Source organism: Schistocerca serialis, chromosome 1 (genome assembly GCF_023864345.2).
Source record: "Schistocerca serialis cubense isolate TAMUIC-IGC-003099 chromosome 1, iqSchSeri2.2, whole genome shotgun sequence".
NCBI lineage: Eukaryota > Metazoa > Arthropoda > Insecta > Orthoptera > Acrididae > Schistocerca > Schistocerca serialis.
In genome coordinates this window covers 19,290,188-19,434,366 of record NC_064638.1, presented here as the reverse complement: position 1 = coordinate 19,434,366, position 144,179 = coordinate 19,290,188, and the positions used below count along the sequence as shown (strand labels likewise).

Sequence of the window (144,179 nt, the reverse complement as noted above, 5' to 3'; positions counted from 1 at the left end):
CAAGTAACAAAGGGTTCTGTCAAATCATGAAATGGTTTAAAACCATTAGGCGAGAAAATAACATTCAAACTGGGAAAAAACTCAAATTACGAAATGGTTCAAGCCAAAAAGAATGAAGCACAAATTTTGCAAGCTCCAAAAATACTGGAAGACAAACAACCTGCTGTACGTGTGTCTTCCAGAACAAGGAAAGCTCCAGAGAGGAACAGTGATTTTTTATGGCTGGCACCAGGGAAATCACTTCAGCACTGTCCAGATCCAGTGCCATCAAGAATGTAACTACGGATGTAAGTACACAATATCAAAATGACAAAGAAATGTACAAGCCAAGTAAGCAAGCTGATGGGCTGCTACAGAAGAATCCAGACCTACCTTTTGTGAGGATGGCTCATTATTAAATATTAGGTGTTTAAAAAATAAAATTGATGATCTTAGTAGTAACTATATAATGCACTGTAATATAAATGGTTTAAGTGCTGAATACTCATGTGACAGAAGCTCTAAGTTAGATGATCTACAAGTTTTTTTATCTGAATTCCTAAATATTAAAGTAATTTGTTTAAATGTACACTGGCTTAGTAGTGATTCCATAAAAATCTTAAATAAAATTGAAAACTACAAGGTAGCTACCAGCTTTTGTAGGATAAACAAGTCACAAGGAGGTTCATGCATACTCATTCATTCTGATTTAGATTACCATGTAAGTTGTGACTTCAACTGTTTTAATTAAGAGTGTATTTTTGAGGGTTGCTGTGTTGAGTTAAAGGACTTAAATGTTGTTATAATATCACAATTTATAGAATCCCAGGGAAGGTGACAACTGAGCATTTCCTACGTAAATTTCAGAGTTTGTTAGAATACCTCAGTAAAGAAAAGAGGAAAAAAAATTGTAGTTGCTGCTGATTTAAACATCAATGTGTTGAATGAAACATGCGAGGTATCAAAATTTACAGACTTAATAAAAAATGTGGCTTCAAATTAAAACTTTCTGAATCTACAAGAAAAAATGCTCAGTTAGCTACATGCATTGACAACATTTTAATGAATTACGTATTTGAAGATGGATATACATTTTGTCTAGATCTAGGAATTTCTGATCATTCAGCATTATTCATTGAGCAACCCAGAGCAGGTAGAGAAGTCCCATGTGAAAAAGCTTATGTAAAAAGGATCTTCAACCAAGAAACTTTGACTCTATTCCTTGATAAGCTGAAGAAGACAGAATGGCACTTTGATAAAAATATTTCATGGACAGCAAATTTTGAAGCATTTCTAAGGAATTTTCTAAGTGTTTTCAATGAAATGTTTCAACAAAAAACTTATTTTAATAAAATGACAAAATTAAAATGGATCACTAAATATATAAAAATCTCCAATGCTAAGAAAAGGCAGCTACATAAGGAACTAAGACATATTTAAAAAAATTGAATTTATTGCGTACGTTAAACGATACAAAAGCACATGTAAGAAAGTTGTCAAAGCAGCAAAGCAAATGACAAATAATAAATTAATCTTAAAACATGAGAATAAATCAAAGGTAGTGTGGCCAGTTGTAAAATACGAATTAAGTATCAAAGCCTCTAGACATGGAATTAGTACAATTAAGCTTGAAGATGAGATCATTGTAAATCCAGCTCAAATTTCAGAACGCTTCAATGAGTTCTTCATTAATGTAGTGAAACCAGAGGTTAATGTTGCAGATTATGAGAACAATGTATGTCCCTTTGGACTAAATCAGAATTATGAATGCCTCACAAAATTCAAAACAATTTCAACAATAGATGTAGAAAAAATTAAATTTAAAACTAAAAAACAAAAATTCTGCAGGTTGGGATGGAATACCAGCAAAAGTCCTTAAATTTGTGTGTAAAATAATAGGATACACGCTATCTAAAATAATAAATCAATCCTTTGAACAAGGAACCTTCCCAGAGGCGCTGAAGTATGCAGAAGTAAAACAGTTTCTCAAAAAAGGGTCAAGAGAGGATATGGGGAATTATCGTCCCATCTCCCTCCTTCCAGTCCTATCAAAAATCTTTGAAAATGCTGCTGCTATGCAGACTCGAAATTTTATGGAGAAAGATGATATTATTACGGAAAACCAATTTGGTTTCCAGCGTGGCAAAAGTACTATTGATGCAATTGACAAGTTTATCGACAAGATCAGCACATCATTAGACAACCATCATAAAGTTGCAGGAACCTTTTGTGATCTCACAAAAGCCTTTGACACTCTAAATCATGCACTGCTCATCTATAAGCTTGACAAGTATGGGATCAAGGGTAATGTTCTAAATTGGCTTACTTCATACTTATCAAATAGGACACAAAGAGTGATTATCTCATCAAACGCAGCAAATTACTATTCAAAATGGAAAACAGTAGCCCAAGGTGTCCCTCAAGGGTCGATTCTGGGACCTACTTTGTTTTTTTCCTATGTTAATGATTTATCGAACAATATAAATGCTCCATTGATTTTATTTGCAGATGACACATCTGTATTAATTGAAAACCAGGAGTCAGAAAACATCCCTCTCTACATAACAAACACAATGAACAAACTAGAAACGTGGTTCCAACTGAATGGGTTAAGATTGAACGTCCCCAAAACCCACATGGTCCAATTCAGAACAAAACAGCCAAAGCCCCAAGAAATTAAAATAACTCATAAAAATCAGGGTACAGAAGAAGTGGATTCTGTGAAGTTTTTAGGGTTAAACCCAGAAAAAAATTTAAATTAGAATAAACATGTTGACTACCTGTTAAACAAATTATGTAGCTTTGCATTTGCTACGCAAATATTAGCTGGTGCAACAGACATGAATACCAGGAAAATTGCATACCACAGCTACTTTCAATCAGTTGTAAGGTATGGTATTATTTTTTGGGGAAATTCAAGCAATATGTTGCACATACTAAAGTTACAGAAAAGAATAATAAGGAACATGTGTACTGCCCATCCAAGGACATCATGTCGCCCACTATTTGAAAAACAACAGTTCCCTCCTTATACATCTATGATATTATCATCTTTCTACACAGCAATTTAGAGTTATTCAAGAAAAACTGTTTCAATCATACGTATAGCACAAGAAACAAAGACAATTTTATACTACCCACTCATCGCTTAAACCTATATACGCAGTCTCCTCAGTATATGGCAATGAAAATTCATAACAAGCTAAAAGGAAAGAATGTTCCAAGTATGAGCCTAGAGACACTGAAAACACAGTTATATGATATACTTGTCAAACGCTGCTGCTACACTGTTGAAGAGTTCATGAAGGATGAACTGAACATTTGAGCAGGATAAATTTACATATAGTCTTGTGTGTAAATGCAGCTGTCCTTCACAAAAGGGAGGAAAGAAAAATAAAAGTTTATATTAATGTTAAAATTCTTTGTACCAATTAGGTATCCCTTTTCTTGATGTGTCTTCTGTACACTAATCATATGATGAGAAATTGTATGTTATGAGACGAGTAAAACACTATTCACTACATACCAACTTTGCTGAATGGCAGACTCGGTAAGTAAATTTACCACTATTTCCTGTAAATTGTATTTTGCAGCACTTTTTTTAATTAAATGCCCTTTTATATAAGTGAATTTTAACAACTAGGGCCAACATAATACAGCCACCTTGATAAAAAAAAATAAACCTTGAGAAAATGTGTGTGTGTGTGTGTGTGTGTGTGTGTGTGTGTGTGTGTGTGCACGCGCGCACGGATGTAAATAGAATATAAATGAGCGTTACATAGAGCTTGTATACTAGTTAAATCTTTTCCCAGAGCCAAAGTTAGAAAATTGAATGCTCATTTCGAACATTTACTTTGTAGAAAACTGCAAAACAGACTGTACTTTGGACTTATTTTTTTATATTTTGATTTTATTAAAGTCAGCACTCAGCAGTGTCTGTTTAAAAGCTGGACAATATACAGAATATAGCAGTAACTTTCTAGAAATAGCAGAATAACAATTTACATTTTACTATTTCTGTAGAAACTGAAACATTCCAGAAATACATCACTTAAATGCGTGGGCTGCGTCTTGTAGCGCTGTTCTCGAGGCAGCGGCGGTTCCTTTGTGATGTCACAGCCTTAGCCAATGGCAGGATAGAACACTTACTGCTCAACCTTATTTTTTTTTACAGACCTGGGCTTTAAAGACATTCCACATACATCGAAATACCTGTACCCTGCCACTGACCTTCTCGTGCGATCGCACACGCTATGTCCCAACTCGTAAGGGACTGGGTAGATTAATCTGCCATGAGTAATAAGTGTGGTGGGCGAACATCTATTAGGCGCACTACGAATGTAGTGGTGTCGACGTGTTGGGAATGTGGGTCTCACGGGGTGCGTGCAAGGGATAAGTCCCTGCAGTCGCGCTATTCATCTGTGTCCTCGGTGGCTCAGATGGATAGGGCGTCTGCCATGTACGCAGGAGATCCCGGGTTCGAGTCCCGGTCGGGGCACACATTTTCAACTGTCCACATCGAGGTATATCAACAACACCTGTCGGCAGCTTAGGGTTTAAGTTAGTCATCATTTTAATTATCATTTCACTTTTTTCTTGCTCTTGTAACAGTACAGATCAGACACATATCTCCCATCACTGCAGATAATTATTTATTACCTCGCCATTATTCTACATACATAAAAAAAGTTTTGCATCACCTCAGTTCCGGAACCTGAACTGAAAAATCGAATAGAGATCAACATAAACCCCATTTCCGCCCTTTTTATTGCTCATGAAAACCACACATTGCATGTTCAGCCACCATTCAGCAAGACCTTCAGAGGTGGCGGTCCAGATTGCTGTACACATTGGTACCTCTAATACCCAGTAGCATGTCCTCTTGCATTGATGCATGCCTGCACTCGTCATGGCATACTATCCACAAGTTCATCAAGGCACTGTTGGTCCAGATTGTCCCACTCTGCAATGGCGATTCGGCGTAGATCCCTCAGAATGGTCGGTGGGTCACATCGTCCATAAACAACCCTTCTCAATCTATCCCAGGCAACTTCGATAGGATTCATGTCTGGAGAACATGCTGGCCACTCTAGTCGAGTGATCAGAATGAGATTTTCACTCTGCAGCGGAGTGTGCGCTTTGCCTTTCGCGGGAAAGTGCTCTACCATCTGAGCTACCGAAGCACGACTCACGCCCGGTACTCACAGCTTTACTTCTGCCAGTATCTCGTCTCCTACCTTCCAAACTTTACAGAAGCTCTCCTGCGAAGGGGAAGTGTCATTTTGTGGTGAACGACCAACAATATTCAGTAGACCTAGTCAATTCAAATGCCAGAAAAAGCAAACCTAAACACATTTCTGACACTTGAATTCAATTCTTCTGTCCTACTGTCATATTTGTAAACACACAGGGAACTGAGCAATCACAGGAAGAGGAAATAGGCCCTGAAATCATGCACACCATGCTGAGTGAATCAGCATGTCTTACAGCAGAACAAAAGGAAGAACTGTAGGAGCTTTTAATACATTATGTTCATGTTTCTGAATAATGCCCTTACATAATCAAACAATAGAAATACAAAATGAAGGTGTACCCGCATGAAACCTTCTGCTTTTCACCTTACCCCATTCCATGGGCCAAGAAGGAGAGAGATCAATGGAATGCTAAAATGGGAAATAAAACAGCCATCCGTACCTCCATACTTTAGCCCAGTTTGATGGTTAGCAAATCGAATGGTAGTGCACGCCTCATGCTCGACACATGAGGAATGAATAAAATTATTGTGCCTGTCAGCCTGGAAATCCAGAAGAACAACTTCTAAAATTCCATAACATTAAGTACCTCACCATAATAGATCTCCGAGCCATGTACTGGCAAATCGTACTACATGAAGATAGCATTAAGTACACTGCTTTTATACGCGGGGGCAGAAACTGTGAGTTGTGTGTTTTCCCTCTTGTTTTAAATATCAGTGCAGGTGTATTTATTTCTGCTTTAGATTGAGTCTTACAACCTGAATTCTGAAGTAGAGTCACTGTGTATGTTGTTGATTTACTGGATTGCTACACCCGCATTGTCAGAACACTTCAGCTCTTGGCTAAAGCCTTCTATATCTTTTTCAAATATGGATTCACAGCCAACCTAAAGAAGTCACATTTTGGTAAGGAAAGATTTAAATTCCTCAGACACAGAATATCATCTCAAGGCATACTTCCAGAACAGAAGAAGCTCGATGCTGTCAGACACTGCCCTGTACCTCAAAATAAGAAACAGTTGAAGGTTTATCTTGGTTTAGTATCTTCCTTCAGAAAATTTACACCACAGCAGCTTTTAAATAGTGATGCTCTACTGAATCTTCTATGGAAGAACCACCATTGGTTATGGACCAAGCAATGCCAAACTGATTTTAACAACATTAAAGAAGCTCTTTTGAATGCTGATATCTCACATCATTCTGACATGACCCAGGATTTTTGTCTGTGTACAGATGTGTCCCCTCAAGGACTGAGCACTTGATTATTCCAAATCATTGATACAAATGGGACATTACCTCCTAGATAATTAGTGTTGCTAGTAGAACTCTATCTGAAGCTGAACCATCATATTCCGTGAGCAAATTGGAAGCTTTTGCGGTAATATGGACTTTCAAAAAGTTCAAATATTACCTGTGGGGAAAACATACCAAGATGTATTGTGACCATCAGTCTTTGTCCTTCCTTCTCACATGTAAAATCTTAAACAGGAGTGCTTGGTCCTGTTTGTATTTAAGGTCATTTGATTTTGAAATTGTGTACATCAGAGGTAATCAAAATGTAATTAGTGATTCCGTATCACGGCCACAAGGTCTAGATGAATTCTTGAAATTTGTGGAGAACAATTCAGAAAGATAAAACACAACAAACCTACTATGTTAGGATGTGTAAAAACATGGAGCAACTACAACAGAAGGGCCCCAGACATCAAAAGGAGAGGCTAAAATTGCTGCAGAACAATGACGACAGGTTGGAATTTTTTTTTTTATGATTTACCATGGTGTATTGTTTCACCGACACCACCCAGAGCTGATCCAGTGGAGTGTTTGTTTACCAAAGGATCATATTAACGGCTTTACATTACACAATCACAATGTTTGGGGACACTATGGCATCTCCATATGCCTTTGTAAGATAAGCACTTGTGTTACTATCCAAATTTAAGACAAAAAGTTCTGCAGATAACACAGAAATGTGTTGTGTGCCAGAAGGCTAAGCTTACAAATAAGTCAAAATGAATGCAACTACACCCAATATTGCCTAAAAGACCCTTTCAAGTAGCTTCCTTGGATGAGGCTGGACCATATCCTCAAGGGAAAAGAGGTGTAAGATATGTTGTTGCTCTATATGACATTTTCTTCAAATTGTACACCATACAGTCAGTGACTGCACACTCCATCACCAGAAAAATTACAACGGATTATGTACCCAGTAGGCAAGCCGTAGCAAATACTGTTGACGGACAACGCGTCGTACTTTACAGGCAACTGCTGGATATAGTTCATGAATACTCACAACATTAAACATACACTTGTATCCCGGTTTCACCCTGAACCAAGTCCCGTAGGGAAGATATTTAAGGAATTTAACAGATTTATCCGGATATACACCCCTCACAAACACACAAGGTGAATCAAATATGTTACTCCCATCCAGCAAGTTGTTAACAATGTCCCACATAACTCATCCCGCTTTACACCTACAGATTTGCTGTTTGGCATAAGAAAAGTATAGATGTATTGGTAAAAACCACTACCCAAGGTTCCTGGGAAGAGTACACTGCGTGAGGAGAAAAATATGTCAGGCACCGGTTAGCATTAAAGAAAAGGCAGAATGCAGAAAACAACTGTGTGATAACAAATTAGGATGCACTGTAGAGTACCATGAAGGACAGCAAGTACTCCTCAGGATCCATCAAAAATAGACAAAGTACTGTTAAGTTGAATCACAAGAGCCAACTTCTGTACACAGGGCCATTTGTTATATCAAAACTCCCTCACCCAAGAGCCTATAAGTTATTATACTTAAACAGTGGTAAGGAAAAAGAGCTCTACCCACACAAATATTTATGTGAATTTGTACAATGAACACAATTTGACACTGATAAATCACAGTTTGCAGGAATGTATATAAGTGTATATGAGAGATGACCTACTATCCACTTCAGTATACTTATTATGATTGAGATTTAGTAGTAAGGAAACATTTCATTTATGCCTGTTTCATGTGTGTTGCCTTATTAGGATGCAAGTTTTAGTTATGCAAGATTTTTAGTGTATGTTTATGGGCCAGAGAAGCTCAGAAAACATTATCTTGGCCCAGTGCAAGAAATTCTTTAATTTGACACTGTGCTGTTTTAACATGCAGTACATGCGCAATCGATACCTACACTTATCGACAAAAGTACAATCACATGGCCTGTCAAGTGAAATTTGTGACTGGGTTGAGGACTTTTTGGCAGGGTGGACACAGCATGTTATATTGATGAAGAGTCATTATCAGATGTAGAAATAACTCCGGGTGAGCCCCCGGAAAATGTGTTGGGATCCTTGCTGTTCATGTTCTATATTAATGATCTTGCAAACAATATTAATAGAAAAATCAGGCTTTTTGCAGATGATGCAGTTATCTATAATGAAGCACTACCTGAGAGAATCTGCATAAATGTTCAGTCAGACCTTGATCAGATTTCAACATGGTGCAGAGATTGGCAACTTGCTCTAAATGTTCAGAAATGCACAATTGTGCACTTCACAAAATGTAAAAAAGTAGTATCTCATGACTATAATATCAATGAGTCACTGTCGGAATCAGTCAACTCGTGGTGTAACACTTCGTAGGGATATGAAATGGAAAGATCACATAGGTTCAGTTGTGGGTAAAGCAGGTGGTAAATTTTGGTTTATCGGTAGAATACTAGGGAAGTGCAATCAGCCTAGTAAAGACATTGCTTACAAATCACTCGTGTGACCCATCCTAGAATATTGGTCAAGTGTTTGGGACTAACAGGGGGTATTGAACGTATACAGAGAAGGGCAGCATGAATGGTCACAGGTTTGTTTAATCCATGGGAGGGTCTCACAGAGATACTTAAGGAACTGAAATGGCAGACTCTTGAGGACAGACATAAAGTATACCGAGAAAGTCTATTAACACAGTTTCACGAACCAGCTTTAAATGATCAGTCTATACTACAGTCCCCTATGTATCGCTTACACAAGGGTCGTTAGGATAAGACTAGAATCATTAATGCACACACACAGGCTTTCAGTCAGTCATTCTTCCTATGCGCCATATACAAATGGAACAGGAAGAAACCCTAATAACCGGTAAAATGGGACGTACTCCCTGCCATGCACCACATGCCGGTTTGCAGAATACAGATGTACACTGAAGTGCCAAAGATACTGGTACACCTGCATAATATTGGTGTAGAGCCCCCATGAGCACGCAGAAGTCCCGCAACACGATGTGGCATGGACTCGACTAATGTCTGGAGTAGTTAAAAAATGGTTCAAATGGCTCTGAGCACTATGTGACTTAACTTCTTAGGTCATCAGTCCCCTAGAACTTAGAACTAATTAAACCTAACTAACCTAAGGACATCACACACATCCATGCCCGAGGCAGGATTCGAACCTGTGACCGTAGCGGTCGCACGGTCCCACACTGTAGCGCCTAGTACCGCTACGCCACCCCGGCCGGCTCTGAAGTAGTGCTCAACAGAACTGATTCCATGAATCCTGTAGGGCTGTCCATAAATCAGTAAGGGAATGAGGGGCGGGGGATATCTCTTCTGAACAGCACATTGCAAGGCATCCCAGATATGCTTGGCAGTGATCATGTCTGGAGGGTTTGGTGGATGTGTGGGGCATCACATTCTCCTGCTGGAATTCCTCAAGTCTGTCAGAATGTACATGGACATGAATAGATGCAGGTGATCCGACAGGATGCTTATGTACATGTCACAGCCACATATACATGTATCAGGGGTCCCATATCACTCCAACAGCACATGTCCCACACCATTACAGAGCCTCCACCAGCTTGAATAGTCCCCTGCTGACATGCAGGGTCCATGGATTCATGAGGGTTGTCTCCAAACCCATACACGTCCATCCGCTCGATATAATTTGAAACGAGACTTGTCCAACCAGGCAACATATTTCCAGACATGAACAGTCCAATATGTCAGTGTTGACAGGCCCAGGTGAGGGTAAAGCTTTGAGTCATGCAGTCATCAAGTGTACACAAGTGAGCCTTCGGTTCCGAAAGCCCATATCAATGATGTTTCAGTGAACGGTTTGCACACTGACAGTTGTTGATGGCCCAGCATTGAAATCTGCAACAATTTGCAGAAGTGTACACTGTACACTCGTGAAATGCTTGTACGGGAAAATCCCCTCTTCATCGCTACCTCAGAGATGCTGTGTCCCATCACTCTAACACCACATTCAAACTCACTCACATCTTGATAACCTGCCGTTGTAGCAGCAGAAACTGATCTAACAACTATGGCAGACACTTGCTGTTGCCGACCACAGCACCGTACTCTGTCTGTTTATATATATCTGTATTTAAATACGTGTGCCTATACGAGTTTCTTTGGAGCTTCAGTGTAGATATGCAGTGCATATAAGCAGCAAAGCGGAGTGAGGACAGAACTGCACACACACACACACAGTAGCTAGCTTTAAGGCTGACAACCACCACACATGCGCACAGCAAAGTGTAAGCCAACGGATCGCTGCGAGACAGTGATCACGGCTTGGCAAACAAACGCCAAGCAATCTACATTTAGAGAAAACTTTATAATAGGAGTAAGGAAATAAAACCGCTACACTACAGAACTAAAGTAAGATTAAGGAAGAACTAAGCTAAGGAATACACATTTAAAGAAAATTAGCTGCAGTCTATGACAATTACTACTTTTATACAAGTGACTATTTACACACAACATGAAAGGGGATATCTACATGAGTAATTAAGCAATATAAACTAACTATTGAGTGTACTATGGAAGATAGGATTGTGCCTCACTTACGACAACACTTTTCTTTCCAGGTGCAAAAAGGTAAGTCAAAACGACAACTGCAGTATGAGCATGTGCACTCCTACAATTCATAAAAGAAAGAAAACCTGATAAGAATAAAATGCATACTGATAGAAATTTAAAATATGAATATTGGAAGCAAGATGCATTAACAGCCAGTTAGTAACTATACATTTAGTTTCAAGTTAATGTTTAAGTGTCCTTCCAGTGAATGATGCAGTTACGTCCTGGATACAATAGGTAACACAATAGTTTACTGTTTGGTACCAAAGTATAAGGCCCACACCGAAAATAAGTACGTATAAAAAATGTGTGAGTATGGTGGTGTGAATGCATGTATGAAAAAGCTACAGTATGCCAGAGGTATAAAAGGGTTGAACTTAGATCCAGTGCTACCAAACAAAAAGGGGTCAGACCACACATTACAAGTCCACGTGACAGAGAAGAAAGCAAGCAAAAAGTATTACAGTATATCTGCACGTGAACACAACTTGTCTCAACATTGTTTTACACTTGTTCATTCACACAATTCTCTTAATGACATATTCATGCGCAACAGAATACAGAATAGTGATATCATATAGCAGAGGGAAGTATAAGTCACTGACACTGAGTGCACTGTTTACTGTTGATGACGACACTTGTATAACACAATATTCAGCTGTCAAAATGAATCGGTAAATAGTAAACACAACCTAAGTGGATTAACACAAGTGACGAAATGATGCTGTCAATAGTTCTCTTGTGATGCAGTAGTAGAATAAAAACTGAATGCTTTCTCCTGTCCATAGTTCATTTCCTGTAGACCAGAGGTCACATCTTAATAAACTTGTTAGAGGCGTAATTAAGTGTAGTTATGTAGGCTTTTCATGATTTCATGTTATAAAGCTTTCCTTCCTCTGCATCTGTAATGATGGATACTCACATCAAGTGCAGTGTATAAAAAAAAAACTTACATACATTGTGATAATGCTGTATTCAAATATTTTGTCAAAACTGGAAAATGAGATTGAAAAATGTGTAATGTCAAAGTAAGAAGAGAATATGAATACAGATTGCTCACAAATGAATATTCCATAGGGTAATACCCTACAGCAAAATGTGATAAAGATAATGTAAAAACAAAATATATTGTTGTTGTGGTCTTCAGTCCTGAGACTGGTCTGATGCGGCTCTCCATGCTACTCTATCCTGTGCAAGCTTCTTCATCTCCCAGTACCTACTGCAGCTTACATCCTTCTGAATCTGCTTAGTGTATTCATCTCTTGGTCTCCCTCTACGATTTTTACCCTCCACTCTGCCCTCCAATACTAAATTCGTGATCCCTTGATGCCTCAGAACATGTCCTACCAATTGATCCCTTCTTCTAGTCAAGTTGTGCCACAAACTCCTCTTCTCCCCAATTCTATTCAGTACCTCCTCATTAGTTATGTGATCTATCCATCTAATCTTCAGCATTCTTCTGTAGCACCACATTTTTAAAACTTCTATTCTCTTCTTGTCCAAACTATTTATCGTCCATGTTTCACTTCCATACATGGCTACACTCCATACAAACACTTTCAGAAACGACTTCCTGACACTTAAATCTGTACTCGATGTTAACAAATTTCTCTTCTTCAGAAACGCTTTCCTTGCCATTGCCAGTCTACATTTTATATCCTCTCTACTTCGACCATCATCAGTTATTTTGCTCCCCAAATAGCATTTCCCAATCTAATTCCCTCAGCATCATCCGACTTAATTCGACTACATTCCATTATCCTTGTTTTGCTTTTGCTGATGTTCATCTTATATTCTACTTTCAAGACACTGTCCATTCCGTTCAACTGCTCTTCCAAGTCCTTTCCTGTCTCTGACAGAATTACAATGTCATCGGCGAACCTCAAAGTTTTTAATTCTTCTCTATGGATTTTAATACCTAGTCCGAATTTTTCTTGTTTCCTTTACTGCTTGCTCAATATACGGATTGAATAACATCGGGGATAGGCTACAACCCTGTCTCACTCCCTTCCCAACTACTGCTTCCCTTTCATACCCCTCGACTCTTATAACTGCCATCTGGTTTCTGTACAAATTGTAAATAGCCTTTCGCTCCCTGTATTATACATCTGCCACCTGCAGAATTTGAAAGAGAGTATTCCAGCCAACATTGTCAAAAGCTTTCTCTAAGTCTACAAATGCTAGAAACATAGGTTTGCCATTTCTTAATCTAGCTTCTAAAATAAGTCGTAGGGTCAGTATTGCCTCACGTGTTCCCATATGTCTACGGAATCCAAACTGATCTTCCCCGAGGTCGGCTTCTACCAGTTTTTCCATTCGTCTGTAAAGAATTCGCATTAGTATTTTGCAGCTGTGACTTATTAAACTGATAGTTCGGTAATTTTCACATCTGTCAACACCTGCTTTCTTTGGGATTGGAATTATTATATTCTTCTTGAAGTCTGAGGGTATTTCGCCTGTCTCATACATTTTGCTCACCAGATGGTAGAGTTTTGTCAGGACTGGTTCTCCTAAGGCTGTCAGTAGTTCTAATGGAATGTTGTCTACTCCCGGGGCCTTGTTTCGACTTAGGTCTTTCAGTGCTCTATCAAACTCTTCACGCAGTATCATATCTCCCATTTCATCTTCACCTACATCCTCTTCCACTTCTATAACATTGCCCTCAAGAACATTGCCCTTGTTTAGGCCCTCTATACACTCCTTCCACCTTTCTGCTTTCCCTTCTTTGCTTAGAACTGGGTTTCCATCTGAGCTCTTGATATTCATGCAAGTGGTTCTCTTTTCTCCAAAGGTCTCTTTAATTTTTCTGTAGGCAATATCTATCTTACCCCTAGTGACATGCACCTCTACATACTTACATTTGTCTTCTAGACATCCCTGCTTAGCCATTTTGCACTTCCTGTCGATCTCATTTTTGAGACGTTTGTATTCCTTTTTGCCTGCTTCATTTACTGCATTTTTATATTTTCTCCTTTCGTCAATTAAATTCAATATTTCTTCTGTTGCCCAAGGATTTCTACTAGCCCTCATCTTTTTACCTACTTGATCCTCTGTTGCCTTCACTACTTCATCCCTCAGAGCTACCCATTCTTCTTCTACTGAATTTCTTTCCCCCTTTCCTGTCAATTGTTCCCTTATGCTCTCACTGAAACTCTGTACAACCTCTGGTTCTTTCAGTTTATCCAGGTCCCATCTCCTTAAATTCCCACCTTTTTGCAGTTTCTTCAGTTTTAATCTGCAGTTCATAACCAATAGATTGTGGTCAGAGTCCACATCTGCCCCTGGAAATGTCTTACAATTTAAAACCTGGTTTCTAAATCTCTGTCTTACCATTACATAATCTATCTGAAACCTGTCAGCATCTCCAGGCTTCTTCGAGGTATACAGCCTTCTTTTATGATTCTTGAACCAAGTGTTAGCTATGATTAAGTTGTGCTCTGTGCAAAATTCCACCAGGCGGCTTCCTCTTTCATTTCTTAACCCCAATCCATATTCACCTACTATGTTTCCTTCTCTTCCTTTTCCTACTATCGAATTCCAGTCACCCAAGACTATTAAATTTTCATCTCCCTTCACTATCTGAATAATTTCTTTTATCTCATCATACATTTCTTCAATTTCTTCGTCATCTGCAGAGCTAGTAGGCATATAGACTTGTACTACTGTCGTAGGCATGGGCTTCGTGTCTATCTTGGCCACAATAATGCGTTCACTATGCTGTTTGTAGTAGCTTACCCGCATTCCTATTGCTTTATTCATTATTAAACCTACTCCTGCATTACCCCCATTTGATTTTGTATTTATAACCCTGTATTCATCTGACCAGAAGTCTTGTTCCTCCTGCCACTGAACTTCACTAATTCCCACTATATCTAACTTTAACCTATCCATTTCCCTTTTTAAATTTTCTAACCTACCTGCCCGATTAAGGGATCTGACATTCCACGCCAGTTTTCTTTCTCCTGATAACGATGTCCTCCTGAGTAGTCCCCGCCCGGAGATCCAAATGGGGAACTATTTTACCTCCTGAATATTTTACCCAAGAGGACGCCATCATCATTTATCCATACAGTAAAGCTGCATGCCTTTGGGAAAAAATTACGGCCGTAGTTTCCCCTTGCTTTCAGCCGTTCACAGTACCAGCACAGCAAGGCCGCTTTGGTTAGTGTTACAAGGCCAGATCAGTCAATCATCCAGACTGTTGCCCCTGCAACTACTGAAAAGGCTGCTCACACCTCTTCAGCAACCATACGTTTGTCTGGCCTCTCAACAGATACCCCTCCGTTGTGGTTGCACCTACGGTACAGCTATCTGTATCGCTGAGGCACGCAAGCCTCCCCACCAACGGCAAGGTCTATGGTTCATGGGAGGAGGGGGGGGGGGGGGGGGGGGGGCAGGGACGAAAACGCGAAAATGAAAGATGTTATGCGACATAAAATCACAACAGAGGTTCATAATATTAACTGTCTTGTATGCATGACTTCTGTGCAGTGTTTATGTGAATTTTTGTACAGCATTCATGTAAAGAAATGTAAATGACATGTAAAAATGTAATGCCATGTAAAAATGTATATGTATGGAGTAAGAAATATTCAAGCCAGGTTTGTCAATATATTTTACCATGTAAATACTTATGTTATCATAACAATGATGAAATGTAAAAATTGTGTATGTTATCCAGTACTGCATATGAGAACTAAAACTGTAAATTTGCTATGAACATCTTGGGGAGGTTTGAAATCCATAATTCTGTACGTTTCTGTAAAAAACATGTACCAGTGCTGGGTAGGCACAAATATATATATCCTTACTGGATTTGGCTTCCGACAAGACATTCTACCACAGAGAGGGTGTATATTAATGAATAAAGGCACTGGAGATTTACCTTGAACCCACTCAAGTGTCTTCAGGTTGCTGATAGTGTAAGTCTGGTTCAACCACTGAGACATGTGGGTTCTTACTGGAACAAATACCCGGGTCGCAAATGATTAACCTCCTCACCTTCCACTATGCACAAGCCTCAGCACACAACGTTGCAGCAATGGGATGAATACTTTTATTGACTATGGGTAAACAAGCAAAACTGTAGCGCACTCATGGACACCTTAGCTTAACTGTAGCAATAACAAACACTAGTCCGTGCACAGCATGTGTCACGTGAGTTGCATGCACTGGACAATGCCGTAATAGCAGCGGTTGGATCCCAACCATCAAATTAAAGACTATGAATTTGAATGTGCCTGTTGACACAACCTTTAAGAAAAAAAAAATGTAAATAGTAGTAGAAATAGTCTGTAAGGTGTACAGGAAATAAAATTACATACATATATTATGTAATGACATGTTCAGGGAGTAAATGACAAACTTGGTCCTGAATAAAGGCCTCAGTAGCATGACTGGCCAAAAATGTAAAGTACAAAAAAGGAGCAAATCGCATATACTGACCTCCAGTGACCTGGTTCCCGCGAGTATACAGTGACTGAGGGGTACAACTGTATAAGCTCTTTAAATGACCTACACATATAAATAAACATTCATGCCAGCCCCATGCAGCAAAGATGTGTACGGAGGTACAATTATCTGAGTAAGATAGTTGAAGGGAAAACCATAATTTTTCTTATGTACCTCATTTGTCTTTTTTCACCATTCTCAGTGTCTGTTGGTCTTCTGAGCTGGTGCGAGAAAGGTGTTCGCGACTTCTTGTCTCAGTATTGGGTTAAGTAAAAGTCTCAAGTTTTCATTCTACTACTGAGTTATGTCCTAATTTCCTTCTCCCAAAGCAACTAGGACTTGCGTTTTAAAATTCAGTTCTTCGAAGAGGAAGTCAACATGAAAAGAGAGGTAAATACCAAGCCGCACACTAAAAATTAAGTAATGTTTCAGAATTTCCGCAACATTCTTAACATGCACGCATGTATACCTGTGTGCGTTTCTGTATATACAATTCCTGGTGTGACTATATGTGCATTAGCTTAATTATTGCATATCTGGACATTCCAAATTACATGTCTCCCCAAACAATATACAGTAAAGTTAAGGTCTTAGCAGATTAAACTTATTAGATGGTATGAAGACTAGTAACTCACTAAGAGCATTGAAGCCCACCCTGTTGGCCGTGGGGTCTAACACATGGCTTTCCGGGCGGGAAGGAGTGCCGGTCCCCGGCACAAATCCGCCGGGTAGATTTGTGTCCAGGTCTGGTGAACCGGCCAGTCTGTCGATAGTTTTTAGGTGGTTTTCCATCTGCCTCAGCGAATGGAGGCTGGTTCCTCTTATTCCGCCTCAGCTACACTATGCTGGCGTGTGCTGCACGAACAAGTTCTCCACGTACGCGTACCCCACCATTATTCTACCACACAAACATAGGGGCTACACTCGTCTGGTGTGAGACGTTCCCTGGGGGGGGGGGCGGGGGGGGGGGGGGGGGGGGTCCACTGCGGGCCGAACCGCACAATATCCCTGGGTTCGGTGTGGGGCGGCAGAGGGGTGAAGTGGACTGTGATAGTCATCATGGGGTTGCGGACCACTGCGGATGCGGCCGGGATGGAGCCTCTGCATCGTTTCTAGATCGCTGGTTAACATAACGTAACATGAGCATTGAAAGACTGAACCGCCTTATCATCCCCATTTCATTTCCATACAAGGTTACACTCCAAACAATTATCTTTAGAAAGACTTTATAACACTTAAATCTGTATTCTGTCTTAACAAATTCTCTTCCACAGAAAAATGTTTCTTGCCATTGCCAGTCTACAGTTTATATCCTCTCTACTTCAGCCATCATCAGCTATGATGTGGCCCAAATAGCAAAACTCATCTACTATTTTAAGTGCCTTGTTTCTTAATCTAATTCCCTCAGAATCACCAGATTTAAACTGTAGATGTTCGTCCTAAATTATTCTATCTCGACACTGTCTATTCCACTGAATTGTTCTTCTAAGTCCTTTGCTGTATGTGACAGAATTACAATGTCAATGGCATACCCCAAAGTTTTTATTTCTTTCCCTGAACTTTAATTCCTATTCCAAATTTTTCTATGGTTTCATAGTCTGTGCACAGACTGAATAATATCAGGGATAGGTTACAACCCTGTCTCACTCATTTCTCAACTACTGCTTCCTCTTCATGCCACTCGACACTAATAACTGCTGTGTGATCTTTGGAGAATGGTAAATAGTCTTTCACTCCCTGTATGTCACCCCTACCACCTTCAGAATTTTGAAAGAGAATATTCCACTTAAAATAGTCAAAAGCTTTCTCCAAGCTATAAACATAAGATTGCCTTTCCTTAGCTATCTTCTATAATAAATCAGTATTGCCTCATGAGTTCCAATCTGATATTCCCTGAGGTCAGCTTCTAGTACTTTTTCCACTGAGGTCGGTTACACCAAACAACACTCCCATTTTGCAGTAGTTCATTTATTCACCTAAACACATCAAAGGCTCACAAAGAACTGACATGGTGGAACTGCTCAAAGATAATCTTAGCTTAGTTCAAAGACGATACTCAGATCAATGCTGGTGTTGACCTCATCGGCACCACATAGCTACCCCCCGCAGTACTCTTGAGAAGCCGGGGGAATGGGGGGGGGGGGCGGTGGGTGGGGGGGGGGGGTAACTATGGCGTCGGCAGGGGTGGTCTGCGGGAGCCAGACCACGGTCAGCTCGACAGCATCGCCGGGGAACTGTGTATGTAGATGTCGTGAAGGAAGGGTCGGCTACCGAACCTGGAAGTCGTTGAAGTGAGCCGGGCGTCATATTGAGCATGCTGGTCGTGCGGCAACAGGTAGGCCGGCGGTTTGCAGGTGGAACGGAGCAACAACGATGTCTCCAGTGGGCGTGGCAAACACACAAAGCATGTCCAGGTTGACGTCAGGCAAGAGGGGAACACATTTCACCAGGTGGCAGGGAATGGTGGAGGTTGTGTCATGAGCACTGGATGAAGGGAAACACACGACAAACAGTGTATAATCGCGTAGTATTATTGAGATGTCGTGGATTATGTCTGGGGGGACAGGCACGAACACCTCGAGCGAGGGCACATGCAAGATTGGGGGGGTGGGGGGGGGTGAGAAACCTTGACAGGGCGAGGCAGGGGACGAGTGAGAGGTCGAAGGGACCGGCGGCGAGGGCTTGATCATAGGTAAGCTCGACATGGGGAGCAAGTGGTCACTCAATGGAGTGCGTGAGACCGGAGTAGGGGCGAGGTCGGCGGAGAGCTCGACGATTGGAGCTGAGCTGGAAGTGAGTGGCATGGTCGTGGCCTGAAGGGGGTTAGAAGAAGGCTCGACATGAGCAGGCTTAAGTCTGTTGAGAAAGACTGTAACAGCTGAATCTTTCATCTGGACGTCATAGGTGTTGGCTGAGCGCCAGAGAACTCGGTATGGGCTGGTATATGAAGGTTGGAGGGGAGCATGGACAGTGTCATCTCGGAGCATGACGTACTCGCAATTGTCCTGAAATTTCATGACGTGAACCATAGGGCGGGAATGGCTCACAGGCGGAGGGATGTGGAGGTTGATGAAGTGGCGTCCGACGCAGTCCACGAAGGAATGTAAGTCAGACTGAGGGAGAGAAGCTGAAGGGCTCATGAGTTTGCCAGGGAGAACAATGTTCTGGCCGTATACGAACTCAGCTATTGTGTCTTTGAGTTCTTCCTTATAGATCGCACAAATGCCGAGTAGCACAAGGGGAAGGGCCTCCGTCCATAGAGAGTTGTGGCATCAAAGAGCTGCCTTAAAAGTGCGGTGCCAGCGTTTGACTAGCCCGTTACTTTGCGGGTGATATGCTGTGGTAAAGATGCGCCGGATGCCACAAATGTGGCAATGTTGAACAGGGCTGACTCAAATTGTCTGCCCTGCTCAGTTGTGATGATAGCTGGACATCCGAAACGCGATAACCATGACTCGACGAAAGCTCGAGCAACAGTTTCTGCCGTAATATTGGGGAGGGGGGACAGCCTCGACCCAGCGAGTTGTTTGGTCGATACACGAGAGAACATAATAAAAGCTGTTACAGGGGGGGAGGGGGGGGGGCTGACAATGTCAATATGAATATGCTGGAAATGCCCAGGAGGAATCAAAAAGGCGCCAAGGGGGGAGTGAAGTGTGCTTGTGTACTTTGCAGCTTTGGCATGCAACGCAGGAGTGTGCCCATTGCTGGCAGTCCTTGTTGACATTTCTCCACACAAAGCTCTCTGCTACGAGGCGGGTGGACGCACGAACACCGAGGTGGGCTAAATTAAGCAATGCGTTGAAGACAGCTCGACGGAGAGTGGTCGGGGTGAGGGGGCGTAACGTGCCCGTACTGTCGTCGCACCAGATCTCACAAGAAATGCCAGGGAAGGTGGTGCGGACGAAGTGTAGTGAAGAGGTAGAGTCTGAAATTAGGTTTTGTGTCTCCTCATCGGTGGGTTGGAGGTTAGGCAGTTCAGATAGGTCTAATAGTGAATACTTGGCGTCGACTCGTGAAAGGAATCAGCAACTATATTGTCAGCACCCTTTATGTGTCTGACATCGGTGGTGAACTGAATGATATATGAAGTCCATGTATCTGAAGCGGCGAGGAGGCGTGACGGCTGGCGGGTTTGTAATGGCCGCAGCCAGGGGTTTGTGGTCCGTTAAAACATAGAAAGGGTGTCCCTCAATGTCAGTCTTAAAATGCTTGATTGCTTCGTAGACTGTGAGCAACTCCCTGTCAAACGCGGAATATTTCTGTTGTGCATTGGTGAGCTTGTGCAAGAAGAACTCCAGAAGCGAAGTGCGGGCGTCGATTGTCTGGCTAAGGACAGTGGTGATGGCAGTATCGCTCGTGTCTGTGGTGATGAAAAGCTGTGAATTGGGATGAGGATGCACGACGGTGCAGGCCTTGGCAAGAAGATTTTTGAGGGCAGTGAAAGAGTCAGTCATAGCAGGGGTCCATGGAACGGGCCGAGATCCAGAAGTTTTGGTGCCTGCCAAGGCGTCCGTCAGTAGAGCCTGAATCTCCGCAGCCCGAGGTAGATGTCGGCAATAATAATTAACCGTGCCCAGAAAGCGCCGGAGCTCTTTGAATGACAAAGGTCTGGGTAGGTTTAGTATTGTTTGTACTTTCTCAGGGGGCGGTGAAATGCCGTCGGCAGAGACCCGAAAACCAAGGAAAGTGACAGCAGGTTGATGTAGCTGCAATTTGTCTCGGTTGGTCTCGATGCCTGCTGCCTCGAAAGTGTTCATAACAGTTTCCACATGTCGAATGTTGTCCTCGACGGAGGAGCTGAACATAAGGATGTCATCAAGATATGCCATGCAGAATTTTAGTTCGAATAGCACTTCGCTGATGAAGCGTTGCCAGGTCTGGGTTGCGTTTTTCAGACTGTAGGGCATGAATCAAAACTGAAATAACCCAATTGGGGTGGTGATTTGCCATCTTCTCGATGTCTTCAGATGCCATGGGGTCTGGTGGTAGGCCCGTTTGCAATCAATGACAGAGAACGTGGTCGCACCTGCAAGGGAACTCATAAAGTCGGCAGTTTTGGGAATGAGGTATGTGTCCATAATTGTTCATGCGTTTAGACGATGGTAGTCTCCGCACATGCGCAAGGAGCCATCTTTCTTGGGTGTCATATGTATGGGCATGGATCATCTACTGGCAGAGGGTTCAATGACTCCGGAGCTTAGTAGTTCAGAAATCTGAAATTTAAGGTCGGAGAGGCGCTCAGGACATAATCGACGTGGTTTACTGGAGATCGAGGGACCTGGCGTGAGGCGAAGCTTGTGAACCGTGCCGTTAGTGACAACGGAAATGTTGGCGACGGTGTGGGAGGCAGTTTGTTTACAATGTGTGGCAAGTGTGGCAGTCGAGGCATGGTCGTGGTGTTCAGAGCCACTCGGCGGATCCGACGGGAGCCGAGGCGACAAAGTATCTCAGTAGCCAACGCGACAAGATGCCTGCCGACCCGAAGCAGTGGCACCGTGGCCGGGTGACCTCAGTAGAGCTTGGGAGCCGTTAGTGAGTCCACTATCCGAGGGCGCGGCCTGTGGCAGCACGGTCGCGGGTGAAACACTTGGTGCGAGTGCACTGTTTGAGTTGTCAGTGGCGGCGCGCAGGAGCCGAAGTTGCATAGTTTGTGGTGCTGTCCGCGAGGGGTGGGATAGGAGCCGTCAGTTCGGGAACACGTGACGCTCGTCACGCATGTGCACTTATGTCTGGCCAAGTGTCAAACGCTGCCATGTTAGGAGGCTGTGGCCCTGCAGAGCTGTCAAGTACATGTTACAGCAGTGTTGATAGCACAGTTGCAAGGGGTAGCGGGAGGTAAACACACAGAGGCTCGATTGCTGGGACTGCAAGCAGATTTGGCGCACTTACTGTCCTTGCTGTAGTGTCTGCAATTCCTTTGCTGCATTGGAGAGTTGGAGCTGAGTTTTGTGGAGCCGGAGGGAGAGCTCGAAGTTTTCCTTGCATAGGTGAGCAATGTTTTCAAGCTTGACAAGCCACTTGTGCGTTGTTTCTTGTAACGTTGTCGACAGAGACGAGCATGTACGGATGAGATGAGCCCGGACCGATGCATCGCAGGGAGGTTTGCTCGACAGAGCACAGGGGTAGTGAGTCTTGGACAGGTGATGAAACACGGTGTTTCGCACTAGGTCCAGTGGAAGTTTGTGGTGTTGCAAGAAGTCAATGCCTAGTATAGGTTCGTCAATTTCGCACACTAAAAGAGTCCACTCGAGTTTGCAGTTTGCGGAGAGTGAGACAACGTGGGAAGTTGAACCCAAGCATTGTAGTTTAGTTGAATTCACGGCCTGCAGTGAAGTATGATGAAGGCAGATGTTCGACAACGCTAAGGATGTAGGCAGCAGCGATACATCGGCACCTGTGTCCACTAGGAAAAGGCATCCCGACAAAATGTCTTTAATGTAAAGTTGTCTGCAATTATCCAGTTGTTCCCGGACAGAATGGAAAACTGGGGGGTGCCTGTCATGTTGTGCGCAGGAGGTGTTTGGGAAGTAGCAGTGTGGTCTGCAATTCTGTGCTACCTCGCCAAACCATGTGTGAAAGTAACAGTACGGGTAGTGCGGTTGCATTACCTGCGGAAAGTTCGTTGCCAGTGGCGGTGGCCGAGTTTCGGTGGCTGCAGCAGGTTCTGTTGCAGGAGGGGGCGTGACTGTGGGCGGAGCCAGTGACGTCCAAGTTGCTTGTTTACTGCTTCCCGAAGAGAGCGGAACGGTCAGCACAGCACGGCCCCGGCCGCGTCCGGCTGCAGTGTGATGAGCCTGAACCTGAGACTTGTCAGGTAGGCAGTGCTGGCGACATAGAGCAGTAATGCATCGTGTAGCTTGTCAGCAATTGTCATTCTTTGCTCGACAGGTTCAGGAGACCTTTGAGCTAGAGCAAAGCAGATGTGAGGGGAGAGTTTAGCTGGGCACGTAGCTGTTTCCAAAGCTGGGAAAGTTTGTTGTTGCCTAGTTGCTCAACATGGAGCACTTGCCATATTGCTGCCTCAGTTGAGCCTGCAAGCTGACATAGAACTGTCTTTTTGGCTAGAGTGTACCAAATAGCTGAGTCAGGGCGTCGACCAGGTCAGCAATCAAGTCCTCCTGGTCATGCAGGTGGGTGATGAGGTACAGAAACCTGGTTGACTCGTCGAGTTTGTAATGGTCGAACACTTCGTCCACAATTTTGAACCAGGTTGTTGCTCTCTAGGGATTAAACGGCGGCAGTGTCGTTAAGTGTTGTAGAATGTTCGGAAGAACAGGTTATTTGAATTCGTCGGGGCACTGCCTGAAACGAGCTGTTGTTGCTGTAGTATTCCAGGAGAGTGCGCCTCCAGGGGATGTGGCGACGATGGCTGATCGGGTGGCAGCGTGAAGGTGGCGAGCTGTGGTTGAGTGCGATCCGTCGCACACGGAAGGCCGACGCAGGTGAGACACCGTAATGTGTCGATTGCGGTTGCGGAAGCTCAACGTGTTGTGGGTGTGTTCGGATTGACGCGTCGCAGAAGACCAACCCAGATGAGGCACTGAGATGTGCCGAGAACGGTAGCGGAAGCTTGACTGGAGCCGACGTGGGGGAGACAGGTGAGAAAAAGTTCAAAGTTTGAGAATGCTTGTTAGTCCGCGGGAAGCTCGACATATGATCAGAGCTGGGGCCACCTGTGTTGCAGGGAGGCTGCGGAGGTGCGGGCTGTCCAGAAGCACAGCGTGGGAAATGGTGTCGAACGTGGGACGGAATGTGTGAATGTTCAGTGGCACAAAACGCTGAGGCGTAGCAGTGGGACGGAGATGGAGGTCAGGCACAGATAACAAGTAATTGTTCCTGTTGCAAGCCGAGGTATCGAAATAGGAAGGCATGTGATGATGCTGAACCGAGGCAGGCACGGGCGTGGTCGGATGCTGAGAACGAAGAAGTTCCGGCCACGTGGCAGGAATCCGCGTGGTACTGTATGGATTGCAGCATGGCAAATCATTATCCTGGCGGTAGTAGGTTGTCCAGCGAAGCATTTGCAGAAATTGGCATTGGTCCCGCACTGCACGGAGATGCGTAAGAGGTAACTGCACCGTCGATGAGAGAGGGCACATGTGGTGGGAACAAAGACGTCATGCACACTCCTAAACCTCACTAATTGTAGCAGGCTCGAAAACGTCCAGCAAAACCTGTGTAATCGTCTAGGGAGAGGCATCGTGTTGCAGTCCTGGCGGGTGTACATCGCCCGCAACACGATGCATGTCGAACACAAAATCCGGCGTTAGGCGCTGGGCCGAAGTCATTTTTCGAATTCTGTGTTGATGTAGTACACGCGAAAATAACCGACGTGGAGGTGGCGGACACAGTAAAACGGCGAAAACGGAAGACTTTACAACTCGGGGTCACCAGTGAGGGAGATGTTCGGGTCGGGTACATCAAACAACACTCCCATTTTGCAGTAGTTCATTTATTCATCTAAACACATCAAAGGCTCACAAAGAACTGACATAGTGGAACTGCTCAAAGATAATCTTAGCTTAGTTCAAAGACGATACTCAGATCGATGCTGGTGTCGACCTCATCGGCGCTACACCACTATTCTATAAAGAATTTGTGTTAGTATTTTGTAACTATGTATTATTAAACTGATAGTATGGTAATACACCTGTCAGCACCTGCTTTCTTTGGATAATTGGAATTATCATATTCTTCTTAAAGTCTGAGGCCCATATATCTTACACGTGAGATGCACGCATTTTGTCATAGCTTGCAAATCAAAATATAAGACACATGCCACACAGTACATTATCAGGTCTAAAACAAGAACAAAACATGTGGCCCAAAACTGGAAAATGGAAAAGTATCAGATACATCCTCAGTAGCTGATATTTTTAATGAGTACTTTAGAAAAGTAGGAAACAGTCTTGCCCAAAACAACTTTCGAACTCCTAATATGCACCACACTGAAAACTACAAATCCGCAGAGGTTCTGTGTGTGGTTTTGATGATAGTCCAAGCTGTATTATAAACCAAACAAACAGGACACTATATTGTAGAATCTATGGAGTTTATTATTAATCATTTCTTTTCCACACATACATTTCCAAGCTTCTAAAGCTTGTGAAGGTCACCAAAAGGGAATCACAGACAGTGTTTACAATTGCAAGCCTGTAGCACAGCTTAACGGGCTCTCAAAAATCTTTGAAAAGTCCTTTTATAATAGGCTGCTAGAATTTATGAACAAAAATTCATTGCTGTCAAATCACCAGCATAGCTTCAGGCAATCTAAATTCATAGCTATCTTAAAAGCTATAGATGAAATGGGAGAATGTGCTGAAGTATTTCTGGTCCTGTCCAAAGAGGTTGATGTTATAAATTGTGCTACTCTACTACAAGTTGGAAAGAAAGGAAATTAGAGGTATACCAAATGAATGTCTTAAGCAAAGCATAAACACTGGAAATATTAAAGAAAAAAAAGAAAAACAGCAACATACTCATCAGAAGAAACTGTAATCAAATATGGTGTGCCACAAGGATAAACATTAGATCAAAAATCCCGTTTTTCTTGTATAAAGGGTGTTTCACAATTTCCATCACAGGTTTCTAGGGGTTGCAGAGGAGACTTTGTACCTACAGTTTTTATTGATGAATCATCTGAATGTAAAATAAGTTCAAAGACTGGACCACTTTTGAATCTCTCGCTTCACAGCACACACACAGCAGAGACAATGAGCTCTGACCTGTGTGGGCTACAGGAGCCCATGGCACAGGCAGTGTCTGGAGTACTCATCACTGAAATCTCTTCTGCATGCCAATGGACATCCTCTTGAAAGTTGAGAGTGTGGCTTGCTCATGGAACACCACAGCCAATCTTCCTAGTTGTGAACATGTAAGTTTTTTGCAGTTGTTGTTGTAGTTTGACAAAATGGTAGGTGATGTCATAATTACTACAGGGACTGATGGTGGAACCCTCTTCTCAGTTTGTGTGCATATAATAAAGTGGAGTATTTGAAAGCGATCCGATCTTCAAACTTATTTTATATCTAAATGGCACATTTCCAGGCAAGAGTCTATTATCTGTTCAGGCCAAACAGAAAATTTGAGAGCTTCAATTTTTCATTAAAAAGCAACAAACTTTTAAAAATTAGCAGTGCTAAGTGCTTGCTATCTCCTGCTCGAATTTTCAGGTTTTCCTCCATGAATTCTTCTACTGAACAGTAACATTTCTGTTCTAGTTTCTCATACAAAACTTTTTCAGTGTTTCTAAATGTATACTGAGTAGCTCTCTTCCTTTCACTTTCTTATAAACTTTCATACCCATATACTGTGGAGTCTGAGCATACAATTTTAAATGGTGGGTGTGCAGCATAAAATTATTTTGATTCCTGCTTGAAAATGATTTTCTACAAATAAATCAAGGTTACTGTGTATAAAGATAATCAGCTCACAGATGTACAGTGAGGAAACACTTAATACACTTAGATTTTTTAGAAGGGGATGCCATGATTTTCTTTGTCCTGCATTGTGCGTAATTCTAATGATGGTTTTCTGAAGTTTTAATATTCAGCACATTTCGTTGGAGCTGCTCCAAAATACAATTCTGTACCTTATTACTGATTCAAAGTAATTTTTCTTATGTCCATGCTGATAACATTGTACAATATCCTCATTGCAAATGCTAGGCTATTTAATTTGTTTGTGGGGTACTATAAGTGAGAGGCCCATGACAGATTTTTATTTAGTTGCATTCCCAGGAATTTCACACAGCAAATCCCAGTTTTTGTGATCGATCTGAATATCATGTAGTTTTGCTTATTTTGTTTTAAACTACATTAACTGAGTCTTTCCCAAGTTTAATTTTAAGCCATTTAAATCAAACGAGCTACCTAATTTTTCTAAAGTATTTAACACAGTAGGAATTTGGTCAATACTATTACTTTCAATGATTACATATATGTCATCTGCAAATGAAACTGAGTGACACTCAGTATTAAGTGGTACATCATTTATGTAAAACAGAAACAAACTGGGACCTAAGACAGAACCTTGATGTACTCCTTGTTAAATGGTTTTCCATTTTGATGTACAAGTTCCTCTTTCTGATAATATTATCACTGTCTTTGATTGGTTAGGTAGGACTTAAACCATTCTAATACAGTGCCCCTAATTCCATGCTTTTCCAGCAGTTTACAGAGTAGCAAGGAGTGGTTCACACAATCAAAGGCCTTTGATAAGTCACAAAAAATTCCTGTGGTATGCACTGAGTTGTCTAGAGAGGAGCTAATTTTATCTACAAAATGGTTTATAGTAGATCTGTGGTTTTGCCTGTTTGAAATTCATACTGATTTTTGGAGATCAATTTAAATTTTTCTATGAAATTTGGAACTTGTATTGTGACTACCTTTTCAAATATATTTGTTGGTGCCTTTTTTAAATAGAGGCTTAAGTACACTGTGCATAAGTCTACATCTATATCTACGCTCTGCAAACCACTGTGAGGTGCATGGCAGAGGATACAACCCACTGTACCAGTTATTGGGGTTCCTTCCTGTTCCATTCACATATGGAGCGCAGGAAGAATGATTATTTGAATGCCTCTGTGTGCAATAATTATTCTGCTCTTATTCTCATGGTCCCTGTGTGAGCGATCCATAGGGAGTTGTAGTATATCCCTAGAGAAGTCATTTAAAGCTGGTTCTTGAAATTTTGTTAATAGACTTTCTCAGGACAGTTCACGTCTGTCTTCAAGAGTCTGCCATTTCAGTTTCTTCAGTATTTCTGAGACATAAACCCACAGATTAACCAAACCTGTGACAAATTGTGCTGTCCTTCTCTGTATATATTCAATATCCCCCATTAATCCTATCTGGTATGGGTCCCACACACTTGACCAATATTCTAGGATGGGTCACGAGTGATTCGTAAGCAATTGCTTTAGTAGACTGATTGTACTTCCCCACTATTCTACCAATAAACTGAAGTCTACCACCTGTTTTACCCACCGCTGAACTTATGTGATCATTTCATATCCTTACGAAGTGTTACATCCAGGTACTTGTATGAGTTGGCCAATTCCAGCACTGACTCATTCATATTATAGTCATAGGATACTTTTTTTTTTAAATTTATTTTGTGAAGTGCAAAATTTTACATTTCTGAATATTTAGAGCAAGTGGTTGATTTTTGCACCACTTTGAAATCTTATCAAGATATGACTGAATATTTTTTTATCTAGTTTACTGAACACATATATCTTTCTGCTTGCTATAGTTTTCCTTTGAACTTTGGTAATCATCATTGCCACGTGGTCACAGATACCAGTTTTGATGTTGATGTCCTCAAAGGATCAGGTCATTTGTTGCCATTAGATCCACTATATTTCCATCATGAGTTTTGTTCCTAACTATCTGTTCTAAGTAGTTTTCAGAGAAAGCATTTAGTAAGGTTTCATAGGATGTCTTACCACACCCACCACTAAAAAATTGTAATTTTCCCAATTAATTGTTGGATGATTAAAGTCTCCACTGATGGTTACAGCATGCTTGGAGAACTTACATACAAGTGCACTGAGGTTTTCCGTGAAGTTTTCTGTTACAGGAGGTGAAGAGTCTGGTGGGTGATAGAAGGATCAAGTTATCATTTTCTGCACCCCCCCCCCCCCCTCGATACTGAGTCTTGAACAAAAAATCACATATGCAGCTTCAATTTCTATCTACGTGAATATGAGTTTTTTGTCTACTGCAACAAATACACCACTTCCATTTCCCATTTGCCTATCCTTTCAATATACACTTAAATTTTCCCAGGAATCTCACTGCTATCAATTTCAAGTTTCAACCTGCTTTATGTGCCTAGTATTACTTGAGATTCACTGCTTTTCAGGAGTACTTCAAACTCTTGCACTTTGTTTCGAATGCTTCGGCAGTTTATCTCCTGTGGGAGGCATGTCTTCTGATCTTGCACTGTTATTTCTGGGTTTCCTGCAGCCATTGTTATCTAGATTGGATGTAGTTGCCTAACCTAAGAAACCTTTAGTGGATCACACACACAGTCAACTACCTGAGTAGCTGCCTCTGAAGTGTAGTGCACACCTGACCTATTTAGGGGGACCCTACAGTTCTCAATAGTGGACATCCAGGAAGTCACAGCCTAGATTGTGAAGTTGCAGCCTAGATTGTCACAGAACTTTCGAAGTCTCTGGTTCAATCCTTTCACTCAACTCAGAATGAAAGGGCCACAAACAGTTCTGGAGACTATGCTGAAAATTCTGAGCTTTGTTGAAACTCCACATGCACACGTAGTCTTCTCAGCCTTCTCTGCCAGTCTCTGAAATGACCCAAGAATGACTTTGAAGCCCAGACAACAGGTATCATTTGTTCCAACATGCGCCACAATCTGCAGTTGGTTGTAACCTGTTCCATCAATGCCCACTGAAATAGCCTCTTCAATACGTTGATTGAGATCCCTACACATACACAGTGAGTACACTGTGTGTTCTTTCCTGTCCCTTGTTGCCATTTCCCTCAGAGGTACCATCATTTGCAGAACATACGGATTGCCGACGATTAAGATTAATACACCACCACCCTTTTGCACTTGCCTCCTCTTGACACAAAAAAAAAAAAAAAAAAAAAAAAAAAAATAATAATAATAATAATAATAATAATAATAATAATAAGTTTCCCCAAAACAGGTTAAGTGAGTCCCACTGGCTCAGTTTCAGTTTCAGTGAAAGACAGCATCTCAAACTTGTTGGTTAAAGGGATCGGTACAACACCCTGAGTCCTGCCTGGCACCGTCCACTCTCTACATGATGCCTGGATCTACCATTGACATGCCTTGTGGATGGCTCCCTGTAGGCGAAGCTCATCATCACCAGTACTGGAGCAGCAGTACGAAATGCAGAAGTCGTCTGCATACAGAGGTGAGACGGAAGGCCCGACAGCTGCTGCTAGACTGTTAATGGCCACAAAAAATAGAGAGACACTCAATACAGAGCCCTGCGGGACTCCATTTTCCTGGATATGGATGGAACTATGGGAGGCACCAACTTGGACCTGGAAAGTACAGAGCAACAGGAAGTTTTAGATAAAAATTGGGAGTGGGGCCTGGAGACCTCACTCATAAAATGTGGCAAGGATATGATGTCACCAGGTTGCATTGTATGCTTTACGTAAGTCAAAAAAGACGGCAGCCAGGTGTTGGTGTCTGGAAAATGCTGTTTGGATGGCAGACTCGAGGGACACAAGATTATCAGTTGTAGAGCGACCCTGGCGGAAGCTGCCCTGACATGGAGCCAGTAGGCCACGTGACTCCAGGACCCAACCCAACCACCGACACACCATGTGCTCCAGCAGCTTACAAAGAAAGTTGGTGAGGCTGATGGGCCGATAGGTATCCACATGAAGTGGGTTTTTACCGGGTTTGAGCACCGGAATGATGGCGCTCTCCCGCCATTGTGATGGAAGGACGTCACCGCACCAGATCCGGTTGAAGATGACAAGGATACGTCGCTTGTAGTCAGATGAGAGATGTTTGATCATCTGGCTGTGGATCCGATCAGGCCCAGAGTTAGTTTTTTCTTCTAACTCGCTGCGAAAGAGACAACTACTGCTGTCCCTTGTTTGTGTACCTAACGCTCATTACAGTCACAGCCATGTTAATTGCAGTGTGTTACAAGAGGAAAAAAAAATTTATGAACAAATTTATTCAGTAACTAATACATAAAAAACAATTATTACATAAAATGTAAAGTTTTGACTCTTCAATCTTGTTCATAGTTCTCTGTTTTCATATCATTCAGTCCCAGTTCTTCATTCTGCTCAAATGATCTTTCGTAGTAAGTTATTTTAAGCCCGTGGTCTTCGCCACAATCATCTGTTAGGTTCTGAAACATCAGTGATTGTCAAATTAGTTTTCATTTTTCTGCCACATATCAGTAAGCACTAAGACAAAATAATGTTATGTATGGTATATTTTACTTGCTTGATAACATTTCTTATGGAAATGTGATTGAAGCAGAACCGGCACATACAAAAATTTAGAAATAGCCAAATCTTGAACTGTGAGACCTTTCAAAAATTCATCATTAGAATAAAGGACGAAGAAAACTCACTCCAAGCATTGAATAAGGAGAAAAAAGGGATGCAGAGAATCTGAAGAAAGGAAAAGTAAATTAATCTGTTCAAATTCGCTCACAATGTCTATGACTGATATGATTCTTCCTATTATCTGGTTAGTTTTACTTTTTTATGTTTATCTATTTATAATTTAGTGTTACTTTTATCATAGTTACTTCTTTGTCAGCGTTCTGACATGATCTCCATTTCTTAATTGTACTGGTAATTTTTTCCATGACTTCATTCTCTTTTTTATCTGAATCTTTGCTAATATCTCACATTTCTACCTTTTTGTCTGCCATGTCCCTAACTACTGGCCACTTCCAGCACTTATCAAACATTACATTCTCATTCTGAACCGCATTCCACAGTACATTTGTTCCAGTCTTAAGCATTTTAACACCACTGCTAATTTGCATTTTTATATTGTATTTCTCCAGTCATTCCTTTTCTTTGGCATTATCTCCTGAATGTGCAAACTTTCAAAACACAATTCTTCAAAAAAATGGTTCAAACGGTTCTGAGCACTATGGGACTTAACATCTGAGGTCATCAGTTCCCCAGAACGTAGAACTACTTAAACCTAACTAACCTAAGAAAATCACACACATCCATGCCTGAGGCAGGATTTAAACTTGCGACCGGAGTGGTCACTCGGTTCCAGACTGAAGCGCCTAGAACTGCTCGGCCACACCTGCCGGCAAAGTACCATTCTTCACCCTCCGCAAAACTCATTTCCAATTCCAAATCACAGTAACAAATTCTCACCCTATACTGTGGGTTCTTTATCAGCACTTATCATCCAGTTTCCATACCAATCACATTTCGCCCCTCAAACATCTCCCACTTTCCCCACTGCCTGTAACTACCAAACTAAACTACATTAAACTGAAATTCAATAGCAGACAGGCAAAAAAAAGAGCAACAAGAAAATTCAATTTCTCACACTAGTGTCCTAATAGTAAAGGTTTCTACACTTTTGAAGGAAGTTCCTCTCCAGGTTTACAATGTTCTAAAGTAAAAGTGCTTTAATATTTTAAATCAACTGTAATAAACCTTTTTATGTGATCCACTAATAACTGAAAGGTTCTGATTCAATACAGCACTGAAATCTTCTTAAGAGACATTCTAACTACAAGTTAAATATATAAGCTAACTGGGTGCAAAAGCAAATTTAATATAAAGCTTCTCTTGGGTTTTGGAGCTTTTAGATACTGAAATTTCAAGTACGCTAAAATAGTTTAATATTTCAATTTTTGCTCCACAAATATGCAGAAATGGTAGCTCACTCTATGTAACTAGTAATGAAATGACCATGGTAAACCATGCCCATTTGGTAATATTCCAAGACTTTAGTATACATAACATCCATCCTCCTCAAAGTATTGCCAACTCCCAGAATACCTGTCAGTCAAGATACTGCACCACATCTGTCCACATCTTCACAGTTTCCTATCATGAATCTCTTTTCTATTATAACATGGGAACTTTGGAAACTGACATTGTTATCGTAGTGCATGAGCTTCATACCTGAATATAACTGTTTCCAGCAGGATCGTCTAGAACCAAAGTAGCAGATTCTTTGCAGTTTAGCACACAGTCGAGTCGGGCAAGAAAAGCAGAGAGCTTCTCTGAGGTTTCAGGAGTCACACTGTCGCCAAACATTGCACCGCGTTCAGCCAGCTGCTCCTTCATTGCGACAAGTATCCCTTCCACAGTCGTGAAGCGACCTCCCAATGCCGCCGGGCCCACATCAACGTCAAGCTCTGGCAAGATTAAAGAACACGTTTCTGACTGTGGAACAAAAAAAGAAATTATCGGATAAATACAGAAACACCATTATGACATTTTGTATGCTAGGGTGGTAGGATGCTGCTAAACTATTTCATTTCTTACAGTCAGTGCACATAACGTCTTATAATTGGGAGCTCCACAGTTCCATAGTACTGTACCAATAAAAACAGAAGAGCTGCACTTGCTGTGATCATTTTCATGACATGCCCGTGATGTTATCTATATAGCCAAAGTAAATCGGGGAAGATCAGTTTGGATTCCGCAGAAATGTTGGAACACGTGAGGCAATACTGAACCTACGACTTATCTTATAAAATAGATTAAGGAAAGGCAAACCTAGAGCGAAAGGCTATTTACAATTTGTACAGAAACCAGATGGCAGTTATAAGTGTCGAGGGACATGAAAGGGAAGCAGTGGTTGGGAAGGGAGTGAGACAGGGTTGTAGCCTCTCCCCGACGTTATTCAATCTGTATATTGAGCAAGCAGTAAAGGAAACAAAAGAAAAGTTCGGAGTAGGTATCGAAATCCATGGAGAAGAAATAAAAACGTTGAGGTTCGCCGATGACATTGTAATTCTGTCAGAGACAGCAAAGGACTTGGAAGAGCAGTTGAACGGAATGGACAGTGTCTTGAAAGGAGGGTGTAAGATGAACATTAACAAAAGCAAAACAAGGATAATGGAATGTAGTTGAATTAAGTCGGGTGATGCTGAGGGAATTAGATTAGGAAATGAGACGCTTAAAGTAGTAAATGAGTATTGCTATTTGGGGAGCAAAATAACTGATGATGGTCGAAATAGAGAGGATATAAAATGTGGACTGGCAATGGCAAGGAAAGCGTTTCTGAAGAAGAGAAATTTGTTAACATCGAGTATAGATTTAAGTGTCAGGAAGTCATTTCTGAAAGTATTTGTATGGAGTGTAGCCATGTATGGAAGTGGAAAATGGACGATAAATAGTTTGGACAAGAAGAGAATAGAAGCTTTTGAAATGTGGTGCTACAGAAGAATGCTGAAGATTAGATGGGTAGATCACATAACTAATGAGGAGGTTTTGTATAGAATTGGGGAGAAGAGGAGTTTGTGGCAGAACTTGACAAGAAGAAGGGACCGGTTGGTAGGACATGTTCTGAGGCATCAAGGGATCACAAATTTAGCATTGGAGGGCAGCATGGAGGGTAAAAATCGTAGAGGTAGACCAAGAGATGAATACACTAAGCAGATTCAGAAGGATGTAGGTTGCAGTAAGTACTGGGAGATGAAGAAGCTTGCACAGGATAGAGTAGCATGAGAAGCTGCATCAAACCAGTCTAAGGACTGAAGACAACAACAAATAAAATAAATCATTTTATTAAGACAGAATTACTGACGGCACACATTAGAGACTGTGCAAGACACAGAACAACCACAGAATGGCAGCAACTGGATAGAGATTGTAGAAGGGTGATGGACCACGGATGATCAGTATTTGTTTTCAGTTTCAAAATGGAAACTGGTACGGCATCACGAGGTCTGGCTCTTCGGTGAGGAAAATAAGGTGCAGCTGAAGTATGGCAATTCACAGAAGGTTATAGAGTCTGTTCAGGTAGGAGTTAGTGGATTATCACAACTCAAAAGTGATACAATAAGTGAGATATCAGTTTAGACTTATGGTATTCAGCAACAAGTTGTCATATAAACTTGAGGCACACCATCATGACAGACTGTCAAGCACATTATGCGTAACTTTGTGGGTGACTTATGATCATTGCAGCATGTGACAGATAAAGATGTCAATGCTGGGAATGACGACAAAATTTGGCACAGAAACAGCTAAGTAAAAAAGCTGTGCTATTTATGCATTTATTTATATACAAACGAAAACTTCGGAATTTCCTTTAAGAGAAACAATGTTTGAACAATTTGTGCGACAATTTGGTTTTCTACATACACATACTTCACTTATTTGTGTGCCAATTTGGTATTCTGCACTCACATTCTGTTTGCAGTGTTCATGCAAAATCTTTTCGACTGTTATTAAATGTTTGTACAGTGATATATTGCGAAATTTCGAACATTAGTGAGTGCCACAATAAACACCACCTGTTATCGACAATTGTAGACCTAAATTTATTTGTGATCTTTCTTTCAGAAGAGAAGGCCTATACTTGTTCAGACAGTAGTTCTCTAATTTAATTGTATAAGTACGTGAGAAATAAGTCATTTTTGAGACTTTTCGGACACTTACGAAAACATATTTTTGTTTAAAAAACTAAATTTTTGAAAGTTACCAGTACAAGAGTTTTTGAATAACTTTATTTCACAGCAAATCAACATTTGTGACTCACAGTTGCTTCCAAAGAATGGATCACACTCAAATTCATTACATATCAACTCAAACAAACATGCATTTTTGAGAATTTTTGGACATCATCATTGTCCTGTGCATAATCTAATTTCTAGTAAATCAGCATTTGTGATTTACTTACTGTAGCAGACATTCTAATTAAAATATGGTGTTACATATAGTTTTCCCTTAAAAAAGGAGTACATATTTTCTACATTTAACTGTAAATTAACTGCATTTTCTTGTTAGCTAATAACTATAACCAACCTCAAAAAGTTTTAGGAACTTAGTAATTTTTAGCACAGGTTTTTCTGTTGCCTTATCAGAAATCTTGTTTTGTGTATTTGTTACAATTCTGATAGGGAATTAGTAATTTTTTCGGCTTGACAAATGTAAAAAATAATCAGCAGGTTTAAAGTTACGTGTTCACTGTCCTGCACCAGCCAAAATGCAGCCCCACTGTGAATGCTGTTCTCTAACACGGGATGAGTTGACTGAAGTTTGAAAGCAGTTGGAAATTACCTCGGCTACTGTCAAATGATTGGCACCTGCTGGCAAATCAGTGTGTCGGAAGAGCTCCCGAGAGTCGTGTACCAGTGGTACCAGTACCGAAGGTATCTAAAGTACTATCCTCTCCTGTGGAACCCATCTCCTCCGCAGGAAGTACAGGACCTCTCTTTACTCATCGACTTGACTGTGAGTGGCGTGTCAATGGTAGATCTAGGAGTACTGTACAGGGTGGGTGGGGATCAGGGATGATGCAGGGTGTTGTACTGATCCCCCAAACCGACAAGGTCTGTCACTGAAACTGAAACTGAGCCAGTGGGACTCACTTCACTTGTTTTGGGAAACATGTTTTCTCTGGTGTCAGGAGGCCAACGCAAAAGGATATAGGTCTATTAATTCTCAGCAGTTCAAATGCACAGTGAATGATGGTACCCATTAGGGAACCGAAGACGACTATCCGCCTTCCCCACAACTGCCATTACATGCTTGTCCCACTTCATATCGCTCTGCAGTGTTACGCCCAAATATTTAATCGACGTGACTGTGTCAAGCGCTACACTACTAATGGAGTATTCAAACATTACACAATTCTTTTTCCTATTCATCTGCATTAATTTACATTTATCTATATTTAGAGCTAGCTGCCATTCTTTACTAAAGTACAAATTTTGAAAAAAGAAAAAAAAAGTTAACCAAACCCAAAAGTGGGGACTTCACTTTAATTTGCCAAAAGTGTGTGAGAAGAAAGGAAAGTAAGAAATCTGATTCAGAAGCTAAGAAATAGTCATGTCAACATAAAGCCTTCACATTGGGATCAATGGAGTCTCGAGACGAGATAGTCAGAGGAGTAGGAGTAGGAGTAGTAGTAGTAGTAGTAGTCTGGGAGGAAAAAAGAGAAAAATTCTGCAACAACTCAGAGCACACAAATCCGCAAAATAGTCATGGCTCCTCTGGCAGTTCAGTGTATGCTGTAACCTTCACTACAAAGACATTTCATTGATTGTAACTACAAAGAATAATGTGCAGTATGTCAAGCCAAAATGAATATTATCTTAATATAATGAATAAAAATTATGCAAGACAATTACCTTTAGCAAATCTCTAGTGAGGTCTTTGGGTGAAGAAATAGTTACTTCTATACGAACACCTTTTGGTTCAATAGCACTTCCTGATTTCACTTCGTTGGTGCGATGCCCACAGCTTTCACAATTTGTGGCCATTATGATGACCTCCTTAAAATGAGGAATTTATGATTTTTGTTAAGGAGATATCAAAGCCTTTTAGCCAAAAGTATACCTGTGAAATTCAAAACTCTCTTCAAATTTCTCACCTATTGAAACCATGGTTCCACAATATAAGATAGAGCACATTCTGTGGCACCTTGAGCACTTAATATATGTTTACCAAAGGCAATTAACATACTGATGTTTCAGGACAATGTTAATAATGAGCTTACGTGAGTCCCACCAGCAAAATAAATTATTGTTGTTGTTGATGTTGTTGTTGTCTTCACTCCAGAGACTGGTTTGATGCAGTTCTCCATGCTACTCTATCCTGTGCAAGCCTCTTCATCTCCCAGTACCTACTGCAACCTACATCCTTCTGAATCTGTATAGTGTATTCATCTCTTGGTCTCCCTCTACGATTTTTACCCTCCACACTGCCCTCCAATGCTAAATTTGTGATCCCTTGATGCCTCAGAACATGTCCTACCAACCGGTCCCTTATTCTTGTCAAGTATCTGAAGATCTGATTGACTGAAGATCTGAAGTCATGTTAGCAAGTGATTTGATTGGTGATACCAATGAACAACATGGTACAGTAATGGACTACTTCTACTGCTGTGACACACTGCTGCAATGATTCTTGTTCTTAGCCTAAATCTTGGTAGAGGCTATACATTTAACTTTTAAAGATTCTGCACAGAATACCAGAAGGTTTTTGAATGAACATTCTTGAAGAATTAGAAACTATATGTATACGAGAAAATATCCACAATAAATATTAAACAAACACACAAAATGCTAACACAAGTACTATCTCAAAAATTTCATTGAACTTTTAGAAAATGAAAATGGATAAATTGGAAGTAACATAAGCAACAAATAAAGACAATCATAAAAAATTCCAGTTAATAAAATAATATCGCTGTTCATTTGCACAATCTTTGTAAATATATAGCGTTGTAAGAGTGGAACTATCAAACTGCTCTCATGTGGTAATTAACATTTTATTTTCAACATTGTTACATCATTTACCATCTTATTAAAGCAGTAACAAAGCAGTAACAATTATAAAAGAGTCCACATAATGTGGACATCACATAATCTAGATCTGAGTATAATACAGGTGTTTTAATATAAATGACATTGGTATGCATACCTGTTCTCACCAAAATTGTAATTGCAGGTACTTGAAAACAGCAATAAAGCCGAAACAGTCTGTCATAAATAAAGATTACTTATTATAAGCAGCTATTTGGTGAATCTACTCTAATAATCGTGTCATTAACAGAAATATATTATGCTGCTGGCCCTAAAGACGAAAAATTGTTGACAATATCAACTAGAAAGAGAGAGATAATTACTGAAGAAAATGGCAGGCCCTAAAAGAGATGGTCAGAGATGGCTATGAAGACCTAGGGTTGGTTCAAATGGCTCTGAGCACTATGGGACTCAACATCTGAGGTCATCAGTCCCCTAGAACTTAGAACTACTTAAACCTAACTAACATAAGGACATCACACACATCCATGCCCGAGGCAGGATTCGAACGCACGACCGCTACGGTAGCGCCTAGAACCGCTCGGCCACACCGGCCGGCGAAGATCTAGGGAATAACTGTACTGGAACATGACATCAGGAGCAATCGGACTGGAAAGGGCAAGGTTTGCATGACATGTAATACAGACAGAATGGTGAAAAGAGTATGGGAAGCAACAGCAAGCACAGGAAACAATTTGGTTGCTTTGGTAAGTGCTGGAGATCAAGGTGATAGAAAAGTACACACCAACCAATAAGCTGGTGACTGACAACAGAGAAGGATACAGGAAAGGTATAGTGTGTCGCCAGTGGAACAGACACAATAAGCGGAAACTAAAGATGTCAGAATACTGGTGAAAGAGCAGTAGAGAAAAGATGAACATGCTCTGAGAAAATGTAATCTGTGGTGTCACCGCCAGACACCACACTTGCTAGGTGGTAGCCTTTAAATCGGCGGCGGTCCGTTAGTATACGTCGGACCCGCGTGTCGCCACTATCAGTGATTGCAGACCAAGCGCCACCACACGGCAGGTCTAGAGAGACTTCCTAGCACTCGCCCCAAGTGTACAGCCGACTTTGCTAGCGATGGTTCACTGTCTACATACGCTCTCATTTGCCGAGACGACAGTTTAGCATAGCCTTCAACTACGTCATTTGCTACGACCTAGCAAGGCGCCATATTCAGTTACTATGAATGTATTCTGAACAGATAATATTGTGAATCATGCACCATCAAGAGTGACGTTCATCATTAATGGATTAAAGTTAAGTATCAAACTAAGTACGCCCACCTTCTGAATGCTAATTCCTTGTCATGTTCCAGACCTCACGTCATTATAGTCCCTCCCTCCTCACGCCAGCCTGCGTTAGCTAAAACACGTGCATTTCGGCCTCCTCTAGTAACACGGTGTTGACTCTTCAGCCAACACAACATAATCCATGAGAGCTGACCTGTAGTTCCACAGAGGGCGCAATGCAAGAGGAAGAAGAAGAAGAAGAAGAAGAAGAAGAAGAAGAAGTGTTTTCCCAGCAATGTTTGGTTTTTCTGTTCGATTAATTAACTAAACTGACTGTAAATGGTTACATATTCTCTCTAACAGTACAACATAACAGAAGTTGGATGAAATTTTGTGTATATATTTGGTTTCGCAGCTCTATGTAAAGGTTTTTAACTACCGCTACCAGTCACAAACTTTGTTAACTAATGTATTATTTATTTATTGTGCGGCATGTTTCGAGGGTATAGCTCATCATCAGGCTATATGGCAATACAAAAACAATTTCACAATAGGATCATGCAGATGTTAAACAGTCTTTTCATAAATGCTGTGGCTATCCTGTGGCAGAAGAATAAACCTAGTAAGAGGTGATGTCACTTTGTAGGCTGGACTGATGTTCGCATGGAAATCTTTTGTAACAGTCGCTCACTTTGTTCTAATGGCGTGGCAGTCTCGTTGTGACGAGATGGAGTGTTTCCACTTCTGTGGTTCTCTTGGCTTTCTTAATCACTGTTCACAAATTTTCAAAAATGTACCAGTAACTTGGAAATATAATCACAAAAACAAATCTGTAGTGCACTGGGCAAGATAGCTGGTTTCGATTTGACGATTGATCTGTCAATCTATGTCATGTCGGATGTTTACAATGTCTTCTGCACGTCTCGTTATCATACCACAGATGTAGGTTGGCAAAATACATAACAAATTGAGCACGTGTTACAATATTATTGTACAAATGATGATATAAGAACAATTTATTTTAAACATTTCTAAGCTATTGCTAAGCTAAGCTATTGTCAAATGAATGTGATGTTATGTATCTTTTATTCTAAGAGTACTTTAGTTAAATTGGAAAAGAAATGTGGATTTTTGAAGTCTGTCATTTCATTCAGCATCTCGTTATTCCCCATGTGGCCAGGGATTAATATTTCCATTTCTTCCAATATGCCTATTTTCCAGCTCTTTTCTAAATTATTATTATGTTGTTGTTGTTGTTGTTGTTGTTGTGGTCTTCAGTCCTGCGACTGGTTTGATGCAGCTCTCCATGCTACTCTATCCAGTGCAAGCTGCTTCTGATCCCTTGATGCCTCAGAACTTGTCCTACCAATCGATCCCTTCTTCTAGTCAAGTTGTATCACAAACTCCTCCCCAATTCTATTCAATACCTCCTCATTGGTTATGTGATCTACCCACCTAATCTTCAGCATTCTTCTGTAGCACCACATTTCAAAAGCTTCTATTCTCTTCTTGTCCCAACTATTTATCGTCCATGTTTCACTTCCATACATTGCTACACTCCATACAGATACTTTCAGAAAAGACTTCCTGACACTTAAATCTATACTCGATGTTAATAAATTTCTCTTCTTCAGAAACGCTTTCCTTGCCATTGCCAATCTACATTTTATATCCTCTCTACTTCGACCATCATCAGTTATTTAGCTCCCCAAATAGCAATACTCATTTACTACTTTAAGCGTCTCATTTCCTAATCTAATTTCCTCAGCATCACCCGACTTAATTCAACTACATTCCATTATCCTTGTTTTGCTTTTGTATATGTTCATCTTACACCCTCCTTTCAAGACACTGTCCATTCCGTTCAACTGCTCTTCCAAGTCCTTTGCTGTTTCTGACAGAATTACAATGTCATCGGCGAACCTCAACGTTTTTATTTCTTCTCCATGGATTTTAATACCTACTCCGAACTTTTCTTTTGTTTCCTTTACTGCTTGCTCAATATACAGACTGAATAACATCGGGGAGAGGCTACAACCCAGTCTCACTCCCTTCCCAACCACTGCTTCCCTTTCATGTCCCTCGACTCTTATAATTGCCATCTGGTTTCTGTACAAATTGTAAACAGCCTTTCGCTCCCTGTATTTTACCCCTGCCACCTTCAGAATTTGAAAGAGAGTATTCCAGTCAACATTGTCAAAAGCTTTCTCTAAGTCTACAAATGCTAGAAATGTACGTTTGCCTTTCCTTAATCTTTCTTCTAAGATAAGTCGTAGGGTCAGTATTGCCTCATGTGTTCCAACATTTCTACGGAATCCAAACTGATCGTCCCCGAGGTCGGCTTCTACCAGTTTTTCCATTCCACTGTAAAGAATTCACTTTAGTATTTTGCAGCTGTGACTTATTAAACTGATAGTTCAGTAATTTTCACGTCTGTCAACACCTGCTTTCTCTGGGATTGGAATTATTATATTCTTCTGAAGTCTGAGGGAGTTTTGCCTGTCTCATACATCTTGCTCACCAGATGGTAGAGTTTTGTCAGGACTGGAGCTCCGAAGGCTGTCAGTAGTTCTAATGGAATGTTGTCTACTCCTGGGGCCTTGTTCCGACTTAGGTCTTTCAGTGCTTTGTCAAACTCTTCACGCAGTATCATATCTCCCATTACATCTACATCCTCTTCCATTTCCATAATATTGTCCTCAAGAACATCGCCCCTGTATAGACCCTCTATATACTCCTTCCACCTTTATGCTTTCCCTTCTTTGCTTAGAACTGGGTTTCCATCTGAGCTCTTGGTATTCATACAAGTGGTTCTCTTTTCTCCAAAGGTCTCTCTAATTTTCCTGTAGGCAGTATCTATCTTGCCCCTCGTGAAATAACCCTTTCCCCCATTCCTGTCAAAGGTGGCGTCCTCTTTCATTTCTTAGCCCCAATCCATATTCACCTACTATGTTTCCTTCTCTTCCTTTTCCTACTGTCGAATTCCAGTCACCCATGACTATTAAATTTTCATCTCCCTTCACTACCTGAATAATTTCTTTTATCTCATCATACATTTCATCAATTTCTTCATCACCTGCAGAGCTAGTTGGCATATAATCTTGTACTACTGTAGTAGGCGTTGGCTTCGTGTCTATCTTGGCCACAATAATGCGTTCACTATGCTGTTTGTAGTAGCTTACCCGCACTCCTAATTTTTATTCATTATTAGACCTACTCCTGCATTACCCCTATTTGATTTTGTATTTATAACCCTGTATTCACCTGACCAAAAGTCTTGTTCCTCCTCCATCGAACTTCACTAATTCCCAATGTATCTAACTTTAACCTATCCATTTCCCTTTTTAAATTTTCTAACCTAACTGCCCGATTAAGGGATATGACATTTCACGCTCCGATGTAGTATGTTGAGATCGTGGTCTATTGCAACAATGTGTACTGTTTCATTGATATGTTTTGCCCTAGCTGATTTATTTGGTTAGCCAAATCTGAAACACTCGATGTGTTCTTTAAAGCGGGTTTTAAAATTTCTTCCTGTTTGGCAAATATAATATTTGTTGCAATGACTGCATGTAATTTTATAAATTCCTGTTCTGTTAAGTTTCTCTGTAGGATGTGAGATGTCATGTATCAGTTTCTTTTTTAAGTAATTGTTGGTAGCAAAGGTGATTCTGATGTCTGGTTTTTTTAAACAGTTTGGATATTTTGCCTGATACGACACCTAAATATGGTAACATTATATACTTGTCTTTTTGGATGTTGTGTAAGGAAGCTGTGACACATTGTTTGTTGTCATTTTTGGTTGTTCGTTGTGAAAGTGTGTCTTTTTCATGTCTGTGATAGCCGTTATTATGTGCAATGTATTTGATAGTGCCTTGTAGTCGGCAGCTCTGTTTAAAAAGGATCTGAATGCAGCTTGTTTATGTGAGTTGGGATGTGTGGAAGATTTATTAATAACTCTGTCTTTGTATGTTGTTTTTTTTTTTCTGTACACATTGATATTTAGGGTTTGGTCTGTGTTAGTTATTGTCATGTCTAGAAAACTAATTTTGTTATCTTTTTCATGCTGTTTGGAGAACTGGATGTTATTGTGTAAATTATTAAAGTTGTTTAATAGAGTTTCTATTTCATCAGTTCCACTGTATACAATGAATGTGTCTTCAACATATCTGCAGTAGTGTACAATTTTCTGGGTCATTATGTCTTTGTTACTGAGAAGTTTATTTTCAAGGTGGTAAATGAAAATTTCTGCAATGATTCCACTTGGAAGACTTCCCATTGCTAGGCCTATACCTCGTTTGTACAATAATATTGTAACTGGTGCTCAAATTTTAATGTATTTTGCCAACCTACATCTGTAATATTGTAACAAGACGTACAGAAGACATTGTAAACATCTGACACCACAAAGATCGACAGATCGATCGTCAAATCGAAACCACCTGTATTTTGACTGCCATCTTGCCCAGTGAACTTCATATTTGTTTTTGTGATTGTATTTCCAAGTTACTGGTACGTTTTTGAAAATTTGTGAACAGTGATCAAGAAAGCCAAGAGAGCCACAGAAATGGAAATACCCCAGCTTATCACAACGAGACTGCCACACCATAAGAACAAAGTGAGTAACTGTTACAAAGCATTTTCACGCAAACATCAGCCGCAAACATCAGCCGCAAACATCAGCCGCAAACATCAGTCGCAAACATCAGTCCAGCTTACAAAGTAACATCGTCTCTTACTAGGTTTCATCTTCTTCCACAGGATAACCTCAGCATTTATGAAAAGTCTGTTTAACATCTGCATGATCCTATTGTGAAATTGTTTTTGTAATGCCATATAGCCTGATGATGAGGTATACCCTCAAAACATATTGCACAATAATTAAATAATACATTAGTTAACAAAGTTTGTGACTGGTAGCGGTATTTAAAAACCTTTACATGTATTTTGAGATAGTCACAGTAGAAAAATAGTCAAAATGGCTTCAAATTCTCAGCTCTAGCTGGTCATCAAGATGTAGTCAGGTTCCAACACAATCAATAGCCCTTCATGTTATCCCAAGCAACACACAATAGAACATTATATGACAATTTTCAATAGATTGGAAATAATTCCCCTGCATGCTGAATAAGAAACTACAAGAACCAAACACAATTAAACTAATAACTCATAACAATGAGTATAGATTTGCCATCATCAATAAGCTTCACAGCAACAATAAAAACAAATACAGTAACCAAAATAGCTCTACATTTACAACAAACACCACTTTAGATCAGTTACATCACCCACCCCTTTCTGTGAAATATGTTTGCGTGTCATTCAATGGTAAGGCGTCATACAAAACTGAAACTTGGCTACACTAAAATATGCAGATTAGTTTCTCCACAAATAACACAATGAAAGATAAACCAACTTGTAGCTTAAGTTAAAAAAATAAGTACACAACAAATCTGGTATTTATTAACTGAACTGTTCTGTGTGCACTAATTTTATATTGACTAAACTGGTAAGAGTATCAATGTAATGTCAAGAGGATACATGCATGTACTCAGGATAAGCAACTTAAACTAATCAACTTTTCCTGATCACACAGTCCAACACACAGAATAGCATTAAAGGAAAACTTAGAAATACTACATTTTGCTTAGAAATCGGTATAGAGGAATTTGTTGGAAGAAATAGAAATTAAAAGCCACATTCAAAATAGAAAAAACTATGCAAACACTGCTGCTCTCAGTCGTTAAGGTGGAGACTGTCGGCCACTACTTTGTCAGTCGTAAGAAGTAATGCCTCGAATTTAGTACTCTCGGCACTGTGGATCGAGCAATATTGAATTCCCTAAGGGTTTCTGAAATGGAATGCTCCGTGCACTTAGCTCGAACTACCATTCCACATTCAAAGTCTGTTAATTCTCATCATTGGAAGCCTTTTCACAAGAATCAACTGAATGCAAACGACAGCTCTTCCAATGCACTGCCCTTTTGTACCTCGTGTGTGTGATACTACCACCGTCTATATACAGGGTGATACACGAAGGCATGCAAATATTTGAATATGTTATTCTACAATGGAAAAAAAAGAAAGAAAGAAAGGGTCATATAATCTTAGGTCTGCAAATGTTTAGTTACAGAGTTGGCACTAATAAAAGATTCTGCCTGAAATTTAGCGACTTCGTTGATATGAAGCCCTCGTAAAACTGTATGACGTTAAAGTAAAGCACAATTTCCATTTATTTTGTTGTTATTGATCTGATGAATGTAATATAACATGTCCCAGGCATGTATCTGCAGTAGTTTTCCAGAACATCCAGCAAAATTTTTAATTTATTAACTACTTTGCCCAAATTTTTTTTTTTTTTTTTTTTTTTAATTCCATACAATTGCACAAAGTTTTTAACAGAAGTTGTAGAGAATTTAATTTTGGAAAAATGATGGTAATAACGAATACCATAGTACACGTGAATTCATGTTAAACTGGAGAAAACAAAGTTCAGTGTTAAGGAAGATGTACAGTGTACATACAATTTCACAATACATTCACAATAAATGTTCATATTAGCAAAGTTACTAAATTTTAGACAAAATCTTTTATTAGCTGTAACTCCGTAACTAAGCATTAGGGGACCTATATTTATGTGAAACTTTTTCTTTAGATTTACTTGTAGAATAACGTATTAAAATATTTGTATATCGTCGGGAATCACAATGCGTGTGCATATCGCTATCCCACAACTTTTGTCACATCAGTGAATATCAGTATCATTAATTCCCCCTCGCCCAAGTTTAAACTGTTCAACTACTCTTGGTTTCATAACTATGGATAGTGAAAATCTTACAACTGATATTTTCCTCTTCTAGCATATACAGTAGAAACTATCAGTCATGATCATTGTGTGATCAATACCTGAAAAAAAAAACCTCATTTTCAAAGCAGCGGCATTAGCTTCAGCCACTATAGAATGCAAAGAAATAACTAAAACATCCATTCCTGTGGTCAGTGTGAGGATGACCATACTTTCCTTAAAATCTCATTCTGGAAACATCCTCCAGGCTGTGGCTAAGCCATGTCTCCGCTATATCCTTTCTTTCAAGAGTGCTAGTTCTGCAAGGTTCGCAGGAGAGCTTCTGTAAAGTTTGGAAGGTAGGAGATGAGATACTGGCAGAAGTAAAGCTGTGAGTACCGGGCGTGAGTCGTGCTTCGGTAGCTCAGATGGTAGAGCACTTGCCCGCGAAAGGCAAAGGTCCCGAGTTCGAGTCTCGGTCGGACACACAGTTTTAATCTGACAGGAAGTTTCATTAGTTCTCTAATTTAATTGTATAAGTAAATGATAAATAAGTCATTTTTTAGACTTTTCGGGCACTTATGAAACCATTTTTTTGTTTACAAAACAATATTTTTGTAAGTTACCAGTACAAGAGTTTTTGGATGACTATGTCTCAGCAAAACAACAGTTGTGACTGACAGTTGCTTCCAAAGAATAGATCACAATTTCATTACATATCAACGCTAACAAACATGCATTTTTGAGAATTTTTGGACATTATCATTGTCCAGTGCATAATCTAATTTCTAGTAAATCAGAGTTTGAGATTTAGTTACTGTAGCAGACATTCTAATTAAAATATTGTATTACATAGTTTTCCTTTAAAAAAGGAGTACATATTATCTACATTTAATTGTAAATAAACTGCATTTTCTGGTTTCGTAATAACTATAACCAACCTCAAAAAGTTTTAGGAACTAAGTAATTTATACCACAGGTTTTTCTGTTGCATTATCAGAATTCTTATTTTGTGTATTTGTTACAATTCTTATAGGAAATTAGTAATTTTTTCAGCTTGACAAATGCAAAAAAAATAAAAAAATCAGCAGTAGTCCAATGCAAAAGGAAACGGGTCTATTAATTGTCAGCAGTTCAAATGTACACTGAATGATGGTACCCATTAGGGAAACGGTAGCAAGGGACAAGAAAGGACACTAGATGCACTCAGGTGTATGCCTGGAGGCCTCACTCAACATATTAAAGCGGCTATTCTGGCAGCCACTGATGGATCTGGGTGCAACCAACTGCAGATTGTGGCACATGCTGGAACAAATGATGCCCGCCATCTGGGCTCTGAGATCATTACTGGGTCATTCTAGTGAAGTTAAGAAGCTCACAATTTGCAGCATTGCCCCAGAGCTGATTGTGGCCCTTTGGTTCAGAGTCCAGTGGATAGATGGCACCACAGACTTTGAAAGTTCTATGACAAGCTAGGCTGTGACTTTCTGGATGTGCACCATAGGGTTGAGAACTATCAGGTGTGCGCTACGTATCAAAGCCTCTGCTCCCCACATAGCTGATTGTGTGTCAGGTGCACACAAGTGGTTTTTAGATAAGCCAACTCTCCATACAATCCAGATAATGACAGCTGTAGGAAATCCACAAGTACAAGTGTAAGATCGAAAGACGTACCTCCCAAAGGTAAGAGTATTAAAATCCTGGTGGTGAACTGTTGAAGCGTTCACAACGAAGTGCCAGAGCTAAGTGTGCTCCTTAAAAGCAGTGAAGTTCGCGTAATACTAGGCACAAAAAGTGGGCTAAAACCTGAAATTGATAGCAGTGAGATTTTTGGGGAAAATTTAAGTGTATATCAAAAGAGTAGGCTTATGTGAAATGGTCGTGGTAGGTTTGTCGCAGTAGACAAGAAACTCAAATAAACCGAGATACAAAATTGTTTAACCATTATCTACCAAACTGTGGTTGGTTTCACAACCATGGATAGTGAAAATCTTACAACTGATATTTTTCTCTTCTAGCATACACAGTAGAAACTGTCAGTCATGATCATTGTGTGATAAATACCTGAAAAAACTCATTTTCAAATCAGTGGCATTAGCTTCAGTCACTATAGAATGCAAAGAAATAACTAAAAAATTCATTCCTGTGGTCAATGTGAGGATGACAGTACTTTCCTTACAAAGACACAGTTTTCTTGAAGGAACACTTGTAAAGCAGCTCATTCACATATTTGTAGTGAACTGTGGTTATGCATCAAACCTGCAAGTTTTCACATAAAACACTCACTTTTGTGGAACACTCCAGACAGCGGATCCATAATTCGAGGCCGTAAGGCTGGAAATGATGCTCCAGCTATGCAAACAAGCCCCCAGCTTTCAAGCCCTTTGACTACTCTGCTCGTTACCTTTTTCTTGAGAAGGGTTCTCTGTTATTTCTCTTGCATATATTTAGGTGAAGACTCAATATTCAAAATATTTTAAGTTTATATTTCAGTTTTAGCACTTGGTGGCTGGGCTTTGTCCTTCTGTAAAATATGCACTGAGTTGTTAGTCACCAGTACAAAAGAAAGTGCACAAATAATGGATGTTGAAACAAGTTTGTTTGTTGGCCATCATCAACAGCAAGCACAGATATGTTATTTTGTTTTGAAAATAAAACTGTCTTTTCTTGCAGCACTATAATTTATTTCTCCCCGACAGGTTTCACTTTTTTTCACTCTAAGGCATCTTCAGTGGGGTCTAGACCAATACAGTTTCATTTTGATATGGGTTATTTTTAGATTAACTAACAGTTCACATCACTTTTTTTATATGCAAATAAGTAATTACTTATATCTAAAAACAAAGATGATGTGACTTACCAAACGAAAGCGCTGGCACGTCGATAGACACACAAACAAACACAAATATACACACAAAATTCTAGCTTTCGCAACCAACGGTTGCTTCGTCAGGAAAGAGGGAAGGAGAGGGAAAGACGAAAGGATGTGGGTTTTAAAGGAGAGGGTAAGGAGTCATTCCAATCCTGGGAGCGGAAAGCCTTACCTTAGGGGGAAAAAAGGACGGGTATACACTCGCCCGCACACACACACACACACACACACACACACACACACACATCCATCCACACATATACAGACACAAGAAGACATATTAAAAGGCAAAGAGTTTGGGCAGAGATGTCAGTCGAGGCGGAAGTGCAGAGGCAAAGATGTTGTTGAATGACAGGTGAGGTATGAGTGGCGGCAACTTGAAATTAGCGGAGATTGAGGCCTGGTGGAAAACGGGAAGAGAGGATATATTGAAGAGCAAGTTCCCATCTCCGGAGTTCAGAAGGGTTGGTGTTAGTGAGAAGTATCCAGATAATCCGGACGGTGTAACACTGTGCCAAGATGTGCTGGCCGTGCACCAAGGCATGTTTAGCCACAGGGTGATCCTCATTACCAACAAACACTGTCTGCCTGTGTCCATTCATGCGAATGGACAGTTTGTTGCTGGTCATTCCCACATAGAATGCGTCACAGTGTAGGCAGGTCAGTTGGTAAATCACGTGGGTGCTTTCACACGTGGCTCTGCCTTTGATCGTGTACACCTTCTGGGTTACAGGACTGGAGTAGGTGGTGGTGGGAGGGTGCATGGGACAGGTTTTACACCGGGGGTGGTTACAAGGGTAGGAGCCAGAGGGCAGGGAAGAAGGTTTGGGGATTTCATAGGGATGAACTAAGAGGTTACGAAGGTTAGGTGGACGGCGGAAAGACACTTGGTGGAGTGGGGAGGATTTCATGAAGGATGGATCTCATTTCAGGGCAGGATTTGAGGAAGTCGTATCCCTGCTGGAGAGCCACATTCAGAGTCTGATCCAGTTCCAGAAAGTATCCTGTCACAAGTGGGGCACTTTTGTGGTTGTTCTGTGGGAGTTTCTGGGTTTGAGAGGATGAGGAAGTGGCTCTGGTTATTTGCTTCTGTACCAGGTCAGGAGGATAGTTGCGGGATGCAAAAGCTGTTGTCAGGTTGTTGGTGTAATGGTTCAGGGATTCCGGACTGGAGCAGATTCGTTTGCCACGAAGATCTAGGCTGTAGGGAAGGGACCGTTTGATGTGGAATGGGTGGCAGCTGTCATAATGGAGGTACTGTTGCTTGTTGGTGGGTTTGATGTGGACGGACGTGTGAAGCTGGCCATCGGACAGGTGGAGGTCAACGTCAAGGAAACTGGCATGGGATTTGGAGTAGGACCAGGTGAATCTGATGGAACCAAAGGATCTGAGGTTGGAGAGGAAATTCTGGAGTTCTTCTTCACTGTGAGTCCAGATCATGAAGATGTCATCAATAAATCTATACCAAACTTTGGGTTGGCAGGCAAACTTACAGTTTGTTGGCACCTGAATTTCCTCTCACCTGGTCTGGAGGTCGCACTACTACTTTATCTACAAAACATAAGAACATTTTTATATTCTGAACTTTTCTTCACACTGTTCATCACGTTTACTTTTATTTTCATAGTGCACAATCACTATTTTGGACTTAATAATATTGTGAGTTCATTATGTGTTTCTACTGTGTTGTTTATTTACTCACAAGTTGCTAACCTAACAAAGTATATGTTGAAAACTAATGTCTATTCATGATGTGTGTGTGTGTGTGTGTGTGTGTGTGTGTGTGTGCACGCAACGTGGCATGGGGAGTGTTGAGAGGGGGGAGGTGTGTTTGTGATTTGAGCTGTAGAGTTAATAATATCACCCAACACCTTTTCACTCACTTGACCGTGGACCCCTCCACATAACATTTAAATCAAAACTCAAACCAGATGATCACCAAAGCTTTCAATCACTCTCTAACAGCTATTACATTCATATTCAATACTCGACAACTCAAACCACCAACAACACTCCCCCCTCCCTCCCCCCCCCTCCCCCCACCCCCGCCCTGCACCCACACAACCAAGCGCGTGCACGCTCACTCTTACACACACACACACACACACACACACACACACACACACACACACACACAGATATAAACCTCATGAATAGACATAAGTTTTCAACATGTACTTTGTTAGCTTGGCAATTTGTGGGTAAACAAACCACACAGGAGGAAGCACATAATGAACTCACAATATTTACATCTTTAAATACATAGTTTTGGAACAAATATTTACAACTAGTGGCAAAAGACTAATAGTGCACCACAAAAATTAAGGTAAACATACTGAAAAGTGTGAAGACAAAGTTTGGAATATATAAATGAGCTTATGTTTCAGAAATGTTACCTCCAGACCAGATGAGAGGTAACGCAGATGCCAACAAACTGTAAGTAATTACTTATTTACATAAAAATGCAATGTGAATCGTTTGATAATATAAAAATAACACATATAAAAAACTACACTGTTCTAGACCTCACTGAAGATGCCTTACAGTGAAAAAAGACGAAATGCATCTGGGAGAAATAAATTACAGTGCAGACAGCGGTTTTACTTAAAATACATATAAAGATATCGCATTAATCACATCTCGATTTCTATGTAATGTCACAATTCCGTATCAAGCAGATTCTATAAAGGATACTAGTCAACTTCATATTTGTCTGGCAAGGACAGTTACAATCGGGACAGTTTGTTGGAAACTGTAGAACTTCTCCTTGCAGATCCTCCAAAGTGTGTTCTCCTTCTCTTAGAGGTTTCAAAACTCCTGGTTCATCACCACCACTCTCTTCGATCTCAGTATGCTCATAGATGCCCAAGGAATGGTCTTGTTCTTTTGTTCGATTGAAATATGTAACGGTAACACCAGTATCCCTGTGTGGTGCATTAGGATTTTCTATGAACATATTCCCACTTATGTCAACAAAAATCTGAAATGCAAGAATTCAAATCTTGACTATCAAAGGGTTTTATTTATTTATTTTAAGTGACATCAAATTAAGCCTTGTCAAACATTTCACTTTTATTGGTTAAATATAGTAGTAAAGTTCTGGTAGAATTTAAATACTTTAGAAGTAAAGGTGACTGCTCATCGAATAACAAAAGCATTGAGTCTTCAAGAAACACATGTAAAAGAAAAAGAAAACTTGCTAGCTTTCAGAATAAATAAAATAAAGCATTTAGTTTTCAAGAGAGCAATGTGTGATGACTTTAATGACTACCACAGCAGAATACAGTCGAGCGATCTTTCACAGAACCCAAAGAAATTCTGGTCATATGTAAAAGCTGTTAGTGGCACCAAAGTTGGTATCCAGTCCCTAGCAAATGAGACAGGAACTGAAATTGAGCGTAGCAAAGCAAAAGCTTAAATGCATAACTCCATTTTCAAATGTTCCTTTACAAAAGGAAACTCAGAAGAATTGGCCCAGTTCAATCCTTGTACCACTGAAAAGATGAATGAAATAAGCATTAGTGTCAGTGGTGTTGACAAACAGCTGAAATCATTAAAACTGAACAAAGCTCCATGCCCCAAAGGGATTCCTGTCATATTCTGTACTGAATTTGCAGCTGAGAGGCCCCTCCCCTCTTCGAACTACAATCTATTGTAAATCCCTCAAAGAAAAAATGGTGCCCTGTTCTCTAATACCATTGACATCAATGTGTTGTACAATCTTAGAACATATTCTGAGCTCAACCATAATGAGGTATCTTGAACAGAATGACCTCCTCAATGCCAACCAGAACGGATTTCGAAAACATCGATCATGTGAAACAACCTAATTCATTTTTCTCACACAACATACTGAAAGCTTTGGGTCAAGGCAATCAGGTAGATGCAGTATTTCTTGATTTCCAAAAATCATTTGACTCAGTACCACACCTATGCTTTTGTCAAAAATACAATCATGTGGGGGTATCACATGAAATTTGTGACTGGACTGAGGACTTTTGGTAGGGAGGACAAAGCATGTTATCTTGGTCAGACGTAGAAGTGACTTCAGGTGAACACCAGGGAAGTACGTTGGGACCCTTGCTGTTCATGTTGTATGTTAATGACCTTGCAGGCAATATTAATAGTAACCTCAGACTTTTTCAGATGATGCAGTTATCTATAATGAAGTACTATCTGAAAGGAGAACCATAAATATTCAGTCAGATCTTGATAAGATTTCAAAATGGTGCAAAAATTTGCAACTTGCTCTAAATGTTCAGAAATGTAAAATTATGCACTTCACAAAACAAAAAAGATTGTAACCTACATCTATAATATCGATGAGCCAGTGTTGGAATTGGCCTACTCATACAAGAACCTGCGTGTAACACTTTGCAGGGATATGAAATAATCAGGTTCAGTCGCGGGTAAAGCAGGTGGTAGAATTCAGTTTATTGGTAGAATACTGGGGAAGTACGGACAGTTTACTAAAGAGATTGCTTACAAATCACTCTTGAGACCCATCCTAGAATATTGTTCAAGTGTGTGGGACCTATACCAGATACGCCTAATGGGGGAATACTGAACATATACAGAGAATGGCAGCATGAATGGTCTCAGGTTTGTTTAATCCATGGCAGAGTGCCACAGAGATATTTAAGGAACTGAAACGGCAGACTCCTGAAGATGGACGTAAACTATCCCGAGAAAATATTAACAAAGTTTCAAGAACTGTCTTCAAATGATTGCTCTAGGTATGTACTACAACTGTCTATGTATCACACACACAGGGATCGTGAAGATAAGATTAGAATAACTACCACACACACACACACACACACACACACACACACACACACAGAGGCATTCAAACAATCATTCATTCTTCCCGCAGTCCATATGTGAATGGAACAGGAAAAAATCCTAATAACTGGTACAATGGGACGTACTCTCTGCCATGCACCTCACAGTGGTTTACAGAGTACAGATGTACATTCAGATGTAGAAATAAATCCTACCCCTAACTCCCCCCCCCCCCCCCACCACCACCACCACCACCACCACAGGCACACGCGCCACACACTCTCTCTCTCTCTCTCTCTCACACACACACACACACACACACACACACACACACACACACACACACACACACATTGTGTGTGTCTGTCGACGACTTGACACTTCCGTTATTCGGTGAGTGGTCTCCTTTACTCTTAAATAATATACATTTTTATTGGTGATTAGCTTTTCTAAATTTTTCTTCATCTTTAGAAAAGCATGTCACATTACACATCAAAACAACTAATTTATAGTGACATGGCTAAAGTTTTGAATTCTGTTCAAATAATGACAAGTCACTAAAGCATAAAAATTTTATAGTAATCAATAACGATTATGTGAGAACTACAAAAACATACCAACCATAGAAAAAGGCATTTTCATCTCCTTTAAATCTTTCAACTTTGATATGAACTGCTCTATTTTTTCTGCAGCTTCTGGATTTTCTTCACGCCTCTGTGGTTGATCTTGTTTTAACCCATTTATACTTCTGTCAATTATACCTTCGACAGTTGTTATTTCTGAAATTTGTACATATCAATATTAGTCAGAGCCATTTAAAGACTTTAACAATAATAAAGTGTGTCCCAAATGCAAGGATTCATTTTCATGAAGTTATTTGTATAATCGATTCTTCTTTCACAGGTCTTTAACAGTCTCTCCATAGAAGAAAGGATAGCCATTGTTTCCTGGAAACTTGGTGGCAAAACATTTGATGTCACCCTTCTTGTCAATGAATTCTGATAAAAAGGAGGTGTGCTTCATGAGGAATGTCCTGGACAACCATCAACACACAAAAATGTAGTCTGGAGCACTGACAAGGCCACTGAGAAGAGCCCACACACTTCCGTTCATTGGCTGGGGAGTGAGCTGGTCATTCTACAAGCCAATGTCTGGTGTATTCTTTCTTTTTTTTGCTACAGGAGACAGCGTGTCACATCTAGCTAATGTGTCACCCAGAGGAGGAGATTATTCCACTCGTATGGAAATGTATGCTGACCTTTTGGAGGATGTGGAAAATGAAAACCTGTTAAATAAGCTCCTCTGCTCAGACGAGCCATATTCACATACATGGTTTTGTCAACCAACACAACTGCCAGATGTAGGCTGACAACAATCTTCATGAGGTGCAAGAAAGAGAGGGAAACACCTCAAAACTGAAAGTATGGCTAGGGATGAGTAAGGCTAAGATTTATGGTCTATTCTATCTATGCTGAGCAAATGATAAGAGGAACCAGGTAGCTCGACATGCTTGAACTTTTCCTGGAACCACAATTTAAGACTGATGGAATTCTAAATTTTGTTGTGTACCTGCAAGCCAAGTCTCCTCCCATTTTTTCTCATTGTTTGATGTTACCTTGCCCATATGATCGTTGGATGCTGGATCACTAGAGTTTCACTGTAAAAGTGGGCTCCAAAGTCACCTTACCTTACCCACTTATAAGACTACTTCATCTGGGTTACACAGAGTTCAACATGTGCACAGTTAGAATCAGTATCCTCCATCAGTCGTGTGACTGGATTGTGGAAGCAGTTAACAGCATCACACGTGATCAATTACAGAATGTGTTTGGGCTGCGACAGAAAGACAGTCACTCTGTATTGAGATGTCGGCTGGCCACATTGAACTTAAATTATTTCTTATACCTCATAAGTGTCCTTGCTGTATAGATCTATGTTTTTATATTAATCACGTTTCATGAAAATTAATCGTTACTTCAGTTACCCTGTATATGCGCCATGTTTAGATATGGCTAGAATCTAGGGAAATGAAGCACAGAGGCCACCACACACCTCAAGATCATGGCATGACAAGTGAGAATGAATTGTAAAACTATCACATACTGATATTTGTTGCTGAAGTATACATTTCTTTATTCATTGTTTAGTCCGGCAAATGTTTATACAAAGCTAAGGCAAGTACATATGATATAAAATTAGATATTAGTGGGAGAGAGAAGTTCACCAGCTTTTATATGGTGTTTGCAGAGATAGTTAACAAGTAAATCTCTCTCTCTCTCTCTCTCTCTCTCTCTCTCTCTCTCTCTCTCTCTCTCTCTCAAATGTCAAAAAATCCAAATTATTGAAAATTAATAACTTAAATAAATAAAATTAGTTTGTCTACACTTGGAGACTTCACTTGCTTATTACATACTGTTGTCAGTTTTACCTGTATCTAAAAACAAAGATGATGTAACTTACCAAACAAAAGCACTGGCATGTTGATAGACGCACAAACAAACACAAACATACACACAAAATTCAAGCTTTCGCAACCAACGGTTGCTTCATCAGGAAAGAGGGAAGGAGAGGGAAAGACGAAAGGATGTGGGTTTTAAGGAAGAGGATAAGGAGTCATTCCAATCCCGGGAGCCGAAAGACTTACCTTAGGGGGAAAAAAGGATAGGTATACACTCGCGCACACACACAGAATTATCCATCTGCACATACACAAACATAGACACAAGCAGAAATTTGTAAAGGCAGACATTTGTAAAAGCTTGAATTTTGTGTGCGTGTTTGTGTTTGTTTGTGTGTCTATCAACATGCCAGCACTTTCGTTTGGTAAGTTACATTATCTATATATTATAAAACATTATAAAACATACTTGTGTCCATTACTCAGTATTAAGATATATCATTCAGTTAACACCTGAAAGAATCATCATGTAGTACTACTTTGTCACATTCTGTTCACATCTCATTTGTTATCATAGTTTAAGACTTTATGGGTTTATTAATTTTTTTTCAAACATGTTTGTAATTACCCATCTCTGTTCATCTCTAATTTTCACAGTAATTAGCCAACAGAGTGGGTACTTCTTTTCATCACGTTGTTTCTCTCTTTGTTTTGGAGTTCCTGATGTCTTCTTAACTTTATCCATCCAGATATTATCTGCACGACAGCTGTAAAGTACTTTAAGACTCAGCCAGTTCCGCAACATTTTTGAGCACGCTAAGTGTTGCCATCGAAATTTTAACCCTCCTATAAAAATCCCTTTGACAACATACTGTCCTACCAGCTACCTCGTCGGGTCACCCCTTCCCCCACCAATTCACCTCACATGTCGCCTGCTGTGATCGACAAACACAACTGGTGATCTCCTCGGACACTAAGCTCGCCCGTTTGGAGACGTCACACAGTCTGCCAGAACTGCACCAATATTTGTGCTCGCAATGTCACAGTGCATATAGCTGAAGATGATAATGCTTAGAAAAGTCTAGAGCAGGGCTGATGATGCTTTCTGAGTCTAAGCATCAATACATTATAATTTGCATGTGTAAATTAAAGTTCACTATATAAATTGCAAGTATTTTACATCATGAATTTTCACTTCATTTTAAAATGACCTTTTTAAATGAAAATTTAGATGAGGAAACTGACAAACTAAGAGACAGGATACCTGCCCAATTAATGAAATGTGTAGTAATGGTGACACGCTACCCAGCCTTCGAAGCTAAAAGTTGCTTCATCGGGGAGGAGAGACGAATAGGTTGGAAAAGGTTAAAAAGTAGAACAGACCATTTAGACAGCAAGGTGAGAGGGACCCAGCTGTCGGGAGCTGAGGGCAATCAATGGTGAGAGGGGAGGTGTCGAAGAAAGCATGCCAGAGCTTCAGTCCAGTGATAGTAAGGACAGAGTGACAAGTAAAGAAAGGTTTGGGGCAACGGAGACAAAGAGCGCAATTACGAATTAGCATAGAAAGAAGAGTCACAATCAATGAAATAGTGGCCACCCACGGTTGCCACAGTGACAAATACTGTCTAAAAGGTGTCTGTTAAGTATCCCACAGAGATCACTACAAAACCGTGCACTGCAAATGGGGAAGGTAGCATTGACCCACACAGTATGAAACTGTCTCCACACAGTGAATTTGGCCTCAGAGCACCTGTTACGAATGATGGCACAAAAGCTCCCTTCCTCCCCGCTGGCACTGCAGTGTGCCGCTTGGGTCATCGGCAAATAAAATTTTATGTTTCGCACAGCCATTGTCACAAATACTATCTATAGATCAAAGGCACTGTATAGACCAAACTTTCGTCTAGTTTAGAGTGCCAACTTCATTTGAAAAGTATTGCATATACCCGTTACGTTCAATTATTTGCTCTATATATTCTCATCCCCCATGCCCCACAAGCAAAGGCAAAGAAACTTAACACAATGCGTGCCTGAACAATACAGATAGCTGCTTTGTAGGTACAGCTACAACAGAGGGGTTGTAGCAACCTTTTCAGCAGTTGCAGGCATAACAGTCTAGACGATGGACCAAATCTGGCTTCATAACTTTATCCACATTACTTTTCCCATGGACAAACAGCTCAACTGTACAGCTCAATGAGCAAGGCATGCTCTAGGGTAAAAAAATTCCAGGGTAAAACAGTTCACTATTCAAATCTCTGGGGAGGAACTACACAGAAGGATGTATTCATCATAAAAAAAAAAAAACAAAATAGGTTAGAGTGTGGAATATTAGATCCCCTAATCAAGTAGGTAGGGTGGAGAAATTTAAAAAGTGAAATAGATAGAGGATTAGCGAATTGAAGAGGCAGGAAGAAAAGGGCTTCCCCTCTCAAACTCTCTTGGAAAAGCTTTCTCTGTCCCCCTGTCCCCATACTCCTATTCTGGGGTGAGGAGGGAGAACATATGGGAGAGGGTGAGGAATGGAGAGGGGGGGAGGGGGGGGGGGTACATGTTCAACTTCCTTTTTGTAACCTATCCACTGCAAAACACTTCCATAACAGGTTGAAATTTTAATCCGAGAGCTATATGTAAATAGCTAGCAATAAACCACTGCATTGTCAACACACAGTGGAAAAAAAGGAATGCTCGACAAGTAACATGGCTAGGTACAAGTAAAAACCAAGCTAAAATCAAGGTAGAAAAATGCAGCAATAATAGTGCCACTAGGAGACAATGAAACATAATTATGAAAAACAATCATATTTTCTATTTTACAAGTAACTGGATAGATAAAAAAAATCTACTCACCAAGTGGTGGCAGGAGAACACACAAATAAAAGGTATTACAGGTTGCTAACTTTTGGAGCCAGTGGCTCCTTCTTCTGGCACAAGGGGTGAATGGAAAGCAAGACGGTTGAAAGAAAAGGACCGGTGAGGTTTAGGAAAAGGTGTGGAGGTCAGACAGTAAGTCTCCTCGGACTTGGGGTTCTGGGCGACTTTTCCAATCTCTACCCCTTTTTCTAAACCTCACCAGCCCTTTTCCTTCAATGCTCTTCCTTCTCCTAAAACCATTCTGCCAGAGGAAGGAGCCACTGGCTCCAGAAGCTAGCAAACTGTTATACATTTTATTGGTATGTTCTCTTGCCACTGCTCGGTGAGCAGATTTTTTATCTATCCAATTACTAATATCTTCAAAAATTGATTATTTTTATTGTTATTTTATATTTTATGTATGAAAAGGGAACAATACATGTAAAACAGAAAAAAGTCAAGAGAAATCTACAGGTTATCAAGTGGTAGTCAAAACTGGGTGAAACATTTATTTATTTAAACTCCTATGCATATTTTTATGAGTATTGAGATATGTAAACAAATTTATTAGCAGTAATGAAAACAATGACTTCAAATAGAGCTTAATACACAATAGCCAACAACTTTAGATGTAGACAAATGAGAAAAAAATAATACTAACCTCCTTTCTGTGACTGAGCTGGAATTTCAAATTCGACTTCCGGAATTTCTACCGAAGTATAATCCGACTTCACAACTTGCCGATTTAAATCTCTCTGAGTACTGATTTTCAACACAATTTTTACACCAGTTTCTGCAACTTTACCACCCGACTGAATTTCATTGTTCTGGAATCCACACTTTTCACAATCAAAGGACATTAACACGACATCCTTATAAAATGGAATTTTTGTAAGCAATAACCTTGTAATGCCCTGAAAAATTGAAAGAAAAATGTTTCAAATATTAATGGGAAAGATGCTTCTGCGGCAATGCTCAAACAAAAACCTCCAACTCCTAGCAATACTTCACACACGGAATCAATGTGATCTCATATTGCCTCAGCTTTAACTTCTGGACCCACAAATATCTCACACGCTGTTATACACAATCCAGATCACTCTGGCACATTGCTATCATTAACACGTACATCCGACACCTACAGTAAACAATATACGGTCGACGAATCTATGTGCCGTGTTACCCTGTTTCTCACTTTATTTTTGTCCTTTGATAAATGCTGTGCAATGAGTAGGATTATAGATTATGTTCAGTAGGTAACGTCATGTAGAGCAATGTAATATTTTGTGTCTGCTACTTTTTTAGATTTGGTGAAACAAGCTTAATTTCTTCCAACAAAGTGTGTAGCCTTAGTGTGATCTGTTTATATCCCCTTCAATTGCCCACGTAGTTAGTAGCATACCCAGCATTTAGTTGTTTTTATTTGGGAGTATATGATTCAATGGAAAATACAGTCAGCATCATTTACAGTCTCAGCAAAGCTGTCAAGTTGTTGGCACGAGGCACTGTGGCCCAGTGATTGAAATCCAGAAACGAATGGAATGTCCCACCATAATGTAGCGGGGGGGGCAAACAGTCTCCACAGATGTATCAAGTGTATTCTGCAAACTTGTTTGGTAGAATAAACAGAGATTTTTAGATCAAACAAAAACATATGATTACAGGTAGTCGATCAGAACAAAACTGGAACCTACAAGTAAGACATGCTCAAATGTCAACATTGGCAGCAGAGTGCCTGTGTAAGGCAGTCACCCATCTGCATGTATCATATAAAAGAGTGAAGTACTACCGCAAAACACTTTATTAACCTTCTGTCGGGCGCAGTGTTTTTCACAACGAGATGAGGCACGGTGTATCAAATTGATCGTATTGCTTATTCACGTAAGTATTTATTAAATTTCATTAACAAAACACACAGTAAATTAAAAATATCTTTAAAGAAAGACAAAGAAAACATAAGAGCACAACAGGAATAGAAATGTTATTCATTCGGATTTCTTTTCGTCAGTGTTGGATTGTGGTATAACAAATGATAACATTGCCTTTTTTTCACTTACTTCTTTATTACATTTCACTAATTAAACTTGGTATAAATATCAAATATCTTTACAGAACGGCAAAGATGGCATTATAGCACAACAACAATGGGAACATTACTTATTCAGTTGTATCATCATCACTTTTCGACTGTGGACTATGAGGAATTTTACCACAGTCAAACAAAAAGGTTCAATGTCCATCAAGCAGATTGGCTTTTGGCACGTTTTGCAACAAATTTTCTCAATCTTTTCTTTACTGTTCAGGTATTACACCTTTTCCTCTTGCTTGCACTTGTTTTTTCTTGTTTTTCTACTTTCGTCTTCTGGTTCATCTTCACACGTTGGCCTAAAATGTTGTAGCCTCAGTTAAAGATCCCTGTGAACTCCTGTGTCGTCCAAACTTCTTCTAAGTGAGGTAGAACTAATGGACGAGTTGTTTCAGGAATCATTTTCTTCTGACACAATTCTCATTGATGCCGCAATAGATTACTTGTGATTGATTCCACTCATATTGATCACTGAAAAAAATATAACCACAGGCCAACGGCACACGTTTCTTGCAACACTGTACGAAGAGGTCAACTTATCCGTAGTGTGAACTCCACCTTTGGTGCTATTATAAGATGCTACAATTGACGGCTTTAGTTTATCTCCAGTGTCAGCATCTACTGAATTATCGTCACACGAACTTGATGCTAGGATCTCACACTTCCCCTTTCTAGGAACATAGGAAATGAGCCAAAGTGAACTGTTGCACCCCTTCCCTTACTGGTAGCAAACTCCGGAGGATTCTCGCACTTCTTTTTCTTCATAGTTACAACAAAAGAAAGATTTTTCCTTCGTGACTCTTCTACCAAGCCAATACTAGTACACCAGTTGTCTGCAGTCACATTTCGACCTGACTGATAAATAGGTTCACACAGTCACAGAACAAGATTTACTGCTTAAGTGATATAATCCTTCTGGTTGCAACCCAGCGTATATTTCCAAATTATACAGGTAAAATACTTGGGAATCCACAAGAGCATATATCTTACTCCCATATTTGTTTGGTTTGCTAGGTATATGTGGGTGAAAACTGCACCTTCCACAGAATCCTTCCAGTTTCTCATTTACTGTAACATTTTCTCTGAGGGTATAGGATTTTTGGCAGTTCTGCACAAATATAGAAAATGTTTCCCGAATCGCTGTTATCTTGTCTAATCGTCTCCTTTCATCGCGAGTTGCACAATTGTCAAATCTAAGACACCACATAGTGAATTTGAAACATTTTATGTTCATTACGAAGCAAAATTTCTCATTGCCACCCCCATCGGTTCCCCACAGCTCCTCTAAGCTTTGTCTCTCACTTTTGTTTACTCCAGCTGAAAATAAGAGACGGATGAAGGCTTTCAATTCAATAATGTCTATTTGTTTTACGTCTCTCTCATGCTGCAATGAAGCTTTGACACTCTCAGTATACTGATTTGTACACAAAACTATGTGCCGCACCTATAGGTCCAGGTAACTTCCGAATAATATTGAGAGCCCTGAATCGTACTCTCTGTGATGGTGGAACTTTAATCCATTTTTTCTCTTTGTGCCTTCGAAAATACTAATGGCCATTTTCCTCAAGTACTTCCTCATCATCTTCACTGTCGTCTTCCTCTGTTTCTGTTTCTTCAGGTCGGACTTCAACTGTCTTCAACATCTGTGTCCACTTCGTCTTCAAAATCCTCTCGAAATTCATTATTATACTCTTCGAATAGCATCTTTTGGATTTCTGCAACATGATTTGGGTCAAGAAGGTTATATGTCTTGCTGTAGCCTGCCATCATGAAGTATATCCCACGTAAAGTCATAAAATTCCTATAAAAAACGCAATCAGGCGCAGTGTATCTATTTGATACTTGACATTCAGACGACTGTAAAAGACAACTAAATGCTCCAAAAAGAATATAAGTGCATTTTACATTCTAAATTAGCTTTCCACTACTTACTAAGTTATGTCGATAATCAAAGAAATTACCTGTTGAAATGTAACGGGAAAGGGTGCGGTGCATCAAACTGAGCAATCGGCAAATACCTCGACAACACAGCAGTTGCTTTGATACTGAAGCACACGACAATGGAAAGTGTTCAGAGAAGGGAAGCTAGTAGTGAAAAGGCACCAGTGCTGCCAATTGCCGACAAATAATTTACAGCAAATATCGATATGTATCCATTTGAACAGCTGCGCCTGACAGAAGGTTAAAATAACTTTATAAATCTCGTGAAATTTTTGAGAACCTCACAACATAATCATCATAGTGTCTAAGACAGTAAGAAAGTAAAGAGGTCATAAACCCAAAGAACAGTTTGAACATCACATTTCTTGGCTAGGCACTGTCCAACTGGATGTGGTCCACCGTGGCCTTACTCTGATGTTAAACACGACATACCCAGCCAGGTACAGGGAGACCTACAACTTAATGTGGTATCTGAAGTACGACACAGCTCAGCTCTTTTCGCATTAACATTGCCACAGGTGAAAAAATTACAAAGTGATGAATAAAAATCCTAGAAAGAAAGAGATGGAGCTTGAGGCCTCTCAATCTGTAACCTGGCACTCTACCACTGAACCGCAACATACAGTTATTTATGAACAGTACTTTCAAAATAGATAATAATATTTTAGTTAAAACAGAGCTAATCAATTTTTCTTACATTAAATACATTGTTTATTAACTGATTTTCATTCCACCTTGCATAATCCACGTTAGCTTCACCGCCTCCTCCTCATAGGGAGGGGTGTGCCATATATTGGCCCAAGGCCGACAACACGTGCTGCCAGCATGTCATCTTAATACTGCAGGTTTGCCAACCCTCAGCACACAGACATCTCACAATCCTGTATATAAACACTCCACTTTTAACGTGCACCACCAGGGGACATCAGCCACACTTCTGAGCAGCACGTGCATCATCAGAAAACTGGCAGTGTTGCTACTGAAGGCACAAGTGCTATCCACATGTCATGTGGTCGTGTACGTAATTCTGCCTGCTGGATACTTAAGGCAAAGTGCGTTCACCAGCAGGAGGGTGAGGGTGGAGCATTTAACTACTGATGCAGTTCCAGGCCAGGTGACAGCTACACCTCATAGCCCATCAATCAGAACCCACCCACACCAACCGTGACGTCCTGCCCTACACTGCAGCATCTCCACACTCCTTCAAGTTATTCCACACACGGATGGTGCTCTACAGGGCACTCGGCTTCCCTCAAAATTGGTACCAGGTTAGTCAACTTTGTTTCTATTATTCTCACGAGATCACAAATGATCTTTCACGTGTTATTAGAACCAACTTATTTGTAAACTTGTGCCATGAATAAAGTGCTCTTTACTTCAACCTAGGAATCATCATTTACTACCGCATGTATTACCAAGAAAAGAACATAACACATCAAGGAACATGTCACTACACAACCAGAACTGTTTTAAATAAATTAATTCTGTATCTATGAAAAGAGATTACCAATTGCACAAAAGGATGAACAACATTTTACTACAAGGACATGCTGAAAAGTAATGCCCCCAAATTTTTTATTCTGTTCCCAATACTGGTTGAGGTGTTACATGTCATGCATATCACTCAGTTGACTTTCCTGCTTAGCTAAGCAATCTGCAATCCTCTGCACTCACAGGGCTCCAAATTGTAGCGTGCAACATAACTATGTCAGTGCATTAGAAACTGAAACCACAAATTAGAAGAGTTTGTTCACGCACGGAGAATCCTCTCCTTCGACACGACGATGCCGGACCGCACATCAGAGCTGTGACATCTGCAACGATCTGACATCTCAGGTTCACTGTCATCAATCGTGCTCTGTACAGTCCGAACTTGACTCCATTAGATTTTCATCTGTTTCTAAAACTTAAAAAACATCTTCAAGGGCTTCACTTTCATAATGATGAAGCAGGGTGAGCAGAGATGAGTTTGTGACTCTGTCAACAAATTCAAACATTCTACAGTAATGGATCAACAAAGTGGTGTCCCATTGAGAGAAATGCATTTGTCGCCAGGATGACTATGTTGAGAAATAAAGATGTGGACATTAAGAATAAAGGTGTAGGATGTTAATGCAGTTTGTTTTATTTAAAAAACTTCGAGAATCTTCACATAAAAAAATCAGAGGCATTACTTTTCAGCACACACTTGAATAAGAGGCCCACAATTACTGTCTGCTTTTCACAGATGAAGACTCCCATATGAAAACCGCCAGAACCTCAACACCAACACGTGTTCCCCCCATTTGCCTCACCTAGTCCTAGTCCTAGTCCTAGTCCTAGTCCTCCTCCTCCTCCTCAGCTCAACAAGCCACCTTCTTCACCCTCAGTTCGGTTCATGAAAATATCACGAATGGGAGACGGGTTTGGGATTCTTGGTGGCTAGGAAGGATACTGCTAGATGGCTCACAAGTAATTTGCCAGATGACAGTCAAGCGAGTGCTCTTGGCTGTACAAAGGACTTGTTGGTAAGTGACGACTGCAATAAAGACGTAATTATGGGTGAGGTTACGTTGAAAGAAATTTCGAGTCTGCAACTAGTCGTCATTTAATAGAGTCCACGAGAGTTTGACTGGACACCTTACAGTCACCTTCGAGTAAGCCCTCAACGGCTACAGAATTCGCTGTCCTACGATTTATTAGTGAGGTTGGTTGGTTGGTTTGGGAGATTAAAGGGACCAGACAGCTACGGTCATCGGTCCCTTGTTCCAAAAAAACTAAAACCACCCAAAGAGAATAAAAAACAAACAACAGGAAACACGGCAGACAACACAGGACAAGAAAGACTCAGACAGATCAGACGAAGCAAATTAAAATCACACAGAGTGTAGAGGTGGTTGGCCGACCATAGAGATAAAAAAGGAAAAGCCAACCACCGAGAACACATTAAAAACTCAGTTTAAAATCGGAGGCCAAAAGCCAGAATCAACACTAAAAAACAGAAACACTCAGATTAAATGATAAAAACCCCCTGCCCGAATAAAACGCAAAACTAAGCCAGCCATAACAGGGTCATCAGTTAAAAGGGCAGGGAGTGTATCAGGCAGTGCTAACGTCTGCCTGAGCACAGCTAAAAGGCGACACTCCAACAAAATGTGGACCACAGATAAAACGGAGCCGCATCGACATAGAGGTGGGTCCTCACGGTGCAATAAGTGGCCGGGCGTCAGTCGAGTGTGCCCAATGCGCAGCCAACAGAGGACAACAGACTCCTGGCGGGAGACCCGCATGGACGACCGCCACACAGTCGTCGTCACCTTGATAGGGCAAAGTTTGTTTGGCATGGGCAGGCTGCGCCATTCAGTGTCCGATAGGTCGAAAATTTTGCGGCATAAGAGTGCCCGCAAATCAGTCACCAGGAGGCCAATCTCCAGAGATGTTGCACTGGTGGCCTCTTTCGCTAGGCGTTCAACATTTTCATTGCCGAGTATCCCAACATGGCTTGGGGTCCACACAAAGACCACAGAGCAGCCGCAACGGGCAAGAGTATGCAGGGACTCCTGGATAGCCATCACCAGACGACAACGAGGGAAACACTGGTCGAGAGCTCGTAAACCGCTCAGGGAATCGCTACAGACCACGAAGGACTCACCTGAGCAGAAGCGGATATACTCTAGGGTACGAAAGATGGCGACCAGCTCAGCAGTGTAAACTGCGGCAGCCAGCCGGCAATGAACATTGTTCGGAATGGTCCCCTAGAATTAGCGCATAACCGACATGACCAGCAACCATCGAGCCGTCAGTGTAAACACTGCCAGAGCCCTGATACGTTGCGAGGATGGAAAGAAAGCAGCGGTGGAAGGCCTCCGGAGGGACTGAGTCCTTCGGGCCCTGTGCCAATTCCAGCTGAAGGCGAGGGCAAGGCACACACTACGGGGGTGTACGCAGACGTGCCCGGAAAGGAGGCGGAAGAGGTAAAGCCCCAAGCCCGGAGAGAAGCTCTCGGACGCGGACCGCGATCGTACATCCAGCCCTGGGCCGACGTTCTGGAAGATGGACGTGCGACTGTGGGAATAGTAGACGATAGTTAGGATGCCCGAGCAAGCTGAAAACATGGGCAGCATAAGCGGCCAGCAAACGTTGGCACTGTAACCACAGTGGAGGGACACCCGCCTCCACAAGTATCCTGTCCACCAGTTGCAAGGCGTATCCCGCTGTGGAGGATTGGGTCCAGCACCCGCAACGCAGATGGGGATGCTGAGCCATAAGCCAGGCTCCCATAATCCAGACGCGACTGGATAACGCCTGGTAGAGCCGTAACAGGGTAGATCAGTCGGCGCCCCAGTGGGCGTGGCTCAAGCACCGCAGAGCATTTAGATGCCGCCAACACATCTGTTTAAGATGCCGAATATGAGGCAGCCAAGTCAACCTAGCATCAAAAACCACCCCCAAAAACCGATGTGACTCCACCACTGCAAGGAGTTCACCGTCAAGATAAAGCCACGGCTCCGGGTGTACAGTGCGTCGCCGGCAGAAATGCAGAACGCAGGTCTTGGCTGCCGAAAACTGGAACCCATGAGCTACAGCCCAAGACTACGCCTTACAGATAGTGCCCTGTAGCTGACGTTCAGCAGCTGCAATGCCAATAGAGCTGTAGTAAAGGCAGAAGTCGTCAGCATACAAGGACGCTGAGACAGACGTTCCCACTGCCGCAGCAGCCTGTTAATGGCTATTAAAAACAGGCAGACACTTAAAACAGATCCCTGTGGCACACCGTTCTCCAGAACTCTGGAGGAACTATGGGAGGTTGCGACTTGCATGCGGAAGGTACGATACAACAGAAAATTTCGAATAAAGATTAGCAGAGGGCCCCGAAGACCCCATCCATGAAGCGTAGAAAGGATACGATGACGCCATGTCGTTATCGTACGCCTTCCGCATGTCGAAAAAGACAGCGACCAGGTGCTGACGGCGGGCAAAGGCAGTACGGATGGCCGACTCCAGGCTCACCAGATTGTCGGCGGAGGAGCGGCCTTTACGGAACCCACCCTGAGACGGAGCCAGAAGGCCCCGAGACTCCAGTACCCAATTCAAGCACCAGCTCACCATCCGTTCAAACAACTTGCAAAGAACGTTGGTGAGGCTAACGGGACGGTAGCTGTCCACCTCCAAAGGGTTCTTGCCAGGTTTCAGAATGGGGATAACAATACTTTCCCGCCATCGCGACGGAAACTCACCCTCGACCCATAGACGGTTGTAAAGGTCGAGGAGCCATCGCTGGCAGTCCAGTGGAAGGCATTTCAGCATCTGACAGTGGATGCGATCGGGCCCAGGAGCGGTATAAGGGCAAGTGGCTAGGGTACTGCGAAATTCCCATTCACTGAATGGAACATTATACGATTCTGGATGGTGGGTGCGAAACGATAGGCTCCGACGTTCCATCCGCTCTTTAATGGAGCACAGAAGGCCAGGGGGTAATTCGTCAAAGTGGAACTAAGAGCAAAATGCTCTGCCAAGCGGTTTGCAATGACGTCGGAGTCTGGACAAACTGCTCCATTCAGTGAGAGCGCTGGGACGCTGACAGGAGTTCGATAGCAATAGAGGCGTCGAATCTTGGCCCAGATGGAGAGACATGGAGGCCAATGGTGGAAACATACCGCTCCCAGCACTCCTGCTTGCGTTGGCGGGTAAGGCAGCGGGCCTGCGCACGCAGCCGTTTGAAGGTGATGAGGTGTTCTATGGAGGGATGTCGCTTGTGACGCTGGAGTGCCCGCCAGCGATCTTTAATCACTTCAGCGATCTCAGGCAACTACCAAGGCACAGTCCTCCGCCAAGGGGACCCAGAAGAATGGGGAATAGCAGATTCTGTGGCAGTAACGATGCTGATGGTGACTGAGTGAACCATCGCATCAATGTCGTCATTAAAGAGAGGCTCAATAGCGGCAATGGAGGAGAACAAGTCCCAGTCAGCCTTATTCATAGCCCATCTGCAGGGGCACCCAGAAGAGTGACGCCGTGGCAGTGACAGAAAGATCGGAAAGTGATCACTACCACACAGGTCGTCATGCACACTCCATCGGACAGAAGGTAAGAGGCTAGGGCTGCAGATCGAAAGGTCAATGGCGGAGTATGTGCCATGTGCCACACTGAAGTGTGTGAAGGCACCATCATTTAAAAGCGAAAGATCAAGTTGCGCCAATAAATGCTCAACGGTGGCGCCTCGACCTGTTGCCACTGACCCACCCCACAGAGGGTTATGGGCGTTGAAGTCGCCCAGTAACAAGAAAGGAGGCGGCAATTGGGCTATCAGCACAGCCAGGACATGCTGCGAGACATCACCATCCGGTGGAAGGTAAAGACTGCAGACTGTAACAGCCTGTGGCATCCACACCCGAACAGCGGCAGCCTCTAAAGGGGTCTGTAGAGGGACAGACTCGCTGCGAAGAGAGTTAAGGACATAGACACAGACGCCACCAGACACCCTTTCATAAGCAGCCCGGTTCTTATAACAACCCCGATAGCCATGGAGGGCGGGGGTTTGCATCGCTGGAAACCAAGTTTCCTTAAGAGCAATGCAGAAGAAAGGGGGAAGGCTAATAAGTTGTCGGAGCACAGCTAGATGGTGGAAGAAACTGCTGCAGTTCCACTGGAGGATGATATTGTCCATGGCTGAGAAAGGCGTGCCGGGACTGGGAAGCCAGATTACACCACAGAGTCACCTGCTGCCTCTGATTGAGCAACTGTGCTAGTGCTATCCATGGTGTCTGAGGGACCGGCGAGATCGAGGTCCCCAGCAGACGCCAGAATCTCCACCTCGTCCTCAGACGCAGAGCTGGAAGGTGGCGGCGGGGTGGTTGCCACCGCGAGTTCCTTGGGCTTAGAGCTCTTCTTCTTGGGTTTCTCACGCTGCTCCTTGGATTTCACTGGCTGGGAAGGCTTCACCAATGCAGTCTCTGGGACGGAGGAGGATTGCGAAGCCCTACGACCAGCTGATTGTGGGCACTTACGCCACTGTCGGTCGTCAGCCTTCCCGCTGGTGGAAACCTGGGAAGGGAGGGACCCAAGGGACCCTTTGCGAGCGTGAGAAGCCGAAGAAGCTGGACACTTCTCCGGCTTAGAAGTGGGGACGGACGTCCCCGATGGGTGGGATGGTGTTGCTCCTGAGGTAGGTGGCGCAGGAGCAACCCGGTGGGTGGAGCCCCTCACTGGTGAGGAGGCAGGAGGCGTTGTACTACTCATCGATCCGGCCAGAATTCGAGAAACTGATGGGGCTAGCACAGGTGTTGTAGCAGTGGCATAGGAAGATGTCATTCTCACAGGATGGAGTAGGTCGTATTTCCTTTTGGCCTCAGTATAGGTCAGTCGGTCCAGGGTCTTATATTCGATGATTTTGCGTTCTTTCTGGTAGATTCTGCAGTCTGGCGAGCAAAGTGAATGGTGCTCCCCGCAGTTGACACAGATGGGAGGCGGGGCACATGGAGTATTGGGATGTGATGGTCGTCTGCAGTCTCGGCATGTGGCACTGGAAGTGCAGTGGGAAGACATATGGCCGAACTTCCAGCACTTAAAGCACCGCATTGGGGGAGGGATATAGGGCTTTACATCACATCGGTAGACCATCACCTTGACCTTTTCCGGTAATGTATCACCCTCGAAGGCCAATATGAAGGCACCGGTAGCAATCTGAATTTCCTTCGGACCCCGATGAACGCACCGGACGAAATGTACACCTCGGCGCTCTAAATTGGCGCGCAGCTCATCATCAGACTGCAAAAGAAGGTCCTTATGGTAAATAACTCCCTGGGCCATATTTAAACTCTTATGGGGTGTGATGGTAACGGCAACATCCCCCAACTTGTCACAAGCAAGTAACCGTCGTGACTGGGCAGAGGATGCCGTTTGTATCAGGACCGATCCAGAGCGCATTTCGGACAAGCCCTCCACCTCCCCAAACTTGTCCTCTCAATGCTCGACGAAGAACTGAGGCTTTGTGGAGAGAAAAGACTCCCCATCAGCTCTCGTACAAACTAAGAATCGGGGCGAATAACTGCTACTGCCATCCTGAGACTTACGTTCCTCCTACGGTGTGGCCAGGGAGGGGAATGTTTTCGGATCGTACTTCTGAGCGTTAAATTGAGCCCGAGAACGCTTAGAGACTGCTGGCGGCTGGCCACCAGCGAGAGATGATGTACCACGCTTCATTGCGGGTCATCCACCAAGATGCCACCTACTCCAACCAAGGGCCCTACCCATGGGCGCCACCCAGCCACAGCAAGAGCCACCTGGCAGGATGGCCGTTGCCGGGAGTCCCGATACCCCAGGAGGATAGGCATCTACTCCTTGGCATACGTGGGGAGTTAACGGCGCAGGCATCAGTAGAGCAATCCCTATGTTGTCAGGGGGCTACAACCAACAGGGTACATGGTGGCCCCACCACAACGGACTGGCTATCGTGCTGGATGTTAGGTAACATGTGGTCCACGGTCGCTGTCAGTGCAGAAAGAGGCACTGCACAGTGCAAGGTGTAATCCGCACGCAGGACCATAGTCATGCCCAAGAGATGGAGAGTGGGCAGGACTGCAATTCAGCGACGAATAAGCTGGCGAAAGGTCTGATCGCAAGATCGACACAATGCACCAAGTAAGGCGCCCTTCCCCAATCGGCTCGCTCTTCGGAAAAATTTTGAGAGATGGAGGTCAAACCCAACAGGGGACCATCACATAAGGCCGAAAAGTTTGAGACTCCTTTTAGTCGCCTCTTACGACAGGCAGGAATACCGCGGGCCTATTCTTACCCCCGAACCTGCAGGAGGGGGGGGGGGGGGGTTTATTAGTGAGGTGTGTGTATTTTGCACAAGGGGTAAAATCTTAGTGACAGAGGCCTGCCCTCGCTCGTGGAATTAAGGAACTCAGCTGCATCAGGGTAGTCACTCACCGTGGTCATTGGAATACTCTGTCATCCTCATTTGGAACAAATTGTGGAAACAATAGTGTTCCACTCATTATCCAACTGGTACCCACTATCACAATTAGTCAGATTTGCTACCGTGCAAATTTCCGTGCATTCATTAGTACAGGGCTATTACCAATGATTGAAGCGATTTCACAGCTCTACAGTAACTTTATTATTTGAGATTTTCACAATGCTTTGCACACACATACAAAAACTCAAAACGTTTTTTTAGGCATTCACAAAGGTTCGATATGTGCCCCTTTAGTGATTCGGCAGACATCAAGCCAATAATCAAGTTCCTCCCACACTGGGCGCAGCATGTCCCCATCAATGAGTTCGAAAGCATCGTTGATATGAGCTCGCAGTTCTGGCACGATTCTTGGTAGAGGATGTTTAAACACTGAATCTTTCACATAACCCCACAGAAAGAAATCGCATGGGGTTAAGTCGGGAGAGCGTGGAGGCCATGACATGAATTGCTGATCATGATCTCCACCACGACCGATCCATCGGTTTTCCAATCTCCTGTTTAAGAAATGCCGAACATCATGATGGAATTGCGGTGGAGAACCATCCTGTAGAAAGATGAAGTCGGCGCTGTCGGTCTCCAGTTGTGGCATGACCCAATTTTCCAGCATGTCCAGATACACGTGTCCTGTAACGTTTTTTTCGCAGAAGAAAAAGGGGCCATAAAATTTAAACCGTGAGATTGCACAAAACACGTTAACTTTTGGTGAATTGCGAATTTGCTGCACGAATGCGTGAGGATTCTCTACCGCCCAGATTCGCACATTGTGTCTGTTCACTTCACCATTAAGAAAAAATGTTGCTTCATCACTGAAAACAAGTTTCGCACTGAACGCATCCTCTTCCATGAGCTGTTGCAACCGCGCCGAAAATTCAAAGCTTTTGACTTTGTCATCGGGTGTCAGAGCTTGTAGCAATTGTAAACGGTAAGGCTTCTGCTTTAGCCTTTTCTGTAAGATTTTCCAAACCATCGGCTGTGGTTCGTTTAGGTCCCTGCTTGCTTTATTCGTCGACTTCCGCGGGCTACGTGTGAAACTTGCCCGCACGCGTTCAACCATTTCTTCGCTCACTGCAGGCCGACCCGTTGATTTCCCCTTACAGAGGCATCCAGAAGCTTTAAACTGCGCATACCATCGCCGAATGGAGTTAGCAGTTGGTGGATCTTTGTTGAACTTTGTCCTGAAGTGTTGTTGAACTGTTATGACTGACTGATGTGAGTGCATTTCAAGCACAACATACGCTTTCTCGGCTCCTGTCGCCATATTGTCTCACTGCGCTCTCGAGCGCTCTGGCGGCAGAAACCTGAAGTGCGGCTTCAGCCGACAAAACTTTATGAGTTTTTCTATGTATCTGTAGTGTGTCATAACAATATGTCAATGAACGGAGCTACAGTGAATTTATGAAATCGCTTCAATCATTTGTAATTGCCCTGTAATGGAGTTCTACAAAGATGTTGCTTTGGTCAAAATGATTATTTTGTCATGCTCCATTGAATTCCCATTGGAGATAAAATGTTTAGCAATAGCAGAATAAGTTCATTGCAAAACTCAAGTACCTTGTCAGTGTTCAGTGCAATGTACTTACACAATGTGGATTGTCCGGCCTACATAAGCCCATCACATTTGCGAGGTATTTTGTAAATTCCAAGTTTCTGCAATAACAAATCGTCCTTCACTGGTCCTGGGCAGTCAGCAAACTTAGCTCCACATCTGCATCCACACGATCACTCTGCAATCCACAATAAGGCGTCAAGCAAAGGATTCGACAGACCACCATAGAGCTATTTCTCTACTGTTCCATTCTCGAATAGAACTTGGAAAAACAAACACTTAAATTTTTACACGCAAGCTCTGATTTCTCTTATTTTATTATTTTGATCCTCGGGTAGATATTTGCGACGGATCGAGCCCTCGCCCTCAGAAAAGTCGATCGACATGGTCTTAATATTAGATTTTGTCAGCTGGCTGTTTTTCGGAGGCAGGCAAAATGCTGAACTCACTGGTAGCACCAGGTCTCGTATCCTGGTGCTTCAAGCAATTCCACAAGTAGTGTCTGCTCACAGTTTCCAACAGCTTTACAACCTATGTCAGTAGTGTGTTGTAGCTAATGGAGATTACTTTGTACGTTATGTTTCCTTTATTTTTCAAAACCATTAACCGAATTTTTCAGATGCATCTTCCACTCACAAACACACATGAATTTATTTCAGAGGGGATCTATGACAATCTGCCTCTTACAGTATCGATGTTCATCACTCTTGTCATTTGTGTTATTGTCTTCATTTCAAAGACTGGCATAATCCGTATCACTTCAGGCAGGGGGTTACTTTCATGGTCTCGAATGTTATTGAATTTAGCATACGATGAAATTCAGGAGAAAGTTGTAACTGTAGCGAGGTACAGAAAATGGACCATCTTCTGGTTTGTAACATTCATGGTTTCAGAGACGGCTCTCTGAAATGCCAGGAAATGGCTCCATGATCTTAATGTTACTATGTAATTAATTGTCTTCAATTATGTGATTTTTGTTCCACTTAATGTAATAATGTAGTTTCCCTGACATAATTGTAATGTAATAACTGATACAATTTGTTTCCACATTGTAAGTTCCAAATGTTTATTGTGATTTATGTTAATCTTATCTGTTCTTTATAAAATGTATCTGGCAGATCGAACGAGAAATAATAGGAGAAAGTAAGAAACATGTATGTTTTTATTTTCTCCAAAAAAATTCCTGCCCGAGATACAGGCCTAAAACGATGGCGCGGAGAGCACTATTTTGAAGGTGAGAATTTTGGAAAAAATTTTAAAATGCTGTATCTCTGTATCAGTTCTAGATATTCTGTTAGGGTTTTTTTTACTTGAAAGATAATTCCTTCATTATTACAATGGTACCCTCTGTTTGGACATATCTGCTGAAGTTCTTTTACTGTTGCCTTCTGAATTTTGTTTAATAATTTACAAGAAAAAAAATTTTCCAAAAATGCCACTCCAGAAAAGTTAGATTTTTTTCCCGGTGATTTGTACAATGTAGTACTATATTCTCTGTAAAGGAGAGCTTCCACTTTTAAGTTGGACAGGTTTTATTTAAAAAAAAATTTTTTTTAACTTTCAAGGGTAATGTATGTCTTCACTGAAGTTGTTTCTTACTAATTTCTGTGTTACAATGTTTATTTTTGTCCGCGGCTCGTGGTCTCGCGGTAGTGTTCTCACTTCCCGAGCACGGGGTCCCGGGTTCGATTCCCGGCGGGGTCATGGATTTTTCCTGCCTCGAGATGACTGGGTGTTGTTGTGTCGTCCTCATCATCATCATTCATCCCCATTACGGTCGGAGGAAGGCAATGGCAAACCACCTCCACAAGGACCTTGCCTAGTAAGGCGGCGCTGGTCTCGCGCGTCGCTCCCCTACGCTCTGTAAAGAAGTATGGGACTCATCATCATCATCAATGTTTATTTCTATTGTCTTTGTTGCAGTTATTTCTTATCACTTTCTCTGTTGCATGTATTTCTACTCTCTTTCATTGTTGCAGATATTTCTTACACTTTGTTGTAGTTTCTTGTCACTTTCTTTGTTGTGGTTGTTCATTGAAGGTTGCTGTATTGTAGTTGTTCAGTGCTAATTTGTTTACTGAAGAGGCTTCTAAGAAATCTGAGACCATCCAGTGAGTTCTATGTTTTTGTGAGGAATTTGCCAGTTGACACAGTTGCAGTGTGTTTAGTGAAAGGACTGTTTGAAATGTATTCTGACTGGGACCACAGAAGGGTGAAGTCTGCTGACTATTTAGAGATACATAACAGAGTGATGTATATGAAAAGAATGGGAGGGGGGGGGGGGAGGACTTTCTTCAGGTTGGGAATAAGTGTTCTCATTTTAAGGCCCTGTTTCAAAGTGAAGATATTTCCAGCGACGACTTTGTGTGTTCTAAATGTATGGCACAATAACAACGATGATAGTATCTGAACAAGGTGCAGCCTCCCATGGTGCAGATGATGCAGATTTTGCATAAACAGAGGAAGAATTTAAATACCCTCAATCAGTCAACTACAGAGATAGGTGTTAATCCTGTTAAGAAACCATGGTCAGTGAAGTCGATCAATAAGCTCTATGCATCAAGAAAGTGCAGAGAAATTACTAAACCTATGGATGAATACACTACAGCAAAACTAACCACACATTTCAAAGCAGAAATTCCATTTTCCGAAGAAAATGAAGCAAAGCACTCTTGAACCTCTTCCCAGGAATTTTTCACAAATCTCAGTTCAGCTGTTGATTACTGTGCATCCCACAGTGAAAAGGTACAAGTTTTAACTATTATTCCAGAGGCATTTTCAAAGAAAACAATTTTGAACCACTTTCCATCAGTATCAAAGTACGTGGTAGACAAATCAAGAAATGTGAGGCCTGCAAAAAGGAGTCTTTGGAAGGCCACATCACTATTATGGTCATCCTGTAGAAGCAGCTCAAGTTCAAATAGTGCAGTCATTTTATCTGGAAGATAAATGGGACTGTTCTCACCAGAGCTCCAACAAAAAAGACACTATTACTGTAACAGCTGAAGGTCAAAAAGTTGTGAAAGTGACTCGCAGTATTAAAGAAACTTTTGCAATTTATAAGAGCAACTATAAAACTTCACGTATTGGAAGATCAAAATTTTATGCACTACGACCTAAGTGAGTAATTCCGCACCCACCTACAGATGTCTGGTTGTGCATGAACTGTGACAATTTTGAACTTTGTGTCGTAACTTTGAAGAACTTACTGGTGCGTGTGGCATACGACCCTTGTTTGGGCGTGTGATGTCATTAGTAGTCTGTGACATAAAGCGAGAGACTTGTCTGTTTCAAGAATGTGGTGACTGCCCTGGAAAGGGAGGACTGTCTTTACAGACACTTGGCCTGGAAGATGTAGCAAATAGCTCTGCAGAAATTACATATGCGACATGGGACGAAAATAAACTAATAAGAAAACTGTTGCCTTTGACAGTTTCCTTGATGTACTTGGTAAATGGTTAGTGAAAGCAGTGATACACCAGCATTTCAAGAAATTGCAATAACAACAACACATTGCAGATGTGATAGGGTGTGTACTGGTGAAGGACTATGTTTAATGCTTTGCTGTGATTTTGCTGAGAACAGGTCTGTAACTCTCTCACAAGAAATACAAGGGTATCATTGGAGTAATGATTAGGTTTAAATTTTTACAAGAGTGATATATTTTGAAAACAACATCACAAGTGTTCAGTTGTAAGTGATGACACATGACATGACTCAGCACAAGCTTTGCTAACAATGTGCAAAATTCTTCAACTGCAAACAGGGGCAGAAAAGATCATCATTATTTCTGATGGTTGCCCTATTCATTTTAAAAATTGTTACCAGCTGTTTGAATTGAGTAAGTCGTTTGTGCCAACTGGCCGCGTATACAGAGCTACTGGTCACGGGAAGGGGCCTTTTCTGACCAAATACAGCTGCAATGCAAAATGCTGAGGATTTTATGAGAGTCGTGAAATATTACACATTCTTTTGTCCAACGAGGAAATCGAAGAATTCCGTGAGCAGAAAAAAGAAGAATGGTGCAAACAAACAACTCCTGTGAAAGGAATTTAGAAGACATATTTTTGGACTCAAAGTGATGGGAAAACTCATATTGCACGCACTTTAAAGAGCAAAAAAGTAGAAATTTCGTTCATTCAGCCTACACCTCAGGAACAGCAGGATAACATTCAGAGTCACAACCTGAGAAGGGGGATGTTTATGCATGTATGTATAACTGTGATTGGTGGATTGCAGAGATTATAGGCACCAATTATGAGTTAAACGAAATTGTAGTGAACTTCATGATACCACATGGGCCAGCTGCTGGATATAGGTTTCCAGCTGAAGGACAGAAACAACGCCAGCAGTGCTCACTTCCTGTCCACAATGTTTTGAAAATTGCAAGTAGTCCAGTTCATATTGGCTCAACAGGAAGGCATCACACTACATCAAAGGAAGATACTGAAGCAGTGGAACAAATTTTTAGTTCATTGACTGGCTAATTTCAGTACAAAACAGAGTGCAAAGAAGTTGTATAAATTGAAACCTTTAAGTCTTTCGGCCTTTCACATGTATTTTGGAACCATTTAAAATGGTTGAAAAATTAGTCTATTACTCATCTTTCAAATCCAAAATTATATTAAATAAGGCTAGGTTTTGATTTTTGTAAGCCTATAATGTGATAATGTAGCAACAAAACAGTTTTTATGTATGGCAAAAATCTCATTTGTCTATAAAACCTGTTCAACCTAAAAGTGGAAGCTTTTCTTTTCAGAAAATGTAGAACTATAAGGTACTAATCAACAGAAAAAAAATCTTAATTTTATGGATTGGCATTTTCGAGAAAAAAAAATCCATAAATTATTTTTAAAAAGTTCAGAACGCTACAGTAAAACAACTTTGACAGATAAGTCCAAATGGAGGATTTCTTTGTAATCATAAAGCAGTTACCTTTCAAATAAAAAAAAAGAAAACATCTAGAACTGTTCCAGAGATACACCATTTTAAAATTTTTTTCCAGAATTCACATCTTCAAAACGGTATGCGCAGTGTCATCTTTGGAGGGCAGTATCTCGGAGCTGAAATTTTCTTGGAGAAACCAAAAAAATGTGTGTTCCTTACTTAGTCCTTCATTTTAACATGTGCTAAATTTAATAACATATGAGACTACGAAGGTAAGACTTTTTCCTAGCCTGCCTGAGTCGATACGGACTATGTCGACGAATTCTTTAAGCCCTCGACACTAGTCTATATTTTGCAAGTCTCTTCATCCCTGCATAGTTCCTGCCACCTACAGGCTGCTGCGCTAGTGTCAGTGCTAATCAAGGGAAAGGGAAATCTTATCAAACTTCAATAAAGGCACTTTTGGGTGATGAAATCTGGGGCCGCTGGCAGAGTGTGGTAACAGTCGACAGCCAGTAGGCCAGGCAAGATAAACATGGCACTAGTGGGCGCGGAGCTGCGATGGCGGTATTGCACGCACGATTTGTTTTGAGTGGAGCACCAACGAGGCAGGAAACTTTAGCGTTGATTTAAGTTCTTGCGATGTATGAGGCGGGGCACTAGGCCAGAGCCAAGAGTGGCGATTTGTAAGTGGCTTACGTGTGGGAATTTATCCCTGCCACAGTTTCTGTCTCTCTCTGACACTACGTCAGAAGCGAGGGAGAAACCAACATAAATAGAGAGGCAATTTTAGCTTGGGACAGAGTGTGCTAGGTCAGTCGAGTGTCGGAACAGGCCTGTGCTGGTCTATGCTTATAGGGGCAAGTCTGTCAGCACTGTTACAAGTATTCCGCATAAACTTGTTTTTGTTTCTATGTACTTGTTTGGGCTATATTCCGCCTCGGGGGACACAACACCGGAGCAGGATGGACCGGCGGCCTGGAACTAGGAGATAGCTCAGTCTGCCTGAAGGAGGGCAGTGACAGCGGTCTGCAGCAGGTCCACTCGAGTCAACGGGCCACATTCGCTTTCCACCTGGCGTACTGGGCTCTGGGAGAGGCGTACGTTGCAGGACGCACAGCAGCGCTACGACAGTGCCAGAGATGGCAGCGGGTGTTGCCATCTGGCAAGCACCCCTAGTGGCAAGTTGCGGTACAGCATCCAGGAGGGCGCGGGTTCGAGTCCGGTCCCGTCCTGAGAACAGCGGTGGCCCTCGAGCCACAGGTGACCAGTACACCCACCTTCGCCCCACTGTCGGACAGAGCGAGCCAAATGGGGCGGAGGGCGGCGAGGTCCAGGGACTGTAGCAGTCTCCGGAATCGTGGGCAGTGGAGCAGCGCAAGTCGCAAAGCATCAGCGGGCGGCGACTAGGAGAGCAGGGCCGACTTCCAGGAGGGCGGCCTCAGTGACAGCAGCAGCGGGTCGGCATATTAGGTGTCTGCTGAGCCGGCTAGACTCGCGATACAGCGCACGGACAGCGCGCCGACACTACGCTTCACCCACTGGGTACTGTAAATTATCGGAATAAAAAAATGTTACCGAATACCACTGTATCACTCTGCACTGCCCCTTGACGATCTTGAACTTGCTCGGCCTCCTGACAAAATACAGCACAGTGGGTCCCAGCTTCAGCTCTGTCATCTGAAGTCTCGGGTTCGATCTCCCGACCCCACAATAGTGATGTCAGAAGTGGTGCCAGTTACAACACTGGTACCAGATTTCCACTCCCACATCTTATGTCCAGCAAGTAGCGCTGAGGTGTGCCTGTGTAGAGGGGTAGCTGAGGTGTCTGGCTGCGTTTGTGAAGCGTGGTCATGAATATCTTGTTACGTCCTGTCATTCGGCAGGTGTTCATCCACACCAGTATAGGGAGGAAAGCGGCACTGTTCACCTAGACACGAGCACGATGTGGATGGGTGAGTGATGTTTCACTTATGGTTTGTGTGTCATTCTTTTGTTAATTAGGATAGACTTTTTACAGGTGTCTTTTGTAAGGCCGGAGGGGCCTGTAGATTTATCTGGATTCAGGGGAAATATGGGACATGATAACATAGCGCCTAAGCAATGTAATCTGTCAGGCCACGGATTACCATGTACAAAGTGGGTGCCAAAGAACTGTTTTATTTGTAACAGATTTGGTCATTTGGTACGCAATTGGTCAGAATGTAGATGGGCGATGATTTGCCACAAGAACTAAGTTTAAGGAGTAGCAGAGTGAAATTAATGGCAACTGTGGAGCTATAAGCAAGAATGGTGGAAACACGGTCAGTGACTACAGCGGAAGCTGTAGCCGCTCTAACAGGGCAAATTGGGGTATTGTCAGAGGCGAGGATAAGTGACAAACAAAAATATAAAGAATTAGCATTGAGATTTGAAGCATTGCGAGTAGGGGAAGGGACGTCGGGTGAAAGTAAATTACAGGTTGTGGAGTGTCACAGACTGTTTGCCCCGGTAGTCGGCAGCATTGATTAACCCCTTTTCGGGTAAAGCAATGAAGGATGTGTCAGTATTCCTTAATGACGTTATCACAATGGTTGAGGCCAATGGGTGGTGAGATGTTGCAATATTGAGGGTGGCGAAGTTACGCTTGATAGGGGCTGCCAAGTTGCACATATTGTACGATGAAACACTGAACAAGGTGGGGACGTTTTCAGAGCTTGAGGTACCAAAAACAGAATAGTACCAGGTTTTTTCAGGAAAAATTAAGTGCATTAGTTATGAGGAGAAATGAGACTGTGGAGGTTTTCTCAGACAGGATTCGAAAACTGAATGTACAAATGTTCGAACTGTCACAGAATGGGGAAACTAATAAAGTGCTGTTACAAGAGGCCAGGACCAGGGTGTTAGATATGTTTTTGCGGGGAGTACCACCGGAGATGTCACATCGGGTGAAATTGGAGAATACCAGTGATCTTGCAGTTGCTTTAAGGATTGCCACATACTTAGAGGAGGTAGATTATGCGACGAAGCAAAGAGTGGAGCATAAAGTCCTGGCAGCGGAAATTAAGTGTTTTGGTTGTGGCCAGGTAGGGTGCATTAGGAGGCAATGTCAGCGGCAGTTGCGTTACTACTCATGTGGAAAAATGGGTCACAGGGCAGTGAACTGCAGGAGCAAAAGTAGGGGGGAACCTCGACGGCAGCAGCCATTAAACAAGAACGGGATTGCTTCAACCGTCAGAGAGTAGTCAGAGTGAAATTAGGTAATACACTTGTAGGTGTACAGATGGAATGCTGCTTATTAGGTTTGGTGAACGGAAGGGAACAAAGGTTTCTGGTTGACACAGGGGTACACATGTCTGTTATTAGTCTAGACCTGGTTAGCAGGAGAAGGCTTGAGCCACCACGTTATAGGCTATGTGGGGTGGGAGATAATAAAGTGGAGTCATTGGATACGATGGTACTTCAATTCATGATCGCAGGAACTAAATTTAGTGAGCAGGTAGAGGTGTTGCCACATGTAGGTGAGGGATATTCGGTGATTCTCGGACTGGACTTCCTCGACAAACATTGTGGGAAGATAAATCTTTGGCAACAAACAGTGGAACTTGGAGGAACAATGTTTCGCATAGGGGAAACGGTTGCAAATGGACAAACGTTGCAAGGCACACTTCACATGAAGGAGACACCAGCTAAACTGTGAATGGATTCATAAAAGGTCAATCAGCAGGATAACATACCGGCAGGTAAAGGGAAGGTAGTTTGGGTTTCGATAAATATGGACTTACCAAAGGAGTCGCTGTATATGGTGGAGCCACTCTCAAGTAATGAGGAGTTTAGCTCACGCAAGTTATGTGGAAGGAGATTATAGAGTTCCTGTAAGTCGAAAGGGTTGTTATTGGCCATGGTGGGGGTTTTTGATGATAACCTCGATAGGGAGGATTTAGAGACAAGCCATAAGCAATTAAGGGGAAAATTACAGCATTTGCAATGAGACAAGAGAGTCGTGTTGGAGGAATTATTATTGACATTTAGTGATTTATTCAGAACGGAGGGTAGGTTACCAGCAACACCGATTACAAAGCATTACATATCAACGGAAGATAATACACCCGTGTTTAGGAAACCATATAGGATAGAACGTCATGTGCAACCGCTTCTAGAGGAGTTTATAGAATAACAACTACGGGATGGAATCATAGAGCATAGCGCTATTCCATATTCAAGCAATGTAGTTCTCGTACCTAAGAAGTCAGTGGATGGTACAAGGAAATATAGGTTTTGTTGTGATTATAGGTTTCTGAATGCGAAAACCATTTCGGACGCATACCCAATTCCGAACATCACAGACACATTGGACAATCTGGGCCAATGTAAGTATTTTACGACGATGGATTTACGGAGTGGATACCATCAGTTGGAAGTAATGCCAGAGGATAGGGCAAAGACAGCTTTTACTGTTCCTGGGGGACACTATCAGTATACACGTATGCCGTTCTGGTTGAAGAATGCACCGGCAACTTCTCAGCGATTATTAGATGGGAGTTTAAGCAGACTGAAACAAAAGACATGTATGGTTTACCTAGATGACATTATAGCATTTTCGAAGGATATACCAGAACATGTATCGCGTTTTAGAGAAGTCTTTAGAAGATTGAGGTCAGAACAGTTACTATTAAGTTTAGAAAAATGTAATTATGTGCAGACACAGGTCAAATATTTAGGTCATGTAATTAGTGAACAAGGGGTTCAAAGCGATCCTCGGTTAACAGAGATGGTTCAAAAATTTTCCAACACCACATACGATGAAGCAGTTACAATCGTATATTGGGTTATGTTCATATTATCGTAAATTTGTAAAAGATTCTGTTAAAATAGCTGAGCCATTAACAATAAAGCTTTTAAAGAAAGGGGTTAAATTTCAGTGGACGGAGGAATGTTGGGAAGCTTTCAATGAATTAAAGATGAGATTAGTTTCTGGTGCGGTGTTGGTGTTTCTGAATTTTGAAGAAGACTTCATCTTATCATGTGACGCTTCAAATGGCGCAGTAGGATGTGTTTTGGGGCAAATGGTGAACGGACAGGAGCATTCGGTGGCATATGCTTCTAAGACAGTTAAATAGGGCAGAGCGGAATTATTCCACTACGGAAAAGGAGATGTTGGCTGTAATATATAGAGTAATGTATTTTCGTTGTTACCTTTATGCTAGGAAGTTTAAGGTCATGACAGATCATGCAGCGTTGAGATGGTTACTGGGACTCAAGGATCCCTCTAGTCGATTAACACGGTGGGCTCTAAAATTAAGTGAATTTTACTTTTAAGTAATTCATAAGCCAGGGAAGAAACACGGGAATGCAGATGCAGTCGCAAATTAGACGCATTAGAAGTAATGGGTAAGAGCGTTGCGGAATGGCAAACAGCACAAGCAGAGGATGAGGAGTGCCAGGGTTTTAGAACTCAACCACATTTCATTGTGGAGGAAAATTTGTTGTGTAGAGTTACCAGGCAAGGACCACGGGCAGTGGTACCAAAGAGTTTGAGAGAGGAAGTCTTAAAGCAGGCCCATCATCATGTGCTTTCAGGGCATGGTGGTCATCGAGCAACAGGAAGACGAGTAGCAGAACGATTTTGGTGGCGCACTAGAAAAAGGGATGTGGAACAATACATAGCAAATTGTGTGCCGTGTGCACAGCGAGGAGATGTGACGCGCACAAGAATTCCATTGCAATGGTTACCAGAGGCTTCGAAACCATTTGAGATTATCAGGCTAGATATTCGCGGGCCATACAACAAAACACCAGCAGGAAATCATTATGTTTTAACTATAATTGATCACTTTTCGTGGTTTCTAGCCATGGTCGCAATACCAGACCACAGGCAAGTATGGTAGCACAAGCTTTAGTCAATAACTGGTTATTGAAGTTTGGTGTGCCTGATACCATAATTACGGATCACGGAACGAACTTCATGTCCGAATTAATGTCACAATGGTGTCGTTTATTGAGAATTAAAAAATTACTGACCAGTCCATTTCATCCACAGGTGAGAACGGGGCGAGTACATAGGACAATTTCGAAAATGCTAAGTTGTTATGTGAATGGAAACCACGATAACTGGGACATTTTTCTTCCAAACGTGGTATCGAGTTATAACACTAAAATAATACATTACGGGGTCTGAATGTCACCATTCAAGGTGGTCTATGGAAGAAAGATACCATCGCCATTTGATGTTCTATGCCCGGAATCAGGAGCTAAAGGGGACGCAGTAAGGGAATTTGCACTAACAATACAGGAAGTCTGGAAGAGGGTACAGAAGGCCAATATGAAAGCGTTAGAGAGGCAGGAAGAACTGAATAAGGGGTTGGGACCTTTACCACAGTACAGGGTAGGTCAATGGGTATTAATCATGAATCCACATACACCTAAGGGAAAGACGAAAAAATTCTTGATGTACTCTGGACCATACCAGCTCATGGAGATGACTTCGCAGCTGCCAACAAAAACATCCATTATCCACGTGAGTAGAGTAAAGCCTTTTAAAGGAATGGTGGACGGATTACCTCAATTACAAGGAAGTGACCCGATTGCAGAGGCTGGGCAAAGCAAGCAGAAGGAGGTCTCGCGAGAAGGACAACAGCGGATGCATAACATTCCGTATGTGTTACGGTTACAGAGGGAGTAAATTATTTTAAGTGTAATATTGTATGGCATGTTTACATTTTGTGTATCAAGGGATAATTTGCATTTTGTTTTTTCTGGTCCCCCCACCCCCTCTAACGTTTTGGTGGGTCCAAAAATAGTTGCGTTCCCCCCCCCCCCCCCCTCCAGATAATACGATAGGGACAGAATGAATTACTCAGAATTTTTGAGGATGTCGTACGATGTTGTACTAACTTGTAGTGGAAAATGGGTGGTACAGGCATGTTTCGTTCCTTTTCTTCGCAGGGTCAGAACATATGTGGACGTGCTGGATGATAGCCATGGGGAAAGCCTGGAAACGAGGGTCTTGAATAACACCAAGCTCGTTCGAACCTTAGCAGAGGAGTTGACTCAATATGCGGGAGAGACATGGGAAATTATAAATAGCAATTTAGAGATGCTGCAGAAACGATTAAACGTATTGGATGGTAACTTAGCTATTGCCAGGTTGCTAAGGCATTAGCAGACCAATTAAGTGACACATGTACAGAAGTAACGATGTTACACGAAGCAGTATATCATGCAGTAAATGGGCATCTTAGTCCAATGTTAATCTCGTCAGACGATCTTTTTAGAGGATTACAATTAGCAAAGAGGCAATTTCCACCAGATATAGAACATGTAGTGGAGGTAACTCGGGCCACTATAGCAATATTCTTTCATGTGTCGTTGGTGCAGGAGAGAACGAATGGGGCGCGAGTTTACACTGATGTCAGTTTTTCAGCAGTCAGAGTTGTTATCGACACATTCCCATTCATTCATACCCAGTGAAATGGAAGGAGATTGGAAAATGGGTGCAGATTAGGATGGGAGACATACTTTTTATTTCGGCGAACAAAGAAGCTCGCAGAGTACTATCATTGTCAGAGGTGGAGCATTGTAAACACGGACGAGTGATGACTTGCCACAATCGACCAGTTTTTTCAGATAGTAGTACATGCAAAGTTGGATTGTTCCTGGGGATTACAAATGGCTCAGATTGTGAGAAAGAGGTGTTATCGACACATTCCTACTTCCAGAAGGTAGGGAGGCATTGGTTATACTCTGTAATTACACCAATATGGGTGATGGCCACTTATTATACCAATCAGAGAGCGGATAAAATAAGGAGGTTGCAACTGCAGGAGAGTGCAATAATTATAAATGGTGCTGTTTGTGAGATTGTGGGGAAGGATTTCCGTCTTCCAGCATCACATACGGGTGAAACAGCTTTAACTTTGTCACAGGAAACATTGTTTTATCCGGAAGCGGTTCTGGAGATATTACCAGTGCAGAATGTGACACATTTGAACTCTACGTTAAACCCAGAGTTTTTGGAGACGTTGCATTCCTTTATTAATGCACAGGAATGATTTATCATGGTTAATAAAGTATTGGAACACGTTCGAACAGCATCAGAGCAACAAGATAATGACAGTGAGCATTTCAGCCACAGAGTGTGTCGTTTTTCTATTTTTCTTGAGTATAGCTTTGTGGGGAATGTGGAAACGTATACCAGTGGAGGAGGTGCCAACACATCAGTTGCCTATGGCATGGGTAAACAGTGTATAGGTGTAGAGTTAATGTTTTGATGATCTCGTTAGTTTTAGTCTGTAAAATGTAAGTTTTGTGAACAAGGTATGTTCACGCAGCCACAGGCCACGTCTGTTTTATCTCGAATCGGGACGAACCTTGTTGAAAGGAGGGAGGTGTGCTGCGCTAGTGTCAATCCTAGTTGAGGGAAAGGGAAATCTTATCAAACTTCAATGAAGGCGCTTTTGGGTGATGAAATCTGGGGCCACTGGCAGAGTGTGGTAACAGTCGACAGCCAGTAGGCCAGGCAAGGTAAACATGGCACTCGCGGGTGCGGAGCTGTGATGGCGGTATTGCATGCACGATTTGTTTTGAGTGAAGCAACAACGAGGCAGGAAACTGCATCGTTGATTTAAGTCATTGCAATGTATGAGGGGACACTAGACCAGAGCCAAGAGCGGCGATCTGTTAGTGGCTGACGTGTGGGAATTTATCCCTGCCACAGTTTCTGTCTCTCTCTGACACTACGTCAGAAGTGAGGGCGGAACCAACAGAAATAGAGATGCAATTTTAGCTTGGAACAGAGTGTGCCAGGTCAGATGAGAATCGGGACGGACCTGTGCTGGTCTGCGCTTTTAGGGGCCACTCTGACAGCAATGTTATAAGTATTCTACATAAACTTGTACTTTGTTTCCATGTACTTGTTCGGGCTATATTCCGCTTCCGGGGACACAACTCAGGGGCAGGACAGAACGGCAGCCTGGAACTTGGGAGATCGCATGGTCTGCCTGAAGGAGGGCAGTGAGAGCAATCTGCAGCGGGTCCAGGAGGGGCTTAGCTCCACTCCAGTCTATGGGCTATGTTCGCTTCCCACCTGGCATACCGGGGTCTGGGTGAGGCGTACACTGTGGGAGGCACAACAGCACTACGACAGCACAAGAGACAGCAGCGGGTGTTGCCATCCAGCAAGCACTACTAGTGGCAAGTTGTGGTACAGTATCCAGGAGGGTGCGGGTTCAAGTCTGGTCTCGCCAACGGAGCAGCAGTGGCCCGAGGGCCACGGGTGATCAGTACACCCACCTTCGACCCACGGTCGAACAGAGAAGGCCAAACGGGGCAGAGGGCAGCGAGGTCCAGGGACTGTAGCAGTCTCTGGAATCATGGGCAGTGGAGCGGCGCAAGTCGCAACGCGGGTGGTGACTAGGAGAGCAAAGCTGACTTACAGCAGGGCGACCTTGATGACGGCAGCAGCGGCATTGGCAAACAAGGAGTCTGCTGAGCCGGCTGGACTCGCGGAACAGCATGCGGATGGCACCCCGACACTACGCTTCTCCCATCAAGCACTATAAATCATCGGAATAAACAAATGTTACCAAATACTGGTGAATCACTCTGCACTGCCCCTTGATGCTCTTGAACTTGCTCAACCTCCTGACAAAATACGGCGCGGTGGGTCCCGGCTTCAGCTGTGCCATATAGAGTCCCGGGTTCGACCCCCCAACCCTGCAATAAGCCACTTCAGGCAGGTTGCTGTTCTCACATATTGGTCCCTTCGGTACTTTTAAGTGCCTGTCCACTTCCCTCTATTACCAAATGAACTACTACTCGATCTTCTTGCAATTGCATGTGGCATATCAACATCACAGCTCTTCAGGAAACGCTCGATGCTACATCATTCATTTTTTAAATACAGGCAACCCACCACATTTCGACACTGTGCGACTAGAACAAATTTTTGAGTGTAGCCAAAATATGTCAGTTTGTCAAGCTGCTGTACTGCACATACTACAATGACCACACAGTCAAGACTGTGCAGTAATGGAGAATCCAAAATAAAGGGATATACTAATCCAACTAATGATAGTCAATGTGGCAGATTGCTATCATATTAATAGAAAAGCTTGAAAGCTATGGCAAAGGCCAAGGAGAATAATGGCTAAAACAGTATGTTGACAACAAAAGGCAGTATGTGCTCAATACTCGCGCAAACAAAATTGACATTCGGCACGGTGGCTGATGGGAGCGACTGTAAATGGGGAAATGCCTTTACGGCCACTCCCATCAGGCGCTGCATTAAGTGTCAGCTTTGTTTGTACGTATAATGCAGAGACTGGAAGCTGATCTGCGATCAAGGCTGTTAAGTATGAGGTAACACAGTATTCTATACTTTGTTCACTATTACTGGACCAATTCATAAACAATCTCAAAGTCAATCAGAAGGAACAAAACCTACTGTATGCCAATGATGTGATATTAGTAAAAAAGAAGTTGAAATCTAATTTTTTTCAAAAACCAGCAGTATAGTGAGTGAGAATAGCTGGAAAGTCTAATATAACAATAGTAACTAAGAACTAGTCACCTATAACCTAACAGAGACACTGGGCTACAAGACAGATTTGTATGTCACTACAACTAAGACTCCACACCAACTCGTAATCAAACTGTCGCTGTCCAACCTACCCTAGACCTTGGACTACATTAGAGATCACTATGTCACCACAACCTACAATGAAAAAAATACATACACAACAGAAATATTGTCAGTAACCTAATTCCTTTATGTCTGTGCACAAAAGACTTATGTTCATTATAAATGTAAACAAAAAGTTGGTCCTCATAGTGTTTATTAACAAAGGAATGAAGACCACATAGATAAATTTATTGATAAAACAAAATGGCGGCAAGTAGTATGGTTACAAGTGAGTTAGCTCCCAAGAAAAGTAGAATTTTGATGAGTATAAAGTGCATAAAGTGTAGTAAAGTTGTGAAAAACGGAATTCTGTGTGATGAGTGCGACGGTTGGTTACATTTTCGATGTGCAAAGTTAGAAGACAATCTTCCAGACGAAAACAGCGAATGGCGATGCAATGTCTGTCTGAAGAGTAAGGACAATATGGCGCTGATGGAGGAAGATAAACATGAGGTAAACACTGACTATAATACTTTACAAGCTATCTTATCAGTGGTAAATGAAGAGAACCTAGCTCTGGCCAAAGAAAATGAACGACTGAAGAAGGAATACGCAGCAATTAATCAGGAACTCATTAAACAAATTCCCCAAGAAGAGGTTAGTGTCGTGTACACAGAACCAAGCAATCAATGTAGGCCATTAGATCGCCTACAAAGACAATGGCAGGCTGTTCCTGTCACAAAACGCGGTAGAGTCTGTGTAAACTTTCCACCCTTGGAAAACAGATTTAGTGTTCTTGCTACAGAAAAAAACATTAAAGTAGACTCACAAGTCAATGTGCTTAACACAAGTAAGGTTAATGAAAGTGAAGAGAGTAATAGGTGTAGCAACAATATTACATCAATAGAAGTGAAGTGAATAATGGGTGCAGTAGAAATATTACGTCAACTGTCAGTAGAAGTAATGAAACAGAAAACCACAAGAAAGCAAGCCGCAATTGCAGACCTAGGCCTGTGAAAATACATTTATATGCAGACAGTCAAGGAAGGAAATTAAGGGATATAGTTGAGAACAATTCAAGCCACCATATCTCAGCCACAATAAAACCTAGTGCAAAATGTAGCAGGGTCTTCACCAGCAGAAGCCATGGAACTGGCAGTTTTTCTGGCTGGATCAAATGACGTAGCGAGAAATGAAGGAAAGGACTTCTTGTTCTCATTAAAGACGAAACTGCAGGAACTACAAAATACAAAAATCCTCATCTTTTCAATACCATTTTGGCATGATCTTCCATCCTGGTCGTGTGTGAATGTTGAAGTGACAAGAGTAAATGAAGAAATTTTGTAAATACTTTAAAAATGTCTGTTTTGTAAACATAACTAACTTAGGTACAAGATTTCACACTGTTCATGGTCTCCATCTGAATCAACTCGGAAAGAAGTATGTGAGTAATGAAATCATAAAACTAGCCAATGAGTTAGGCATAACAAAAATCGAGAGCTCTAAGTCAATACCACTTAGATTTAAGGAAAACTCTTTTTTAGATGTAGCAAAGAAGGGCTGAGACTAAGAGCTTTGCCCAGATTCATACTGGATGACCAGATTAAAGATAAGAATAATATAATAAATGTCAGTAACACTAGAGAGAAATATAGCAGTAATGATGAATGCCCCATTAACAAAAACCACTCACCAACTTTGTCTTTCAAGATAGGTTATCTCAATATTGAAAGTATAAGTGGAAAACACATAATTTTAAACGAATTTGCAAATGAGAACTTATTTGATGCATTATGCTTAAGTGAGCACTGGTGTAAAGGAAATGAAATATCTTTTCATGTACTAAATGATTTCCACTTAGCAAACAGTTTTAGCAGAGAGCAACATATTCATGGGGGTGTATCAATTTACATTAAGAAGGGATTAATAAATTGTAGTAATGAACTAGATCTAGGATTTTTGTGCAGTGAGATACATTTTGAAGCCACAGGCGTATATCTTGATCATTTAAAAATTGCTATTGTATCTCTTTATAGATCACCAGATGGAAGTCCATTAATATTTTTAGAAAAACTTGAGACTTTACTAAATTTCTTTCTTAGTCCTCAGTGGAAGAAATATAGTATTGTGATTGGTGGTGACATCAATGCCGCATTTGATGTAAACAAAGCTGTGCACACTGTAAATGAATTTAAAGACCTGTTACGACAATTCAATTCATTTTTACGAACTGCAAACCCACAAGACAGTCCGCTTGTCTCGACAACATACTTACAAATGTCAATAGAGAGTTACTGTCTTCAGATGTAGCTGTCTTCGAATTCTCGGACCATGACTCAGTTTGGGTAAAAATAGGTACAGATAGGCCTAACATGGAGTATAAGGAGTTTAAAGAGCCTAAAATAGTCATCACAAGACCAATAACGCGAGAAAAATTGTCTAATTTCATGGTCTCACTCAGTAATTATGACTGGTCACATCTGTTTAACAATAATGCTCAGGGCTCTGCCAATACATTGTTTGATAGATTTTTTCATTATTTCTTAAATATATTCGAAACCAACTGCCCTCAATACAAATGTAAAGTTAACACTAAAAGTAACAGTAGTAGACATAGGGATAAGAATCCATGGTATTCTGCTCAACTAGCCAATATGAAATGAAGGTGGTGGTTGTATAGAGATTCTTACAGACTTCAGAAAACTGATATGGCTAAACAAAGGTACTCAAGAGCACAAAAGGAATATAAGTATGCTTTAAATGAGGCCAAAAAACAACATAACCTAGTCAGCATTGAGTCATCAAAAAATAAATGCAGAAAAGCATGGACTATAATGAATTCAGTGGCGAAAAGCAAGCAGAAAGTTGAGGAAGTAATTTCAGCAGATGAATTTAATAACTACTGTATAAAATCTGTTAACCAAATTAGGGAAAGCATTGTGAGGCCACAAGAGACTGTTGCTGATCTCATTAAATACCATAATGTAGACTATACACCCTGAACGATAAATTCCTTTTAACAGAGGTCACACCAGATGTTGTTTTAACTCTTGTAAATAACTTTAGACCCTCTGATAGTGAAGATATATATGGTATTTCTTGTAATAGGTTAAAAAAGATAACTGGCTACATAGTATATCCTCTTACTAAATGTATAAATAGATGTCTAATTGAAGGAGTATTCCCAGAAGTATTAAAATTATCTGGGGTAGTGCCCATTTACAAGAAAGGAGACAAAAATTGCCCATCTAGCTATCGCCCATAAATTGTGATCGAACACTTCCCTTGACCTATATAGCTCAACAGCAGCTCCCGATCCCATCTCCCAATACAAAAATCAAAATACACCGCAAAACATTGCGAACAAACACTTCCCTTGACCTACATATATCTACAGCAGCTCCCGATCCCATAAATTGGGATCGAACACTTCCCTTGACCTAAATAGTTCAACAGCAGCTCCCGATCCCACAAAAATCAACATACTCCACCAAACATTGAAATTGAACACTTCCCTCGAACTATAGAGCTCAAAAGCAGCTCCCAATCCCATAACTTAGGATCGACCACTACCCTCGACCTATGTAACTCAAAAACATCTCCCAATACGAATACCAATACCAACCTTCACAACCACAAATTTCAATGAAACACTTCCCTATACCCCAATACACAACACATACGCCAAAAACAAAAAAAAATGAGAACTTACCACAAGAAAGTTCCAGCCCCACAAACTAGATTGGCCACCACAATATCACACACACACACACACACACACACACACACACACACACACACACACACACACGCGCGCGCGCGCGCGCGCGCGCGCGCGCGCGCGCAAACCAACGAAAAAATACTGTACCAAAAGAAAAACCCAACCCAGCCACACCTCAACCCCCTTCCCGCCCCCCCCCAACCCCAAAATAAAAAACCCAAAAAAAAAAAAAAACAAATGCAACATAAAAAACATCTCAATCACACACTACAACTCAACGAAAACTTCAACAAAATAGATCCTCCACAACTAAAACAAAAAACAAACACACTCCCCCTCCCCACCTTAACAAACACTATACAACAAAATAAACTACCCACCCCACCCTGAACCACAGCCACCCACCCACCTACCCAGCCCACCCTAACTAACCACTTTCGGCCTATACATTTTACCCACAGCCCTTAAGAAAACCCGAACAATACAATAGCCCTCTGGGACACTCTTCCGCCAACAGTACTCATCTAAATGAGACTGAAGGTTGGAAGAGCGCCTCTTCCCCCTCCCAAGGATTGACTTAACTGCCCCCCACATCCCCTCTATTGTATTAGTACAAGCCCCTCTCTCATAATTCTTAAACTCTAAACTATGGTTCACTACTAAATGATTAAATCCCCTCTCACCCAACCCCCTATAAGAAGAAAAAGCATCAGAAACTATTGTGGACCCCGGCTCTATATATTCCTCAATTAAACCCACTAATTCAGCTTTCGACCTCTCTTCCACAACCCTAAAAACACATTCGGAACCCCCACCCCCCCCCCCCCCACCCCCGAAACAACAGCTCCCCACACCCAAAGACCAGCCACAGACTTCCCCCCTCCCATACTTCCTTTTCCCAAACTGTGACTCGTCCACCTCCACAACCACCCCATGCCCCCCCAACTTACCCCTGTACTTAATAAATTCCGAACACACTTCACGACAAAAGGAATACCAATCTAAAACAGTCCTCTCACTCTCACCAGTCTCATGCGCGCAAAAACTCTGTGGGGATCTATAACAAAAATAATATGTAACAAGCACAATCTCACGCATGCCCAATCTAGACTTCTCGAACCAGGTACCGCGCCGTATGGAACGCCATATGTCATCTTTGCGCCAGCGCCACATGTAACCGTCCCTGGTCCGAGAGGCAGAAACTTTAACCAATTTCATTGGTTCACGGCACACACCGCACTTCACGACCTCGGCAATTAAGCCACATAGCTGAAGAAATTTAATCAGCTCTAAAGCTGTGTCCCCCATCATAGCCCTCAACAGAGAACTTTTAATCTGGTCTTTCATATCCATTCCTGAACAAAAAACCACAACCGAATACACTTAATAACAAACCCACCCGACGTACAACAATCATCATTACATTAACCATCACACAAAACCGTTAACTCACTGATACAAATTCTGCTTCAAAAAGACGCACGCAGCACTCACCACTGAGCAACAGCAAACTGAGCCCAACTCACCAAACAAACGAAAACCATGAACATACCACCAGAGGGCACAACAAACAACAACACGACATCTAAAAACACGCCACACTCACAAACCAAACTCCGCGCCGTAATGACGTCACACACCACAACACCCTTACGTCACGGGTCAAAACCGACGCGTGAGATCGGATGTTTCTGTTGACCCTGACAAACGACCTACCATCCTACATAAATACTCACTCCATTCTCTATGCAGATGATACCACTTTTTTCAATATCAGCTCAGACATTGATATGCTCCAAACTGTGGCAAACGACACAATATCACAGGCATCAGTTTGGTTCCGAGCTAATGGGTTCCTGCTTAATGAGAGTAAAACTCAAAAGATTGTATTTAGTTTGAGAGATCCGCCAGTAGAAGACTTCAAGAATAGTGCTAAGTTCTTAGGCATCAGTTTGGTTCCGAGCTAATGGGTTCCTGCTTAATGAGAGTAAAACTCAAAAGATTGTACTTAGTTTGAGAGATCCGCAGTAGAAGACTTCACGAATAGTGCTAAGTTCTTAGGTATTGTTATAGATAGTAAATTGACTTGGGAGCCACATTTTAAATACATTACTGCAAGGCTGTCTAGAGTGGTGTATTTGTTAAAGAATTTAATAAACCATGTACCTGCGGCCTATGTAAGGTCAGCCTACATTGTTTTTTTTTTTTGTTTTTTTTTCAATGTATTATATCCTATGGGCTTTTAATATGGGGCATTTTGGTACTTCAGAAGAAAGTAATTCGAATTATCACAAACAGTGATAAACTGGCCCACTGCAAACCACTGTTTATCAACTTTAAAATATTAACTGTTATAAACATGTATATTTACACTGCCCTACCGCATAAAAAGAGCAACTTATCAGAACACCAGTGTAGAAGAGATGTACACTCTCATGGAATCAGAAATAGCAGCAATCTTGACATAAGATTATCCAAGTCATTGAACAGCTACGAAGTAGTGCGTATGAAGATGTTTAATAATTTGCCACTAGAATGGGTAGAAGCTCCATTTGATTTATTTAAAGGCAAATTGTTCAGTTGGTTAGCTGCAAATCCATACCACTCACTTCAGGAATTTTACGACCGTAAAATATCATAGTGGTACCGATTTGGAGAGTGCAGCATAATTTCTTTAACTGAATCAGTTATGATGCAATGTTTTCATATTATTTCATTTTAAATATTGTATTTTATGTAAAACCTATGTCACATATTGATCTTTAACCCGTGTATATATGCTGTATAACTTGGAAATATGTAACTTGACTTTGTCAATTGCTGTAATAGCTAAACAACAATAAAATTTCATTCATTCATTCGTTGCAGGAAGCTGCCAGTGTAAAATTTTTGAGAGTTATGTCAGACAATAAGCTCCAATGGAGAAAACACTGAGGCTAAGTCTGCTATAAATGAAGTACTGTACTATTTAGTACGAAACAGTTTGCACATAAGCTAATAAGCAACTTCTGTGCCCAGTGTAAATGGTCTTTTTGAATCATACTTACACTGTGGAATTATAGTATAAGAAAACTTCAGTTTCAATAATATAAATGGAAGGAAGAAAAGAGGTGTCGACTCTCTAATGCCCCCACCTTGAAAAAATAACACAAGAATGGTACAAACGGTTCAAATGGCTCTGATACTATGGGACTTAATATCTGAGGTCATCAGTCCCCCAGAACTTAGAACTACTTAAGCCGAACTAACCTAAGGACATCACACACATCCATGCCCGAGGCAGGATTCGAACCTGCGACTGTAGCGGTCGCGCGGTTCTAGACTGAAGCGCCTAGAACCGCACGGCCACAACAGCCGGCGGTGCAAACGGAAATCAATTACAGCACTACACTATGTCAGGTACAAAATAAACCGTTACGTAGGACGTGGATAATATATTGTTAAATAATATTAAGGAAAATGTTCGACTTGCTGCTTCCTCAATATTATTTCTGCTTTCCAACAAAAGCATGTATGCAATGTTACTTTCATCAACAGAAGTAAGTTGGAAAGTCTGTGAAATCAAGCGCTTTATATTTCTAACAGGTTGACAAGTTTCTCAAAACCGCCCGTTTGAACTATTAGAATTAAATAACAGTTGTGAATTTTATGCTACAGAATTTCTAATGCCATTTTGTGCTGACTTCACCGACTACTAAAAAATGTAAACCGAAAACAAAGGCGTCCATACAGTCTCAACAGAGTTGAAAACACCGATGGACTCAGACACATTTCAAATTAAAATTATCTGCAACTCCTTTCACATAAACGGCCTGTTAACTGCAAAACTAAAACTTACATTTTCGCCACAATTCATACAAAGGCTTTCAATTTCTGTTGTTTCGGGATCTGGGTCATCTGCAGCTAGATCTCTAAATATCGGCTTTTTATCTATGTCCCTCGACATACTCAGCTTACAAACGTTAACCAAATTACACGCGTAAACAACACGCAAGTATTACATACAAAACACATCAAAGAGTCAACTTATCATGGCATAAAGATATCTCACTCATCTATCGATGGCGACTTGCCAAACCACTAAAACGAGATAAGTTGAACGTGTCTACACAGAAAAAAGGACAGAAAAAGGCTGAAAGAAAATAAAAAATATTATTATGTCAATTTAGTATTGTAAAAAAATTATACTTTGGAATAGGGCAACATTAACTTATATTTATTTTCTTAACTTTGAGTGTGCTGGAGATAACAGTTATACAAGCAATTAACTGTGATTGAGTAACATTATTCGAATTTCATGTGCTTGATAGTACGAAAGCAGACATCCTGCATTTTTTAAAGATCCAGACTGTGTGCACCACTGTACATGTTAATTTAAACATTAATTTGTATCCATGTAACCTACCGGTACCAAATCATGTGTGCACTGCAGCGAAGTTGGTTCACACAACAGAAGATAGCATATTTCCAATTTTGTTTGCAGTGGAAGGTGCATCAAAGCCATGCCCGTTAAGAATAGCATACGGCATCTCAGTTTATTTTGAACTTGCGTTTTAGTTACATCCATTTGACTAAATACTCTAACTACCCGGTTAGCCCTTGTAAAAACGATCGGAGATACTGAGAAAAAAAGCCAATGCGTTAAACGAATCTCCTCCAGTTGCACCTCCGTACTTCCAAACTTCATCCCAAAATGCAATAATGTTGGACGTATTGTTCCATGTAATGAGAGATAATTTATCCCATTGTTGTTGATTGGGTTTTGTGTTAGTTTGGGGGCCACCCCCGTACATTCCTACAATATTATCAAAGGCTCTTTCACTCTGCTTCAGCAGTGTGCTGTAGACATCATGTAAACCATTCTCAACGCTTCTGTATCCTCCGGTAACCCTGCTGCAAACCCTTTATTAATCCTGTTACGTAGTTAACACAGTGCTTGCCGACATTTCCTCATTTTCTTGGTAGCGTTACGATCTGGACGCAGTGGTTCAATAATTTTTACAAAGCTGTAGCCTACATATGGCTTTGGATCTAAATAACCCATCACGTTATCTTTAAAGCAATATATCTTCGTAGGAGGAACTACAACTTAACACAATAATCTGTGGTTATCCATTGAGACTTAATCATTTATTTCCATGAATAAGTTATGTTCTCTAATACATGGAGCATAGAATGCTAAAACTAAATCAATAGTCACAGAATAACACGTAGACTCATGAATACACATGGGATCATGAGTATCACGGAATATTTATGTACACTGCCACTGTTTTTGTGGCACGGTGTGATACCTGAGATACCTACCCCCACCTTCCCCACAGTGCCAACGATATCTGAGGTTGAATCAGACATGTCCTGCACTCTTTGTCACTGTTTTTTAGCTTAACGTGGTAGTACCAGTGAGTTGTGGGGAAACTTTCTTGATGACAGTAACTGTAGTTTGTCGTATCTTGTTGGCATAATGTTGAACATGTGTATCTTCATGTACTGCATCTTTATCTTTGATGGTCATATGGCTGGCCGTCTTCGTTGAATCTTGTGTATTGTAGAAGCCACGTTTGGGTCTGTCAATGGATACAATGCTTGGCGCACCCCTAATGTCTATTTTAAAAGTGTTGTTGCTTCTACCAAGTACTGTAGATGACCCTTGGTATGGTGGCTGCAGTGGTTTGCGCACTGTACCATTCCATACGGCTGTACAATAGCAGCTAGAGAGGTCCTCGAATATGAATGGGCATTGTCCATTTTGTCCTGTAGGTGTCACTGGCCAGTGTCGTCAGATGTGCGATCGTAATTTGCTGACAAACTATGAGGCATCGACTGTATCGTATGCCACATTATGCACAAACTCCCATTGTTCTGTGCACTGTTTCTCCATGCACTAATTTAGCTACTGCAGCCTTCATGTTGCTCTGGAATGACGTACATAGACAACAGACACAATGGGTAACGTCTCTATCCAGCGTGACACTGAAGGGCTGCCTGGAGTTGGTGATGTAGCCATTTTACTATTGGCAAAAGTTTCTTTAATACTGCAAGTCACTTTCACAACTTTTTGACCTTCAGCTGTTACGGTAATAGTGTCTTTTTTGTTGGAACTCTGGTGAAAACAGTCCCATTTATCTTCCAGATAAAATGACTGCACTATTTGAACTTGAGCTGCTTCTACAGGATGACCATAATAGTGATGTGGCCTTCCAAAGACTCCTTTTTACAGGCCTCACATTTCTTGATTTGTCTACCGTGTACTTTGATACTGTAGCGGCACCACCGTTTAGGATAGGGGAAGTTAGTTTTGTGTGATATTTGGAGCACGAGTTACAGCCAGGTGTGGGTCGGATTGCAGTTGTTGTTGTTGTTGTTGTTGTTGTGGTCTTCAGTCCTGAGACTGGTTTGATGCAGCTCTCCATCCTACTCTATCCTGTGCAAGCCTCTTCATCTCCCAGTACCTACTGCAGCCTACATCCTTCTGAATCTGCTTAGTGTATTCATCTCTTGGTCTCCCTCTACGATTTTTACCCTCCACGCTGCCGCCGGCCGGAGTGGCCAAGCGGTTCTAGGCGCTACAGTCCGGAACCGCGCGACCGCTACGGTCGCGGGTTCGAATCCTGCCTCCGGCATGGATGTGTGTGATGTCCTTAGGTTAGTTAGATTTAAGTAGTTCTAAGTTCTATTCAATACCTCCTCATCAGTTATGTGATCTACCCATCTAATCTTCAGCATTCTTCTGTAGCACCACATTTCAAAAGCTTCTATTCTCTTCTTATCTAAACTATTTATTGTCCATGTTTCACTTCCATACATGGCTACACTCCATACAAATGCTTTCAGAAATGACTTCCTGACACTTAAATCAATACTCGATGTTAACAAATTTCCCTTCTTCAGAAACACTTTCCTTGCCATTGCCAGTCTATGTTTTATATCCTCTCTACTTCGACCATCATCAGTTATTTTGCTCCCCAAATAGCAAAACTCCTTCACTACTTTAAGTGTCTCATTTCCTAATCTAATTCCCTCAGCATCACCCGACTTAATTTGACTACATTCCATTATCCTCGTTTTGCTTTTGTTGATGTTCATCTTATATCCTCCTTTCAAGACACTGTCCATTCCGTTCAACCTGCTCTTCCGAGTCCTTTGCTGTCTCTGACAGAATTACAATGTCATCAGCGAACCTCAAAGTTTTTATTTCCTCTCCATGGATTTTAATACCTACTCCGAACTTTGCTTTTGTTTCCTTTACTGCTTGCTCAATATACAGATTGAATAGCATCGGGGAGAGGCTACAACCCTGTCTCACTCCCTTCCCAACCACTGCTTCCCTTTCATGTCCCTCGACTCTTATAACTGCCGTCTGCTTTCTGTACAGATTGTAAATAGTCTTTCGCTCCCTGTATTTTACCCCTGCCACCTTCAGAATTTGAAAGAGAGTGTTCCAGTCAACATTGTTAAAAGCTTTCTCTAAGTCTACAAATGCTAGAAACGTAGGTTTGCCTTTCCTTAATCTTTCTTCTAAGATAAGTCGTAGGGTCAGTATTGCCTCACGTGTTCCAACATTTCTACAGAATCCAAACTGATCTTCTCCGAGGTCGGCTTCTACCAGATTTTCCATTCGTCTGTAAAGAATTCGCGTTAGTATTTTGCAGCTGTGACGTATTAAACTGATAGTTTGGTAATTTTCACATCTGTCAACACCTGCTGTCTTTGGGATTGGAATTATTATATTCTTCCTGAAGTCTGAGGGTATTTCGCCTGTCTCATACATCTTGCTCACCAGATGGAAGAGTTTTGTCATGACTGGCTCTCTCAAGGCCGTCAGCAGTTCTATGGAATGTTGTCTACTCCCGGGGCCTTGTTTCAACTCGGGTCTTTCAGCGCTTTGTCAATCTCTTCACGCAGTATCGTATCTCCCATTTCATCTTCATCTACCTCCACTTCCATTTCCATAATATTGTCCTCAAGAACATCGCCCCTGTATAGACCCTCTATATACTCCTTCCACCTTTCTGCTTTCCCTTCTTTGCTTAGAACTGGGTTTCCATCTGAGCTCTTGATAAGTCATGCAAGTGGTTCTCTTTTCACCAAACGTCTCTTTAATTTTCCTGTAGGCAGTATCTATCTTACCCCTAGTGATATGCGCCTCAACATCCTTATATTTGTCCTCTAGCCATGCCTGCTTACCTATTTTGCACTTCCTGTTGGTCTCATTTTTGAAACGTTTGTATTCCTTTCTGCCTGCTTTATTTACTGCGTTTTTGTATTTTCTCCTTTCATCAATTAAATTAAGTATCTCTTCTGTTACCCAAGGATTTCTACTAGCCCTCGTCTTTTTACCTACTTAATCCTCTGCTGCCTTCACTACTTCATTCTTCAAAGCTACCCATTCTTCTTCTACTGTTTTTTTCCCCCATTCCTGTCAATTGTTCCCTTATGCTCTCTCTGAAGCTCTGTACAACCTCTGGTTCTTTCAGTTTATCCAGGTCCCATCTCCTCAAATTCCCACCTTTTTGCAGTATCTTCAGTTTTAGTCTACAGTTCATAACCAATAGATTGTGGTCAGAGTCCACATCTGCCCCTGGAAATGTCTTACAATTTAAAAACTGGTTCCTAAATCTCTGTCTTACCATTATATAATCCATCTGATATCTTTTAGTATTTCCAGGATTCCTCCACGTATACAACCTTCTTTCATGATTCTTGAACCAAGTGTTAGCTATGATTAAGTTATGCTCTGTGCAAAATTCTACCAGGCGACCTCCTCTTTCATTTCTTAACCCCAATCCATATTCACCTACTAAGTTTCCTTCTCTTCCTTTTCCTACTGTCGAATTCCAGTCACCCATGACTATTAAATTTTCACCTCCCTTCACTACCTGAATAATTTCTTTTATCTCATCATGCATTTCATCAATTTCTTCATCACCTGCAGAGCTAGTTGGCATATAATCTTGTACTACTGTAGTAGTCATGGGCTTTGTGTCTATCTTGGCCACAATAATGCATTCACTATGCTGTTTGTAGTAGCTCACCCGCACTTCTATTTTTTTATTCATTATTAAACCTCTTCCTGCATTACCCCTATTTGATTTTGTATTTGTAACCCTGTATTCACCTGATCAAAAGTCTTGTTTCTCCTATCACCGAACTTCATTAATTTGCACTATATCTAACTTTAAACTATCCATTTCCCTTTTTAAATTCTCTAACCTACCTGTCCGTTTAAGGGACCTGACATTCCACACTCCGATTCGTAGAACGTCAGCTTTCTTTCTCCTGAGTAGTCCCCGCCTGGAGATCCAAATGGGGGACCATTTTACCTCCGGAATATTTTACCCAAGAGGACGCCATCATCATTTAATCATACAGTAAAGCTGCATGCCCTCGGGAAAAATTATGGCTGTTCGCAGTACCAAAACAGGAAGGCCGTTTTGGTTAGTGTTACAGGGCCAGATCAATCAATCATCCAAACTGTTGCCCCTGCAACTACTGAAAAGGCTGCTGCCCCTCTTCAGGAACCACACATTTGTCTGCCCTCTCAACAGATACCCCTCCGTTTTGGTTGCACCTACGGTACAGCTATCTGTATCGTTGAGGCATGCAAGCCTCCCCACCAATGGCAAGGTCCATGGTTCATGGGGGGGCGGATTGCAGTAAGTTATGCATGCCAGCAGTTGCAAAGGCAAATAGAGGCCACAAGGGTGTAGAACTGCTGAAGAGGGTGCACACAGCAGTTTCCATGGTGCAAGTCACAGGCAGAAGACAGCCACTGGCCAACCAAAGTGTTATGCATACGGGATGTGAAGTGACGAGCTTGGCAAAACAGAGGCGCACAGCCGAGTATAAATAGGTGTTGTTTTCTAACGAGAGTCGTTCAAGTGTGGCAGCTCTCCTGGATGGCGAGGTACATCACACTGCCGGGCTAATGGCAGCAGCAGATGGGGTGCCAGCGTTCCAGTTGACGGTGGGTCATTGGTTTGACCCTCTGAGGCCGACGCGGGGTCCAGAGCCAGCCAGCGGCGGGACACTCTTCGGCTCACTACTGTGGGCAGTCGTCTCGGCTCCCGACACACACCGGAGACTTCTAAGGTGACGGTTGCAGATTCAGATGGGGATCGTGAGCGGTTGTTGCCGTCGCATTCTCAGCTACGCCAGAGAGGAAGAAGCAGCAGCGGGGCTGGCCTATGGCTCCCAGCAGAGCAGCGCGGAGTCTACGAGGATGGTGGCCACTGAGTCGGCTGCTGCCGCAGCCATCCTGATATCATCAGAGCTCAGCGGGCCGGCCGAGGCCGGCACGACACAGCATTGCATTGCACAGGCCACTGGGGTGCTTCATCGGCATTGCGGGGCCCTGCGACACAGATCGAGGTGAACGGAGCACTGTAGTGGCAACAAATAAATCATTTGGAACGTTCTCACTGAGTTTTAATACGGCACCTCCTGGCACGTATCTACTACATTTGGTGTCTTCCTGCTACATTTGGCCATCCTGATACATTCGGTGGCGGACGTATCCACAACAGTACTGATGGAATGTGGTTCAAAATTGTTTTCTCTCAAAATGTCTCTGGAATAATAGTTAAAACTCGTACCTTTTCACTGTAGGATGCACAATATTCAACATCTGAATTGATATTTGTGAAAAATTCCTTGCAAGAGGTACAAGAGTGCTTCGGTTCATTTTCTTCTGAAGATGGAATTTCTACTTTGAAGAGTGTGGTTAGTTTTTCTGTAGTCTATTCATCCATAGCTTTAGTAATTTCTCTGCACTTTTGTGATGTATAGAGCCTATGAATCGACTTCACTGACCATGGTTTCTTAACAGGACTAACACCTACCTCTGTAGTTGACTGATTCAGGGTATTTAATTCTTTCTCTATTTATGCAAAATCTACATCATCTGCACCATGGGAGGCTGCACCTTGTTCAGATACTGTCATCATTGTTATTGTGCCATACATTTAGAACACACAAAGTCATCACTGGAAATATCTTCACTTTGAAACAGGGTCTTAAAATGAGATCACTTATCCCCAACCTGAACAAAGTCTGTTCATCACTCTTTTATGGATATGTAAATAGTCAGCAGACATCACTTTCCTGTGTTCCCAGTCAGAATACATTTCAGACAGTCCTTCTCGCAAAACACACTGCAACTGTGTCAACTGGCCAATTTCTCTTGAAAACACGAAGCTCACTGGATGGTCTCAGATTTTTTAGAAGCCTCTTCAGTAAACAAATTAGCACTGAACAACAAAGAATCTGACAAGAAACTACAACGAAGTGTAAGAAGTATCTGCAACAATGAAAGTGAATAGAAATACATGCAACTAAGAAAGTGATAAGAAATAACTGCAAGAAAGACAATAGAAATAATCTTTGTAACAAAGAAATTAGTAAGAAACAACTTAAGTGAAGACATACATTACCCTTGAAAGTTGAAAAAAAAATGATTTTTTAAAAAATAAAACCTGTCCAACTTAAAAGTGGAAGCTCTCCTTTACAGAGAATATGGTACTACATGGTACTAATCAACAGAAAAAAATCGAACTTCTCTGGATTGGCTTTAAAAAAAAAAAAAACTGTAAAGTGTAAAAAAATTCAAAAGGCATTAGTAACAAACTTTGGCAGTATGTCCAACTGGAGGATACCATTGTAATCATAAAGCAATTATCTTTCAAATAAAAAACTCTAACAAAATATCTAGAACTGTTAAAATTTTTTCTGAAATTCGCATCTTCAAAATCGTATTCCCAGTGTCATCTTTGGAGGCCTGTATCTTGTGGCAGCTATTTTTTTGGAGAAAACAAAAAAATATATGTTTCTTACTTACTGGTGAATTTTAACATATGCTAAATTCAATAACGTCTGAGACTATGAAGGTAACCCCCTGCCTGAAGGGATAGAGATTATGCCTGTTCCATTCACTGCCAGATGATAAGCAGTAGTGCAAATGCACTTACTGCTCAACAAGCTGGCCAATGCTTTGAAAAAGTATGCCTCGAACTGGCGTTCTTGATGTGTTGTAATGAGTGTCGGTACAGCAAACTGGGAGAACAAATATGGAAAAACACTTGTTCCACCATCTTGGCTCTAATGTCTTTCATAGGGAAATCTACAGATTCAGCAAGTACTGTTAGATCTGACAACGGGGGACTGACATTATTAGATTGAAATGCTCTCATTAAATACTGTAGTTCCTTTAAAAGAGGATATGCAGAGGTTAGAAATGCACGATTCCCCTCATCGGTATATAGGTCATACAATACCGATACTTCTGCTGTGTAATTTTTTTTTTTTTTCCTTTCACTACCAAAATGGGTTTGCAGTTCCTGTCATTGATCTAGAATTCTGCTAACTGCAGATTCAGTTGATAGCCACCTTGTTGTACATGTTCTTATGAACCTCAGTGAGCTATTGCCTTCTATAATTAAGTCATACATCTGTCTATAAGCTTGTTGCCTAATAGATGAATTGAAAAACTAAATATAAGTTTCATGGAAAATGAATTCAAGGTGGCATGGAAGTGCAATTTCAGATGTGTTATCTACTCTAAATGCTTGTGTGTTAGACAGTTTAAGACTGTATTTATTTAGTGTGCACTTCATGTAAAATACAATAGAATCTGCATTGCCTTTTTGAAGATCAGAAAGTTCCAGAGACGTTCACTTTAGTTTGAAGTAACTGTTGCGAAATATTTGGCTACAGTAACATCTGCTGACTTGTCAGTAATTAAATGGGAAGGCCTATCACCTACACCTTTGCAGAGATTAGCATTGAAGTGACTTGCTGTGACATTCTTGATAATAGCAGTACCTTTAGTATGGTGCTCATGAATATATTGGGCTGTGTTACTATCAGGCAATACTGAATGAAAAATTTTACCAAGTGGAAGTATGTGAAGTAATTAAATCAGTAGCAAGATTTCAAATCAGAAGATATTTATAGCCTCTCAGATTTTGTGATTAAAAATATTGTGGACTTAATATCATTCCCTCTGTGCACAATTATAAACTGTATGTGTGCCAGTGGTATTTTTCCACAAGTCATTACATTACACAAAAAGTGTGATACAGTCCTGCACCAACAATTGTCATCCTATTTCTCTGGTACCTATTTTCTAAAAAATAATTGAATATTGTATACAAAACCAAACTTGTATGCATTTATTGAAATACATACTAACTAAGACTCAATATGGTTTAGTTATCAACAGCTGAAGCTGTTGAATATGCTGTTTTTGTCAGGGAATTCTCTTTCGAATCCAAATTATCTGCTGAACCCACACTGGTGGACTTGAACAAAGCATTTGATTCTGTAAGCCACAGAATATTACTGGAGAAACTATGATGTTACAGCATTAGGGACCAGGAACTCTCCCTCATCATACCTTATTTCAGTACCAGGAAACTAATTGTACACAATTTCTGAATGTTACAAGAGGTGTTGCACAAGGATCAGCCCTGGGACCATTACTGTTTATTATATTTATGAATGAAACAACACCATAGCTGGTTCCAAGCACAGTTGAGAAAGGAAGAGGGGTAGGAGCAACTTCTCATTAAAAGAACCCCGGTTCACTTGGCCCGGGTAAGAGTAACTTGTATTCATCTCTTGTCAGTGTATGAAGAAGACTTCAATAGTAGCAACAGCAGAAGAGATGGACTCTGGTATGGTGAAGCTGGCAGAAGAGGCAACCTTACCCAGTCGGAGAAGGAAGGTAAATCCAGAAGCATCTGTTTTGTTTTGAGCAGCTCCATGGTGGCATCTATTCACTGTGTGAGGTGCCGGAAACCCATTGCGTAGACAATGAACCTCTTGAATCAAATGGATACAGAATCTATAATAGTGAGTCCAGCAACAAGATACTGAAAGGTGCACCCGTTTTTGGCAGTGGTTTCATTATCTCTAATAAAATAATTGATTCAATAGTAAGTTTTGACTCACTTGATGAAAGAACATCCTCTCTAACATTTCATTTAAATCCATGAACATGTATAAAGTTCTAAATGTCCATACCCCAATAAATGATAAAAACCAGAAGAAAACTAGGCATAATGTAATGTAATATTGGAAGGAAATTGATAACTACATGACTAAAATACAATTGAAACACACTCTTATTCTACTGGGTGACTTCAAAGCACAAACTGGAAAAGAGAAAAAATATAGGAAAACTGTTGGTAAACATTCTGCTCACAAGAATACCAACAGAAACAGGAAAATACTGATAGAGCTATGTGATAACCACAACACATTCATTAAGTCCAGTCCTTTGAGAGAAGACCTAAGAAGCTAACGACATGGGTCTCAGAAAACCCACTATATGGAGAAAAACAGCTTGACCATATAGGAATAAGCAGAAAGTTATCTAAGGAAATAATATGTCAGTCTCATAAAATTAGCAAATATTGAATCAACTCACTAAATATCAGTAGCTAAGCTTAGGATTAATCCAGAAGAATGCAGGAAACACATGAGAGAAACAAAGATCCCAAAACACGACCCCAATAAACTGCAGCTAGAAAAATAAAAGGCAGCACTTCAAATTCATGACTTTCAAGCATGGGATGATTTTAGAAATGTCATCATAGAAGCAGCAATCAGAATGGCACCACCTACTAAACATAAAGAAACAGACATGATGGAATGATCAATGTGGCAAGGTTCTACAAGAAAGGCAGAAACCACGGGAAAAGTGAAACGCAAACAGAAGCCAGGAAAACAGAGAAGGCCTCGTATGAAAGGGAAGGGAAACCAGTAGAATGTTTAAGAGAGAGAGGAAGGTCTTCATCATGAATGAGCTACGTCAAATCAATGAAGATTTCAAAAGACACAACATGAGAAATTATTTCCAAATTTATACTGCCAATGTTACAACTAGTGAGCCCAAAAACTGACTAAATGGCCATTCTAAGTAGGATAACTGTGACATAATGACAAAATACCTTGAAGATTTGCACAGTGGTCATAAACGTGAAACCAGAAACACTTTTACTGAAACTTATATACAAAATAACAATTCAATGGCCATAGATTTAAAAGAACTTAAAGAAATTATATGCACCTTAAAAAACAATAAGGCAGCTGGTGAAGAAGGAATTAAAGTGGAGATATGACAGCTAGCTAGTACATCATTCTTAAACTTTTAAATATAATAGACAAAATCTGGGAAAAAGAAGAAATTCCAGAAGGCTGGAAAACTGCCATCCTGCACCCTCTGCACAAGAAAGGCCCTAAAACATATTGCAATAATTATAGTGGAATATCACTTCTGCCAGTATCATATAAAATCCTGTCTAAAGCACCACTCAACCAGGTAGAACAATCAATTAGACCCATAAATAGGGGAATACCAAGGTGGATTTCGGAAAAATGAATCATACATTGAACAGGTCTGAAATATTCTTAAAATGAGGAAACTGAGAAATAAAGAACAACTGTTACCTTTGTAGATTTCATGAAAGCATACGATTCCATTGACAGAGAATCCCTAATCAGCATTATAAAAGAATTCACCTTAGATTCAGAAACTGCAAACATTATCAAAAGCTCGTTGACCAACACCTCATCTGCAGTGGGGTTCTGTGGAGAAGTCTCCAAAAGTTTTAACATAAAACAGGAGTCCGGCAAAGAGATGGATTGTCACTTATACTTTTTAACTGGCTATGGAAAAAGTGATCAGAGAGTGGCAAAAATCATATACGAAAGTTATCAGATTAGGAAACCGAAAGAATAACATCTATGTAGATTGCTTGGCATTCATTGATGACACTGCCCTGGTCACAGACACACCAGAGAATGCAAAAATCCAAGTAGAAAACGTAACTTAGCATGCAAGAAAAGTCGGTTTACAAATTTCTTTCACAAAGACAGAGTTTATAACAAAGTCAAAAAGTTGACCCAATAAACTACCCATAAATCAAAGCAGAACCAAGAAAGAAAGTCTAGAGCAAAAAAGATTAACATCACATTCCAGACCACCAGAAACATATACAAGAAGAAGGCATTATCATGGAACACTAATTAAACACTACAATACAGTGGTGAGAACAAAAGCTCTGTATTGTTCCAGAACACTAAACCTAGTACGAAAAGGTGGGATAAATAAAATAATAAAAATAGGAAAGAGACTGGTCAGAAGCTTACTTGGCCCAAGGGCAAAAGGAACAGAATACAACAGACCACAACCCAACCAAGAAATTGACAAACATGTGGAGAACATAATACATAAAGAAGAACGTCAATCTTTGGACATTTGGCGAAAATGGAAAACAACAGGTTCACAAAACAAATCTTTAGTAAAATAGTTAAGTTCAAAGGACAACCAGCATGGTTTTCACAGACTTTAAATGACCTCAAAGAAGCAAACATTGAGATAATGAATGCACACAACAGAAACTTCTACAGGAAGAAAATTCAGAATGTGATCTTCAGGGAAGAACAAGATATAATAAGAAAGCAGCCTCAATAACATTTAGGGGTTCCAAAGACAGATATCAAAACACGTGAAATTAATATGGACAAATAGGAAATATAGGTAAAAAAGCAAGAATTGATGTAGTGATCTAACGGGCTCTGTAAAAGTGGTGCACATGTGTGTTTTATGCAGATGATACAGCTGTTATCAGTTCTGGGAAGGACATAAATAACCTGAAGGAAAACAGCAAAAGGATTTCTTAGATTATCCAATATATGGTTTGAAACCAATGAGTTAACAATAAAACAACAACTATTTACTATATTATGAGATGCTGAGTCCCAGATAGGCACAACACAAAGACTCTCACAATTAAAGGTTTTGGCTGTTGGCCTTCGTTGACACACACACACACACACACACACACACACACACACACACACACACACACACACACAGATATGCATCTTACACTCAGGACGTGGCATATTGCATGTCACTATCTTAAGAAATCAGAAAACTCTTTAAATGTAGATCTGATTTACTAAATAATTCATAATACTGTTTGTTTGTAACTTCTTTCTATGGTTTTTTGTCCCCTCTGGTACCTTGTCATATGTATGTAATTAATATGCAAGTAAACAAATAATGTCCAGCTCATATTTTATTACTAACCCATCTGAAAATTTTTGTGTGTGGCTCTTATTCTTTTCAAACAACGGAAACTTCAGTTGGAATAGCAACAATGCAGGAAAAGATAGATCCCTGCGTACCATGAAAGTGGCGCATTAATTTGCAGACAGGCTCAAGTAAAAGACACTTACACATAAGATTTAGCCATAGCCTTCCTCTGAAAAAGAAAGAGAAACACACACTACCCAATAACAAAAGCAAGCACACCTCATGTGCACATGACTGACCAGACTGCAGCTATTGTGGCATCTGTAGTTCGTATCGACCACAAAACTTAATATCTGTGAACTCTAAATGCTCTGTCGAGCCTCCCACTTAACTTTACTTTAGTCAGTTCTTTGTTATACTTCATTTTGTACAGACGCAGTGTCAAGTGTAAATATATGCGAGCTATGACATATACGGGAATTAAATTTTCTATATCCCGATTACCGATTGCGTTCCAATAGTGGTGACCCCACACTTCATTCGTGTTTTGCATCTTCCACGCCGGTGTTTATGCAACAGGTTATACACACTACACAATGACCACGCCAAACAAACAATGTCTTGTTCGAAAATGTGGAAGCACAACTCCGCTCACCGAATTTCACCATTTCTTCGCCAGCAGCGTATTCATCATTTACACACAGTGATTTGCGTTCTACCAACACCGTGTGCTAACCTCATTAGTTTTCAACAGTCGACAACTGTGCCGTTAGAGCGAACAATGGACTTGGGGTATGCGTCACTGGATTATGCCCATCCGACAGTGAAATGTGAACTGAACAATATTTCGAATTGTGTCTATTCACATCGAGTGTTTCAAGAACAAAGTTATCTCCATTTGAAAATGTTTTAGGCACCCACCGGCACGCTACATCAGTTACTTTCAGGCGGTGTGCAACGCCATTACTATAAACCGCGCCGGATCAGTTCCGGTTGTGTCCAATTTACATGCACAATTCAGTGTTTCGAGTAACATGGACCCCTTACCTCACCTCAGTGGCCCACCACATGCACTACAGGCATGTTATGCATCAGATAGTTCCCCACCCCCCACTTGCATGGGGATCCCCGTTTCCGGTCGCTCAACTGCCTGCCGCTCCAACAGCATCGCCTGCGTCTGCCGCACTGGTCTCTCGCCCTGTTCCGAAAACAGGTAGTTTCCGTCCAGCACTCGTCACTCACGGTCCAGTTTCTGCACCCCCCCCCCCCCCATGTGCCTTCCATCCACCCATTTCCACGGTACCATCTGTGTCTGCTGCGCCAAGTTTTCGTGACACACAGTCAACTACACCAGCTGCCGCTACTACGGATTCGCTCACCTGGTTTAAATCTGGGCCTACTCTGCCAGCCCTGACTTAACCTCAGTTCAGCTGCTACCCCACGAGTCACCGAAGCCGCTGTTGTCACCCCCTCCTGGCCGCCTGCTGAAGCTACTGCCCTTATACGAGAACAATCCGGCATCGTGCTTTGCAGTCGTCGAGCATCTGTACGAGTTTACGCCGTGTGTCTGATGACAACTCAAAGTTTCTCTGCCTCATCACACATCTCCACGACTACTCGGATTTGATTTGTGACCTGCTCCTTTCGCCGCCGCCTCCACCAAAATACGAGTTTGCAAAGAAGACTATAATGGAACGACTTGCCTGCTCACCACAAGAGTTAATAATCAAGATTCTCTACTAGGAGCACCTGGGGGAGCGCACCCTCTCACAACTCTGCCGCTGCCTTCGATTGCTCTTGAACGAGCATACTGTGCCTGAGGCCACGCTATGGGCTGTGTGGTCTGCCAAACTACCTACCAATCTACAGATCCATCTGTTACCCCACTCGTTCGAGTCCATTGTCTCCCACCTAAGCATCGCTGACCAGTTGTATTCGCTGCTGCGGCAACGTCAGCGAGTTCATTCCACACCGTTTGTCGGTACAGCCACCCCCGCATACCGACCTTCAGCCAGCAGAGGCAGGGCTCGCTCTGCCGTCACTTCGTCTGCTTTTCCTGGCAGGGTCGGCTCACTCTCTCCGCTGTCCAAGCACTCCAGGATCGCCCGTGCACGTTACGTACCGGTCTATTTACCGGAACAAATCGACAAGGACGAGCCGTCCCTGCTGTTGCAGTCTCCACCTCCTCCTCACCCTGCTCACCCTTTCTGCTGGTACTACAGAGTGTTCGGCGACAACAGCAAGAAGTGCAGGTTGCCATGACAACACCCAAACGCCCAACGTAGGAGCTAAGAGATGTCGAGTCCTAAGAGCAGTCCTCTTACATTACACTCTGCTCACTCGTCTGCCTGGCCGAGTGGTCGTCTCTATGTGACTGACACTGCGTCAGGTCTAGCTTTTCTGGTCGACACTGGTGCTGATGTGTCGATAATACCTACTTCGATGTCTCCACCCGCTTCTTCACAGACGAAGTCACTTCTACGAGCTGTCAACGCAATGACTTTACCTACCTCAGGCTCAGTAAATGTTACAGTGACCACATCTCCTTCTCTACGTTTTCCATGGACATTCTACATTGCCGATATCGATGAACTGATCCTCGGTATGGATTTTTTGTCTCATTACAAACTATCTCCGAATGTCGTAGAGGGCTCAGTGTTCCACCATCCTACGGACACTCACATACTGTGCACCAGCACCTATGTCCAAAGCTCTGTTTCCACGACAACATACGATATCATATGTGAGTGCTCGACCCTCACAGACAACATTCTGACCTGCGTTACCGACCTACTGTCAGAATATGACTTAGCGACGCAGCTCCACCAGGACAACGAGAAGCTGAAACAACGCATTGTATCCACTTACAGTGAGCTCATCGCGGTTCGTACCTCGCTTCGGCAACTGCAGTCCACGGCGCCGCCACCTAAACAAGATTGCTCACCCGAGCCTAGCTTGAACTCTCACCAGGTTAGTCCACAAACTTAACTTGCGTGTGACGTTCCAACCCCCCCCCCCCCCCTCCGCCCATCGCACTCACTTCATCCAGTGCCGTGTGTTTCAAAGAGTGCTGCTAATGACAGTTACCTGCACATTGCGACCGTGCCCACCTCTCAGACAGCTACCTCGCATGTTGATAAACACTCCCCTCTCTCTCTCACTGGCCACATATGACCCAGTGGCCATTGTGGCCCCAAGTGCGACGCCAGCGCTGCTCTCGCCCACGTCGGTTGTCCAGTGCAAGGTTAACAGCGGACAGTCGCCGCCCGTTCCCCTTCGCTCGGCACTGTGTGAGCACCCACCCACTCCACACAAGCGCATGCCGCGCTTCCGTAAGAGACACGTGACTTTTGTGCTACCTTTCCCCACTCACGCTAATGGCTATTCCTCGTCACGCCCTACTCGTCCGAAGACTCGGCGCCAGGACGTTAACCAATCTCATGTGCAGTTCTCAGTTCCTTCCATCACTGATGGAACGACACACAAGATAGTTACCACCGCCGGCCCTTCTATTAGGCATAACGTCCGACACCTCAACCCTATCAAGTTCCGCGCGGCCCGGCAGCAGATTAATGAACTTTTGGCGGCAGGTGTTCCGCAACCTTCAGACAGCAACTGGTCTTCACCAATCCACCTCGTCCCCAAACACGACGGATCTTCTCAAATGTTCGGCGATTACAGACACTTAAACGCTAGTACCATCACGGACAATTACCCAGTGCCGAACATCAATGACTTCAGTCATATGTTAGCGGGCTCCACAATTTTCAGTGTTACTGACTGTAAACGCGCTACCACCAGATTCGCGTGGCGCCGGAAGACATTCTTAAGACGGCTATTATCACACTGCTCAGTTTATTCCAATACCACTTCATGCCTTTCGGCCTAAAAAACGCTGCACAAACGTAGCAATGTTTCATTGACTCTATCTTGCGACAGTTCGAGTTTTGCTTAGCTTATCTGGACGACAGTCTCGTTTTCAGTAGCTCAGCGGAGGAACATGAAAATCATCTGTCTACGGTCCTCCAGACCTTGAACTCCAATCGTGTCGAGACAAAGACAAGTTTCTGTTGCGCCAGGCGTCAGTCTCCTTTCTAGGTTACACTGTCTCTGCTGACGAAATACAGACTCCCAAATCTCGTGTGCGGGCTATCACGTCTCTGCTGCCCCCAGTTACTTACAAAGAACTACGCCGTTTTCCAGCACCATCAGTTATTATCGTCGCCATCTGCCTTCGCCTGCTGCTGTTCAGGCACCCCTGATGGATGCGCTATCAGGAAAACAATCTTCCGGTATCAAACCCGTCTCTTCGACTGCTCCGATGCCAGAGGCCTTCAAGGCTCTGAAGAATTCCTTAGCTCACGCTGTGACACTCGCCCGCCCCGACCCCTCGGCCAAGTTATCCGTCACTACGGACGCCAGCGACATCGCGGTGGTGGCAGTGATGCAACAGCGCAAGGGTCATACAGTTTCTCCCCTTATCTCCTCTCTGAGAAACTATCTGCGGCTCAGAGAAAATATTCTGCATTCGATAGAGAGCTCCTTGCTGTTTACGAGGCAATCAAACATTTCAGCCCCGACATTGAGGGACGTTCGTTTCTCGTCCTCACCGATCACAAACCACTGGCAGAAGTGTTCTGCAACCCACCTGAGGACCCACCCCCTCGACTTTACCGCCACTTTAACCTGGTTTCTCAATTCACAACAGACGTCTGTTACATCAAGGGTGCAGATAATGTAGCTGCGGATTTCTTCTCGCGGATCAGTGCTGTTTCCCGCATCGTTGATCTTTCCGATCTGGCCTCCCTCCGAGCCTCCTACGAGACCCACAAACATCACTCGTTTTCACAAAGGCTAAATTTCCTGGCGTTTCCAACAAGGTGTGGTGCTCCCACTCGGCCTGCGCCGACAGGTTTTCGACGCCCTGCATAACCTAGCCCACCCGGACGTTCGAGCCACCACACATCTCGTGTCAGAATGTTTTGTTTGGAAGAATATCAAACGGGTCTGTCAAACATGGGCACGCAGCTGCGTCAGTTGCCAGCGCAACAAGATCAGCCGCCCCACCTTCACATCTCTGGGCAAGTTCGACATTCCCGCAGGACGATTCCGTCACGTACATATTGATCTGATTGGACCTCTTCCTCCTTCGGGGGGCCATAAATATATCTTATCGACAATCGACCATCTGTCTCGCTGGGTTGAGGCTGTCCCTCCCTCTGACATTACTGCCGAGACGGTAGCCAATGCTTTCATTGATTTGTGGATTGCTCATTTCGGGTGCCCAACCACTATCACCACCGATCAGGGTCGACAGTTTGAATCCTCCCTTTTCGCCATCCTCTGCAATATCTGCGGTATTAAAAAAATACACACTACCGCCTATCACCCACAAAGCAATGGGTTGGTGGAGAGATGGCACCGCACCCTCAAGATGGCCCTTCGATGCCGAGATTGTCTCTGGTCAGAAGCTCTCCCGTGGGTTCTACTAGGTCTATGCTCCACCTATAAACCTGACCTACAGGAGACTATATCTGAATTTGTTGTCAGCGAGAATCCGGTCCTACCGGGGGAACTTATTCTTCCCCATGTTAGCGAGGATCTTCCCCCCTCACCAGATTTCATTAGCCGGATGTGCACACATTTTCAACAAACGCATTTACACCCACCCATCAGTCACTCACTGCCCGAGACTTATGTTCCCACTCCCACGTCATGCTGCGTGATGATACAGTTAGGCAGCCTCTTCAACCTCCTCATCTTGGCCCCTACAATGTCCTGCGGTGGGGGACGCGACTTTGATATCGTGATTACAGACTGCACACAGACAGTTTCTCTGCATCACTTTAAACCAGCTTTTGTTGACCGTGCTGGTCTCACACCACAGCAGTCGGACTCTGCAGACAATCCATCCTCGATTGAGAGTGAAGACGTGCTCCCATCAACCTCACCACACACCTCTTCTGCCGAAGACTGTTTGCCACCATTCGCTGGTTTCCTGACCTTGCCCCTTGTTTCACCCTGCGCAGGTTTTGCACCCTCACCTCCAATGTCGGAGACACACACACCCACTATCAGTTTGTCCTGCAGTGTGCCGCCGCACCGAGTGAACGACGTTTCTATAGTGACATTCGACGACCGAGTGCTCATTCTTTTGACAGATTGCAAGGTCCCGCCATCAGACGGTCCCTTACACGTCAACATTTCACACAACCTCACTCTCCTGCGTGACTGTGACCGAGCATCTCTACATGCTTACATTTCTATGAATGGCTCGATCCACTTAAGGGCCACACACGCCTCCACCACACCATCGACCGCCCCGCCCGCTTACTCCCGGGCTGGCCGCCATCTCATCTGGTCATGGTGGTTGTCTGACTACAAAGTGGTCCTGCCTCTCGCCACTCTGCCTGCACAAAAATGGCTCTGAGCACTATGGGACTTAACATCTGAGGTCATCAGTCCCCTAGAACTTAGAACTACTTAAACCTAACTAACCTAAGGACATCACACACATCCATGCCCGAGGCAGGATTCGAACCTGCGACCGTAGCGGTCGAGCAGTTCCAGACTGAAGCACCTAGAACCACTCGGCCACCAGCGGCCGGCCAGCCCACCTCATTAGAGATGGAAGTACTGGTGGTGTGCCTGCCTACGCACGTTTTCCCCCGACGTCGACACCAGCACGCCCTCACCCTTGGACATCTGTAGTACTCCCGCTGCAGGGGGGGGAGGGGGGGGGCTGTGTGGCATCGATAGTTTGTATCTACCACAAAACTTAATATCTGTGACCTCTAATTGCTCTGTCGAGCCTCCCACTTAACTCTACTTTAGTCAGTTCTTTGTTATACTTCATTCTGTATGGACGCAGTGTCAAGTGTAAATATATACGCGCTGTGATGTATATGGGAATTAAGTTTTCTATATTCCAATTACCGATTGCATTCCGATACTATCATATGGAATGGAAACAGCAATGTGGGAGGGGATGGGGAAGAGGAAGGGATAGCAGCGTACCAGTGGGGAGAGAAAGAAGTGCTGTCTCACGGAGTGTACACGGACTAGAATGCTAACAGGTACAGCATCAGGAGGTTGTTAGGCGTGTAAGTGGAGAAAACAAAGCAAATAATGAGAGGAGTGGGTGAAGATGGGCAGATGCATTGGCAAAGGGCTGCAGACAAAGAGAGCGGGAGATGAGAATGGAGAGGAGGTGATAGGATAGATGGAGTGGAAACTAGGGAGGAGGGCATGAGGACAGGTTACTATAGGCTGAGACCAGGATAATTTTGGGAGCAGAGAATGTGTTGTAAGTGTAACCACCCTCTGCACAGTTACAAAAAGCTGGTGGTGGAGGGGAAGATCCTGATGGCTCAGGTAGTGAAGCAGCTATTGAAATCAAGCATGTTATGTTCAGCTGCATGTTATGCCAGAGGGTGGTCTACTTTGCTCTTGACCACAGTGTTGTGGTGGCCATTCATTCTGATGGACATCTGGCTGGTAGTCACACCAACATAAAAAGCTGTGCAATGACTGCAGTAGAGCTGGTAAATGAGATCTGTTTGCAGACTAGGTCTGGGGGATAGTGCCTGTCAGTGAAGATCTTGGTGAGACCCTCAGTTCCTATCACTGAAGATATTGCACATACGCCATCCTCATGAGCCCAGGGTGAATGGGAGGGAATTTTTTTGGCATGAAATGGAGTACAGCTAATACAGGTACTGTTTGTGATTGGTGTATTTAATGTGGATGAAGATGCAGATGCAGCCATTAGGGAGGAAGAGGTCAGCATCTAGGAAGGTGGCACACTGGCTTCAGGAAGACCAAATGAAGAGGATGGGAGAGAAGGTGTTGAGGTTGTGAAGGAATGAAGATAGGGAGTCTTTGCCCTGAGTACAGTGGATGAAGATATCATCAATGTACCTGAACCAGACTAGGCTTTAGCGTTTAGGAAGTCTGGGAAGGTCTCCTCTAGAGGGCCCATAAACAAGTTGGTACAGGATGATGCATGCTGGTGGCCACAACTGTACCACGGGTTCCCTACAACAAGGAAGTAGCTGTCGGTTAGGATACAGTTACTAAGGTTTATGAGGAATGATGTAGTGGGTTAAGAGTCTGAAGGACAACGGAAAGGTAGTGTTCGATAGCATACTGTGGGCACAAGGGATGTCAGTATATAGCGAAGTGACATCAGCTGTGATGAGTAGGAATCCAGGAGGTAGAGGGGTAGGATCGTTGAGAGTCAGTGAAGGAAGTGTTTGGTATCTTTCACATGGGAGGCTTGATTCTGAGCAATTTGTTGGAGGTGTTGGTCAATGAGGGCTGAAATTTTTTCAGTGGAGCCACAATGGGCCACAATGTTAGTTAGCCACAATGGGGTGTTCAGGATTATTGGGTTTGTGGATTTTTGGGGAGCATGTATAAGGTGGGTGTGCAGGGTATCACAGGGGTGAAGAGGAAAATGGATTAGTGGGAGAGGTTGTGGGAAGTCCCTTAGGCTTTGAGCAAGAACCGTGTTGCTGTATTGGACTTCTAGGATAGGATTGCTCTGGCAGAGATTATAGATGGAGGAGTCAGACCTCTGTCTGCATGTAGGATGATTAGTTCTGGATTTGTCTATGGTTATTCATTCTTCTGCTGAAAGGTTGATGTTCTGAGGAAGGGACCTGGGGAAAGATGGTGAAGCTAGGTTGGACGTAAGGAATTCCTGGAAGATGACCAGATGGTGGTTATGTGAGAGGGGGGGGGGAGGATCCTGTTGGATGGTTGTATGAACTAGAAGAGGCATGATTCAATGTTGCAATCAGGGTGGTTTTGGTTGGAGGGATTGGCAGCAAAGAAGTTTTTCCACTGCAAGGATCAGGGGAAAGAGAGTAGGTCTTTGACAAGTGCAGCATGGTTAAATATGGGTATAGGGCTAAAGGCGAGGCCTTCGGATAGGACTGAAACTTCTGTGAAGCAGAGGGTTTTCATGGAAAGGTTAACACAGTGTTACAGCAATGTTTTGGCTCTGGATTTAGATTTGGGGGGGGGGTTGGTAGGGAGTTTGGGGGGGGGGGCAAGTTGGAAAGGTCAGCTAGGCAGGGTTTAGCTGCTATGAGGGGTGGACAAGGAGGAGTACTGTGGGTACGACAGTGCTGCACAGTGGTACCCCGAGCCAGCAGTAGGAAGTCAGCAGGTTGGACAACTTATAGAGCTGCTTCTGGAATGTGCTTCCAGGTGCTGCAGAAAAGATTCAGTTTCAGAGATGTGATGTATGAAGAAGGAATTGCACAATTGATGTGCAATGCATAATTGCCCATGAATGTTTAGAATGAGAGAAGTATTTAAACTGAAAAATTAAAAAAAAAGAGCAAAATTGTATAAATGATGACAGGAAGGTTCTAAAAAAAAATTACACGAGTGAGTACTATGGGAGTGAAGCAGTGTGGAATTTGGAGGCCGAAATGTTCTTGGAAACGCAACAACAACCCACCTCACAAGTACAGCATCCAAAACAGAAATTCTATGAGTCTTCTGCATGGCTGTGCAAAGAATGAGTGTGTTATGGCACTTCTTCCTAAATGGATCGCCACCACGAAGGATATGATTGTGTGCGTGTGTCACTAAAAAAAAGAACATCGTAAAAAAAAACATTGTGTGTAAAGCAAGGAATGGACATGGATTATGAGAAAAGACTATCTTAACAATGACGTAATAAACAGTTAATTTCAGAAACACTAACATTAGAATGATTTTAAATTTGTCTGGGCACTTAGCAAACATTGCTTATGAGTGACAATCTGCAAATACATTAAAGATCATTAAATTGATGACATCAGTATATACATATTGTAAATATAAGCAAGATTTATTTTGTGTGTAAAAAACAAATTTGTATTTATTCTACTATCTGTTATACGTTTACCTTTATAGTTCTATGTTAAAATGTATTATATCCTCTTCTATTGATGATCTTGATGTAACAAACCAAATATTTAGCCACATGTGCCAAATTATTTAACTGTTGCACTCTGTACTGTGGTAGGACTGGCATACACTAAGCTACTGTGCATATCAACGACTGTTGAAATATGAACATTGTGTGACGTCAGCTGTGACGTATTGTGCTCGCACTGAGATAGAATAATTCACCAAGAAGCATTAAGTTTAAGTTTAAGTTTATTGAGCACCCGTTTTATCGTGTACAATGATATGGGATTTGTCATATGCTACATACAGAAAAAATATGAATAACAACATATTATGTAAAAACTATCAGTGAATAATCTGAATTAAATATATGGGCAAAACAATTATAGCTTACACAATATAAATTTGTAACAATATAGGACACAAATAAGTTACATATATTCTATGTATAATGGACAGCAACAATAAACAATGATTATAACACTCTATATTGACAGATTTATTAATTTTTGTGTGTACATAAAAGAGTCTACCCCACGACACAAGTTTGTATATGAGTAACTTATAAGATAGGTGAAGGCACGCTATCTTTCTGAAGAATTCATATATTCACTAACACTGTAAAAACTATTATTGATTAACATTCTTTTGAGTTCACTTTTAAAACTGCTCAGCTGCTGAATCCTTTTTATTTTTAAGGGAAGAGCACTATAGAGAATTTTTGGGTGGTATATTGCACTCTTGTTGTATTGGGCTTTCTTATGCACTTCTCTGTGAAATTCATTACTCTGTCTTGTTGTATAGTCATGGAACTCACTGTTTAAAGAAGAAAACTGGGGGTGAAACTTCAGAAAGCATATACTTTCATAGATGTAAATGGATGGAAGAGTCATGATTTTATATTCCTTGAAAATTTCCCTACATGGATCTCTAGGTGCAGCTCCTTTTATGATTCTTATCGCTCGTTTTTGAATAATAAAGGAGCGTTTTGCCTGACTTGAATTGCCCCAAAATATGACACCATATCGCAAAAGACTATGCATAAATGCATAATATGTACACAATACTGTTTGATCACTGCAGCAATTTTTGAGCATTCTAAATACATAGCAACATTTACTTAACTTTTTATTGAGCACATCTATATGCTTGTCCCATTTTAGCTGCTCATCTAACCAAATTCCTAAGAATTTTGTATTCGGCGTTTGTAGTATATTCTGTTGGCCTAGCTTCACAGTTATATTGGGCTTCATATTATTTGAAACATGTCTGTAATTCATCCATAATGTTTTCCTCTCATTCACAAATAAACTGTTGTCCCTGAACCATTTACTTGCTTCAACTGCTGTTGTTTCAATTTTGCTGTTAAGGTCAGTCTCATTCTGAGCTTTAATAAAGAGACTTGTATCATCAGCAAAAAGTACACAATCAGCTTGTGTTAAATAGTTTGGCAAGTCATTTATAAAGATCAAGAACAACAGGGGTCCCAACACCGATCCTTGGGGCACCCCATAACTAACTTCCTTATAACCAGAAAAGTATGACTTTCCATCATGAACTATTTCTACTTTCTGGGATCTGCCAGATAAATATGACTTAAACCATGCATGAGCAGTACCATGGCATGGCATGATAATTTTAATTTGATTATTGTATATACATGTAAAGGAGAATTGGTATATGCATGTGTTTGAAGGATATTGTAAACAAACCTTAGAAGTAGATAGTTTGACTGTATTTTGACACTTAGCCTCACTATTTAGGGGGCAGTGTAATAGATATTTGAAGGGAAAAGAAAAATTCTGCATGTAACAAATTTGCGGAGTAGTGGCAAAGAATTAATTTATATACATGTAATAGACATGAGAGATAATATCTCAGGTAATTTTTATTTCTAAAACAAAAGACAAAAGGTTTCAACTATTATTCTTTTGTTTTGTCTGTTAAGAGTTTTGAGAGGAATGTGCAAGTGTACTCTACTAGACACTGTACAGTTATTTAGTTGATAAAGTAATTCATCAAAAGTATTGGTGTTTTATTTGAAATGGCAATATACAGAACCTAATTGCTTCTGTCATAAACAATTTTTATTTATGTAGTAATAATTCGCAACAGTCAGCGTGAAGATAACTTATGAAGGACAATGGATGTTAAGTAACATTTTGTTAGTGGTCTCGTATTATAATGTGTGTTCTTTCATACATGCAACCCAACCTATATCTTTCAAATATCGAAGTCTGATGTTTCCTGGTCCAGAGACCGTAAAGCAAAAAATAACATTTTAATTGTTTTTATTTTAAGAGCCATTATTTCTTCGAGACTTTACAAAAAACAGATAAAAGAAAGTCAGCATAAAATTCCAGCAAAGTTACATTAATATGGAAACTGTAATTTTGTTTGAGAGACTGTAACTCAAACCTGTATGCAAATATTTATCTCTTTTATGGCTGCCCGGATGTGGCAACCATAATTTGGATATGGAGTAGGACGTGACCAGGTTGTGACTAAAATCTGGTGTCAGGAAAACGATTAGTGACAAATAAGCGCCAGCTAGTATAAAACAGTTACTTAGCTTTATTGACAGCAAAGAGTGTACTGTAGATACAGTTCCAATCAGTGTCCAAAGGATATTCCTGATTCGTGGGCTAAGTCGTTATACAATACTGAATCACACAGCGAGCCAGCCAACCAGGCAACGAACGACGGCCCTGACGACTGCAACGAGCTGTCTGCCAGACTCCCTCACTCGGGGCCAGCGCTCCTGTTGTATCGTGTAGCCTGCGTCGCTGTAGGCCCCAGCTCAGCGATGGCGCGACGTCTTCGGTCGGTGGCAACGCCGTGCGCCGCCGGCGGTCACGACGGGAAACTGTGGCAAGCGATGCGACGGCAGAGCGCGCGCGCTATTCGGTTGGGTCCGCGGGTACAACAATCTCATTTCAGGAATAAGCCAACCTTTATGTTGTACTTCTGGGATGGTATCACTCTGGCAAAAATTATTGGTGGAGGAGTAAGAAAACTGGCAGAGACCTTCCACCAGTTAGTCACTGCATTTCACAAGAATAGTGGCTGAACCCACGTCTGGAGGTAGAGTGATGAGGTCTGGATTTGTTTTGAGGTTGTTTGGAGCTGAGAGCTTGGGTGGAAAGGTTAACAACACTACTAAAAGAAAGAGATTCAGTCTCTGAAAGAAGAAAATGCAAAGCTAAAAAGCGAATCGGCAAGCTGCGTATGTGGAAACCCATTACAGAACAAAACAAACAAACGTGAGGACTCCTGTGTGCAAACCCCGTTACCGAGCAAAAAACAAAACTGTGAAAACGTACGTGCGCATATTCCGGCAAAAACAGTGGCAGGAAGCGTAACATGTGGTAATTCCGTAAACTCCCGCGTGCAAACTCCGTTACTGAGAAGTAAACAAACCTGTGTAAACTCACATGTGCAAATCCCAGTGAAACCAGCGGCGGTAAATCTATAAGCAAATATAACTGGAAAACTGTGACGTATAAGAAAAAAGATAAATGTGAACACAATCCAAAAAAACAGATCGACAAAAGTGATTTCTTTGTTTTTGGCGAATCCATGTTAAAAAATGTAATGGTTCCGAACTGTAAAGTCGATGGTCGCCCTGGAATCCGACGACAGCAGATTGTGAAACATTTCAACAACATTAGGAACACGGAAAAATCCAACCAAAACAACAATGATTCCAACACAAATTTTAAAGGCGTGATAATTCACGTAGGGACCAACTCTATTAGAAGCAGCAGACAAGAAGAAATCATAAATGACATTCGTAATGCAATTCGGTCAGCCAAAGGTTTGTTTACAGGCTCCAGGATTGTTATCAGCGGAATTCTTCAAAGAAGATAGGTGAGTAACGCATATACAAACAAAATAAACACTGGCATCAGGGAACAGTGCGACAAACTTGGTGTTGTATTTGTTGACCCAAATAAATTTTTCGACGACAAATGTCTTGGTAGGGATGGCCTGCACCTAAACAGACTAGGTGCAATGACTTTCAGCAAAATGCTCCTGGACTTATGTAAAATTATAAAAAATAAGGGAAACTAATACAGTTTGCAGGTGTTGACTATCCAAGAATGCAGGGGGTGACTATACAGGAATACCATATGCAAACAAAAAACGCAAGTGTAATCGTAATAAGGAAGCAGTTGAACCAACACACAACGTCATTAAAACGAAAAAAAGTGGGAATGAAAATAGTGTTGGCAAAATTACTTAACAGTTGTTCACCAAAATATGTGTTCCCTAGCAAACAAGACCCAACAGCTGGAAGTGGAGCTGGAGTGCTCAGTTGTTTGTCTCACTGAGCATTGGTGCAATGAGGCTGCAATCAGTCTTGCAGTCTTATAATTTAGCGTGTGCATACTGTAGGACTTCTATGAAGTGTGGAGGGTGCTGTATTTATGTAAAACAAAACTTTCAGTATAAGACCAGAAGTGATTTAGGTGTAATCAGTGAAGAGCAACATTTTGAACTGGCAGCAGTTGAAATCAGGGACCAATACAGGTGTAGGAATTTGATCATCTTATGTATATACAGACCTCCTAGTGAAGACTTCAACATCTTTTTCTCCAAACTTCATCATGTTCTTGACAAGATATCAACTCTAAAGAACCACATTCTCATATGTGGAGACCTAAATGTAGATAAACTGAATCCTGATGCTACATGGGACTCATTACTAAGTCTTGCTCAAAGTTTCAATCTAGTTCCAATGGTTAACAGTGCAACAAGAATTACAAAATACTCAAAGACAGCTGTTGATCAGGTATTAACAGACTTAGGCAACGAAAACTGTGAGGTGGTGGTAGCAGAGCTAGGATTATCTGATCACTCAGGTCAAATCATTAATATAAAAGTGGCTCCAGAAGAAACAAAGAAAATGAATATTTACAGACGAATTGTTTCTAAACAAAATAGATATGAGTTTGCCAAACAGATAGCAGGACAAACATGGGACTCAGTATACTCAGAGATGGATGCAAATGAAAAATTCAAAAATTTCGTGACACTGTTTAAATTAAATTTTGAGAAACATTTCCTAAAGTGTCATGTCCATTACCAACAGCAGGAAAAAACAAATGGGTCACAAAAGGCATCAAAAAATCTTCTCAAACACTAAAGTACCTGAGCTCCATTAAACACAGCCAAACTAGTCCTGCTTTCTCACTCTTTTATAAAAGATATAGGAAAACATATAGGAAAATATTTCTTGCGGCAAAGAGAGCTCAAAACTCCAAACTGGTGCTCTCTGCTGAAAACAAAAATAGGACAATATGGAAGATTGTACAGCAGGAAACTGGTAGGCCTACCCGGAAAATGAATCTGTCAACTTGAAAATCGAAGAGGAAGGGACTATAATAAAAGACCCAATATATTTGGCAAACTATATAAATGATTATTTTAGTAGCATAGGAATAAAATTACAGGAAAATATTCTAACAGCCCCTCAGGTCAAAAAGCCAAATAATGGTGTATCACAGTCAATGGTGTTATTCCCTACAACACAACACATATTGTGAATATCCTACTCATAAAGATTTGGTAAAAGTTTTGTAGAGGAATCCCCTTTCCTTTTTGTCCTTTGTTGTATGATAAACATGCACAATACACATTAAAATACTTGGTGGATCCTTGCCCTTTACGAATATACATTTCCTGAATATACTTTATAGTTTCAATTTCTATGATGAAAAGTGCATTAAGTGTCAATGAATATGACACAAACATAAACAATGGGCCCATGCTATATGTTCCCACAGCCTTTGTTTGGCATTTACATTCGTTGGCTTCACCAAATCTCAACCAAATTATCACTTTTCAATTAAACAATGGAAAATCCATGATGGAATGTAACAATATTATGAGAGGGAAAGTTGTCACTCGCCATATAGTGGAGATGCTGAGTCACAGATTGTTTTCTTTTGGTGTTCAACCCGATGTCGGTTTGCAGCAGAGCGCCATTCCTCTCTTCTGTCTGCCTTCCTCTTCATTTCCATGTAGGCCTATGTATTACATCCAACGCCATTCATGATCTGTTGCATGTATGATATTCTTGGTCGCCCCCTTCAATTCCTTCCCTCAATAGCTCCTTTTGCTATTGTTCCAATGATGTTGTGTCATAGGATGTGCCCTACAAGTTTGTTTCTTCTTGTTTGGATGTACCTCCACAGAGATCTGGTTTCCTGTACTCTTCTAAGCACCTCTTCACTTGTTACTTTGTCTCTCCAGCTGATCTTCATCATCCTTCTATAACACCACGTCTCGAGGGCCGCAGGTTCGAATTCTGCCTCGGGCACGGATGTGTGTGATGTCCTTAGGTTAGTTAGATTTAAGTAGTTCTACGTTCTAGTGGACTGATGACCTCAGACGCTAAGTCCCATAGTGCTCATAGCCATTTGAACCGAGTGCTCAGAGCCATTTGAACCATTTGACTTGGTTTCACCTACACCTGTTACACGCGACCAGATAACTTCACTATCACACTCAACTTGGATCTCAGTAGAGACAGTCAACTGCAATGAAAACTCACCCACATATGGCCTCTAATCTGTCTTTCCGGTACACATTCCACGACTCGCTAAATATCTCAGAGCTTTCAGCCAGGTCTCGGCCCCACGAATAATTTGAGTCTGAGAACTTTCCTGGGGGGCAGTAAATTCAGGAACTTTATTAGGAATACTTTGATAGTTTACTGAAAAATTGTGACAGTCGAGGTGTCTTCATTGTGAACGTCGTTTGACTTCCCTTGCTGCTTATCGACTGGTGAGTGCTCTCATCAGAGCAGCTCAAGCTACTGCCTAGCCTAAAAAACCCGACGTGCACTTCACAAGTACTCTGCTACCCGAGTAGCTGCTTCCTTTGCGTAGTGCGCCCATGACCTAGTAAGCAGAGTTCTGTAAATCACGACACGACAACGCAGGTTTAGAAATACGCAGTCAGGACCGTCACAAAGTCGGCGAAGCCTTCGGTTGAGACCCTCCACAGCTCCAAACAAAAGGACCGCAGTCGGCTCTGGGGACGATGCTAGGAATTGCGAGCTCTGCTTGCACGCCACGCGCGAGACTGGCAGTCTTCGCCAGCCCCCGCCCCCCACCCCCCACCCCCCCCCCCCCCCCCCGCCCGCCAGCTCCCTGTACGAGTTGGGGATGGCCCCAGAACCCACGCGACAGTCGTCGTCGGTGCCGATGTGAGCCACGACCTGCAGACGCCTGCAGCCAGCACGCTCGGAGGCCACGGGCGAGGCCGCCTCCACATGTCGGATGAGGCCTCCCAGCAGACTTACCGCGTGCACGTCGGCTTTCTTTCCGACCGTGAACGCTATCCGCCTAAGGGGCCGCGTAACATTGGAGCTCCCAATAACTAGTGAACCCCTCCCCTCGCGTGCCTGCTGAAGGAGCGGCCACCTGTCCACTCACAGGGTGGATGGGCGAGGCCAGGCGGCCAGCCCCCACATTGGCCCTCCGCCTCGAGCGTTACCACCCGCCTGCTGTGAGGGCGGATCCACTGCGTCGTGTGCACGGAAGCAGAGCCCGTGGGTAAAACGAGCGACGCCTGAGGTGTCTCCGACACCGCTACGGCCCTAGGCAGCAGCCTCGAGGTGACTGACCGCAGCTAAAAGCACATTCAGCTGCTCACCAACCGCTGCCCGCTGCTCCTACATCAGTACACATCCTAGCCATCCTAGCAGCACCAACTGAAGAAGTGATCCACAAAAGCAGTCCCAGATATGCAACTTGCTACCCTCGTGTGCCACAACCGGATGCTGATGCGTTAATGATCTACGTAACTGGCTGTTCAGTGAGCAACTATTGTGCTACAGACCGAATGAATTTACACTTACAAAAACGCGAGATTAAACCTCTTAAACAGGGAAATACGCACAAAATTTAATAAATGTACTTCGTAAATCCGACACCTAGAGACTACAAGCCGTACACTGGACTGCGCACTCGCCGATTCAAAAACTTGGGTAGAATGATTCGTGCTTACGTCAGATGCATCAGATCCTGCCTGCCGTTCGTTTGAGTCACTCGAGTCGGCAGTATCCACTCAGACAAAATCGTCGTTAAACTTCCTGGCAGATTGAAAGTGTGTGTCGGACCGACACTCGAACTCGCGAAAGGCAAAGGTCCCGAGTTCGAGTCTCGGTCCGACACACAGTTTTAATCTGCCAGGAACTTTCATATCAGTGCAAACTCCGCTGCAGAGTGAAATTTTCATTCTGAAAATCGTCGTCCTTCTCTGCTTTCGTCTCACTACCGGATTCATCATTCGATCGCATCGGTGAAACGTTCTTCAAATAGTAGACAAGGCCACGTCGTCGTGGCATCATAGCTTCAATGACGCGAACTCGCGAAATTAAAGCGCAGGCTCACGTCGCTGGCGCGGCCCGCTCGGCTAGACCACAGGGAAAGGGACACTGACAGGAAACGTCTGCTTAAGGCCGGCGCGCGCCTCCCTGCCGTCGAGTAATAGGAGAACTGAGAGACGGGGCGGCGGCTGCTTCCCAACTGTACTACGGTACGTTACTCTGCGGCTTCCCACTGCCTCTCCGTACGTCTGCATGTCACCAGTCTGTAGAAAACGGAAAGCCGCGCTGATATAAAGAACCGATGGCCTCCGGAGTCTTCGTATTTCACGTTCTGTTTGGCCCATAGTGTCGTAATATACTCCAACATCTCGTGAATAGCGTCGAGGCATGTCCGGCAACTATTTAGTGTCTGAAAACTGGTGTTACAGATATCAAAATGAGTTAAAATGTGCATGGGTCAAAATTGACCCCCATGGTGCTACTGATACAACAGGAAATTTTTCATACTTCTAGGTATGCTAGGGGGATGAAATTTTGGCGAGCTGTGCAACCCCATAAGTGACGAAAAGTCATAGGAGCATTTGATCCTGCAACGATCGGGGGGGGGGGGGGGGGAGGGGGGGGGGGGTACGACCCTTGGAAAATTATCGTGGGTCAAAAGTGACCCACATGGAACTTCCAGTGTTAAAAAGAAACAGCAGAGACCTGTATTTCTTTTGCTTTAGAGTGACTAACTAATGGCAGACTATTTACTCCTTTTCTCATAGAATTATTTGTACCAACTGAAGACATAGGCAAATTACTGTTTTTTCGTGAGATTTGAACCGTTTTAGAGCAACGGACCACTTATTAAACCCGTACTTATCGAATGCATTATAGGAATCCTTGTTCACGCCAAGTCTTTGGAGGCACTCTGTTGCTTTCACGCATAGACCTATGCAAAAAATGATAAACTCTGTCATCTTTTTCGTCATACTGCATCCCATTGTGTGTTTTTACCCAAAGTTTTTGATAAGTCCTGCCCCTGCGGCTGCCACTTCCAGTCCCGGTACCATTTTTTGTGGAATTACCAGAAACAGTAACAGCGATTTCATTTTTAAAAGCTCCCAAAGATGGATCACTAATACTGCTACACGCTGTCAGTTCCATATCGCCATCACAGTCACCATTACCAGTTGGGTTGGGTTGTTTGGGGGAGGAGACCAGACAGCAAGGTCGTCGGTCTCATCGGATTAGGGAAGGAGGAAGGAAGTCGGCTGTGCCCTTTCAAAGGAACCATCCCGGCATTTGCTTGGAGCGATTTAGGGAAATCACGGAAAACCTACAAGGTGTATAACTTTGCTTCCGCCGTTTGCCGATAGGTGGCGACAACGGTAAGTAGCGGTCGAAATAAACAGATCGCAGACGTCAGGCAGTTACCTTGGACCTCGGTCAACATAACCTCATTCGAACATTAGTCGATTTGTGTCTCCATCATGAAGTTGTTCTTGATTGAAAATGTCAGTTTACGAGCCTAATTCTCGTCATTTGTTGGAGGTGTTACTGTTTTGTTTCAATATGAAGAAAACAGCGGCTGAGGCTCATCGAATGCTGTCAAGTACGTATGGTAAGGACGCTATTAGTGAAAGAAAGTGTCGTGAGTGGTTTCAACGCTTCAAGAACGGTGATTTTAACGTCGTAGACCGGCGTAGTGGCGGAAGAGAGAACGTTTTCGAAGATGCAGAATTGGAGACATTGCTGAGTGAAGACTCGCGTCAAACTCAAGAAGAATTGGCACGATTAATGGGAGTGACACAGAAAGCCATTTCGTAACGCCTCAAGACTATGGGCACGATTCAGAAAGAAGGACCTCGGGTCCCGTGTGAGCTGAAACCGAGAGACGTTGAACGGCGTTTGCGTGTTTGTGAACAGTTCCTTCAGAGGCAAAAACGGAAGGGATTTCTGCATCGCATTGTGACTGGGGAGGAAAAATTGGTTCATTACGATAACCCTAAACACAAAAAATCCCGGCCATGCTTCCACGTCGACGGCCAATCCGAATATTCACGGCTCCAAGATCATGCTCTGCATTAGGTGGGACCAGTTCTGCGTCGTGTTCTATGAGGTATTAAAACCAAGTTAAACAATCACAGGTGCTTGTTATCGAACGCAATTAATGCGTTTGAGCAGAGCATTAAAAGACAAACGCCCGCAATAGAGCGAGAGGCAGGATAAAGGGATTTTATAGCACGACAACGCTCGACCCCCCATTGCAAAAGAGGTAAAAACGTACTTGGAAACGTTAAGATGGGAAGTCCTACCCGACGCGCCGTATTCTCCAGACATTGCTCCCTCTGACAATCACCTGTTTAGATCAATGGCGTATGGCCTGGCTGACCAACACTTCCGATTTCATGAAGAAGTCACAAATTTGGATCGATTCGTGGATCGCTTCAAAAGATGAACAATTTTTTCGACGTGGCATTCGTACACTGCCCGAAAGGTGGGAGCCAGTGATGGAAAATACCATGAATGATACACGTGTAGCCAATTTGTTTCATTAAAGCCTCAAATGTTGGGGAAAAACGGCGGAAGCAAAGTTGTACACCTCGTAAATGAGGATGGCGGGACGCGGATTGAACCGTCGCCCTCCCGAATGCGAGTCCAGGGTGCTAGACTGGCCACTGCGCCGCCTCGCTTGACCCCAGTATAAGTCCAAGTCCTTTTGTATTTCACTATATACTTACCCATTTTAACGATTTTGACACGCAAGACATGAAGACATAATTCTAAGCACAGGTCTGCCGTTCCGACTTCTGATCTCTTCGTTGTTCGTTCAGTTGTCGAAGGTAGAAATTCAAATTCAGAGTAGGTTACATTACATCCGACATGACGTCATGAGCAAGAATCTCTTTCTGGCTGTTGCACTTCGTGTTTGTTGCAGAGCTGCCAATTAAAGTGTAAAGAACTTGGTCAAGTTGTTATAAGTACTGTCCATTTCCTAAACGTTTTAGCTAGGAGGGGTGGGACAATCTTCGCAGCAGGTACGTCGCTGGTAACGTATGTGGTTGTGCCAGAAGGTTATGTGAGAAGATACCCCGCCATCGTATCGTACCCAACCGACTTCATTTCAAGTTATTTAATACAATAATAATAATTAAAGATTTACATTATTGACTTAACAAAGGGAATTCCCTTAATGTTCCGACTGTTTAGAAAACAGTAATTTCACTCATACGACAACGTGGATTTTAATTCCTACGAATTTACTTAGCCGTTTGTTTTATAAAAGCCGGCCGCGCATCAATGCCACGAGTGAGTCGATTTTAATTAGGGTCAAGAAGCAAACGTTCATATTGCTGGTTGGATACGATGAAAACATTTATACACGATATTAACCCGAAGAAAAAGAACACTACAGTTTTCAATGGGGGTTTGCTTGAGTGACCGAGTACACCTGTAGTCGGCGCCTTCTGTGTAAATTTATTGCATACTTCTAATGAACAAATGAGAGTCACGATTCCCACATCACTATAGCGACATATTTTGAAACAATTAGGTAGAGTACAATGGAGAATCACTAGACCGACGCCGCTATGGTGCGAACATTGCGGGTACGACAAGCAGACATAACACGCGACTGCCCACTGTCACACATGTGCAGATAACAAGGCACTGCGCCGGGAATTTTTAGCTGGCCTCGAGCTGTCATTTTGGTAGCACGATAAAAGCACTCTCTTGTGTCTGTTGCTCAGATGGTTAGCCACAAACTCCACACTTTCCTTCATTGGAATGTCAACACTTGTGCCAGCAGAATACGATTCATCATATCCAGACGGCTGTGTTCTCTCCTCAGTCAAACCACGACGTTTCGTTTCGTTCGCACTTTCGAGGCTCAGCTATCCGAAATTTGCGTTTCGAACTCGAGCGAAAATACTCGGTCGCCTCTCAGCAATTGTCGCACTCTCCTTGCCACTGTGCTTCGCCGGCAGAAATATCACACGGTCGTCGTACGGCGTTCTGCTGTATCTGTTTCTCTCTCGACAGCCAATTTCAGACATGAGCTTCACAACAAAGTCCCGTACCGACGTCAAACTTTTCCAGCGCGTGTGTGAGGAGCCTCGCCGCTGGGAAGCTGGCAGCGCCACCCACACGACCAGCCGAACTCGTTACACCGCTCGCAGGAGATCGGCCACCCACTGGCGGCGTCATTTTCACGACTACTGAGATCCTGCTGTACCCCAGACTGACTGCCACCGCCATCGACCCCTGCCCGCCCCGGCAGCAGCCGCGTGTCACTTTTGCCGCAGCCACAGCGTTCACAGTGACATCACGGGCCTGCATCGACCTCACAGCCTCCGGGGCCAGTGCTGGCCGCTGCCCCTAGTCCTTTGCCAGATGTTCCTCCCGGCTGCCACTCGCGGCCACCGCAGCGTCGTGGCAGAGGCGCCGCCCGCCCCCGCACCGCGCCATGAGGAGTTCTGAACGGGCAGACGCAGTGTCGACAGTGTCGTGTCAATCGCACTCAGTGCATCGCGTGCACTCTCATCTTCACAGAAGAAACGTTTAAATCGAACGCCAAAAGCTGTTACTCGAGCCAGTATGCACGGAAAAATATTTACCGCATAGGTACCCAACTTACAGAAATGATTTTCACACTGTGTGCTGCAGGACTGCACTGCCAGTTGTGTTAGCGCCACGAGCTGCCTTCGACACAGGTCCCGGTGTGGCGACGTAGGGCTGGAACGCGACCTCCAGTGTCAGTTGGATGACAGTTGCGGTGCAGCCTCAGATGACGATTTAATTCACGACCCGAGCCTCGACCCCTGGTAAGAAGCAGCTACGACGCCTGTCCCTGTCCAGGACCCCTCCCGGCCGCCTCGTCCAGTGTTTCGGGGTGGGGATCCCACAGCTGCCTAACGTCCGATGGGAGCTCGAATTAGACATCACCCTTTGTTACGGAAGTGTTTCTACCGCGGTTCCTATTGCGAAAGAGCACTGTGTTTTTCAAGTACTTGGGGTATCGGATGAAATCCGTGTGAGATGCTCACACAACTGTGCCATAAATTACGTTCGAAGTATGTAATAATTGACACCATTTAGACACTGGCGTCTTTCTGTAAGTTTTTCATATACGTCAGTAAACATCTTACACACTTTTTTCCATTTTAACTAAAGGTTTATATAAAGCACGTCGAGGCAGTCCTCCTGAGCAGTAAGTCCGTGGTCTTCGAGTCGAATTAGCTTGTACCATTTCAAAGTTAACACGTCAGTGACAAGACGATTCCACGAGTGTAGCAGGGTCCCGAATTCACCCTCCGGCGACAGCAACGGAAGCCGCGGTTTCGGCCCACTGGGAGACACGTCCGCGCTTACGACGCCAATAATACGTTCGCAGTCTTCACACGAGTTAGAGAATGCACGACGACGTTACTCTTTGCGACTGTGAGGTTAAACTGAGTACTGTGCTCACTGCGCACTTCCGTTTGTGTGCTTCAAATGTTGCAACATCTACTTTAGCAGCTACCACGAGTTCGATTGCTCAGTCAGTATTGGGACTAGGGCGGTACGAGCATACTCTGCATTGTTTGCAGATGTATCCGAGATGGCGGCGATGACGGCATTCGAGATGGCGTCGTGTAGACTAGGCAACAGCACGTGACATCATCAAAGCTGGCAGCGATGACGTCATTCAAGATGGCGGATTTTGGCGGGAAGTTTAAATTTTGGCAGGAAAGTGCCACCCCCCCCCCCCAAGAAAAATGGATAGAAGTTCAAATTCCAACAGGATAATGCACCACACCACGGTTATCTCTACTAAGCAAAGTAAATCGAGGGAAGATATGCCACTTACGCTACCTCAGTCACCCGACCGCCACTTCCTCCTATGAACTGGCGCCAAGTTTGAATTTTGGCGGTAAACAAAGGTCACTTGGGGTTTCGCTGGTAATCTAAGAAAATGACGTGAAAGAAAGGACACTTGTAGTAACCTCAGTCGCCCGACCGCCACCTCCTCCTAAGGATTTGTGGGAAAAGGAGATAAGTCTTTATTATTTAACCAATTTCAAGCAGTATGACCATCCAGTGTGTTCAGCACGAGGTCCAGAGCCCAACTGACTTAGTACACATCGACACTACCAGAGGGCGGTCTCATCTGTGACGTAATCCAAGATGGTGGCACCCAGTGTGTTCATCACGAGGTCTAGTACATATTGCCAGCACCAGAGGGCGCTACTGTGACGTCAGCTGATGACGCAAGTACCGGTATTCAAGATGACTGCACACATTTTCTTCGCCATGTGTTGTAGGACACAGCCACTCACTGCACGATCCCATTACGTAATCCAGGTTCGTCGCTCGCAGTACGTCAAACACTGAGAGAGCTGAGAGAGATACTGTAATGCTTTCTCTCTCACGCGTCTATAACGGGATATGCGGCGCAAGTATAGCCCGCGAGTGTGCAAATGCTGACATCGTAGCCTCTAGCTCGCACGTTCGTACTGGTGCCACAGATAGTCTTCTGGAAATATCCTAACCAATGTAACTGAACACATGTGGCACCCACATCGCACATCTAACGTATGAATTACCTAAGTACTTAATACCAATTCAATTTTAATGATATTCAATAACTGAATGTACCATTTGAATATTCAATGATCAAATTACAAGTTCCACATTTTCCCACTAGGAGCACAGTGGTCATTCATTCGTGACGTAGCACCCCCCCACCCGGCGCACCGCTAGAACGCTGCACTCCTACTGGCTGCTGCATTAGTCACGTGATTCGACGTCATAGAACCTATATAAACCAAACCACAACCCAGCTCGCACACACTCTGCTTCTGTACTTGCTTCAGTGCGTTCAACCTTATGATACTTTCTGTTTCACCATAAAGCGATCAGGCTCCACCAGCAGCAGCGACAGCGGCAGCAGCAGCAAGCGCTGCCGAGTAGATGAAGATCAGTTACCTGGTAAGTACAATTTCAGTGTTCAAATATCTGTTCTAGCCACAGTCGACTGACTCCTGTGTCCTTCAACTGATTGTATGCGTCTTATATCTATTTTGGGCCGCACTCTATACAGAAATCTGCGTCCTTTAACGGATTTTATGTCTGTGTTGTGCGTTATATCTGTTTTTGGACTACACTCTATACACAATTCTGCGCCCTTTAAAGGTTTTTATGCGTGTTATATCTGTTTTGGACCGCATTGAATACTCTGTATAGAGTGCTGCGTCCTTTAACAGAATGTTATATCTCTTTTTGGACTGCATTCTACCCAGATTGCCGCACCCTTTAACGAATTCTATGTCTGTGTGTGTGTTCTATGTCTCTATGTTATATCTGTTTTTGGACCACACTCTACACAGAAAACTGCATCCGTTAACGGATTTTATGTCTGTGTTATGTATGTCTTTTGGACCGCAGACTGCTGCACCCTTTAAGTGATTGCGTGCGCGCGCGCGCGCCTGTGTGTGTGTGTGTGTGTGTGTGTGTGTGTGTGTGTGTGTGTGTGTGTGCGCGCGCGCTACAGAGATTTTTTTCCATACTTAATGCTAGCCGTGTTAGACCAACAGCAAGAGATCGAGAGGGCTCAACCACTGTGCGAATGTAAGTACATTTGTAAAAAAACGTAGTTCTTAGATGAAATACTTTCCTGTAATATATATAGTGGTTTTCCAAGTGTCTATTTTTAGCTTTCTCGGACATATTCTTTTCTTTTCTTTGCAGATGAATCCACACATAGGTAGGGGCGCGCCAAGGATGGCGAGCAAGGTGGCGGTGAAATCCCTGACTGGGTCCATGAGATGGCGGCCGCTGCAGAACAACAACAAGAATCCGAAAGGCGCAATATTATGGCCCTTTTAGAAGGGGAGGTGAATATTCCCGCGTGAGTGGGAGACCTCAGTGAATGTGTCGATGAGTTGCTCAAGCCGTGGAGCCAGAACTTTATCTCATTACAGTAAATAATTACAATTATTTAATATTATTATTTAGTGCTCTTTTAAATCTAGATCATTAACCTTATTTTTTTCTTATTTTGTTACAAGTACATCATACGGAGGTGGCAATTGGGAGCACAAATCCACAGAGGCACACTGCACAGTGCCGCAGCTTTCCCCTTGTGCCACCGCCCTCTGACAGCCGCGGGAAACGCAACTGGCGGAAGAAGAACAACAACAGGTGCATCGGTCCCCCACCCCACCAGTCATCACACCCCGGGGGCCATCGGCGCAGCCGACCGTCACCACCTCCACTGCCTCATCAGACAGCTCACCCCCGCCACCAACGAAAGGTGCGTGTACCTGTCGATGTACCCCTCCCTACAGATGACGCACCATCACCAGCCCCGTATTCGAATGGTTGTAGTAGTAATAGCAATAGTGATTATCCTGTGGCTGGTGGTAGTGTTCTCCCCTGTGCTATTGATAGTGAAGTGCATCAGAATAATGGCAAAATGACCCCCTAGAATACCCAGCAGTTGCTAGGGCTTTTGAGGGGCACATCTCTTTCACGAGGATTGAGAATCCTAGAGGGAGGTACCGCGACCCTGTCGGGTGCTTAGAGGCGTGCCTCCCTGTCTTCGACACCGAGCTCCTCAAAGTCGTAGATGATCCAAGATTTAACGCCATTAAGTGCAGTGCAGTACTATGCTGCGAGTTGAATCACCCCCGCTAAATATCCAGGTGATGCAGAGAATACGACTCTGCACTACATATGGAGTGATAATGGCGTTATTTCTCAGAGCACATCCATTGCTGAGTGGTATCACGAATCCACCTTGAGCGCTGTTATGGCCCGATTTTCCGAGATGGAAGTACATGGGTCCGCTAAAGCGCTCGCTGTATACCACACCTCGACATCCATATACATGTCTATGATCCAATAAATGGAGGGTCCAGTTATATTAAACTCCCTATAGATATAGCTTACAAGCAGGCATGCATTAATATCCAAAATACAAACGATCAAACTTGTTTTGCGTGGTCAGTCCTGGCTTGTGAAAGAATTACAAGACAAATCCACAGCGTCTGAGCAGTAACTGAGTCAGTGATATTAAGACATTGCATGGGGGCTTAATTAAATAACTTTGATTGATAATGATTTATGTAGCTGTATGTCCGATTACGCAGTCTCGTAATCGGTTGGCCCTGACTAGTATTATTACGCTATCTGACTGCAACAAACAATGTAAGAAGATTTTCGTAAACACAGTTAATTAATTAAGTCCCCAGCAACTATAAAACCTACAAAATCCAAGCACAAATGTAGCTGTTCTGTATGTGGAGTGTGACTCAACGTACGCATCTGGCACGGTTCTTTTCCAACAAGACAAGAATTTTTAAATACTAACTATACTGACGTGACAAAAGAAATTTAGAAAAACTATAATTACGCAAGAAAACCAAAATTCACTCTAATACAAGAACACAAGCCAGATGCTTTGTTGACTGAACCTGTAGTGACGCATTATTTCAGATACACAATTAATAAAAGAACATTGTAATTTTTACCTTCATATATATTGACGAAATGCACTCATTACAATAACATCTGCTATCTCTCCCATCAAATAACTGCATAAAACATGGAACAACACTCTTTACTACAACATCTTACTCCAACTTCACGACAACCACGAGCTCTTAACACACACTGTCCTCTACGAACTCTCCACAACCACTGACTACCACGAACTCCTAACAAGCACTGACTGCCACGAGCTCTTAACACGCACTGTCTGCTACGAACTCCCAACAAGCACTGTGGAGGCGGCTTAATAGTACTCTTTGGCGCACTCTCTGGCGCAGTGGCACAGTGTAGCCACCTTTCATATGCCCCTCCTCCACAGGCCAGAATTTGATGGTATTTTTGCCAGTATTGGTGGTGAAAATACCACCAAATTCGTCCAGAAAAAAAAAATACAGACAAAAATAAAAGATAATATTAATACCTAAATATCACATAATTAGTTAAAAATTTTGGCTTTGCACTGACTTTTCACTAACCTAATATATAAAATACAGTAGGCAATACAAATTCTTTTCATACACGTGGCTTTACATAATAGTTTACACAATACACAAAAAATCAGTTTATACAAATGTTCACATAAAATGCTTTCAATGATTAGTTTATACAAAAAAAAAAGATACTAATAGGTGACATCTTTTCAGTAGAAGCAGTCCATCAGTTGCACCCAGCAAAGTTTAGCAGGTACACCCAGCAACAAGTCATATTAATTCAGTAGAAGCAGTTCATCAGTTGCACCCAGCAATGTTGAGTGCAGGTGCAGACACCAACAAGTGACACCATTTCAGTAGGAGTAGTCCATCAGTTGCACCTAGCAATGATGAGAGCAGGTGCAGACACCAACAAGTGACATCATTTCAGTAGAAGCAGTCCATCAGTTGCACCCAGTAAGGTTTAGCAGGTACAGACACCAACAAGTGACACCATTTCAGTAGGAGTAGTCCATCAGTTGCACCCAGCAATGTTGAGCAGGTGCAGACAGCAACAAGTGACATTATTTCAGTAGAAGCAGTCCATCAGAGGCACCCAGCAATGTTGATCAGGTGCACACAGCAACAGGGGACATCTTTTCAGTAGAAGCAGTCCATCAGTGGCACCCAGCAATATTGAGTAGGTGCAGACAGCAACAAGTGACATTATTTCAGTAGAAGCAGTTCCATTTGTGGCACCCAGTAAAGTTCAAGAGTTACACACAGCAACAAGTCACATTAGTTCAGTAGAAGCAGTCCATCAGAGGCACCCAGCAATGTTGAGTAGGTGCAGACAGCAACAAGTGACTTCATTTCAGTAAAAACAGTTCATCAGTTGCACCCAGCAATGTTGAGCGCAGGTGCAGACACCAAAAAGTCACATTTCTCAGCAGAAGCAGTTCCACAAAATTCACTAACACTGATCACACTGTTCATCAGAGTTTATGAGCAGAAATTAAACATGTCCTAATGTCACACATCATGTTGAAAAGTGCAGGTAACAGTTCAGAATATTTATCTTCACTAATCAGACAGTTCAGGCATGAACAATAGTTTGAATGCACATACAAATGCTTTTACCGTAAGATACAAATCATAACAAACACACAAATGATATCAGATAATTATCCTATTAACTATTACAATACACAAATACCAGTAAACCTATAATATTTATGGGTGTCAGTGCAAGCCACTACCAACAAATAAAATAATATTTAGGAGATAGGTGGGTAGGATTAGTAAAGGAAAACACACAGAACACACTCGCTCATCTCTCATCCACATTAAGTACTACTGTGTAACTGAATAGTGTTAATTGTGTAAATGAAATTCTGTCTAAATCTGATGTTCATCATGTGTATCAAGTAGTACTGGCAGCAATGTATAATAGTCAATAATAGTTAGTCAACGTCATAGTCATCATGTCAAGACCAATGTTTGCCAAGCCAGATCAAAATGTACTGTTGTTGAACAACTGTCAGTGAGCCAAGATATGCAATTACTTCCTCTCTCCAAAAAAAAATATATACTGCTTAGTTATTTAACAAAGTGTGTGTATAGACTATCTTCCTTCTATTTTAGTGTTCTAGTCTGCTATTTTCATCCTCCTTGTTCCATAAGACCAACCAAAAAAAATATGCTCCTCACTTACTTTACCTCTTATCTACCAAAACTCCAATAATCATCAACTTAATCTCAATACGTCACTAATACTTCTTCAATACGTCGATACATATAACTCTTATCATCAATATCATTCACCTTACCTCTTGTCCACAAAAACTCCAATAATCATAAACTTCATATACTCTCAATACCTCAATAATACGTCGATAAATATAAACCTCAGCACCAATATCATTTCACTTCCATAACAACTTTTTCCTCTAGTCAGTCTCCTCGAACAAGTACAGATAAAATCCTAATGCAACTTCAATTCAGCATCCCATACAATCCGAAGACACAGTGTCCACACACAACCTCTGTGTAATCCATCTGACCCAAATTTTCTACTCATTATAAATTATAAACAAAGAAATGCATACATGACCTCTAACAGACTTAGTTCGAATAACTCTCAGTAATTAAGTACGATTACGGAGTGTGAATAATCATAATGTTTCACAGTGTGTACACCACTTCAAAAATTATGGCAAACAGAAGCAAACATGTGGAGTATTTTTGTGTCAAGTGTCACTTCCTATTTCAATTGCTCACGAAAAATGCAGTGTAATAATTGTCAATGGTCTAAACCTATTTTTGGTATGTCATGTCGTTAGCTTCCTTCCTATTAGCATAAATTTATACAGCTTCCATAAAACCTCAGCTCATGTGACTTCAACGAAGTTTTTTGTACCAATGTCGTTCGTCGAATTATAGCAGTTCATTTTCCTATCTTAAAAATATAAGGCACTGAGCGTAAGCAAAACAAGCAATAGCGAGTAAATATACCAGTAGAGAACAGAATGTCAACAAGTGGATGCAGCACAATTCCTACAACGAGGCTCTGCCAAGCGAGCAATCTATAATTAATACAGTAGTGTGACCTAAACTCTATGTTTATACACAGTATATCAGCATTTCTATACACCAAATTAAAGAGCAGTTATGGCAACAAAACAGAAATATGTAAATATGCAATCCATACAAAAAGCAGCAAACATATATCTTACGTAATAAACAGGTCATTATCATCATATCAGCATAAGCAAATAAATGTTCATATGTAATCTTAATAAGTAAACATGAAGGCGCAAGCAGATAAATCACAAAGTATAACTTACATACCTAACCACATCAGCACAATAAATCAGGTTACAATTATAATTTAAATAAATAAGCACAGCAGGCACATAATTAAAAAATATGACATCAGTGAAAAAGCATAGCAGCCAAGCGATGCATAATATACAAGTCACAACCCAGTTCATTAATAATCATTGTCAAAATCAGTTGACATACGCAAGCACGTCGCTTTACAAGTAAATTCATAGAACATGAAATTAGCACAAAGTATGAATCACGTAATCGCGAGCAGCAAATTACGTCTAAAGTACGTACCTAAGTGGAAATAGGTTACCTGTAAAATGAACTCAATTAATAGTTACCCTTTTTTTAGTTTATTAGTTTCTTCTTCGAAATTACATTCTTCCTGAAATTTTCTCGATAGCAAGTCGTCTTAACGTCGGACACGCACAGAATTTACCTGAAGGTCTTAAATACTTTATACAACCGTATCCTGCAAAATACTGAATGTTAATAACACAATTCAACAAGTCCTTATAGCTTTATACTGAATTTAATCGGAGAAATTAGACTGTGTGTTTGTTTACGGCTGTCAGTGCATTCGCACTGAGCGCTCGATCAGCTGTAGCCGCGTGACGTAGGAAGCTATTGTTCGCGGTCAACGACTGCCTTGTGCGGCGCGCAGACTTGACTGTTGCTTTGAGTATGTGCCGCCGCCAAAACACAGCGCGGTATCCTTGTACTCTCCGCATGTTTACATATAGCTGTTGGTTTCTCAAAAGTATGTCATTCCACAAAAATTTTTACGTTAGATATGTGATGTATTCCCTTAGAGCGTCGTGATTTAAGAGTTTCTACTTCGATAGTGTTATCATGAATAATTTTACGAATTCTATATGGACCGCTATACAGCAGAAAAAATTTGTGACACAAGCCTTTTCCTTTGTGCGATAAACGATGAGACTTAATTAACACCTTTTGACCAACTGACAAGATTTTTGAACGACCAGGACGCTTAGCTGATTTCTCTCTTCTAGCAGCCGCAGATGCAATATTTTGCAGAGCCAGGTTGACAACTTCAGAATGCCGCAGTTTCCGTGAAGGCGGAAAAGGAACTATTTCAGATATGCGATTTGTCGGTGCTTTATTTTTTAATACCAGTATAGGCGGTAAAGAAGTTGAGTCATTAGGAAGTTCATTCAGAATGTTTTGAAAAATATGAAGATGCTGATCCCACGTTCTGTGATTCTGATGACAATAAAGACGGCACAATTTATTGATTTCCTTCATCCATCTCTCTGAAGCATTAGATTGAGGGTGAAAAAGTGAAATGAAGATTGGTTTAATTTTACGACGCTGTAGAGTACGAAGCCAAATTTTAGAACGAAACTGTGATCCATTATCTGATATAACCTTATCAACGTGACCAACTTCTTTAAGAAAATGTTTGATGAAAGCGTTAGATACTGAACGAGCTATTGCTTTGCGTAAAGGTGTAAAACATACATATTTTGATGTCAGTTCCACTGCTACGAAAATGTACGCAAAACCATTAGTAGAACGAACCACTGGACCGAACAAATCGACTGCAGCCATCTCCTTTAATTTCGCTGGAATGATAGGAAACAACGGTGCTCTGTGAGAAATCGTTGGAGGCTTAGCCATTTGACATAATTTACATTTGGCAAGAACAGATCGAATACGTTTTTCCATATTACTGAAGTAACAATTTTCTCGTAATTTATGAAAGCATTTTCGGGGACCAAAGTGTGCATAACTGAGATGCGTATACCAAATCAATTTATTGACCCACTCATCAGGAATACAAACTAACCAAACGGAGTTGTCGACCGATTTTCGTTTAAAAAGAAATGTCATTGCGAACTGAATAGCATCTAGTTTCTCTGGATCAGGAAGAATACCTTCTGTAGCAATAATGTGACCGAGAAATTTCACCTGAGAACGACCAAATTCAGATTTTTTTTAAGTTCACTGTAATGCCAACTCTTGCATATATACGTAACAATGAATCCAAAATTTTGTTGTGCTCACTCCAAGAATGTTTAGCAATAAGAATATCGGCAACATATGAAGTAATATTGTCGCGAAGATAAACAGGTAACATTTCGTTTAAACTGCAATGAATGCTGCAATAGGTACAGTAAGTCCAATCGGTAATTTCCAAAGTCACTTTTGGGTAAAACAGTCATATCCTGTTATTGTTCTTACTCACTAGATAGATTGATAGTCGAAGAGTTGGTTTGACAGATGCAAAGAATAGTAAAAGAGTAGGCAGCGGTACAGAAAACTAAAAGAGAAATAGCACCACTACAGCTCGGGGCCCTATGCTCGCTACAGCACATATTCACTTAGAGTAGTGAATCCCCTGAGGACTTTAATAGCCGCACATAATTTCTAGTTTGTGACTTTGTGGCACATCTGGCGGAAGTGCGTACGTAAATTGATCTAACCATGCACATGGATGTATGTCGTTCTTCGAATTGCGGAAGATCTTAAATTTCCGGACAGTCAAAAAGTGTTTATAATCAAAGTTTTCGCCTCGTGGCGACAAAGACCTACCGCGTCTGTCCCGGTCCGAATGTCGATTATTGTAAAGTTCGCGCGCCTGGCGCTCTCTTGTTGCTTCTCGTAAATGAAATAAATTACTTTCTTCACATCCTTCTGCTAAACTAACACTTGTCAATTTATCTGAGATCTCTTCGACTCTTTCCGATGAGTCACTTAATTGTTCTTTCACTTTATTTACGTCTTCTGTAAATGTCGCGACTCGGGTTTCGGTGTTGTCAATTTTACTAGTTAAGTGTTCACACTGTTGCGTTAAGTTATTTATTCTGTCATTTGGTACGGATTCCTCGATTCTTTCAATTATTTCTTCCTTGTCTTGTGCACGTTGTAAATTTAACTCTGAAAATTTCTGTACTATCACGCGATCTCTTTCTTCCCGT

At 42.1% G+C, this 144,179-nt stretch overlaps 1 protein-coding gene across 2 annotated transcripts; it reads right to left on the bottom strand.

Annotated features, from left to right (window-relative positions):
* Window positions 1-31,193: 31,193 nt before the first annotated feature.
* On the bottom strand, window positions 31,194-97,205 carry LOC126460637 (zinc finger protein ZPR1). 2 transcript variants are annotated; one of them, XM_050095931.1, is made up of 8 exons: window positions 97,024-97,162; window positions 74,012-74,155; window positions 60,104-60,356; window positions 54,813-54,970; window positions 52,101-52,386; window positions 37,340-37,500; window positions 33,156-33,419; window positions 31,194-31,393 (listed from the first exon to the last, which is right to left on the bottom strand). In XM_050095931.1, exons 2-8 carry the CDS (start codon window positions 74,042-74,044, stop codon window positions 31,271-31,273), a joined length of 1,278 nt encoding a protein of 425 aa, XP_049951888.1. In that variant the 5' UTR covers window positions 74,045-74,155; window positions 97,024-97,162; the 3' UTR covers window positions 31,194-31,270. The 2 variants fall into 2 exon arrangements, with proteins under 2 accessions (XP_049951888.1, XP_049951887.1); XM_050095930.1 differs by lacking the exon at window positions 74,012-74,155 and having other exon boundaries at window positions 97,024-97,205.
* Between the last annotated feature and the right edge of the window lie 46,974 nt (window positions 97,206-144,179).

Bases quoted from the DNA above. Each gene is read 5' to 3' on its own strand.
- LOC126460637 (XM_050095930.1), bottom strand. From the start codon at position 97,131: ATGTCGAGGGACATAGATAAAAAGCCGATATTTAGAGATCTAGCTGCA. The intron at 54,971-60,103 runs GTTAGTATTATT...TACAAATTTCAG, and splicing joins AGCTCAGTCACAGAAAGGAG to AAATAACAACTGTCGAAGGT. The intron at 33,420-37,339 runs GTAATTGTCTTG...TTTGTTCCACAG, and splicing joins TCACTAGAGATTTGCTAAAG to TCAGAAACGTGTTCTTTAAT.